This window comes from Chrysemys picta, unplaced genomic scaffold (genome assembly GCF_011386835.1).
Source record: "Chrysemys picta bellii isolate R12L10 unplaced genomic scaffold, ASM1138683v2 scaf108, whole genome shotgun sequence".
NCBI classification, from domain to species: Eukaryota; Metazoa; Chordata; order Testudines; family Emydidae; genus Chrysemys; species Chrysemys picta.
In genome coordinates, this window is record NW_027052815.1 from 1 (window position 1) to 142,264 (window position 142,264).

Genomic DNA, 142,264 nt, shown 5'->3' on the forward strand with positions numbered 1-142,264 from the left:
ATGAGGCACACTTGGAGGAGGGGACAGAAGGGGGTCAGACGAGGTGAGGAGGGGGTGGGGTGGGAAAAGGCAGGGCGGGGGTTGGGGAAGGGGTGAGGGCAGGACCTGGGGAGCAGCGGGGGCGGCAAGAGGCGGGGCGGGGGTGGGAGCTTAGGGGATGGGGGCGGGTGGGGCCGTGGGCAGAGTGGGGGGGGGTTGAGTAGCTGTTACTGTACAGGTTTCCTGAAAAAGGTGATTTGGCTCCCCTCCCATTACCCTGTGTTTATTTTGTCACCTTAGCCTGTCCTAGTATTCACACTACTTATTTCCCTCTCTCCTCAACAGCTTCCCCTGAACTTCACCCTGGTGGGGAATACACATCTCCAACACCCACAGAAAGTAACCGGAGAATGGGAAACATTGCAGCCATGGCTATCTGGGGGGTCTGGTAAGTCGGCCAGAGTGGTGGAGGTACAGAACGTCACAGCATGAAAATGTTATGTTTCTTCGGGCAGAATTAGACCCTCACTAGCTGAGCACCATCTTTCGGAAACCGGCCATCGGCGGGCACCCCCCTCTGGCCTGGCGGCCATCGGCGGGCGCCCCCCTCTGGCCTGGCGGAAAGCCGCCCAAAGCGATATGGCTGCAGCTTTTTAAGGCCCAGCCGCCCTGGCCAGGCATTCCTTTTCTATGGCTGGAGAGTTCTGCTTCTGGGGCAGCAGCTTTCTGCTCACATACCCGATGGGATGTCTCTCCCCCTTTCCGTCAATCTGCATTGGCACCACCCCCAGCCCTCTTCTGAAGCGTCAGTGAACACCAGAAAGAGCTTGTCAAAGTCCTGCTTTACCAGCACCGAGCCCTTGACCAGAGCCTCTTTCAGAGCACAGAGACCCCTCTGCCACTGCTTGGTCCAGACCACCTTATCTGGATTACCCTTCTTACATACATATCTCATCGCGGCGCTCCAGCCTCTGCTTTGCCCCTCCTGCCAACTCACAACCGGCCACCCGCTCCTCTTTCTCAGGCAGTGCCTGTCGCTGCTTCCCATCCGCCCTCCTCACGGTGCCTGCACCGCTTTTAGCCTCAGCCGCAGTCCCTCTCATGCCGCCATGTGGAAGCCTGGACCGAGCCCCCCGCCTCTGAGGTGCTTGCTTCATCTGGTCCCAACCATTCTGATGTTCCCGGGGTAGCGGGGTTCTACTGGCTGTGGGCAGCTCCTAGTGCCGCTTCTCCCCATTGAGCCCCCCTTTCCCTGAGGGCCTGGAGTAGTGTCAGAATTTCAAAGACCAGGGCCCCCGCCTGGGCATGTGGCCCTCTGCTCCTAAGCCCCGCCCCCGGATCATGCCACCTCAGAGGTTCTCTCGGGCCCACCTCACAGTCGGCGCTCGCCGTCCTCTAACCTGAAGTCTCGCCTCAGTCTTGAGCTGACTCAGCCTCTCTCTCACACCGAACGCCCTCCCTCTTGAACCAATTACCGCCCAGTCTGAGCCCCACCCCCTGGTGGAGCCCCCTGTGGGCTCCGTCCAGCCCTTGTGTCTGCGACTAAGTTTTGGAGTCCTGGTGCCATGGCGGCAGGGCAGCGATGCACAGAGCTGCCTCCAGAGGTGCGAGGGGCGGATCTCACCTGTCAGGCTTCCCATGGCAGCCCCCGCACTGAGCCTGCCCTGGCCTCTTCCTACGGGGCAGGGGGAACCAAACCATCCCCTGCTGTCCCTCAGCAGTGCACAGAGCCTGCCTGCCCCTGCTTCCCCACTGTGCCAAGCTTGGCCCCATCCCTGCTGCTCAGGCTTTAGCACCAAGCCCACCATGGCTTCCCTCGTCCCCAGCAGCGCGGAGCCATCCCAGACTCTTTGGCAGAGCCCACCACCAGCCCAGGGAGGAGTTGGGCCACTCCCAGCCTTAGGCAGTGACTTCCCATTTGCACAGCCCGACTCCATTGACAGGAAAGAGAAACCAGGAGATAGCGACCCACATCCTCAAAGATGTTTGGGCCCTTCACTCCCATAATGGCTATGTACCTTGGAGGAGCTGGGCCAATATAGCCAAAAGATACAGCAAAAGCTTCTAGTGTAAAGAGACATCCCCTGCACAGGCATCAGAAAGGAAATGACCCGCACACTGAAATGTGCTGAGGTGCTATCTACACATCAGTATATTGAGTCCTGGAGGTTCTTCTTTTTATCCATAGAGGTTTAAATTAATCTTCTAGGCAAAGCACTTTCAACCTTGATTTAATTATAGGGATGTGTTTTATAGTACACAAAAATAAAGAGCTTGTAATTTTACAATTCTATCTACAAGAGACCAAAGGTCATAACCCAGTACCTTAAACTTTAAAGCATTCTAGAGTTACATGGAAATTCTGTTCTTTATTCCCCCTGAAGAAACAGAATATATAGGGTTTGTATGTGTGTTTGAATCTTTAGCGATAATAATCCCAGTAGACAGGCACCTCTGACCAAGAAAAGGGCCGCTCAGGAATGCAGCAGGGAAAGATCCTTTTACCCCTGGGGCAACTGTTCCAAACCCCCCAGAGTGAACACACACACACACACACACCCCGGAAGAATATAGGAAAGGGAAATATTTCTTTCCACGGAGATGAAAGGAGAAAGATAACAGGGGGAAAGATGGGGGAAGCGGTAAAACAGGGTTGCATTCATTACAAGGCCCCACTAGTACCACGGTCGGAAAGAGCTGGGGGGAGAACGGTAATTCTATTTTATAGAGGATTTTGCTATTTCAAAATCAGATTTCATTCTGATTTGGAATCATATTCAAAAATTTTGAAATTCTGTGTGAAATGGCATTGCTGATCTCCACTGAGCTCTAAAGCAGCCTTGTAGGCTGCCCCAAAGCTGGAGATCCTTGGAGCCTTACAAGACCTAGCTCCACGGTAGCACACCTGGTGGGCTGTCCTGGAGCCATGGACCCTAAGAGCCCTACCTGGCGAGGAGTCACGAGCCTGGCAGCTGGGGCTCCCGCAACTTTCAGGCTCCCAGCTTCCCATCAGCCCACCAGGCAGGCAGCTGAGGAGCTGGGAGCCTGGAAACCCAGGTTCCCCAGCAGCGTGCCACATGGTCTATCAAGGAGCCCGGCAGCTGAGCTGTCAGGAAGCCAAGCAAGTTTCTGATGAAATTCTGCCTGGCCAGCAAAGTTCCATTGGAAACATGCTTGGTTTCTGGTGGATTCTGTCAGAATTGACACAGTCCTGCAGTGTGTTTCAATTTCAACAAAAGAGCAAACTCTGGCAATTGTTTTTTTCTAACAAGCTCCGCTAATTAGCAATGGAGAGCAACACGACACAATAGTTTTAAACAATAAGACCATCATAGAAAAATCAAACAGCAGGGAAGATAATTTTTAAATAGGCAGAAGGTATGGTAATTATTCAGTGGAAATGCAACCTGCACCAACGCAGTCTTTGAGAGGTTTAGCCAACTTTACACCAGGTTAACTAGCAGCAATCTATTCTATTGAATAGTCAGTCCTGACAGATCTTTTGTTTAGCTGTGGAAGCCCTTTCTTTTTCCAGGTACGCATGATGACTCTGGCTGAGGTATGCTAGAATGGTACTTTGCTGAATTAAAGCCCTCATCATCATACCATCAGGTTTCAGGTCTCTCATAGCGTGCCATTCATCCTCTAAGAAGGAAGAAGCCACTGCACCTGCGACTCATCAGCTGCCTCTGAATTGGGTTTAAGTGAAGGGGGAAAGGGGCAAGTCAGAGTACCTGTAAACAGAGAAAAGACGACTATTGAATCTATTGAAGTCATGGAGTTCCCCTAGTGTAACTGCAGCTGCTGCACACTTCTTCACGGGCTTTTTCTACAGCAGGCGAACAATCACCTAATATTGAGTATTTGCTTTCCAAGTTGCCCACTTTTGAATAATAAATCATAGGGCAAGGGTAATAAATAAAAAGCACATCCCCATGCATATTTCAATGGAACAAAAAGCACCTGGTATAGGAGAAATGAATTAACACATGCAAAGAGAGAGAGGCTGTTTCAATTCATTATGCACAAGAGAGTTTTCTTCACAGCATTAGCAAAATTAATGCCTCCATAGTGAATTATATCCTCATGCACCCTACCAAAGTTAATCTCTAGTTCTTTCCCACCCCTATAGAATCTCATTTTTAGTAAAAATTCTGTTTAGTGCTTGTAGATCTCAAAACACTTTACAAATGAGGTCAGTACAATCATCTCCCCTCCCCCACTTTTTTTTTTTAAATGGAGGGGGACACTGGGACAGGGAGGCAAAGTGACCACCAAGTGACCCAGCAGCAGAGGCAGGAATAGAAACCAGGTCGCCTGAATCCCTGGCCAGTGCTCTAAACCACTAGACCACACTATCTCACATGTATTAGCATATTGAAAATTTAGTGCACCGTAAAAGTCAATTTCTGAGAAACTTGAGATTGAATTGAATATAAAAATATTACATTAATCTACTTTTTAAAAAATGTCTGAATGGGAAAGGTGCAGAAACCAGGGGACCTTGCTAGTTTTAGTCCAATCTTATCATAGCCACAATCATATATTGTGCTCAGGAAGTGAGCTTTAGGGCCTGCAGATCTCAAGCAATCTATAAGCCTGGGAACAGTGAAGGAACCAAACAAAGGCCTATTCTTGTGCACCTTAGAAGCTTTAGGAGGGCAACCTTATGCACCTAAGTGGCAGTGCGATCTCCATCCTCAAGATCACACTGCAGTCTGCCCAAAACGTGTGATCCAAGAGAAAAATCAAACTTGCACCACTAAAGGGTAGTTACTTCCAACGGCCGCATTTAAAGGGTAAAAAGATGTTAATTAAATTAAACGTAACAATACCAAAATTCTTCACAAGTTTATCAGATTCCTTTTTGTTTAGCCAAAGAAAGAACTGAGACTATACTTGAATGTATACATTTTATTAATTGAATTACATAAATAGTAACAAATACATTCATAAATAAGGAGTTACAGCAAAGCAATGTGATATGACAATCAAAGTTCAATCCATGCATTTAACATGGGGTCGTTATCACACTTTTATCAAATAGGTATAATCAGAGCTAGATAATTCATTTCACACATCAGAAAGCGGCGATTTTAGCAAAATCATCTTAATACAGAACAGAATTAACTACCCAGTGTAAGTCCTTTAATACAGGTCATTGTTCAACACGGAATTGGCAGAAGTAGAAGTTTCCCACAATTATTACACTTTGAAAAGCTCAATAAGGTTTAAGGGATCCCCTAAAGCTGCAGAAATGCTACCCTCTTGAAAGTCTCTGGAGATATCTTTATTCTGCCTGGTCATCTTCATCCAAGATTTTGGAATTAGGAATGACAGTAAGAACTGAGGTAGCCAGGTGGGTCCTGCATCCTTGTTGAGCTAAAAATTCAAACCTCAGTGCTTTCAAACACCTACCCGAAATTAACTTTCACACCAATTAAATTGCACCAAACAGGCAACCTCAGCTTTGCCCTCTAAATACATCTACTAATGTACGGATACAAAAACATCTAGAATTGCCAACAATTCACACTAAACCAATACCAGAAAAACAGTCATAATCACAAAATACTGCACCTCTACCCAAATACCAAGACTTAACAGAAAAATACCTACCTAAAACATCCACATCATCATCCTTTGAATTCAATAAGCGTAAAGGACTACTAAAACACCACTACTGCCACTTCCACCAATGGACACAACTACTAAAAACACTCTCACTTCTGACACAATAGGTGCAAAGTTAATTTTGAATGTGTGGTACACTTTGGTTGGTGTGACCGTTTAAGTAGAGCAGGTGTTTGAAAGTTGTGAAGTGCGGAGAGTAACTGCCAGTTGCCAAAACATTTATTTGTGTTTGCTTCCTTTTAGAAATGTGTGAGAAATACACAAGTTAGGCGTTACCTGGAGTAAATGTTAATTTTCTGAACCTTAACTTTATTGGAAGAGTTTTGGGGGGAGAATTGGAGGGGAGTGGAGGATTCAAATGTATACCTTCCCTTAAGTCACATCTTTGCACTTCCAGTAGGAAATGATGATTTCTTAATAATAGGAAGTTATAATTCTATACAACTTGAGTGTTTAAGGTCCATGCATTTCAGATTCACAGTTATGCCATGGTACTGACACTTCCTTCTTTTCCACTTCTGCTTCATGATGCCTGAATCAGAGAGAGGGAGCAAAAGGCGTGTGTAAATGAGAACCGCTTTCGACAACGGTCCAAAACCGCCCCGGACACTCCCTTTCGGATCTTACCACCAGTAGCATGTCAGATCTCCAAGAGTCCAAAAAGTGAGTAGAAAGCAGGAGACTTGATTGCAGAATTCCAGGCAAGTTGGAAGCGCTGTTTGAAGAGCCGGAACTCTGGACACAGTGTCATGGGGGTGCCATAAATAGTAGCAGATGAGACCTGTACCCTGTTTACAGGGCGCTCATTCAGGGCAGTGGCTGCATTTGGCCAAGTGCCAAGAGACTAGAGGGCAAAGACCAGATCCCTGATTACAGGGCGGTCGTTGGCAGCAGGCTGTGAAGACAGCACGAGGCCAAGAGACCCAGAGGGCCTCGGAGACGCACACCCTAGTTACAGGGAGGTCAAGCTGCCCATGTTATGGACATGATTCTAATCCCCCAGATTTCAAAAGCGAGATGCAACCTGTACCCTGATTACAGGGTGGTCGCTGGCATTAGCCAAATAGGGGAGACCATAACCTGAATTACAGGAAGGTCAAGCTGTCAAAGTACCAAAGAGCTTGATATGTCCCATCCTAGAGAGGCTTGTGACATGGACCCTAATTACAGGTTTGTCACGCTGACTAATGGGGCAGAGCACGGCGTAAAGCCAAATGAGCAAGAGGGCAGAGACCCAGACCCCAGTTACAGGGCGGTCACATTGCTCAGTTGAACAAAGAGCTCAATGCCCCTCCAAAGACAGGGGGAGGTGACTTGCACCCTGATTACAGGGCAGTCACATTCACTAACCTGTTAACGGAGACCCAAAGGGCCTCGGAGACGCAAACCCTAGTTACAGGGAGGTCAAGCTGCCCATGTTATGGTCTAGATTCTAATCCCCCAGATTTCAAAAGCGAGATGCAAGCTGTACCCTGATTACAGGGTGGTCGCTGGCATTAGCCAAATAGGGGAGACCATAACCTGATTTACAGGAAGGTCAAGCTGTCAAAGTACCAAAGAGCTCGATATGTCCCATCCTAGAGAGGCTTGTGACATAGACCCTAATTACAGGGTTGTCACGCTGACTAATGGGGCAGAGCACGGCGTAAAGCCAAATGAGCAAGATGGCAGAGACCCGGACCCCAGATACAGGGCGGTCACATTGCTCAGTTTAACAAAGAGCTCAATGCCCCTCCAAAGACAGAGGGAGGTGACTTGCACCCTGATTACAGGGCAGTCACCCTCAATAGCCAGATAACGGAGCAGAATGTCAAAACGACACAATAGCACAGACCGGGACCCAGCTTACAGGGCGGTCACGCTGCTCAAGGTATTAAGAGGCTCGAGATTCCCCTACAGTCTAATTACATGACCTGAGGCCTGATTTGAGGTTGGTTACTGTGCCCAGAGTTCCTTTCCTTTTCCTCCATCTTCTTTTCTCCTCTGTGTGTGGCATTCCTGACACTTCCTTCTTCTCCACTTTTGCTTCATGATGTCTGAAACAGAGAGAGAGAGCACAAGGCGTGTGTAAGTGAGAACCGACAATGCCATGTCCTGCACGCAAACTCAGTGTAATCTACTGATACACTGTTCCTTTTCGCATCTGCAGACAGTCTGGATATTTAGGTCCAAGACAGTTCTTTGTGGTCCTCAGACATTTCCAGAAGCATTTCCCGCTCCTCCCAAGCTGCACTGGGTGAGAAAACTACTGGGCCCATTCCCCTCTAAAGCCACAATCTCCAGATTTCCCCTAGACAATTATTTCACCAGGCAACCTCCATACAAAATCAGGAGGAATAAAATGATGAAGGGGGGTAAGGAATTAATTGACAAGTATTCCTAAATCAATGTGACAAGGTATACTGCCTGGAATGACTTAGTCCAAAACAGCCCCAGACACTCCCTTTCGGACCTTACCACCAGTAGCATGTCAGATCTCCAAGAGTCCAAAAAGTGAGTAGAAAGCAGAAGACTTGGCTGCAGAATTCCAGGCAAGTTGGAAGCGCTGTTTGAAGGGCCGGAACTCTGGACACAGTGTCATGGGCATGCCATAAATAGTAGCAGATGAGACCTGTACCCTGTTTACAGGGTGCTCATTCAGGGCAGTGGCTGCATTTGGCCAAATGCCAAGAGACTAGAGGGCAAAGACCAGATCCCTGATTACAGGGCGGTCGTTGGCAGCAGGCTGTGAAGACAGCACGAGGCCAAGAGACCCAGAGGGACTCGGAGACGCACACCCTAGTTACAGGGAGGTCAAGCTGCCCATGTTATGGACATGATTCTAATCCCCCAGATTTCAAAAGCGAGATGCAACCTGTACCCTGATTACAGGGTGGTCGCTGGCATTAGCCAAATAGGGGAGACCATAACCTGAATTACAGGAAGGTCAAGCTGTCAAAGTACCAAAGAGCTCGATATGTCCCATCCTAGAGAGGCTTGTGACATGGACCCTAATTACAGGTTTGTCACGCTGACTAATGGGGCAGAGCACGGCGTAAAGCCAAATCAGCAAGAGGGCAGAGACCCAGACCCCAGTTACAGGGCGGTCACATTCCTCAGTTTAACAAAGAGCTCAATGCCCCTCCAAAGACACGGGGAGGTGACTTGCACCCTGATTACAGGGCAGTCACATTCACCAACCTGTTAACGGAGACCCAAAGGGCCTCGGAGACGCAAACCCTAGTTACAGGGAGGTCAAGCTGCCCATGTTATGGTCATGATTCTAATCCCCCAGATTTCAAAAGCGAGATGCAACCTGTACCCTGATTACAGTGTGGTCGCTGGCATTAGCCAAATAGGGGAGACCGGAACCTGAATTACAGAAAGATCAAGCTGTCAAAGTACCAAAGAGCTCAATATGTCCCATCCTAGAGAGGCTTGTGACATAGACCCTAATTACAGGGTTGTCACGCTGACTAATGGGGCAGAGCACGGCGTAAAGCCAAATGAGCAAGAGGGCAGAGACCCGGACCCCAGATACAGGGCGGTCACATTGCTCAGTTTAACAAAGAGCTCAATGCCCCTCCAAAGACAGGGGGAGGTGACTTGCACCCTGATTACAGGGCAGTCACCCTCAATAGCCAGATAACGGAGCAGAATGTCAAAACGACACAATAGCACAGACCGGGACCCAGCTTACAGGGCGGTCACGCTGCTCAAGGTATTAAGAGGCTCGAGATTCCCCTACAGTCTAATTACATGACCTGAGGCCTGATTTGAGGTTGGTTACTGTGCCCAGAGTTCCTTTCCTTTTCCTCCATCTTCTTTTCTCCTCTGTGTGTGGCATTCCTGACACTTCCTTCTTCTCCACTTTTGCTTCATGAGGTCTGAAACAGAGAGAGAGAGCACAAGGCGTGTGTAAGTGAGAACCGACAATGCCATGTCCCGCACGCAAACTCAGTGTAATCTACTGATACACTGTTCCTTTCCGCATCTGCAGACAGTCTGGATATTTAGGTCCAAGACAGTTCTTTGTGGTCCTCAGACACTTCCACAAGCATTTCCTGCTCCTCCCAAGCTGCACTGGGTGAGAAAACTACTGGGCCCATTCCCCTCTAAAGCCACAATCTCCAGATTTCCCCTTGACAATTATTTCACCAGGCAGCCTCCATACAAAATCAGGAGGAATAAAATGATGAAGGAGGGTAAGGAATTAGTTGACAAGTATTCCTAAATCAATGTGACAAGGTATACTGCCTGGAATGACTTAGTCCAAAACAGCCCCAGACACTCCCTTTCGGATCTTACCACCAGTAGCATGTCAGATCTCCAAGAGTCCAAAAATAGAGTAGAAAGCAGGAGACTTGGTTGCAGAATTCCAGGCAAGTTGGAAGCGCTGTTTGAGGAGCCGGAACTCTGGACACAGTGTCATGGGGGTGCCATAAATAGTAGCAGATGAGACCTGTACCCTGTTTACAGGGTGCTCATTCAGGGCAGTGGCTGCATTTGGCCAAGTGCCAAGAGACTAGAGGGCAAAGACCAGATCCCTGATTACAGGGCGGTCGTTGGCAGCAGGCTGTGAAGACAGCACGAGGCCAAGAGACCCAGAGGGCCTCGGAGACGCACACCGTAGTTACAGGGAGGTCAAGCTGCCCATGTTATGGACATGATTCTAATCCCCCAGATTTCAAAAGCGAGATGCAACCTGTACCCTGATTACAGGGTGGTCGCTGGCATTAGCCAAATAGGGGAGACCATAACCTGAATTACAGGAAGGTCAAGCTGTCAAAGTACCAAAGAGCTCGATATGTCCCATCCTAGAGAGGCTTGTGACATGGACCCTAATTACAGGTTTGTCACGCTGACTAATGGGGCAGAGCACGGCGTAAAGCCAAATCAGCAAGAGGGCAGAGACCCAGACCCCAGTTACAGGGCGGTCACATTGCTCAGTTGAACAAAGAGCTCAATGCCCCTCCAAAGACAGGGGGAGGTGACTTGCACCCTGATTACAGGGCAGTCACATTCACCAACCTGTTAACGGAGACCCAAAGGGCCTCGGAGACGCAAACCCTAGTTACAGGGAGGTCAAGCTGCCCATGTTATGGTCATGATTCTAATCCCCCAGATTTCAAAAGCGAGATGCAACCTGTACCCTGATTACAGGGTGGTCGCTGGCATTAGCCAAATAGGGGAGACCGGAACCTGAATTACAGAAAGATCAAGCTGTCAAAGTACCAAAGAGCTCGATATGTCCCATCCTAGAGAGGCTTGTGACATAGACCCTAATTACAGGGTTGTCACGCTGACTAATGGGGCAGAGCACGGCGTAAAGCCAAATCAGCAAGAGGGCAGAGACCCAGACCCCAGTTACAGGGCGGTCACATTGCTCAGTTTAACAAAGAGCTCAATGCCCCTCCAAAGACACAGGGAGGTGACTTGCACCCTGATTACAGGGCAGTCACATTCACCAACCTGTTAACGGAGACCCAAAGGGCCTCGGAGACGCAAACCCTAGTTACAGGGAGGTCAAGGTGCCCATGTTATGGTCCAGATTCTAATCCCCCAGATTTCAAAAGCGAGATGCAACCTGTACCCTGATTACAGGGAGGTCGCTGGCATTAGCCAAAGAGGAGAGACCGGAACCTGAATTACAGAAAGATCAAGGTGCCAAAGTACCAAATAGCTCGATATGTCCCATCCTAGAGAGGCTTGTGACATGGACCCTAATTACAGGGATGTCACGCTGACTAATGGGGCAGAGCACGGCGTAAAGCCAAATGAGCAAGAGGGCAGAGACCCAGACCCCAGTTACAGGGCGGTCACATTGCTCAGTTGAACAAAGAGCTCAATGCCCCTCCAAAGACAGTGGGAGGTGACTTGCACCCTGATTACAGGGCAGTCACATTCACCAACCTGTTAACGGAGACCCAAAGGGCCTCGGAGACGCAAACCCTAGTTACAGGGAGGTCAAGCTGCCCATGTTATGGTCTAGATTCTAATCCCCCAGATTTCAAAAGCGAGATGCAAGCTCTACCCTGATTACAGGGTGGTCGCTGGCATTAGCCAAATAGGGGAGACCATAACCTGATTTACAGGAAGGTCAAGCTGTCAAAGTACCAAAGAGCTCGATATGTCCCATCCTAGAGAGGCTTGTGACATAGACCCTAATTACAGGGTTGTCACGCTGACTAATGGGGCAGAGCACGGCGTAAAGCCAAATGAGCAAGAGGGCAGAGACCCGGACCCCAGATACAGGGCGGTCACATTGCTCAGTTTAACAAAGAGCTCAATGCCCCTCCAAAGACAGAGGGAGGTGACTTGCACCCTGATTACAGGGCAGTCACCCTCAATAGCCAGATAACGGAGCAGAATGTCAAAACGACACAATAGCACAGACCGGGACCCAGCTTACAGGGCGGTCACGCTGCTCAAGGTATTAAGAGGCTCGAGATTCCCCTACAGTCTAATTACATGACCTGAGGCCTGATTTGAGGTTGGTTACTGTGCCCAGAGTTCCTTTCCTTTTCCTCCATCTTCTTTTCTCCTCTGTGTGTGGCATTCCTGACACTTCCTTCTTCTCCACTTTTGCTTCATGAGGTCTGAAACAGAGAGAGAGAGCACAAGGCGTGTGTAAGTGAGAACCGACAATGCCATGTCCTGCACGCAAACTCAGTGTAATCTACTGATACACTGTTCCTTTTCGCATCTGCAGACAGTCTGGATATTTAGGTCCAAGACAGTTCTTTGTGGTCCTCAGACATTTCCAGAAGCATTTCCCGCTCCTCCCAAGCTGCACTGGGTGAGAAAACTACTGGGCCCATTCCCCTCTAAAGCCACAATCTCCAGATTTCCCCTTGACAATTATTTCACCAGGCAACCTCCATACAAAATCAGGAGGAATAAAATGATGAAGGGGGGTAAGGAATTAATTGACAAGTATTCCTAAATCAATGTGACAAGGTATACTGCCTGGAATGACTTAGTCCAAAACAGCCCCAGACACTCCCTTTCGGATCTTACCACCAGTAGCATGTCAGATCTCCAAGAGTCCAAAAAGTGAGTAGAAAGCAGAAGACTTGGCTGCAGAATTCCAGGCAAGTTGGAAGCGCTGTTTGAAGGGCCGGAACTCTGGACACAGTGTCATGGGCGTGCCATAAATAGTAGCAGATGAGACCTGTACCCTGTTTACAGGGTGCTCATTCAGGGCAGTGGCTGCATTTGGCCAAATGCCAAGAGACTAGAGGGCAAAGACCAGATCCCTGATTACAGGGCGGTCGTTGGCAGCAGGCTGTGAAGACAGCACGAGGCCAAGAGACGCAGAGGGCCTCGGAGACGCAAACCCTAGTTACAGGGAGGTCAAGCTGCCCATGTTATGGTCATGATTCTAATCCCCCAGATTTCAAAAGCGAGATGCAACCTGTACCCTGATTACAGGGTGGTCGCTGGCATTAGCCAAATAGGGGAGACCATAACCTGAATTACAGGAAGGTCAAGCTGTCAAAGTACCAAAGAGCTCGATATGTCCCATCCTAGAGAGGCTTGTGACATGGACCCTAATTACAGGGATGTCACGCTGACTAATGGGGCAGAGCACGGCGTAAAGCCAAATGAGCAAGAGGGCAGAGACCCAGACCCCAGTTACAGGGCGGTCACATTGCTCAGTTGAACAAAGAGCTCAATGCCCCTCCAAAGACAGGGGGAGGTGACTTGCACCCTGATTACAGGGCAGTCACATTCACCAACCTGTTAACGGAGACCCAAAGGGCCTCGGAGACACAAACCCTAGTTACAGGGAGGTCAAGCTGCCCATGTTATGGTCATGATTCTAATCCCCCAGATTTCAAAAGCGAGATGCAACCTGTACCCTGATTACAGGGTGGTCGCTGGCATTAGCCAAATAGGGGAGACCATAACCTGATTTACAGGAAGGTCAAGCTGTCAAAGTACCAAAGAGCTCGATATGTCCCATCCTAGAGAGGCTTGTGACATGGACCCTAATTACAGGGATGTCACGCTGACTAATGGGGCAGAGCACGGCGTAAAGCCAGAAGAGCAAGAGGGCAGAGACCCAGACCCCAGTTACAGGGCGGTCACATTGCTCAGTTGAACAAAGAGCTCAATGCCCCTCCAAAGACAGTGGGAGGTGACTTGCACCCTGATTACAGGGCAGTCACATTCACCAACCTGTTAACGGAGACCCAAAGGGCCTCGGAGACGCAAACCCTAGTTACAGGGAGGTCAAGCTGCCCATGTTATGGTCTAGATTCTAATCCCCCAGATTTCAAAAGCGAGATGCAACCTGTACCCTGATTACAGGGTGGTCGCTGGCATTAGCCAAATAGGGGAGACCATAACCTGATTTACAGGAAGGTCAAGCTGTCAAAGTACCAAAGAGCTCGATATGTCCCATCCTAGAGAGGCTTGTGACATAGACCCTAATTACAGGGTTGTCACGCTGACTAATGGGGCAGAGCACGGCGTAAAGCCAAATGAGCAAGATGGCAGAGACCCGGACCCCAGATACAGGGCGGTCACATTGCTCAGTTTAACAAAGAGCTCAATGCCCCTCCAAAGACAGAGGGAGGTGACTTGCACCCTGATTACAGGGCAGTCACCCTCAATAGCCAGATAACGGAGCAGAATGTCAAAACGACACAATAGCACAGACCGGGACCCAGCTTACAGGGCGGTCACGCTGCTCAAGGTATTAAGAGGCTCGAGATTCCCCTACAGTCTAATTACATGACCTGAGGCCTGATTTGAGGTTGGTTACTGTGCCCAGAGTTCCTTTCCTTTTCCTCCATCTTCTTTTCTCCTCTGTGTGTGGCATTCCTGACACTTCCTTCTTCTCCACTTTTGCTTCATGATGTCTGAAACAGAGAGAGAGAGCACAAGGCGTGTGTAAGTGAGAACCGACAATGCCATGTCCTGCACGCAAACTCAGTGTAATCTACTGATACACTGTTCCTTTTCACATCTGCAGACAGTCTGGATATTTAGGTCCAAGACAGTTCTTTGTGGTCCTCAGACATTTCCAGAAGCATTTCCCGCTCCTCCCAAGCTGCACTGGGTGAGAAAACTACTGGGCCCATTCCCCTCTAAAGCCACAATCTCCAGATTTCCCCTTGACAATTATTTCACCAGGCAACCTCCATACAAAATCAGGAGGAATAAAATGATGAAGGGGGGTAAGGAATTAATTGACAAGTATTCCTAAATCAATGTGACAAGGTATACTGCCTGGAATGACTTAGTCCAAAACAGCCCCAGACACTCCCTTTCGGATCTTACCACCAGTAGCTTGTCAGATCTCCAAGAGTCCAAAAAGTGAGTAGAAAGCAGAAGACTTGGCTGCAGAATTCCAGGCAAGTTGGAAGCGCTGTTTGAAGGGCCGGAACTCTGGACACAGTGTCATGGGCGTGCCATAAATAGTAGCAGATGAGACCTGTACCCTGTTTACAGGGTGCTCATTCAGGGCAGTGGCTGCATTTGGCCAAATGCCAAGAGACTAGAGGGCAAAGACCAGATCCCTGATTACAGGGCGGTCGTTGGCAGCAGGCTGTGAAGACAGCACGAGGCCAAGAGACGCAGAGGGCCTCGGAGACGCAAACCCTAGTTACAGGGAGGTCAAGCTGCCCATGTTATGGTCATGATTCTAATCCCCCAGATTTCAAAAGCGAGATGCAACCTGTACCCTGATTACAGGGTGGTCGCTGGCATTAGCCAAATAGGGGAGACAATAACCTGAATTACAGGAAGGTCAAGCTGTCAAAGTACCAAAGAGCTCGATATGTCCCATCCTAGAGAGGCTTGTGACATGGACCCTAATTACAGGGATGTCACGCTGACTAATGGGGCAGAGCACGGCGTAAAGCCAAATGAGCAAGAGGGCAGAGACCCAGACCCCAGTTACAGGGCGGTCACATTGCTCAGTTGAACAAAGAGCTCAATGCCCCTCCAAAGACAGGGGGAGGTGACTTGCACCCTGATTACAGGGCAGTCACATTCACCAACCTGTTAACGGAGACCCAAAGGGCCTCGGAGACACAAACCCTAGTTACAGGGAGGTCAAGCTGCCCATGTTATGGTCATGATTCTAATCCCCCAGATTTCAAAAGCGAGATGCAACCTGTACCCTGATTACAGGGTGGTCGCTGGCATTAGCCAAATAGGGGAGACCATAACCTGATTTACAGGAAGGTCAAGCTGTCAAAGTACCAAAGAGCTCGATATGTCCCATCCTAGAGAGGCTTGTGACATGGACCCTAATTACAGGGATGTCACGCTGACTAATGGGGCAGAGCACGGCGTAAAGCCAGAAGAGCAAGAGGGCAGAGACCCAGACCCCAGTTACAGGGCGGTCACATTGCTCAGTTGAACAAAGAGCTCAATGCCCCTCCAAAGACAGTGGGAGGTGACTTGCACCCTGATTACAGGGCAGTCACATTCACCAACCTGTTAACGGAGACCCAAAGGGCCTCGGAGACGCAAACCCTAGTTACAGGGAGGTCAAGCTGCCCATGTTATGGTCTAGATTCTAATCCCCCAGATTTCAAAAGCGAGATGCAACCTGTACCCTGATTACAGGGTGGTCGCTGGCATTAGCCAAATAGGGGAGACCATAACCTGATTTACAGGAAGGTCAAGCTGTCAAAGTACCAAAGAGCTCGATATGTCCCATCCTAGAGAGGCTTGTGACATAGACCCTAATTACAGGGTTGTCACGCTGACTAATGGGGCAGAGCACGGCGTAAAGCCAAATGAGCAAGATGGCAGAGACCCGGACCCCAGATACAGGGCGGTCACATTGCTCAGTTTAACAAAGAGCTCAATGCCCCTCCAAAGACAGAGGGAGGTGACTTGCACCCTGATTACAGGGCAGTCACCCTCAATAGCCAGATAACGGAGCAGAATGTCAAAACGACACAATAGCACAGACCGGGACCCAGCTTACAGGGCGGTCACGCTGCTCAAGGTATTAAGAGGCTCGAGATTCCCCTACAGTCTAATTACATGACCTGAGGCCTGATTTGAGGTTGGTTACTGTGCCCAGAGTTCCTTTCCTTTTCCTCCATCTTCTTTTCTCCTCTGTGTGTGGCATTCCTGACACTTCCTTCTTCTCCACTTTTGCTTCATGATGTCTGAAACAGAGAGAGAGAGCACAAGGCGTGTGTAAGTGAGAACCGACAATGCCATGTCCTGCACGCAAACTCAGTGTAATCTACTGATACACTGTTCCTTTTCACATCTGCAGACAGTCTGGATATTTAGGTCCAAGACAGTTCTTTGTGGTCCTCAGACATTTCCAGAAGCATTTCCCGCTCCTCCCAAGCTGCACTGGGTGAGAAAACTACTGGGCCCATTCCCCTCTAAAGCCACAATCTCCAGATTTCCCCTTGACAATTATTTCACCAGGCAACCTCCATACAAAATCAGGAGGAATAAAATGATGAAGGGGGGTAAGGAATTAATTGACAAGTATTCCTAAATCAATGTGACAAGGTATACTGCCTGGAATGACTTAGTCCAAAACAGCCCCAGACACTCCCTTTCGGATCTTACCACCAGTAGCATGTCAGATCTCCAAGAGTCCAAAAAGTGAGTAGAAAGCAGAAGACTTGGCTGCAGAATTCCAGGCAAGTTGGAAGCGCTGTTTGAAGGGCCGGAACTCTGGACACAGTGTCATGGGCGTGCCATAAATAGTAGCAGATGAGACCTGTACCCTGTTTACAGGGTGCTCATTCAGGGCAGTGGCTGCATTTGGCCAAATGCCAAGAGACTAGAGGGCAAAGACCAGATCCCTGATTACAGGGCGGTCGTTGGCAGCAGGCTGTGAAGACAGCACGAGGCCAAGAGACGCAGAGGGCCTCGGAGACGCAAACCCTAGTTACAGGGAGGTCAAGCTGCCCATGTTATGGTCATGATTCTAATCCCCCAGATTTCAAAAGCGAGATGCAACCTGTACCCTGATTACAGGGTGGTCGCTGGCATTAGCCAAATAGGGGAGACAATAACCTGAATTACAGGAAGGTCAAGCTGTCAAAGTACCAAAGAGCTCGATATGTCCCATCCTAGAGAGGCTTGTGACATGGACCCTAATTACAGGGATGTCACGCTGACTAATGGGGCAGAGCACGGCGTAAAGCCAAATGAGCAAGAGGGCAGAGACCCAGACCCCAGTTACAGGGCGGTCACATTGCTCAGTTGAACAAAGAGCTCAATGCCCCTCCAAAGACAGGGGGAGGTGACTTGCACCCTGATTACAGGGCAGTCACATTCACCAACCTGTTAACGGAGACCCAAAGGGCCTCGGAGACACAAACCCTAGTTACAGGGAGGTCAAGCTGCCCATGTTATGGTCATGATTCTAATCCCCCAGATTTCAAAAGCGAGATGCAACCTGTACCCTGATTACAGGGTGGTCGCTGGCATTAGCCAAATAGGGGAGACCATAACCTGATTTACAGGAAGGTCAAGCTGTCAAAGTACCAAAGAGCTCGATATGTCCCATCCTAGAGAGGCTTGTGACATGGACCCTAATTACAGGGATGTCACGCTGACTAATGGGGCAGAGCACGGCGTAAAGCCAGAAGAGCAAGAGGGCAGAGACCCAGACCCCAGTTACAGGGCGGTCACATTGCTCAGTTGAACAAAGAGCTCAATGCCCCTCCAAAGACAGTGGGAGGTGACTTGCACCCTGATTACAGGGCAGTCACATTCACCAACCTGTTAACGGAGACCCAAAGGGCCTCGGAGACGCAAACCCTAGTTACAGGGAGGTCAAGCTGCCCATGTTATGGTCTAGATTCTAATCCCCCAGATTTCAAAAGCGAGATGCAACCTGTACCCTGATTACAGGGTGGTCGCTGGCATTAGCCAAATAGGGGAGACCATAACCTGATTTACAGGAAGGTCAAGCTGTCAAAGTACCAAAGAGCTCGATATGTCCCATCCTAGAGAGGCTTGTGACATAGACCCTAATTACAGGGTTGTCACGCTGACTAATGGGGCAGAGCACGGCGTAAAGCCAAATGAGCAAGATGGCAGAGACCCGGACCCCAGATACAGGGCGGTCACATTGCTCAGTTTAACAAAGAGCTCAATGCCCCTCCAAAGACAGGGGGAGGTGACTTGCACCCTGATTACAGGGCAGTCACATTCACCAACCTGTTAACGGAGACCCAAAGGGCCTCGGAGACGCAAACCCTAGTTACAGGGAGGTCAAGGTGCCCATGTTATGGTCCAGATTCTAATCCCCCAGATTTCAAAAGCGAGATGCAACCTGTACCCTAATTACAGGGAGGTCGCTGGCATTAGCCAAAGAGGAGAGACCGGAACCTGAATTACAGAAAGATCAAGCTGCCAAAGTACCAAAGAGCTCGATATGTCCCATCCTAGAGAGGCTTGTGACATGGACCCTAATTACAGGGATGTCACGCTGACTAATGGGGCAGAGCACGGCGTAAAGCCAGATGAGCAAGAGGGCAGAGACCCGGACCCCAGTTACAGGGCGGTCACATTGCTCAGTTGAACAAAGAGCTCAATGCCCCTCCAAAGACAGGGGGAGGTGACTTGCACCCTGATTACAGGGCAGTCACATTCACCAACCTGTTAACGGAGACCCAAAGGGCCTCTGAGACGCAAACCCTAGTTACAGGGAGGTCAAGCTGCCCATGTTATGGTCATGATTCTAATCCCCCAGATTTCAAAAGCGAGATGCAACCTGTACCCTGATTACAGGGTGGTCGCTGGCATTAGCCAAAGAGGAGAGACCATCACCTGAATTACAGGAAGGTCAAGCTGTCAAAGTACCAAAGAGCTCGATATGTCCCATCCTAGAGAGGCTTGTGATATGGACCCTAATTACAGGGATGTCACGCTGACTAATGGGGCAGAGCACGGCGTAAAGCCAAATGAGCAAGAGGGCAGAGACCCAGACCCCAGTTACAGGGCGGTCACATTGCTCAGTTGAACAAAGAGCTCAATGCCCCTCCAAAGACAGAGGGAGGTGACTTGCACCCGGATTACAGGGCAGTCACCCTCAATAGCCAGATAACGGAGCAGAATGTCAAAACGACACAATAGCACAGACCGGGACCCAGCTTACAGGGCGGTCACGCTGCTCAAGGTATTAAGAGGCTCGAGATTCCCCTACAGTCTAATTACATGACCTGAGGCCTGATTTGAGGTTGGTTACTGTGCCCAGAGTTCCTTTCCTTTTCCTCCATCTTCTTTTCTCCTCTGTGTGTGGCATTCCTGACACTTCCTTCTTCTCCACTTTTGCTTCATGAGGTCTGAAACAGAGAGAGAGAGCACAAGGCGTGTGTAAGTGAGAACCGACAATGCCATGTCCCGCACGCAAACTCAGTGTAATCTACTGATACACTGTTCCTTTCCGCATCTGCAGACAGTCTGGATATTTAGGTCCAAGACAGTTCTTTGTGGTCCTCAGACATTTCCACAAGCATTTCCCGCTCCTCCCAAGCTGCACTGGGTGAGAAAACTACTGGGCCCATTCCCCTCCAAAGCCACAATCTCCAGATTTCCCCTTGACAATTATTTCACCAGGCAGCCTCCATACAAAATCAGGAGGAATAAAATGATGAAGGGGGGTAAGGAATTAATTGACAAGTATTCCTAAATCAATGTGACAAGGTATACTGCCTGGAATGACTTAGTCCAAAACAGCCCCAGACACTCCCTTTCGGATCTTACCACCAGTAGCATGTCAGATCTGCAAGAGTCCAAAAAGTGAGTAGAAAGCAGGAGACTTGGCTGCAGAATTCCAGGCAAGTTGGAAGCGCTGTTTGAAGGGCCGGAACTCTGGACACAGTGTCATGGGCGTGCCATAAATAGTAGCAGATGAGACCTGTACCCTGTTTACAGGGTGCTCATTCAGGGCAGTGGCTGCATTTGGCCAAGTGCCAAGAGACTAGAGGGCAAAGACCAGATCCCTGATTACAGGGCGGTCGTTGGCAGCAGGCTGTGAAGACAGCACGAGGCCAAGAGACCCAGAGGGCCTCGGAGACGCACACCCTAGTTACAGGGAGGTCAAGCTGCCCACGTAACGGAAATGATTCTAATTACCCAGATTTCAAAAGCAACGTCCAACCTGTACCCTGATTACAGGGTGGTCGCTGGCATTAGCCAAAGAGGAGAGACCATAACCTGAATTACAGGAAGGTCAAGCTGTCAAAGTACCAAAGAGCTCGATATGTCCCATCCTAGAGAGGCTTGTGACATGGACCCTAATTACAGGGATGTCACGCTGACTAATGGGGCAGAGGACGGCGTAAAGCCAGAAGAGCAAGAGGGCAGAGACCCGGACCCCAGTTACAGGGCGGTCACATTGCTCAGTTGAACAAAGAGCTCAATGCCCCTCCAAAGACAGGGGGAGGTGACTTGCACCCTGATTACAGGGCAGTCACATTCACCAACCTGTTAACGGAGACCCAAAGGGCCTCGGAGACGCAAACCCTAGTTACAGGGAGGTCAAGCTGCCCATGTTATGGTCTAGATTCTAATCCCCCAGATTTCAAAAGCGAGATGCAACCTGTTCCCTGATTACAGGGTGGTCACTGGCATTAGCCAAATAGGGGAGACCATAACCTGATTTACAGGAAGGTCAAGCTGTCAAAGTACCAAAGAGCTCAATATGTCCCATCCTAGAGAGGCTTGTGACATAGACCCTAATTACAGGGTTGTCACGCTGACTAATGGGGCAGAGCACGGCGTAAAGCCAAATGAGCAAGAGGGCAGAGACCCGGACCCCAGATACAGGGCGGTCACATTGCTCAGTTTAACAAAGAGCTCAATGCCCCTCCAAAGACAGAGGGAGGTGACTGGCATTCTGATTACAGGGCAGTCACTCACACTAGCCAGATAACCCAGCAGAATGTCAGAAGGACACAATGGCACATACCGGGACCCAGCTTACAGGGCGGTCAGTCTTCGTAGGTTTCCACAGAGATCGATACCCCCCAGAAGAGAGAGAGACTCAGTCTCTCCCCTAATTACAAAATGAGGCCTTCCAGCAACCTGCTGATGTGGCATGCTGTCAAAAGAATGAAGGGCAGGTACCAAAATCCTTGATACAGAGTGGTCATGTTGTCCAGGTTCTAGCACATGCTTTACTTCCTTTGACCTAAATCACGCTCATTAAAGGCCATTCATTGCCATCAACCCACTAATAGGAATTCAACCTAAAGAAAGCAGAAGTGGAGAGAGATTCTCCTATGCACTAAAAGATGATATCTGAGCTTTTACTGTTCCCTTTTGTGTGGAGGAGGAGGATAAATATATTAATACACATTCAGCTCTTTTTCCAATTCTGAGGAGAGTAAAGAAAAAGCACTGCAGTGATTTAACTGAAAGAACTCAAAATAAATAAATAAATGCAGATGTTCACACCCATTTGTATCACATGCACTCACATACACATACATACAAAAGAAAGGGGGACTTCCCAGAACAGAAAGAGAGCTCACTGCAGTAGGTCACTTGACCCACAGTGTTAAACTTGACCAATCTTCCTCCCCTCCAAAAAAAAAGGGAAAAGGCATAAGACCTGGATCCTGCTTATTTACAGGGGGGTCATACTATTCAAGGGATTAAAAGGCTTGAGATCCCCATACAGTGTAATAAGATGACTGGAGGCCTGATTACAGGCAGTTTACTGTGCCCAGAGTCCCTTTCCTTTGCCTCCAGCTTCAGTGACTTCTCTTCTTTCTTCCCCTTGGCTTGACATTCCTCAACCTTTCTTCTTGTCCACTTGTGTTTGAAGATGCCTGAAACAGAGAGAGGGAGCACAGAAGCATGTGTTAGTCAGACACCCTTACAACAACTCCACAACTCTCAGATAAGATTTTCCCCTCCTGAGTCAGAAAAGTACCAAATCTTTCGCGCTGAGCTCCTCCTCCTGCATCACCTCAGCCATTCCGGCCCACCCCTTCAGAGACACCTCAGCCTTTCCTGCCCAGGCTCTGACACCCCCCGCAATTCAGAGTCTCCACAGCATTTCCCGCCCAGGCTCCGAACCCTCCCCCCATTAGGGTCACCTCAGTGTTTCCCGCCCAGGCTCTGACCCACCCCATTCAGAGTCACCACAGACTTTCGCGCCCAGGCTCTGACTCCCCTTCCCCAACCACTTCAGATTCACCTCAGTGTTTCCCATCCAGGCTCTCACCCCGCCCCCACCCGCATTTCAGAGTCACCTCAGTGTTTTCTTGCCCAGGCTCTGACACCTCCCACTCTTCAGAATCACCACAACATTTCCCGCCCAGGCTCCAACCTCCCCACCCCTTTAGGGTCACCTCAGCTTTTCCCACCCAAGTGCCGGACTCCTCCTCCCCAGCCACCTCAGACTTTCCTGCCCAGACTCCAGGTTCCTCCTCTGGTGTTACCCAGGCTCCGAACCCACCCCCGTTAAGAGTCACCACAGATTTTCCCATCCAGGCTCTGCAACCCCCCGCAATTCAGAGTCACCACAGCCTTTCCCACCCTGGCTCTGACCCACCCACTTCAGAGTCACCTGAGCCTTTCCCGCCCAGGCTCTGACCCAGCCCGTTCAGAGTCACCTCAGCCTTTCCAGCCCACGATCTGACACCTCCCCCTCTTCAGAATCACCACAGCATTTCTCGCCCAGGCTCCAACCTCTCCACCCTCTTAGGGTCACCTCAGCTTTTCCCACCCAGGCTCTGACCCAGCCCCTTCAGAGTCACCTCAGCCTTTCCAGCCCACGCTCTGACACCTCCCCCTCTTCAGAATCACCACAGCATTTCCCGCCCAGGCTCCCACCTCCCCACCCCCTTAGGGTCACCTCAGCGTTTCCCACCCAAGTGCTGGACTCCTCCTCCTGTGCCACCTCAGACTTTCCTGCCCAGGCTCCGACCCCCGACTCTTTCGGAGTTACCTCAGCCTTTCCCGCCAATGCTCTGACCTCACCCCCTCTTCAGAGTCACCACAGCATTTCCCTCCCAGGCTCCGACCCTCCCCCTCTTAGAGTCACCTCAGCGTTTCCGACCCAGGCTCTAACCCTCACCATTCAGAGTCACCACAGCCTTTCCTGCCCGGCTCCAACCCACCCTTTCAGAGTCACCTGAGCCTTTTCCACCCTGGCTCCGATCCCACCCACTTCAGAGTCACCTCAGCCTTTCCAGCCCATGCTCTGACACCTCTCCCTCTTCAGAATCACCACAGCATTTCCCACCCAGGCTCCCACCTCCCCACCCCATTAGGGTCACCTCAGCTTTTCCCACCCAAGTGCTGGACTCCTACTCCTCTGCCACCTCAGATTTTCCCACCCAGGCTCTGACCCAGCCCCTTCAGAGTCACCTCAGCCTTTCCCGCCAATGCTCTGACACAGCCCCTTCAGAGTCACCTCAGCCTTTCCCGCCCAGGCTCTGACCCAGCCCCTTCAGAGTCACCTCAGTGTTTTCTTGCCCAGGCTCTGACACCTCCCACTCTTCAGAATCACCACAGCATTTCCCGCCCAGGCTCCAACCTCTCCACCCTCTTAGGGTCACCTCAGCTTTTCCCACCCAGGCTCTGACCCAGCCCCTTCAGAGTCACCTCAGCCTTTCCAGCCCACGCTCTGACACCTCCCCCTCTTCAGAATCACCACAGCATTTCCCGCCCAGGCTCCCACCTCCCCTCAGCGTTTCCCGCCCAAATGCTGGACTCCTCCTCCTCTGCCACCTCAGACTTTCCTGCCCAGGCTCCGACCTCCGACTCTTTCCGAGTTACCTCAGCCTTTCCCGCCAATGCTCTGACCTCACCCCGCTTCAGAGTCACCACAGACTTTCCCGCCCAGGCTGTGACCCCCACTCCCCAACCACTTCAAATTCACCATAGTGTGCCGGTCTCCTCCTCCTCAGCCACCTCAGACTTTCCTGCCCAGACTCCAGGTTCCTCCTCTGGTGTTACCCAGGCTCTGGCCTCCTCCCTTCAGAGAAACCTCAGACTTTCCCGCCCAGGCTCCGACCCAGCCCCTTCAGAGTCACCTCAGCCTTTCCCGCCCAGGCTCTGACACCTCCCCCTCTTCAGAATCACCACAGCATTTCTCGCCCAGGCTCCAACCTCTCCACCCTCTTAGGGTCACCTCAGCTTTTCCCACCCAGGCTCTGACCCAGCCCCTTCAGAGTCACCTCAGCCTTTCCAGCCCACGCTCTGACACCTCCCCCTCTTCAGAATCACCACAGCATTTCCTGCCCAGGCTCCCACCTCCCCACCCCCTTAGGGTCACCTCAGCGTTTCCCACCCAAGTGCTGGACTCCTCCTCCTGTGCCACCTCAGACTTTCCTGCCCAGGCTCTGACCCCCGACTCTTTCGGAGTTACCTCAGCCTTTCCCGCCAATGCTCTGACCTCACCCCCTCTTCAGAGTCACCACAGCATTTCCCTCCCAGGCTCCGACCCTCCCCCTCTTAGAGTCACCTCAGCGTTTCCGACCCAGGCTCTGACCCTCACCATTCAGAGTCACCACAGCCTTTCCTGCCCGGCTCCAACCCACCCTTTCAGAGTCACCTGAGCCTTTTCCACCCTGGCTCTGATCCCACCCACTTCAGAGTCACCTCAGCCTTTCCAGCCCATGCTCTGACACCTCTCCCTCTTCAGAATCACCACAGCATTTCCCACCCAGGCTCCCACCTCCCCACCCCATTAGGGTCACCTCAGCTTTTCCCACCCAAGTGCTGGACTCCTACTCCTCTGCCACCTCAGACTTTCCTGCCCAGGCTCCGACCCCAACTCTTTCAGAGTCACCTCAGCTTTTCCCACCCAGGCTCCGACACAGCCCCTTCAGAGTCACCTCAGCCTTTCCCGCCCAGGCTCTGACCCAGCCCCTTCAGAGTCACCACAGCCTTTCCCACCCTGGCTCTGACCCACCCACTTCAGAGTCACCTGAGCCTTTCCCGCCCAGGCTCTGACCCAGCCCGTTCAGAGTCACCTCAGCCTTTCCAGCCCACGATCTGACACCTCCCCCTCTTCAGAATCACCACAGCATTTCTCGCCCAGGCTCCAACCTCTCCACCCTCTTAGGGTCACCTCAGCTTTTCCCACCCAGGCTCTGACCCAGCCCCTTCAGAGTCACCTCAGCCTTTCCAGCCCACGCTCTGACACCTCCCCCTCTTCAGAATCACCACAGCATTTCCCGCCCAGGCTCCCACCTCCCCACCCCCTTAGGGTCACCTCAGCGTTTCCCACCCAAGTGCTGGACTCCTCCTCCTGTGCCACCTCAGACTTTCCTGCCCAGGCTCCGACCCCCGACTCTTTCGGAGTTATCTCAGCCTTTCCCGCCAATGCTCTGACCTCACCCCCTCTTCAGAGTCACCACAGCATTTCCCTCCCAGGCTCCGACCCTCCCCCTCTTAGAGTCACCTCAGCGTTTCCGACCCAGGCTCTGACCCTCACCATTCAGAGTCACCACAGCCTTTCCTGCCCGGCTCCAACCCACCCTTTCAGAGTCACCTGAGCCTTTTCCACCCTGGCTCTGATCCCACCCACTTCAGAGTCACCTCAGCCTTTCCAGCCCATGCTCTGACACCTCTCCCTCTTCAGAATCACCACAGCATTTCCCACCCAGGCTCCCACCTCCCCACCCCATTAGGGTCACCTCCGCTTTTCCCACCCAAGTGCTGGACTCCTACTCCTCTGCCACCTCAGACTTTCCTGCCCAGGCTCCGACCCCAACTCTTTCAGAGTCACCTCAGCTTTTCCCACCCAGGCTCTGACCCAGCCCCTTCAGAGTCACCTCAGCCTTTCCCGCCAATGCTCTGACACAGCCCCTTCAGAGTCACCTCAGCCTTTCCCGCCCAGGCTCTGACCCAGCCCCTTCAGAGTCACCTCAGTGTTTTCTTGCCCAGGCTCTGACACCTCCCACTCTTCAGAATCACCACAGCATTTCCCGCCCAGGCTCCAACCTCTCCACCCTCTTAGGGTCACCTCAGCTTTTCCCACCCAGGCTCTGACCCAGCCCCTTCAGAGTCACCTCAGCCTTTCCAGCCCACGCTCTGACACCTCCCCCTCTTCAGAATCACCACAGCATTTCCCGCCCAGGCTCCCACCTCCCCTCAGCGTTTCCCGCCCAAATGCTGGACTCCTCCTCCTCTGCCACCTCAGACTTTCCTGCCCAGGCTCCGACCTCCGACTCTTTCCGAGTTACCTCAGCCTTTCCCGCCAATGCTCTGACCTCACCCCGCTTCAGAGTCACCACAGACTTTCCCGCCCAGGCTGTGACCCCCACTCCCCAACCACTTCAAATTCACCATAGTGTGCCGGTCTCCTCCTCCTCAGCCACCTCAGACTTTCCTGCCCAGACTCCAGGTTCCTCCTCTGGTGTTACCCAGGCTCTGGCCTCCTCCCTTCAGAGAAACCACAGACTTTCCCGCCCAGGCTCCGACCCAGCCCCTTCAGAGTCACCTCAGCCTTTCCCGCCCAGGCTCTGACCCAGCCCCTTCAGAGTCACCTCAGCCTTTCCAGCCCACGCTCTGACACCTCCCCCTCTTCAGAATCACCACAGCATTTCTCGCCCAGGCTCCAACCTCTCCACCCTCTTAGGGTCACCTCAGCTTTTCCCACCCAGGCTCTGACCCAGCCCCTTCAGAGTCACCTCAGCCTTTCCAGCCCACGCTCTGACACCTCCCCCTCTTCAGAATCACCACAGCATTTCCTGCCCAGGCTCCCACCTCCCCACCCCCTTAGGGTCACCTCAGCGTTTCCCACCCAAGTGCTGGACTCCTCCTCCTGTGCCACCTCAGACTTTCCTGCCCAGGCTCCGACCCCCGACTCTTTCGGAGTTACCTCAGCCTTTCCCGCCAATGCTCTGACCTCACCCCCTCTTCAGAGTCACCACAGCATTTCCCTCCCAGGCTCCGACCCTCCCCCTCTTAGAGTCACCTCAGCGTTTCCGACCCAGGCTCTGACCCTCACCATTCAGAGTCACCACAGCCTTTCCTGCCCGGCTCCAACCCACCCTTTCAGAGTCACCTGAGCCTTTTCCACCCTGGCTCTGATCCCACCCACTTCAGAGTCACCTCAGCCTTTCCAGCCCATGCTCTGACACCTCTCCCTCTTCAGAATCACCACAGCATTTCCCACCCAGGCTCCCACCTCCCCACCCCATTAGGGTCACCTCAGCTTTTCCCACCCAAGTGCTGGACTCCTACTCCTCTGCCACCTCAGACTTTCCTGCCCAGGCTCCGACCCCAACTCTTTCAGAGTCACCTCAGCTTTTCCCACCCAGGCTCCGACACAGCCCCTTCAGAGTCACCTCAGCCTTTCCCGCCCAGGCTCTGACCCAGCCCCTTCAGAGTCACCTCAGTGTTTTCTTGCCCAGGCTCTGACACCTCCCACTCTTCAGAATCACCACAGCATTTCCCGCCCAGGCTCCAACCTCTCCACCCTCTTAGGGTCACCTCAGCTTTTCCCACCCAGGCTCTGACCCAGCCCCTTCAGAGTCACCTCAGCCTTTCCAGCCCACGCTCTGACACCTCCCCCTCTTCAGAATCACCACAGCATTTCCCGCCCAGGCTCCCACCTCCCCTCAGCGTTTCCCGCCCAAATGCTGGACTCCTCCTCCTCCTCTGCCACCTCAGACTTTCCTGCCCAGGCTCCGACCTCCGACTCTTTCCGAGTTACCTCAGCCTTTCCCGCCAATGCTCTGACCTCACCCCCCTTCAGAGTCACCACAGACTTTCCCGCCCAGGCTGTGACCCCCACTCCCCAACCACTTCAAATTCACCATAGTGTGCCGGTCTCCTCCTCCTCAGTCACCTCAGACTTTCCTGCCCAGACTCCAGGTTCCTCCTCTGGTGTTACCCAGGCTCTGGCCTCCTCCCTTCAGAGACACCTCAGACTTTCCCGCCCAGGCTCCGACCCAACCCCTTCAGAGTCACCTCAGCCTTTCCCGCCCAGGCTCTGACCCAGCCCCTTCAGAGTCACCTCAGCCTTTCCAGCCCACGCTCTGACACCTCCCCCTCTTCAGATTGACCACAGCATTTCCCGCCCAGGCTCCCACCTCCCCATCCCCTTAGGGTCACCTCAGCGTTTCCCGCCCAAGTGCTGGACTTCTCCACCTCTGCCACCTCAGACTTTCCTGCCCAGGCTCCGACCCCAACTCTTTCAGAGTCACCTCAGCTTTTCCCACCCAGGCTCTGACCCCCCCACTTCAGAGTCACCTGAGCCTTTCCCGCCCAGGCTCTGACCCAGCCTGTTCAGAGTCACCTCAGCCTTTCCAGCCCACGCTCTGACACCTCCCCCTCTTCAGAATCACCACAGCATTTCTCGCCCAGGCTCCAACCTCTCCACCCTCTTAGGGTCACCTCAGCTTTTCCCACCCAGGCTCTGACCCAGCCCCTTCAGAGTCACCTCAGCCTTTCCAGCCCACGCTCTGACACCTCCCCCTCTTCAGAATCACCACAGCATTTCCTGCCCAGGCTCTCACCTCCCCACCCCCTTAGGGTCACCTCAGCGTTTCCCACCCAAGTGCTGGACTCCTCCTCCTGTGCCACCTCAGACTTTCCTGCCCAGGCTCCGACCCCCGACTCTTTCGGAGTTACCTCAGCCTTTACTGCCAATGCTCCGACCTTACCCCCCTTTAGAGTCACCACAGACTTTCCTGCCCAGGCTGTGACCCCCGCTCCCCAACCACTTCAGATTCACCTCAGTGTTTCCCATCCAGCTCTCACCTCCCCATCCCCAGTTCAGAGTCACCTCAGTGTTTCCCGCCCAGGCTCTGACCCACCCCCTTCAGAGTCACCACAGCCTTTATGTTTATGTTTATGTATCTTTAGCATCCTCATAGCCAAGATGGAGTCTGCTCTGCAGGCAGCTCTGACCAAGAAAAGGGCCACGCGGGAACGCAGCAGGGAAAGATCCTTCTACCCCAGGGGCATCTGTTCCAACCCCGCCAGAGTGAACACACACACACACACACCGGAAGAATATAGGAAAGGGAAATATTTGTTTCCACAGGGATGAAAGGAGAAAAATAACAGGGGGAAAGATGTGGGAAGCAGTAAGACAGGATTTCATTCATTACAAGGCCCCACTAGTATCACAGTCGGAAAGAACTGGGGGGAGAACGGTAATTCTATTTTGTAGAGGAGTTTGCTATTTCAAAATCAGATTTCATTCTGATTTGGAATCATATTCAAAAATTTTGAAATTCTGTGTGAAATGGAATTGCTGATCTCCACTGAGCTCTAAAGCAGCCTTGTAGGCTGCCCCAGAGCTGGAGACCCTTGGAGCCTTACAAGACCTAGCTCCACGGTAGCACACCTGGTGGGCTGTCCTGGAGCCATGGACCCTAAGAGCCCTACCTGGCGAGGAGTCACGAGCCTGGCAGCTGGGGCTCCCGCAACTTTCAGGCTCCCAGCTTCCCATCAGCCCACCAGGCAGGCAGCTGAGGAGCTGGGAGCCTGGAAACCCAGGTTCCCCAGCAGCGTGCCACATGGTCTATCAAGGAGCCCGGCAGCTGAGCTGTCAGGAAGCCAAGCAAGTTTCTGATGGAATTTTGCCTGGCCGGCAAAGTTCCATTGGAAACATGCTTGGTTTCTGGTGGATTCTGTCAGAATTGACACAGTCCTGCAGTGTGTTTCAATTTCAACAAAAGAGCAAACTCTGGCAATTGTTTTTTTCTAACAAGCTCCGCTAATTAGCAGTGGAGAGCAACACGACACAATAGTTTTAACAATAAGGCCATTATAGACAAATCAAACAGCAGGGAAGATAATTTTTAAATAGGCAGAAGGTATGGTAATTATTCAGTGGAAATGCAACCTGCACCAATGCAGTCTTTGAGAGGTTTAACCAACTTTACACCAGGTTAACTAGCAGCAACCTATTCTATTGAATAGTCAGTCCTGACAGATCTTTTGTTTAGCTGTGGAAGCCCTTTCTTTTTCTAGGTACGCATGATGACTCTGGCTGAGGTATGCTAGAATGGTACTTTGCTGAATTAGAGCCCTCATCATCATACCATCGGGTTTCAGGTCTCTCATAGCGTGCCATTCATCCTCTAAGAAGGAAGAAGCCAGTGCACCTGCGACTCATCAGCTGCCTCTGAATTGGGTTTAAGTGAAGGGGGAAAGGGGCATGTCAGAGTACCTGTAAACAGAGAAAAGACGACTATTGAATCTATTGAAGTCATGGAGTTCCCCTAGTGTAACTGCAGCTGCTGCACACTTCTTCACGGGCTTTTTCTACAGCAGGCGAACAATCACCTAATATTGAGTATTTGCTTTCCAAGTTGCCCACTTTTGAATAATAAATCATAGGGCAAGGGTAATAAATAAAAAGCACATCCCCATGCATATTTCAATGGAACAAAAAGCACCTGGTATAGGAGAAATGAATTAACAAATGCAAAGAGAGAGAGGCTGTTTCAATTCATTATGCACAAGAGAGTTTTCTTCACAGCATTAGCAAAATTAATGCCTCCATAGTGAATTATATCTTCATGCACCCAGTAAAAATTCTGTTTAGTGCTTGTAGATCTCAAAACACTTTACAAATGAGGTCAGTACAATCATCTCCCCTCCCCCACTTTTTTTTTTAAATGGAGGGGGACACTGGCACAGGGAGGCAAAGTGACCACCAAGTGACCCAAGGACAGCCAGTGACCCAGCAGCAGAGGCAGGAATAGAAACCAGGTCGCCTGAATCCCAGGCCAGTGCTCTAAACCACTAGACCACACTACCTCACATGTATTAGCATATTGAAAATTGAGTGCACCGTAAAAGTCAATTTCTGAGAAACTTGGGATTGAATTAAATATAAAAATATTACATTAATCTACTTTTTAAAAAATGTCTGAACGGGAAAGGTGCAGAAACCACGGGACCTTGCTAGTTTTAGTCCAATCTTATCATAGCCACAATCATATATTGTGCTCAGGAAGTGAGCTCTAGGGCCTGCAGCTCTCAAGCAATCTATAAGCCTGGGAACAGTGAAGGAACCAAACAAAGGCCTATTCTTGTGCACCTTAGAAGCTTTAGGAGGGCAACCTTATGCACCTAAGTGGCAGTGCGATCTCCATTCTCAAGATCACACTGCAGTCTGCCCAAAACGTGTGATCCAAGAGAAAAATCAAACTTGCACCACTACAGGGTAGTTACTTCCAACGACCGCCTGAAAAGGGTAAAAAGATGTTAATTAAATTAAACGTAACAATACCAAAATTCTTCACAAGTTTATCAGATTCCTTTTTGTTTAGCCAAAGAAAGAACTGAGACTATACTTGAATGTATACATTTTATTAATTGAATTACATAAATAGTAACAAATACATTCATAAATAAGGAGTTACAGAAAGCAAAGCAATGTGATATGACAATCAAAGTTCAATCCATGCATTTAACATGGGGTCGTTATCACACTTTTATCAAATAGGTATAATCAGACCTAGATAATTCATTTCACACATCAGAAAGTGGCGATTTTAGCAAAATCATCTTAATACAGAACAGAATTAACTACCAGTGTAAGTCCTTTAATACAGGTCATTGTTCAACTTCGAATTGGCAGAAGTGGAAGTTTTCCACAATTATTACACTTTGAAACGCTCAATAAGGTTTAAAGGATCCCCTAAAGCTGCAGAAATGCTACCCTCTTGAAAGTCTCTGGAGATATCTTTATTCTGCCTGGTCATCTTCATCCAAGATTTTGGAATTAGGAATGACAGTAAGAACTGAGGTAGCCAGGTGGGTCCTGCATCCCTGTTGAGCTAAAAATTCAAACCTCAGTGCTTTCAAACACCTACCCGAAATTAACTTTCACACCAATCAAATTGCACCAAACAGGCAACCTCAGCTTTCCCCTCTAAAGACATCTACTAATGTACGGATACAAAAACATCTAAAATTGCCAACAATTCACACTAAACCAATACCAGAAAAACAGTCATAATCACAAAATACTGCACCTCTACCCAAATACCAAGACTTAACAGAAAAATACCTACCTAAAACATCCACATCATCATCCTTTGAATTCAATAAGCGTAAAAGACTACTAAAACACCACGACTGCCACTTCCACCAATGGACACAACTACTAAAAACACTCTCACTTCTGACACAATAGGTACAAAGTTAATATTGAATGTGTGGTACACTTTGGTTGGTGTGACCGTTTAAGTAGAGTAGGTGTTTGAAAGTTGTGAAGTGCGGAGAGTAACTGCCAGTTGCCAGAACATTTAGTTGTGTTTGCTTCCTTTTAGAAATGTGTGAGAAATACACAAGTTAGGCCTTCTTCTCCACTTCTGCTTCATGATGGCTGAATCAGAGAGAGGGAGCACAAGGCGTGTGTAAATGAGAACCGCTTTCGACAACGGTCCAAAACCGCCGCGGACACTCACTTTCGGATCGTACCACCAATAGCATGTCAGGTCTCCAAGAGTCCAAGAAGTGAGCAGAAAGCAGGAGACTTGGCTGCAGAATTCCAGGCATGTTGGAAGCGCTGTTGGATGGGCCGGAACTCTGGACACAGTCTCATGGGGGCGCCAGAAATAGTAGTAGATGAGACCTGTACCCTGTTTACAGGGTGCTCATTCAGGGCAGTGGCTGCATTTGGCCAAGTGCCAAAAGACTAGAGGGCACAGACCCGATCCCTGATTACAGGGCGGTCGTTCGCAACAGGTTGTGAAGACAGCACGAGGCCAAGAGACCCAGAGGGCCTCGGAGACGCACACCCTAGTTACAGGGAGGTCAAGCTGCCCACATAACGGAAAAGATTCTAATTACCCAGATTTCAAAAGCGAGATGCAACCTGTACCCTGATTACAGCGTGGTCGCTGGCATTAGCCAAAGAGGAGAGACCATAACCTGAATTACAGGAAGGTCAAGCTGTCAAAGTACCAAAGAGCTCAATATGTCCTATCCTAGAGAGGCTTGTGACATAGACCCTAATTACAGGGTTGTCACGCTGACTAATGGGGCAGAGCACGGCGTAAAGCCAAATGAGCAAGAGGGCAGAGACCCAGACACCAGATACAGGGCGGTCACATTGCTCAGTTTAACAAAGAGCTCAATGCCCCTCCAAAGACAGGGGGAGGTGACTTGCACCCTGATGACAGGGCAGTCACCGTCAATAGCCAGATAACGGAGCAGAATGTCAAAACGACACAATAGCACAAACCGGGACCCAGCTTACAGGGCGGTCACGCTGCTCAAGGTATTAAGAGGCTCGAGATTCCCCTACAGCCTAATTACATGACCTGAGGCCTGATTTGAGGTTGGTTACTGTGCCCAGAGTTCCTTTCCTTTTCCTCCATCTTCTTTTCTCCTCCGTGTATGGCATTCCTGACACTTCCTTCTTCTCCACTTGTGCTTCATGATGTCTGAAACAGAGAAATAGAGCACAAGGCGTGTGTAAGTGAGAACCGACAATGCCACGTCCCGCACGCAAACTCAGTGTAAGCTACTGATACACGGTTCTTTTCCGCATCTGCAGACAGTCTGGATATTTAGGTCCAATACAGTTCTCTGTGGTTTCTTCGGGCAGAATTAGATCCTCACTAGCTGAGCACCATCTTTCGGAAACCGGCCATCGGCGGGCGCCCCCCTCTGGCCTGGCGGGGCGCCCGCCGATGGCCGCCAGGCCAGAGGGGGGGCGCCCGCCGATGACCTTCACCCTGGTGGGGAATACACATCTCCAACACCCACAGAAAGTAACCGGAGAATGGGAAACATTGCAGCCATGGCTATCTGGGGGGTCTGGTAAGTCGGCCAGAGTGGTGGAGGTACAGAACGTCACAGCATGAAAACGTTATGTTTCTTCGGGCAGAATTAGACCCTCACTAGCTGAGCACCATCTTTCGGAAACCGGCCATCGGCGGGCGCCCCCCTCTGGCCTGGCGGGGCGCCCGCCGATGGCCGCCAGGCCAGAGGGGGGGCGCCCGCCGATGACCTTCACCCTGGTGGGGAATACACATCTCCAACACCCACAGAAAGTAACCGGAGAATGGGAAACATTGCAGCCATGGCTATCTGGGGGGTCTGGTAAGTCGGCCAGAGTGGTGGAGGTACAGAACGTCACAGCATGAAAACGTTATGTTTCTTCGGGCAGAATTAGACCCTCACTAGCTGAGCACCATCTTTCGGAAACCGGCCATCGGCGGGCGCCCCCCTCTGGCCTGGCGGCCATCGGCGGGCGCCCCCCTCTGGCCTGGCGGCCATCGGCGGGCGCCCCCCTCTGGCCTGGCGGCCATCGGCGGGCGCCCCCCTCTGGCCTGGCGGCCATCGGCGGGCGCCCCCCTCTGGCCTGGCGGCCATCGGCGGGCGCCCCCCTCTGGCCTGGCGGCCATCGGCGGGCGCCCCCCTCTGGCCTGGCGGCCATCGGCGGGCGCCCCCCTCTGGCCTGGCGGCCATCGGCGGGCGCCCCCCTCTGGCCTGGCGGCCATCGGCGGGCGCCCCCCTCTGGCCTGGCGGCCATCGGCGGGCGCCCCCCTCTGGCCTGGCGGCCATCGGCGGGCGCCCCCCTCTGGCCTGGCGGCCATCGGCGGGCGCCCCCCTCTGGCCTGGCGGCCATCGGCGGGCGCCCCCCTCTGGCCTGGCGGCCATCGGCGGGCGCCCCCCTCTGGCCTGGCGGCCATCGGCGGGCGCCCCCCTCTGGCCTGGCGGCCATCGGCGGGCGCCCCCCTCTGGCCTGGCGGCCATCGGCGGGCGCCCCCCTCTGGCCTGGCGGCCATCGGCGGGCGCCCCCCTCTGGCCTGGCGGCCATCGGCGGGCGCCCCCCTCTGGCCTGGCGGCCATCGGCGGGCGCCCCCCTCTGGCCTGGCGGCCATCGGCGGGCGCCCCCCTCTGGCCTGGCGGCCATCGGCGGGCGCCCCCCTCTGGCCTGGCGGCCATCGGCGGGCGCCCCCCTCTGGCCTGGCGGCCATCGGCGGGCGCCCCCCTCTGGCCTGGCGGCCATCGGCGGGCGCCCCCCTCTGGCCTGGCGGCCATCGGCGGGCGCCCCCCTCTGGCCTGGCGGCCATCGGCGGGCGCCCCCCTCTGGCCTGGCGGCCATCGGCGGGCGCCCCCCTCTGGCCTGGCGGCCATCGGCGGGCGCCCCCCTCTGGCCTGGCGGCCATCGGCGGGCGCCCCCCTCTGGCCTGGCGGCCATCGGCGGGCGCCCCCCTCTGGCCTGGCGGCCATCGGCGGGCGCCCCCCTCTGGCCTGGCGGCCATCGGCGGGCGCCCCCCTCTGGCCTGGCGGCCATCGGCGGGCGCCCCCCTCTGGCCTGGCGGCCATCGGCGGGCGCCCCCCTCTGGCCTGGCGGCCATCGGCGGGCGCCCCCCTCTGGCCTGGCGGCCATCGGCGGGCGCCCCCCTCTGGCCTGGCGGCCATCGGCGGGCGCCCCCCTCTGGCCTGGCGGCCATCGGCGGGCGCCCCCCTCTGGCCTGGCGGCCATCGGCGGGCGCCCCCCTCTGGCCTGGCGGCCATCGGCGGGCGCCCCCCTCTGGCCTGGCGGCCATCGGCGGGCGCCCCCCTCTGGCCTGGCGGCCATCGGCGGGCGCCCCCCTCTGGCCTGGCGGCCATCGGCGGGCGCCCCCCTCTGGCCTGGCGGCCATCGGCGGGCGCCCCCCTCTGGCCTGGCGGCCATCGGCGGGCGCCCCCCTCTGGCCTGGCGGCCATCGGCGGGCGCCCCCCTCTGGCCTGGCGGCCATCGGCGGGCGCCCCCCTCTGGCCTGGCGGCCATCGGCGGGCGCCCCCCTCTGGCCTGGCGGCCATCGGCGGGCGCCCCCCTCTGGCCTGGCGGCCATCGGCGGGCGCCCCCCTCTGGCCTGGCGGCCATCGGCGGGCGCCCCCCTCTGGCCTGGCGGCCATCGGCGGGCGCCCCCCTCTGGCCTGGCGGCCATCGGCGGGCGCCCCCCTCTGGCCTGGCGGCCATCGGCGGGCGCCCCCCTCTGGCCTGGCGGCCATCGGCGGGCGCCCCCCTCTGGCCTGGCGGCCATCGGCGGGCGCCCCCCTCTGGCCTGGCGGCCATCGGCGGGCGCCCCCCTCTGGCCTGGCGGCCATCGGCGGGCGCCCCCCTCTGGCCTGGCGGCCATCGGCGGGCGCCCCCCTCTGGCCTGGCGGCCATCGGCGGGCGCCCCCCTCTGGCCTGGCGGCCATCGGCGGGCGCCCCCCTCTGGCCTGGCGGCCATCGGCGGGCGCCCCCCTCTGGCCTGGCGGCCATCGGCGGGCGCCCCCCTCTGGCCTGGCGGCCATCGGCGGGCGCCCCCCTCTGGCCTGGCGGCCATCGGCGGGCGCCCCCCTCTGGCCTGGCGGCCATCGGCGGGCGCCCCCCTCTGGCCTGGCGGCCATCGGCGGGCGCCCCCCTCTGGCCTGGCGGCCATCGGCGGGCGCCCCCCTCTGGCCTGGCGGCCATCGGCGGGCGCCCCCCTCTGGCCTGGCGGCCATCGGCGGGCGCCCCCCTCTGGCCTGGCGGCCATCGGCGGGCGCCCCCCTCTGGCCTGGCGGCCATCGGCGGGCGCCCCCCTCTGGCCTGGCGGCCATCGGCGGGCGCCCCCCTCTGGCCTGGCGGCCATCGGCGGGCGCCCCCCTCTGGCCTGGCGGCCATCGGCGGGCGCCCCCCTCTGGCCTGGCGGCCATCGGCGGGCGCCCCCCTCTGGCCTGGCGGCCATCGGCGGGCGCCCCCCTCTGGCCTGGCGGCCATCGGCGGGCGCCCCCCTCTGGCCTGGCGGCCATCGGCGGGCGCCCCCCTCTGGCCTGGCGGCCATCGGCGGGCGCCCCCCTCTGGCCTGGCGGCCATCGGCGGGCGCCCCCCTCTGGCCTGGCGGCCATCGGCGGGCGCCCCCCTCTGGCCTGGCGGCCATCGGCGGGCGCCCCCCTCTGGCCTGGCGGCCATCGGCGGGCGCCCCCCTCTGGCCTGGCGGCCATCGGCGGGCGCCCCCCTCTGGCCTGGCGGCCATCGGCGGGCGCCCCCCTCTGGCCTGGCGGCCATCGGCGGGCGCCCCCCTCTGGCCTGGCGGCCATCGGCGGGCGCCCCCCTCTGGCCTGGCGGCCATCGGCGGGCGCCCCCCTCTGGCCTGGCGGCCATCGGCGGGCGCCCCCCTCTGGCCTGGCGGCCATCGGCGGGCGCCCCCCTCTGGCCTGGCGGCCATCGGCGGGCGCCCCCCTCTGGCCTGGCGGCCATCGGCGGGCGCCCCCCTCTGGCCTGGCGGCCATCGGCGGGCGCCCCCCTCTGGCCTGGCGGCCATCGGCGGGCGCCCCCCTCTGGCCTGGCGGCCATCGGCGGGCGCCCCCCTCTGGCCTGGCGGCCATCGGCGGGCGCCCCCCTCTGGCCTGGCGGCCATCGGCGGGCGCCCCCCTCTGGCCTGGCGGCCATCGGCGGGCGCCCCCCTCTGGCCTGGCGGCCATCGGCGGGCGCCCCCCTCTGGCCTGGCGGCCATCGGCGGGCGCCCCCCTCTGGCCTGGCGGCCATCGGCGGGCGCCCCCCTCTGGCCTGGCGGCCATCGGCGGGCGCCCCCCTCTGGCCTGGCGGCCATCGGCGGGCGCCCCCCTCTGGCCTGGCGGCCATCGGCGGGCGCCCCCCTCTGGCCTGGCGGCCATCTGGTCCACCAGACGCTGGAAGGTGGCAGGTGCCCCATTTAGGCCCAAAAGGTAGGACCAGGAACTCTTATAACCCCAGAAGGGTGATAAAAGCAGATTTCTGCCCAGCATCCAGATCCAAAAGGTACTTGCCTGTAGCCCTTGGTGAGATCCATAGTAGTGAGATAACGACCCCCACCTCCCCGTCCCGTCTAGAAGATCATCAGGCCTAGGCATGGGGTAGGCATCGAACTTGGTGATGGCATTAAGCCTCCGGTAATCCGCACAAAACCAGATTGACCCGTCCTTCTTGGGGACCAACACTATGGGAGAGGCCCAAGGGCTGGAAGACAGCTGGACCACCCCTATAGCCAGCATGTCCTTGACCTCTCTCTCCAGGTTGGGCTTTTTTCCCAGTGACCTGGAACGGGGAGCATCTTACCGCGGGGTGGGCTCCTGTCGCCACCTGGTGGACAGCCAGGTTACTGAGCCCAGGCTCGTTGGAGAGCAGCGCCTCTCGGATCTCAGCCTACTGGGCAGGGGTTAGCTGATCTGAGAGGGGAATTGATTCCGGCGAAGGGCCGGCCCAGTCTCAGGGAATAGATCCACGAGTGGGTCATCTTCCTGCTCCTCCCGCTGGCCACAGATGGCCAGTACCAAATTCTCCCTGTCAAAGTATGGCTTCAATCACGTTGACATGGTACACCCAGTGGCTGTGAGCCCAGTTAGACAGTTTCACTACATAGTTTACCTCATTCAGCTGTTTGATGACCTTGAAGGACCCATCCCAGGCAGGCTGTAGTTTGTTCTGTGGATATGACGAAGTGGGGTTTTATTTATCTTGTTATGTTGCGTGCGAGTCTTACTGTCCTGTACTAATATTGTGTGTACCTTAGTTTCCCAGTGTAATGCACCAATACTTAGCTGGTGGGAATTGGGAGTGTGATTTTGCGGAGGCCCTCAGGGCAGGTGAGACTGCCCAGCTATTTGCATCTATGTAACCTGAGACCCAGGAGGGGGGTGCGGCCAGGTGACACCTTTGGCCTGCGAAGTGAGACCAAGAAGGAGGAGGGGCATCAAGGGGAGTGTCCCAGGTCAGGTGGCTGGAGGCTGGCAGTCTGCCTCGGGAGACTGGAAAAGGGGAATCCAGGGCGTCTGGCCCAGGATTCCCAAGATGGACTTGGCTGAAAGGCACACATGTTTGTAATAGTTACGTCTGTTCTACGCCGTGTTCCTGTCAACGAATAAACCTTCTGTTGTACGCTGGCTAAGAGTCACCTCTGACTGCAGAGTTGGGGTGCAGGGCCCTCTGGCTTCCTCAGCAGCCTCGCCTGGGCAGACTTGCTGCGGGAAGCGCCTGGTGAGGAAGGGGCTGCTGAATGCTCCAAGGTAAGACCCAGGAAGGTCGAAGCTCTGTAAGCTTCTTGCCCTGGAGACAGTATGCTCAAAGAGAGGAGGCATGCTAGACCAGAGTCCTGCCTGGCTTCGTAGGGAGCAGTTCCAGAGCATCGCCCGGTGACTCCGGGACAGCTGGTGCAGAGGTGGGATCAAACTGCACCCCGTGGACAGAGCATCCTGCAGTAAGTGACTGGGGAGCAATAAAACAAAGGGGGATTAGCGAGAGATGGGCATGCTGGAGGCTCTGAGAGGTGCAATTCCAGGAGGCGGAGGAGCCTCCGGCTTAACCCCCAAGAAAGAGTGGACCCCTGAGAGTGGCTGTCGCACTGAAGGGGTTCCTCCCAGGGATTGTGGGGAGCTGAGAGAGTACAGGCCTGTGAGTCCATGACCCCTTGGGAACAGCATGGAGATGGCCTATACCCATGTCCTTAAGAAGGACATTGTAGAGCTGTGCAGAGAGAGAGAGAGGGCCGCGCCTTGGAAAATTCACCAAGACACAGCTGATTGCCCAGTTGGAAGAGAATGATCACTCTAAGGAGCCAGTTCCTGAGAGAGAGGCTGGGAGCAGCCAGGCAGCCCATCTCTCCGACCAGCAGGGGATCTTCCCAACCGAGTTCCCCGTTGGTGGAGCTGAGACAGTTGGAGTTGGAAAAGGGACAGAAACTGAAAGAGCTGGAGGACCATGAGAAGGAATGGGAGGACCGTCAGAGACAGAGGCAGCATGAACTGGCGATGGCAGAGCTGAGAAGCAGAGAGACCCCTACCGTGGTGAGTGCGGACGGGCCCAGGCTAGCTAAGCCCATAGGGAACTCAGATATAAGAGTGCTGCCACAGTTTAAGGAAGGGGATGATAGAGGTGCCTTCTTCACTGCCCTTGAGAAGGTCTGCAATGTGCACCAGGTTGACCCTGCAGACATCTTTGGCATCTCACCCCCTTACTGGGTCCCAAACCCACAGAGATGTTCAGCCAGATGGATGAGGTGGAAGCAAGGGACTATGAACTGTTCAAACAAGTCCTGCTGCGCAAGTTTGAGCTGACCCCCCGAGGCGTACAGGAAAAGGTTCCTGAGTGTGCAGAAGACCCAGGGGGTGACCTATCTGGAACTGGTCACGCTGATTGGGAAATACACCCGCAAGTGGGTGAATGGGGCGGGGCCCAGACCAAGGAGGACGTGATTGAATTATGGAGCTGGAGCAACTGTATGAACTCTGCCCCCCTGACCTGAGGATGTAGTTTGCAGACAAGAGGCCGAAGGACCTGTGCCACGCAGGGCTGCTGGCGGATGAGTTTGTAGTTAGCAGGTCGGGCACTGGAAGGGAATCCCAGGGGGACAGGCCCACGTCAGTGCAGAAGGTGGGGAGGGGGGGGGGGTCACCCAGGGGCTTCCCTGAAGGAAGTCTTGGAGAAATCCCTCCTGAGAGGCACAGCCAATACCAGAGCTGACCCACCAGCCCCTGGAGACCAACGGGACCTGAGGTGTAATTACTGTGGGCAGGGGGGCCACAGATGGGCCCGGAGCCAAAAGCTCAGGGACAGAATGAGCAAACCGAGCCCTCAAAGGGGCTGGATCCCCAGGCAGGTGGGACTGGCAGTTTAGCAATGGCCCAAGAGGGAGAAGTCTTCCAGGCCAGCTCCTCGGGGAGGCTTGATGCTCAGTGTACAGGGTGGGTGTGGGGCGGCCCCTGAGGAGCGAGTGCCTCATTCCCCTGGAGGTGGATGGGAAGCAGGTCACTGGGACTTGAGGTGACACTGGCCCGGCCCGAGGTGGTGGCCCCAAACCGGCTGGTGTCCAACACCTACCTAACCCTGACGGGTGTCTGCGAGCCCCCATTTAAGGTACCCATGACCAGGGTACATCTGAAATAGGGGGCCAAGGAGGGCCCCAAAGATGTGGGGGTGCATTATCAGTTGCCTACCGAGGTGCTGATGGGGGGGGGTGACCTGGCAGATTGGCCGGGCAGCTCCCAGAGTGCCCTAGTCATCACCTGTAGCCAGAGCCAGCGAAGGGCATTCTGCCCTGACATGGGGGGCGGTGGCCTGCCGGGGGTGCAGGTTCCTACCCCAGCGGGAAAAGAGTCATTGGGGACAGGACTTGGCGGGGCTGCGGCCTGGGACCCAGCCACTGAGAGGGAGCAGGTCCTCATCCCTTCCCCAGCCGCTGAATTCCAGGCCGAGCTGCGGAAAGATCCCTCTTTAGAGAAACTAAGGGAACTTGCTGGCCACAGCCCGGCAAAACCCCTGGGGGTAGGCTGCCTGGAAAGATTCCTGTGGGAGAAGGGATTCCTGTCTTGGGAATGGGCTCCCCAAGGGGAAGTGGAACTGGGGGAGGGGGGGGGGAAGGGAGGAGATCAGGAGACAGCCAGTGGTCCCCCAGAAGTACTACCGCAGGCTACTGTACCTGGCCCATGCTGTCCCTCTCTCGGGATACCAGGAAATCCAGCGCACCAGGCAGAAGCTGCTACAGAACTTACACTGGCCTGGGATCTTTGATGCCATCCAGCAGTACTGCAGGTCCTGCAATCCCTGCCAGAGGGTGGGGAAGGCCCAGGACAAGGAGAAAGCAGCTTTGAGGCCCCCGCTCATCATAGAGGAGCCTTTCCAGAAGGTGGCCGTGGACATAGTGGGACCCCTCAGCAAGGCAATTCGGACAGGGGAAAAAAATACATTCTGGGGGTGGTAGATTTCGCTACTCCCTATCTTGAGGAGGTGGCCTTGTCTGTTTTCAGCAGAGTGGGGGGTTCCCCAAGGAGCTCCTTACAGACCAGGGCTCCAATTTCACGTCAACTCTGCTCCGGTGCTTGTGGGAGAAGTGTGGGGTCCGACGCACCTGGGCCTCAGCGTATCACCTTCAGTCCAACGGGCTGGTGAAGAGGTTCAATGGGACCCTAAAGATGCTGCTGAAAACCTTCATGAACCAGCACTCACAGGACTGGGACAAGTTGTGATGTTATTGATATAATCTGGGACCATATAGGTCATTGTTGCAACCAAGGTCCTGTAGTGACACCAAAGCTGGTATAAAGGAGGTCAAATAAGGTCTCTAAGACAAGGTTCTGGTTTGCTGGTTATGTTTATGCTATCTGGATGCATAGATCATTGTTGTATTTAAAGTTAGAAGTATTGGCTCTATACTGTCTGTATTTCATAATTATGCTGTGCTTCTGGGTGACACCCCAGACAGGTTAGTGTCAGCTCTGCCTAGCCTGCTTGATGGCCCCTTAAGGACCACCGGCTATACAACTGACCCATTGAGAGAAGGCAAATATGCCTTGCAACTCAGCAATGTAGGGAGGGACTTGCCCATGTGACTCCAGACTCCATTTTGCTGTAATTTTCCATAGTAAGGACAAAGAGGTGTTCTTACACCTGGAAAAGACTATAAAAGGCTGATGCCTCATCTCCATCTCGTCTTCAATCCTGCTTCTTACCTCTGGAGGGACTTTGTGTAGAGCTGCCGTTTGTAGCAAAGGACTGATGACCCATCCCAGCTGGGGATGTACTCCAGAGACTTGATTTGAACCTGCAGCTTAGTCTATCACGGCTACAAGCCTGAACCAAGAACTTTGCCATTACTGTATGTCATTGATTCCATTTAACCAATTCCCTCTCTCATCTATATCTTTTTTCCTTTTATGAATAAACCTTTAGATTTTAGATTCTGGCAACAGCGTGATTTGTGGGTACGATCTCATTTGTATATTGACATGAGTCTGGGGCTTGGTCCTTTGGGATCCAGAGAACCTTTTTTTCTTTTACTGGGGTATTGGTTTTCATAACGAGTGGCACTGTTGGTGATACTGGGAAACTGGAGTGTTTAAAGGGAACTGCTTGTGTGACTTGTGGTTAGCCAGTGGGGTGAGACCAAAGTCCTCTTTGTGGGGCAGGTTTGGTTTGCCTTAGAGGCGGAAAAACCCCAGCCTTGGGCTGTAACTGCCCTGTTTTAAGCAATTTGTCCTAAATTGGCACTCTCAGTTGGGTCCTGCCAGAACCAGCATCGTTACAGTGGCGTAGTCGTGCTAGGATCCACAGAACCAGGTCAATTAAGCTCTGGGTCAGAACCCCACGCGATCCAAATTTGAATTTTGGGATTGAGAGTTTGGTTGGTTAAAGAGCAGTTGCAACGGGTAAGCAAAGAGCATATGAGGGCCTTGGCAAAGAAGCCCTGGAAGATTTGTGTTCAGAAAAGGGGATAAGCTTTAGAAAGAAAGCTACAAATCAAGAACTGAGAGAGCTGTTAATGGCCAGTGATCCGGGGGCAAGAGCGCAGCCCTTACCGGCGGCTACAGAAGATGCAGAAAAAATGAGAGTACAGAAGGTAACAAATAAACTGTAACTTGAGCATGAAAGGAATCTAGCAGATCTTTGATTGCTGGAAAAAACCAAAAAACAGCTGAATTAGAAAGAGAAGCTGATAAGAGAGAAGAAAGAGCTCGTAAGGGGCGTCTGGAGCTGCTGGCTGCGGAGGAGAAAGCTCCACAGATGGAACAGGAGACGGCCAAACTTCAGCTCCAAGTAATGGAAGAGTGGAGCACCTGGTGCTCCACTTCCCCACCGCCACAAGCAAAACTGGGAAAGGACGTGTCCCATTGACAATGATACTGAGGATAGAGAGGAGTTTTTGTCTACCTTTGAATGCCTCTGCAATCTGTACCAGATCCCTGATGATCAGCGAATGCCTGTCCTGCTGGCCAGACTGACTGGAAAAGCCAGGGAGGTATTTAATGGACTGGGGGAACAAGAAGCCTTGGATTATGAGCGGTTTAAAGATTCTGTGTTAAGGCCGTTCAAGGTTACTCCTGAATCTTACAGAGTTAAGTTTAGAAAGTTTAAAGTGTCTAATGATTGCACTTCTGTAGAATGTGCTCATAAGCCCATGGGCTTTGTTAAAAAGTGGGTTGTGGGAAGCAAAGGCGCATGGGAGTTTTGAAAAACTGCTGGATTTAATAATTTTGGAACAACAGTTCTTGGACATTGTGCCTGACCACGTGAGAGCAGCTGTGTGTGATAGGAACCCTGAGTCAGTCCTACGGGCTGCAGAGATTGCGGGTGCCCATACCCAAAACAGGGCTCGAGGAGGGTATAAACCCCCAGGGAAAACTAATCACCATTCTGCCCAGTTCAAGGGGGTGGGGGGAGGGGAGGAAAAGGATTTAAAAGTAAACCTGGCGCTGACTAGTCTAAAGGAGCTCATGGGGGCCCAGAGGATAGGAACTCTCACCACAAGAATAAACAGGTTAAATGCCATCACTGTGGTGTGCTTGGCCACATGAGACCAGATTGCCCGACCCTGAAGGGCAGCCCAAAACCAGCAACCCCAAATGCCACGGTAAATGCTAATCCTGTTATAAACTCACAGGCAAGCCACACACAGCCCACCGTTGGTGCCCTGTGTGCAAATGCTGTTTCTGTGGTCTCTGAAGAATTTGACCTTAAAACTCATATTAAAGCTAAATATGGGGAAAATAATGCAGAGTTTATTACCAGTGCAGAAGTGAATGGAGTAAGGTGTATGGCATGGAAGGACACCGCAGCCGATATTACTTTGGTTAAAGCAAGTCTTGTCAGGGAGGAAGATTATTGGCCAGATGAAAGTGTAACTGTTGTAGCCTCAGCTGAGTATTTTGTCAGGGCGTCTTTGGCTCAAATCCACCTGAAATGGAAGGGATTTGAGGGCACCATGGTTGCGGGAGTAAAAAACACAATCCCTAAGGATCTTATGATTGGAAATGATATTAGAGCTATGTTCAGTCAAGTTAGCACAAACCAGGCACAGGAGAGGTTGTGTCTAAAGTTGTGTCTTTGGAAGGTTTTTCCAAAGGTTTGTCTTTGGAAAGTAGTAGTTTGGCTGTGAACGAAGTTTCTGAATGTCTGCCTGCCTGCCTAATGTTTCAGAAGTGAATCTGGAATTAGATCAAGCACAGAAAGATCTCATTGGTCAGGAAAATGTTTCTCAGGAGCAGCTTAAAGTGGATGGACAGATGGAAGCCCCAGCTGAGGGAGGAAAGGGTAGATTTTTAAGGGGTAATGAATTGGTGGCTAGTACAGCTTATACAAGTGAACCTGAAAAGGGTAACTCTCATTTGCAGACAGTAGCTCAGGGTAGTGAATAGAGCAGCAGTTTATCTGTTGGGAGTGGAAACGTGTCTGGTAAAGAAAGTTTGGATGAGCCTAGACAGCCTTGTGAGCTGATGGCTTTATCTAGTCAGCAGTTTGGGAAGGCAAGGATAGCGGAAAATGAGGGCCCCTACACCTTACTTGTTTCCTGTGGGGAGAATTGTGACAGTGAAGGAAATGTGCCTGTGTCCGTCAGGGGTATTTTAACTTGCCTACGGAGGAATCTACCTCGGTCTCCAAGCAATTGTCTGTGAACAGCCCTGCGTGCCGGGACAAGGGAAATGAGATCCCAAGCTGCGTGTTTGGAAAAGGAGAATGCGGCTCCGGCTCTTCTTTGTGAAGCAGACAGAAGGTGCCTTTCAGCCTGTGATGGTTGAGGATAGTGCAGTGGTCTCAGAGTTGGTTCTGGATTCAACTAAAGCCCAGGAAGGGAATGGTCCTAAGTTTGTGTCTGCTAGGGAGAATGGCACTGTAACTAGGTTGCATCCAGTTAGCGTCTTAGCAAAATCCCAGAGACCGGACAATTCTGGTGCTTGTATTTTACCTGTTGCTAATGGGTGGTTGGAAAAGGATGTAGCAATTCTGTCTGATCAGGGTGATATCCTAGCCAGGACACCAGGAGAGCAGAAAGGTGATTTGATCATGTTACCTACTGATGGTGTGGAAACTTGTGGCAAGAAGGAAAAACTTCCTGAACTTGTGTGTGGCTAGCTTGTTGGAAAGACACTAGTGTTGGGACAGGAATGTCTCCATGCTAATTCCTTAAATGAGCAGTCTGTGCTTCAGGGTGTGACAGATTTGGTTACTGGTGTTTCAGAGCAGAACAGTTTTATGGCTGAATGCTTGAGGCCGGCCACAGGGGAGAGCAAGCAAACTCTCACCCTCAGCCTCTTGGGATTTGTGTGGTCTCTCTTTAGGACAGAAGTCCAGTCTTAAAATTGGTAGCAGCTAAGAATTTAAAAGCTAGTGTTTGCGTTGATGCAAATTACCTGACTGACTGGGAGAAGACAGACTTGCTAATAGCTGTTAGCACAGACAGCGCACCCAATCAGCCAGGGAATTCTGTTAAGCAAGAGAAATCAGGATTTAAACCTTCAGGACATGGAGGAAAGAGAGTACTTACTTTTGCAAAGGGAAGCCCCACGTTAACCCTAAAATGCCCAAACCCCAATGGTATGGAGCCAAAGGTGTGGCATAACAAACAGGATTGTAAATGGACACTTGCAATGAATTTGTTCTTATTGCTAACGGTAATTTTTGTAACTGATGTGTTGCTATTACCAAGAACTGTAAAAATGTGCAATGTGCCTAATCTGGCGGGGGCGAGAAAAAACAAACAAAACACACCACCTTGAACATGTTAAAAGAATTACATGAGAACATACTTTATGTTAAGGGCCTTGTTAAACTGATAATTCACAGTTGATGCCTGTGAACAGTATTGGAATTTTCAACGGGGGAAAAGACATTCCAAACCTAATGTGCTGTATGAAAAGGGAAACCGAGGCATACTACCACACTGCTGTCACGGCTAAATGCCAGGATTCCTATACTATAGACAACATTAATCTCTACATAGACTTGATGTTAACTGGGTTCCAAACATTGGCCAGAGCTTGTATGGATAAAGTAGCTATGTTCTTTAGCATTTGGCAAAAGAAAATGAAACATACAGAAACCATGCTGCAAGAGCAGATCCAATCCATTATTGTTCTAACCAAGTTTTACCTTGAGTTTGTAAAGAGATTAAATCAGGTTATTGAACGGGACTTGGATAAACCATTTCTGTTTTACACGAATACGGCTTCTAACCCAATACTAGCTGTAGTGAGACGGAACCCAAGGATGGGGGGCTCTTGGGATGTAGTCAGTGATGTTGGTGTCATCCCTTCCTGCATCAGTTTTGCATTGGGGGTGTGACATTATTGATATAATCTGGGACCATACAGATCATTGTTGCAACCACGGTCCTGTAGTGGCACCAAAGCCGGTAGAAAGGAGGTCAAATAAGGGCTCTAAGACAAGGTTTTGGTTATGATTATGCTAGCTGGATGCATATATCATTGTTGTATTTAAAGTATTGGCTCTATACTGTCTGTATTTCAAAATCATGCTGTGCTTCTAGGTGACACCCCAGACAAGTCAGTGTCAGCTCTGCCTAGCCTGCTTGACGGCCCATTAAGGACCATCGGCTATACAACTGACCCATTGAGAGAATGCAAATACGCCTTGTAACTCAGCAAAGTAGGCAGGGACTTGCCCATGTGACTCCAGCCTCCATTTTGCTGTAGTTTTCCATAGTAAGGACAAAGAGGTGTTCTTACACCTGGAAAAGACTATAAAAGGCTGATGCCTCACCTCCATCTTGTCTTCAATCCTGCTTCTTACCTCTGGAGGGACTTTGTGTAGAGCTGCCATTTGTAGCAAAGGACTGATGACCCATCCCAGCTGGGGATGTACTCCAGAGACTTGATTTGAACCTGCAGTTTAGTCTATCACTGCTGAAAGCCTGAACCAATAACCTTGCCCTTACTCCAGTATCAGAGGGGTAGCCGTGGTTGCTGCTTTTTACAGAGTCAGACCGAGGCTCCTGGGGCACCTTTAAGACTAACAGAAGGATTGGGAGCATAAGCTCTCGTGGGTAAGAACCTCACTTCTTCAGATGCAAGATGACTTGCATCTGAAGAAGTGAGGTTCTTACCCACGAAAGCTTACGCTCCCAATCCTTCTGTTAGTCTTAAAGGTGCCCCAGGAGCCTCTGTTGCCATTACTGTATGTCATGGATCCCATTTAACCAATTCTCTCTCATCTATATCTTTTTTCCTTTTATGAAGAAACCTTTAGATTCTAAAGGATTGGCAACAGTGTGATTTGTGGGTAAGATCTGATTTGTATATTGACCTGGGGCTTGGTCCTGTGGGATCAAGAGAACCTTTTTTCTTTTGCTGAGGTATTGGTTTTCATAACCATTTGCCCCCATACCAAGTGGCACGGTTGGTGATACTGGGAAACTGGAGTGTCTAAGGGAACCGCTTGTGTGACTTGTGGTTAAGCCCGTGGGGTAGGACCAAAGTCTTCTTTGTCTGGCCGGTTTGGTTTGGTTTGCGCAGAGGTAGAAAAACCCAGCCTTGGTCTAACTGCCCTGTTTTAAGCCATTTGTCCTGAATTGGCACTCTCACTTGGGTCCCACCCGAACCAGTATTTACCCCAGCTGTTGTTCCCCTACTGGGAAGGGGCCCAGAAATCAACCGTGTTCTCTCCTTTCGAGTGGCTGTATGGGAGGAGAGTAAGGGGACCTGTGGACTTGTTGAGGGACGAAGGAGAGGGGAAGGCCTCCCCTGATGGAAAATCAGAAGTGGAGTATGTACTGACTTTCTGGGAAAAGCTTGCTGAGCTCATGGACTTGGCCGGGGAGAATTTAGCCAGGGCCCAACGTAAGCAAAAGGTCTGGTACAACCGCCCAGCGCGTTCCCGCTCCTATGCTACCGGGGACCAGGTGACAGCTCTCATTCCCATCAGAACGAACAAACTACAGGCTGCCCGGGACAGGCCCTTTAAGGTCCTCAAGCAGCTGAATGAGATCAACTATGTAGGGAAACCCTTGCGGCCAGAGTCAGGCGCCAGCACAGTGAGAGTCCATGAAAAGGTTACATTTCTTCTGGGATGATTAGATCCTCAACAGCTGAACACGTCTTTATGAAACTTATTCAACATAAGAATGGCCATACTGGGTCAGACCAAAGGTCCAGCTAGCCCAGTACCCGGTCTTCCACCAGTGGCCAATGCCAGGTGCCTCACAGGAAATGAAAACAACAAGTCATCATGCGATCCACCCCATCGCCCATGCCCAGTTTTGGGCAAACAGAGGCTAGGGACACCATCCCTCTTTCCAACAGATTTTGCAATTTAAAGCAGATTCACCCAGTCCCTTAACTGCCATCATAAAGACACACGTACATATGCTGGACGTGGACGTTAGAGAAGCAAACTTTTACATTCCTACCTTTCTTGTATGACTCTCCGGGCCAAATGTTTAACAGACCTCCTTAAAGGCTTCAACATTTGTAGGCAGATTTCTTTGCATGGCAAATTGATCAGTTACATGTAGTTTCTGGATTTGCCTAAGGCTTTGTGCAAATGCCAAGGTTTGGCCCTAAAAGATCTGTTAGCTAGCAGTCAACAGGAAACTAAAACCTACTTCTAAAGCAGATAACTAAGTTACCTTTGGACTTTGAAATATTGGCCCCACCTCCTCAGTATCTACTGCCTGTCCATTAGTCCTTCCCAGAAGGTCAGTAACAAGAGTAGCCACTTTTATAAAGAAAATATGGGCATGCCAAGAAAAGACACCATCAAGGTGAGTTGTCCTAACCCCCTACAACAAGGTATCATGTGTATGTTAAATTGAGGGGAAGACAGTCCCTAAAGTAACAGATGTTTGTTTGAGACTTCCAGCTATGCACAACAGAAGCAGGAAACAACCCCCCTGCCCATCCCAGATGAAGCCCTGGCTGCAGCAATACATGCCTTTACCTTCCACTCTACTGCCTCCATCAGCCCAATCGAGATGAAGCTTCAATTGGTCCAGTATGCTGGCCAAACTCCTGACAGCATCACCTTGGCAACAGCTTATTAGGCCACGGTCAACGCTCTGGAGTGTCTCCCCAGTGCTGGATTTGCTTTGCGGTCCTAGGCCTAATCTATAAAGCCCCAATAATGTGAGCTAGATCAGGGGCTCTGTGCAACCCTTCAAGAATACACCAAGCCACACAGGAAATATGACTGACAGAGCTTGGGGGGGGGGGGCGGAAAAACAAAACAACAACAAGCCCAGCACTCACTGCACAAGTTACACTTCCCTCTGGAGCCGAGAGCCCTCGTCTGTGGAGCATCCCTCTGCTGGAGATCAGGAAGAGCCCATATATTTTACAAAATAAAATGTTGGAACATCCTTGAAGGCCTGCCCCAATAGAGGACAATGGGGCAACCGTCTATTTCTCGAATGGGACACATTTTGAAAATAGATCCCAGAGGGCTCCTTTCTATACCGCAATGAACAATTCTTGTTTTAAATAGAATGGTGTTAGCCACCTATATAAAGTACTAGAGCGATGGCTGTTTTACTGTTGGCTAGTGTAGATACATACCCAGCAGCACTTGGCCATGGCACCAGCTGCACTATTACCTAGTGCTTCTATTTTGTGAATTACACTGGGGGGGAGGGAGGGGGAGGGGGATGTGATCCTTTATGTAGGTTTATTTTCTTGTTTGGGGAATCACGGCTTGCTATGCCAGTGAACAAATGAGTCAGGGGATCTCAGGTCTCTTTGCACGTATGGAATAGGCACATGTATGTATGTATGTATGTATGTATACAAATGAACTGATGTCTGCATGAATATGTTCTGCTTCACCCCAACCCCCCTACTTTTTGCAGTCCAGCATCTTGAGAGTGACAAACACACAAGCAATTCTGAACCATGCAGGTTATGACCTCAGACAGTTAGTGAGCTGGTGAAAAAGGAGTATTTAAGAAAGCATATAATTACAGGAAAATTTAAATGCCACAGTTTTTGGCAAGAGTAGTTAAATCGGGGCTAAGGAAACTGAGGCATTTAGACATACATGCATACCTGGTTGGATGGTCTCTACACTATGCTGTTTAAGACCCTTTATCAAGACTTTCCATTGGCATTTATACCTGGGAAGAGGAAGAGTTCTGATCTTAGGTTGAAATAATCCTGGGAAATGTAGTTCAGCAAGGGACTACAATCATTTGCATTCGCTGAATTGCAGCATCAAGTCTGTTCTATTATTCTGAGCTACAATGGCTCAGAACTACTCTACCACAAAAGACCCCACATTCCTTCTGCCTTTGAAGAACATAATTAGGGCACTGACAAACATTTAGCATCAGATTTTCAAAAGGTAGAATGGTGGGAGCTGGCAGGTATGGAGCACTTTTGAAAGTCTGGCCGCTTCACTAAAGCGCCCAAATGGGAACCGAGCTCTTGAAAATGTGGCAACAAGGGATCAATTCTGCTACAGCACATACGTCCGCTGTCTTAGTAGTAAAGTTTCTCACTGGATTCAGGGGATGACTCATGGAATGAAAGTAAAGGAGAGAGGAAGCCAGCCCTTAATGCACAGAATGGGCCTTTTCTAGTGTGGAGTTTATTTATTGTTCCAAGGCAGCACAATTTATGTAGAATTAAAACAAACAAAGACAACCTACAACCAAATTTGGGCTAGGCCAGGAGCTAAGTAAATTCAAAGGTTAGCAGCACAATTATTTATATGACTTACCAGCAATACTTATCCCATCCAAAAAAGAAGAAGTTCCAAGTAGGCAATCTTTGAGTTCATTTTGTATGACATTTCTTCCAAAGGACCTACGGAATAGGGAAGTAAACATTTCAAAAGCACGTGCAACCTGGAGTTGTTCCCCCACCCCCTGAACCGTGTATCCAATATGGACAAAGTAAATCACTTCATGTTAACTTGCTGTTGAAAGAATCCCTTCTGCAGAGAGGGGTCTAGCAGCACATGTACTCACGCAATATAGAAGTGGCCAAGGTCAGTCAGTCAGTCATTTACTGTTCACCAAAGGTGCTGTCATCAGCTGGATGTAGACTAGGGCTGAGATACAGTGCTTGCCGTGAGGGGTAGGAAAAGAGAGAGCAGACAAGGAAAACTACAAAAGTGTAGTTGTTTCAGACACGCTGCAATTAAAGGAATTTAAGAAAAAGCATTGTAACAGGGTTTACTCACCACCCTGCACTGCCTCATGGCCAGGCATGGCATCACGGTATCCTTGTGGGGTAGCAGCCCTTGTCAACAGTCACTTTGGGGCTGTGGTGGTTTCTTTTAGATAACTCACCCCTCCAGCCAGGGCACAGTCTTTAGTGTGGATGGCTGACCCTGGAAGGAACAGACTAAAGTTCTAAACTCTCTTCATAGAAATCAAAAGCTTCCAGCCTCTCCACAGCTCTTCTTCAGCAAGGTCACATTCAGACTGCAGCCCCCTTACTGGGCTCAGCTACCCTTGTACACCACTTGCTGAGGGCTGGTAGGGGAATCCAGTCCCAACCTCAGTCTCAATTCTGGGTTACAGCCCAGGGCCCTGGACTGCACAACCAAGTCAAATCCTCTACCCATAGTGCAGTTTTCCATGCACCATTTCCTTCCTCACCTCTTTCCTTCCCTTCTCGGTCTCCCAATCTGTCCCCTGGGTGCTCACTCAAGCCCCTGCAGGCACCTTTTGACTCTCTGCATTCTCTTTCCTCCAGCCCTTCCTCAGCTGGGCCCACTCAGTAGTTAAACCTGGGATCACCTAATTTCTCTCAGGTGGGGCCCATTCTGTAATCAGGGCTGGCTTAGTCAGAGGCTCTCTATTATTATCTCAGAGCTCTGGATGAGCTCTGAGAGTTGATCTCTCTCTTTCCATATATATATAAAAAAATTATTGTCAGGCTTTGGCTCTGATCCTCTTACACCAATCACTGTAACTGACTTCTACTCTGGGTTATCTGTTTTCTTTTCATGCTATTGGGCCAGCCAATGGTGCCATGCTGCATTCCATGAGCTGAGGATCTGCCCATTGGTCTCATGTTGGGCCAGATTCTCTCCCCCTTATGTTGACTAGTACAATACCCCACAAGCAAGCCCCATTGAAATCAGTAGTTAGTAGAGTGAGGTATTACTCAGTGTGAGTAGGGGTGACAGAATCTTGCCTATTATGTCTAACTAGTCTTTCTACACGTAGCAATATCAATTAAAGGCTGTTTTCTAAAGATTACACTTTTAAAAGTAGATTTTTCTCCCTGCCTAATGCAGCTGCCATCTTGTCCTTAAGATGCAGCATGTTACAGTCACTCTGTTTTCTCGGTCATGGAAAATTTCTCTTTGTTCAGTCTTTGGGCCCAATTCTGAGAAGTGCTCAGCACCCACTAGTTCAGTGGGAGTTCAGGGTGATCAGGACCTTGCAGGAAGTGGTTAGTGTCTCTTAGGGTTAAGCCCTTTCTTTGATGTTTTTCCTTGACCTGAAATGAAAACAAATCTAGACCGAAGAGTATGTTTTACTCTGTGAGTATGAGCATGAAAAACATCCTTCCTGAGACGTGGAATCACCTTTCCCATAGCTTGGCGGTTCTTCACCTTGTGTAAGATTTTGTGTTTAGGTAACAACTATAGCACCTCGGTCTTGTCTATTTATGTCCTTCTGCTTGTACGTCAGTCTGTGTTGTGATTAGGGTGACCAGCTGTCCCGATTTTATAGGGACAGTCCCGAATTTGGGGTCTTTTTCTTATATAGGTTCCTATTACCCCCCCACTCCCTGTCCCGATTTTTCACATTTGCCGTCTGGTCACCCTAGTTGTGATCCTGTGTGTCATATCAGTGCACTTGCATTTCCTCATACATTATACAAAGAAGTATCAGACAGATGTTCAAGGAGCAGATTTATACCACACAGATTTATACCTGGGGAGAACTGATGCATTCTGACTTGCATATTTAGTCTATGTTTTTGAAAGTCAGAAAATGTCAACATAAAAGCTAGTTTAACATTTGATTATTTTCCAAATGTCAGTTGCATTGATGCTGCAATTATCTGCGCATTTGACCATCACCAGCGTGAACCCACAGTCAAGTAACCGAAAACAATCACCCCACTAAATATGAAATTGGTCTTTTGTGAAAGGAGTTGTGCGGAAGGGTTGCCACGTTGTCAGAAGTTCAGACGAATATAGGCCGAGATGAGCTTTTCTTTTAGCCAAAAAGTTCCCCGAGGTTGGAAAGCCCCTCAAGAGAAATTAGGATTAAAGGGGTTTAGTTGATGGCCCTTACTGGTTATCTAACACAGTTTTGGTCTAACAGGGAGATGAAGCTATCCATAAAAGGAAAAGTACAGGCAAGCTTGACAGAGACCGAGAGAGAGAGGAAAAGGAGGAGAAATGATGTGGGAAATAGGCCATGACATTTGTTACGGTGCCATAATTGTTAGATGAACAGTAGGAGTAAGGGAAATATAGAAGATAATTATTTAGACCTAGTGGGAAGATCTGTTATTTTCTAAAAGGTATTTCTAGACTGGACAGCCCAACAGCGTTTGGCATTTTATAAAACCTCTAGCTTGGTGAAACAGTTTTTATATTGGTGTCAGGACAATAAAGAGAACAGTGTCTAGTAGAATGGAGAAAACATCCTCCCCAAAACAGAAATGGTGGAACAGTAAACTGGGTGCCTTGTATAAATATACAGGGATGAACGCGAAGAAAAAAGACACTAAAAATTGTGAAAAGAAACCACCACAGGAAAAATCCGTCTCTCGCTTAGCAAGAAAATGAGGCGAGAAACACAGAACACATGGGACCAAATGGGGCCACCTCTCATCAAAGCTCAACAATCTGGCTTTGGGTGGACTGTTTTGCCCCTCAGCCTGCTGGGTTGCCAAGGAATAGCTGCAGTGGTGCTCTAGTGGTAGAGACAAATGGGGTTCCTATACACCTCATCCATTGGTTGTCACCTACTACAGCACAGAGCCGTCTAGTGGCTACACCCGCAGCCCTCCATTCTGTTGCAAAGAAAGGCACGACAAGAGTTCAAGGGCATAGAGACTTCCCAGCACACACCCTGCTCTCAGCACAGTACCGCTATTCTGCTTGTATTCTGGTCTGGTATATAAACAGAGGATAGGGCAGCATGTGTGACTTAATATAGTGGTTGACTAGTTTCTAAAATGTTTGGCAAAAAAATGTTTGGGAGGTTTCCTACTCTAGGAGGTGCCGGCTTTCATTCTTTTCCACAGCAAAACTGAGCAAAACGGAAGGATGGGTAATCTGATTTCATGAGGTCTTGCCCAAGAAAAGCAAGTATGTCTTAGACCACTTCACCTTTTTACATTGTAGAGACAGTCTCCCTTTGTACAGCTTATAGCCGGTCTACAGTATCTTCTATCCTGAGATGCAGGACTGAAGGAGATAGGCCTGGGAAATACTTGAGTAACCGCAACACATTTTCAGTGTGTATATTTTCCTCTCATAATGCGCTTGAACTGTTTTAAGCATTTTGCTCAATTTTACATAAGGTGGTTACATCTTTACAAAAGGAAATATGATTGTATGTATAATGTACACGTACAATGTAGCATGTGCAATATAAAGTGATGCTCCCTGGCCAATGCAATGTTATAACAAATATATACATGTGGGACTCAGTTATGGCTCTAAGAGTGGGACGGGGGAGCTGCACTGCCTGAGTGGTGGAGGTACAGAACATCACACTATGAAAATGTTACATTTCTTCTGGGAGGATTAGACCCTCAATAGCTGAACACATCTTTATGAAACTTGCGGCCACTGTCGATACCGCCTCTGGCCTTGCAGCCAAGCAAGTCGGTTTGTACAGCTTTCCTCTGAGTGTCTTCTTAGGGAAACGACCCAGACTATCTACACCTACATGCTGAAATGGAACCTCAATTATGGGGAGTGGCTGGAGAGGGGCCTTGACCTGGTCCTATTGCACCTGGGAGCCATACAAACTCTTCCTCAAAGTCTAACGTCTTCATTACGCCTATAGTGCAGAGGAGAACCTCCTGACAATCATTCCATCACACTGTTTTTAAGCTGTGCTATGTGGAAGAATCTTTTCATCTACTTAAGAGCCATTTGAGGTTATCCATCATCTATGACTTTAGGTCTTCCTGTGGGAAAGCCAGCCACAGGTAGATAAAAGGGGAGGAAAACACCACCAATACATCCCCACTTAAGCTCACCTTTATCATCCCACTAGCAGGCTTTCATCATAGAAATAGATGACCCGATGACTTCTGCACGGAACACAAAATCTTTCCACACAAAGCGCCTGAGTGTCCGCATCACTTCTAGGGCTTTGTGAGACCTGCCTTCTGGTCCCGATCAGCGTGGTTCCATTACAGCCACCCTGCCAGGGCTGCCCCAGGCTGGAACAATGGGTGCTGGGGGTGTGAAGCTTTAAGTAATAAGAGCCACCGAAACATGGTCTCATCGTATACTGGGTTTGCAGTTTTGTTCATTTGCTTTCAGTACCCCGCAACATCTTCCCCTGGGATTTCACCCTGGTGTGGAATACAGATGCCCAACACCGCTGGAAAATCATGGGAGAATGGGGAGCATAGCCCAGGACAGTCTGGGGGCTCTGCTAAGTCTGTTTTCTCTGCTTTGCAGTGTGTCTTTCAAAAATTTGAAGCAAAAATCTCAAATTTCTTATAAAAGTGCAGGAAAACTTGGGAGACTCTAACCAAATTAATGTGCAGAAAAATGTTTTCATGGTTTCTTCGTGTGATTTTTCTTTTCTTGTTGAATTAAAACACATTTCTCTGCAATGATGGAAACTCCAGCACAACAGTCTGCGCTAGGGCTTGAGATCCAGAAAATGAAACGTGACCACAGGAAGGGAAGAGAATTAAACAAACCAGAAGAATTCCCCTGCCCAAGCAAAGGGGAAGGCAAATGTTAAAAGAGAAGGAACCAGCAAAAGTGGTGAACACTAAATTTCAATTTTTAAAAAAATATTTGAATTCTTTCATCCCAGGGACACACTTGGTAAAAAAATACCTAATGTGACTTCTCTGCATAACCTCCTTCTGACCACATTGGAAATCATAGTCATCCATGTGGGTACCTCTCTAGCATGTTTTATTATCCTAATTGCTCATCCTGTTTTATGATTTATTCTCAATTTTTCACTACTGTCAGCTACTTGGAGTGATCAACAGGACATGATATTCACACCTTTCAACTACATCTATTCCTCAGCTCCGGTAGGAATATTAAGATCGGGAAATAACAATTAGTTAAGGTTTCATTTTCTCAGAGCACACTCTCTCCTATAGTTTCACAGAAGGAAGAGACCGACGGTTTGTGCTGTCTACATTTTAAATGTGCCGTCTAAATTGGAGGAAATGGTTAAAGTTGAGATTTGCCAATATTTTTGAGGGGCCTAAACCTTTCCTCCAGAGACCCCCCTGTCCCTAATCACCCCTAGGACTCCCACGGCCTATCCAACGCCCCCATTCCCCATCCCCCGACTGCCCCGCCCCCCAGAGCCTCTGAACCATCCAAACCCCCCACTCCCTGTCCCCTGACCCTCTGCCCCTTATCCAACCCCTCGGCCCCGGCCCAGCACCTTTAACACACCGCTCAGAGCAGCGTGTCGAAGCCAGACACGCTGACGCGCCGATCCGCCGGAGCGCGCAGCCCCGCCCCCCAGAGCGCTGCTTTACCGTGTTATATCCGAATTCCTGTTATAACGGGTCGCCTTATATCGGGGTAGAGGTGTACTTCCCCTCCACCCCTAAAGTACTCTGACTTCTACATATGTAGTGTGTTTCTATTATGATCAGGGTTGCTATTCATTCATCTGTCCTCATGAGAACTATTTCTAGTATTTCAAGGTTTGAGAAGCTTCCTAGAGACTTTAAAAAAAAATATGAACATACTAAATGACTTGCGAGCTTATGTGTGGAAGAGATATTTTCATTTAATTTATTGAGATCAATTCAATGAAAATTATATTTTTTCCCTTTGTATTTCAACCATTCCCTATTTCATTTCAGCTCCGGCTGCTGCAACTACTGAGGTTAAAACAGAAGGATGCAGTGGAATCCCTCCTCTCTGCTGATTCTTCCCACGGTGACTTCTAACACTCCAGAACGCTTGACGTGTTATGCGATACATTCACTCTGTCCTCATCATATAGCGGAGCTTGAGAAGTTTCCTAGAGACATTTATAAAATATGTGAACTGAGCATAAGACTTGTAAGATGATGAGGTGTAGAAAGATATTTTCATTTCATGTATTGCCGTTAATAAAGGGAAACATTTATTTTTCCCTTTGTGTTTCAACCAACTCTCATTTCATTCCAGCTGAGGATGCAGTGACTACAGAGCTTAAAACAGTTGGAGGAAATTGTATCGTGCAGTGGATTCCCTCCTCTCTACTGATTTTTCCCACAGTGATTTCTAAGGCTCCAAAATGCTTGACCTTGTATTATGCAATACACTCACTCCACAATGGCAGGTTTCAGAGTAGCAGCCGTGTTAGTCTGTATCTGCAAAAAGAACAGGAGTACTTGTGGCACCTTAGAGACTAACAAATTTATTAGAGCATTCTTAGTCTCTAAGGTGCCACAAGTACTCCTGTTCTTTTCACTCCATAATGAAATTCCAACTGTCCATATTACAATTTATGTGATAATACTCTGTTGATTTACTCAAAGTTTAAATTGCAAAATGAAGGATATCGATGCAAAAAAGTTACAAGAAAATTAAGAAAGGGTTAAACCTTAAACATTGTTGACATAATGTGTTTGCTATATATTTCTGTGGTTCAACTCTTCTCTGATCAAAATCTCATGTCTGAATTGTAACAGGCAGCTTAAGCACAGTATAACAGCATAACAAATATGAACTGGAAAAAACTTTGCAAGAAAAAAGATGTGCATAATTTTCCTCTAATGTCAGAACGAAGGGAGAGATTTCAGGTGGCCCCAAGGGGTTTTCAAGCCTCGAGTGTCTCTGAAGGGGAACGGCAAGGTGGCAATCTGGGAAATCTTCCTGCTGCTTTTGCAAAAATCTCTCTGAAACGACCTGAGGTGAGAGTTCCATTCAGATATTCCAACACAGACTCATCAGCAAGTTGGGCATGCGGAGACATGTTTGGTTGCAGTGATGGAAAATGGGACTCTCTGACCAGGAGGTAAGGACCATAGGCGTGCGCAGCACATTGCATTAGGGTGTGCACCCAGGGAATTTTTTTTTTTTTTTGAAAGGCGAACATCATAAACGGCTGGGTGTGGGAGGGGGTGCTGTGTGCGGGAAGGGGCTCAGGGCAAGGGATTGGGGGGCAGAGGAGGGGGTGTGGGATGTATGAGGGGGCTCAGGGAAGGGGGTTGAGGTGCAAGAGGGGGCGGAGTGCGGCAGGGGGCTCAGGGCAGGGGTTCAGGAGGGGTGCAGTGTGCAGGAAGGGGCTCAGGGCAAGGGATTGGGACAGAGGAGGGTGTGGGATGTATGAGGGGGCTCAGGGAAGGGGCTTGGGGTACAGGAGGGGTGCGGAGTGCAGGAGGGGGCTCAGGGCAAGGGATTGGGGGCCAGGGTGTGGCAGGGGGCTTAGGACAGGGAGTTGGGATGCAGGAGAGGTGCGGCAGGGGGCTCAGGACAGGGAGTTGGGGTGCAGGAGGGGTACAGGGTGCAGGCAGGGGGCTCACGGCAGGGGGTTGGGGGCAGGAGGGGGCTCAGGGCAGGGGGTTGCGGGGCAAGGTGCAGGCAGGGGGCTCAGGGCAGGGAGTTGTGGGGCAGGGGTTGGGGGGCAAGGTGCAGGAAGGGGGCTCTGGACAGGGGGTTGGGAGCTCAGGGCAGGGGGTTGGGGTGAGAGGTGCAGTCAGGGGACTCAGGGCAGGGAGTTGGGATGCAGGAGGGGTACAGGGTGCAGGCAGGGGGTTCAGGGCAGCGGGTTGGGGGCAGGAGGGGGCTCAGGGCAGGGGGTTGCGGGGCAAGGTGCAGGCCGGGGGCTCAGGGCAGGGAGTTGTGGGGCAGGGGTTGGGGGGCAAGGTGCAGGAAGGGGGCTCAGGACAGGGGGTTGGGGAGAGAGATGCAGGCAGGGGGCTCAGGGCAGGGAGTTGGGATGCAGGAGGGGTACAGGGTGCAGGCAGGGGGTTCAGGGCAGGGGGTTGGGGTGAGAGGTGCAGGCAGGGGGCTCAGGGCAGGGGGTTGGGAGCTCAGGGCAGGGGGTTGGGGTGAGAGGTGCAGGCAGGGGGCTCAGGACAAGGGGTTGGGAGCTCAGGGCAGGGGGGTTGGGTGAGAGGTGCAGGCAGGGGGCTCAGGACAGGGAGTTGGGATGCAGGAGGGGTACAGGGTGCAGGCAGGGGGTTCAGGGCAGGGAGTTGGGGTGAGAGGTGCAGGCAGGGGGCTCAGGAGAGGGAGTTGGGGTGCAGGAGGGTAGGCTGTTTGCAGGCAGGCCCGGGGCTGGGGATCTGGGCTCCCCCGCCCTGGCAGGCAGGCTCGAGGGCCGGGCAGAGGGGGCCGGGCTGGGCGCTTGGGGCCAGGCCGGGCAGAGGCAGCCAGGGTGGATCGCAGGGCGCCGGGCTGCTCCCAGGGCTGGACTCAAGCCCGAGGGTGCCGGGCCGGAGTCCCCGAACAGCGCCGGGGAGCGGAGCTCGCAGCCGGGCTGCGGGAGGGGGCCTGTGGGCCGGGCTCGCCCCCTGCCCCGGGCCTGCTGGCTCCCAGGCCCCACTTAAGGTGGGCTGGGCTCAGGGGCGGCCTGACCCCCCGGGTGGTGCCCGGGCCCCTGGCCAGCGCGGGGAGCCGCAGGCGGGTTTGGGACCCTGGGCGCTGGAGGGGGGCAGCTGCCTTGGGGCGGGGAGCTGGGGCAGCACCCCCGCGGGCCACCTTAAGCGGCTGTGTTGGTGCTGCCGGGTGGGAGGCTGCCAGGGAGCACATGGGGCTGTTAAAGCAGCCAGCCCAGCCCTGGGGAGGGGGAGCCCGGCTCAACGGGGTGCAGGCCGGGGGCTCAGGGCAGGGAGAGGGGGTGCAGGAGAGGTTCGGGCTTACCCGCAGCGGCGCGCTCCCTGCCTGCCAGGGCCCCATGCCGGGCCGCTCCCGGGGGAGGGGAGGGGAGGGGCGGGGCAGCACAGGGCTCTGCACGCTGCCCTTGCCACGCCTCCAGGTACCTCCCCTGAAGCTCCCATTGGCCGCAGTTCCCCGTTCCCGGCCAATGGGAGCTTCGGGAGGCGGTGCCTAGAGCAACCCCTTACCCCCAGAGACATGCTGCCCTGATGGCTGCTTCGGAAAGCAGCGCGGGGCCTGCGGCACCACGGGGGGCAAATCCCGCGGGCCGGATGCAAAGCCCCGAGGGGCCAGATCCGGATCCGGCCCATGGGCATTAGGGTGTGTGCCCGGGCCCACCCCGTGCGCACGCCCATGGTAAGGACCTATAGTTTCCCAGGCTGAAAGTGAAGAGAGACCAATTTCTTTCATAAGAGACAAGCACTTCAGCCTCAGTGCTAGCAGGAGAATCCATGTGGAATGATGGGGTTTTCAAATCTAGGACAAACTCACAAAGAAGTTTAGAAATTTAAATACCAACATTTTTAGAAGTACTCATCAAAATCAAGTAATATTTTATACAGGATTTAAAATGAGATGCGGTGGAATTTTAAAAGCTGTTACTATTTATTCTATCTGTGCACTGTGACAATCGTTTCAGATCATTTTACGCCATTTGTAACAGGATCTTTAGGTCAGTCATTTATTTATTGTTCCTATTTATGTAATTACTGTAGGCATTTGTTTCTGATCAATAAATAATTATTTTATATAAAATGGCAACCTATAGCAATAATGAGTTGAATTAAATACCTATTGAACCAAAAAGAAAAAAGGAGAAGAGAAAAGCCCTGTAATTGTTCAGCCTTAAAACCCCAATTCCAGAGAGTACTTATGCACGTGACTAACTTAAAGTATGTGAGCCATCCCACTGCTGTTAGTGCTCCAATCAGGAACATGCTTAAATACATTGATGAATCAGTGTCCCAGTTCACAATAATTCCATATTAAAAATCATAGTTACTGAATGATAATTAGCCTTTCCATTCAAACAGACCCCACGCCACACCTGAACTCTGCCACCTTTTCCTATTCTACTTTTTACCAGGTTATTTTTCCCCAGAAAACCTTGGCCATTTGGATGTTTGGTGTAGTAGACGGTTGTATTGGAAGAGGCTAGATTGGTGCCCTTTCCCCCACTAAGCAAGAGTGCATGCATCCCTTAATACATATCAATTGTTAGTTTGTAATTAGCCTGTCCATACCCCATCCATCAGGTTTATGTGCATTCACATACCCTCTCCCCCCACCCAAATCAAATCAGGTTTGTATGTATCCAACACCTACGCACAATACACTTACTAGCACTGCCCCCACTATTAAGTTTGTGCTCGCATGCACTCTTATCAGCTTTGTGCCCCCACCGCCTGATCCCATTACCTTTGTGTGCACCCAGATCCAATTCATTCTTGGGCATACACCACAAACAAAATTACATGTGAATAATGAGAGCAGGAAGAGGCCATTTTGTATTAGGATTATCAAAGTTTCTCTTTGTCACCTCTAAAATGCAGCTCCCCATTTGGTGGAATACATCAATCAGTTACTACTGGAATGGGGATAGGAGAGGCGGAGCAGGGGTGGAGTCGGGCCAGGGCTGGGGGTAGAGGGGGCTTGAGCACCCACCAGCGCCACTAGAGTCTGCGCCTACGGGGGCTACCCCTTTTGCCCTCCCCCTACCGGCCTAAAATCAAGCTTGTGTGCTCATGGACTGCATGTTCCACCAACAGCCAGTTTTATGAGCACAGTGCGTCAAAATTGCAGTTGTAATGTGAATAATGACTAAAAGTTACCCTAAACCCAATAATTTAAAACGATTTGAAAAACAAAACAAAACTAGCCCTTAGACCAGACCTAGTGAGGATCTACCTCTCTACCAAATCTGGGTACGTAGACAGTATTCTGAAGAGTTGCTAGCACTGCCTAGGACAAATTTAAGCCAGACACTAAAACTGGAGATTTCTTATTTAAAAGTTTTTAAAAGAAGTCAAACAGCCACTACGTTAAATGTTCCAATAGTATAAAAACAAATTGGGTGTGAGTTCTCACAATGATTGTCAATCTCCCTTTAGAGAAAAAACAGGAACATATTCCCCACTGGCAATCCCTTTCATAATGCAACCGAAAATACGGAGTTGCTAATAGGAGCCTCTGTACATTCAAAGTCAACAGATGGCGCCACTGCAGAAGCCTTTGCTTGTCTTTCCTCTGGGGTTCTAAAACAGTTCTGATGTGGGCCTAATCTTACAAAAATTGTTCTATGGACCATTTCCTCACCTCTTCGAGATCAGGTAACGCCTTCGTGGCAGGTACAGCAAATGCTTCCAAAGAAAAGTAGTACTAGGAACATATTGACAGTAATTTCAGTACTAGGAACGTGAGATCTGCCTGCTCACTGAAGACCACCATCAGGTCCTCCATGTGCCACCACCGATACATAAACCTCAACTTGGGACCTGCTGGTTTAGAGGCACGTACAAGGAGTTAACTCTTACAACAAATGCCTATCCTTTCTTATGGTGCAGGTTTTTTTCAGTAGCTGTGCCTATCGGTAGTAGGAGTTCTTTCCTGCTCAAGTCTCTCTGCCTTCTTTCATTCCTTGGTGGAGTGGAAACCTACAGGTTATATTGACAAAACACAATTACATTAAAATGAGAGCAAAAAACAACAACCAAAAACAATAGACTGTATAAACAAGTCAAGGATTATAAACAGATTGGTTCACAACCTCCAAGATGTATCCCCCTCTCTGGTGGTACATGGCAGTAACAGAGCATGTGGGAGCCATACACGTTCTTCTTCAAAGTCTAACTAAATCATTACCCCTATGGTGCAGAGGGGAACCTCCCGCCAATCATTCCATCACACTGTTTTTAAGCTGGGCTACATATAACAAATGAATTCATTTCCTTAAGAAGCCATTGGGCGATTTCTATCATCTAGGATTTTAGGCCTTCCTGTGGGAAAGCCAACCTTAGGGGAATAAAAAGGGAGGAATACGCTACTACTAGATCCCCACTTAAGCTCGCCTTTATCCTACCATTGGTAGGCAGGAGGAAATAGTGACAGGTTTGTCTCCAGCTTTCATCCTAGAAAGAGATGAGGCTCTGGTTTCTGTACAGAACACAAGGTGTTTCCACACAACGTAATTTTTGTGCCACTGATATTGCAAGCTACGCCCACTAGAGCTGTACTAGCACTGTCCCAGCCCAATGTGTGCATGCTCGCTAAAGGCCCCCCACGTGGATCATAACTGTACGAAGAACAACCCAAGAGAAGTATGTGCAAAAGCATCTTACTCCAGGCACCTCATCTCACTTCCATGTGGCACAAGTAAGAGTCCCGTGCAGATGGCTCTATCCCTGCACGAATCCTCTGCAGCAGGCTCTGAGCAATTTGTAACTAACTTTCCTCAAGCAAGAGACTAGCCGTTTGCATATATGCTGCAGGGGAGCTGGAACTAGGGGCACTGGGGTGCCCAGCATGAAGTGATATTAGCAAGCGAATGCACGGTTTCCATCATACATGGGGTTTACAGTGTTGTTCAATGGCTTTCAGCATCCCCACTATAAAAATTGTTCCAGACCCCTGAATTGCTGTTACCATAGGTGCCAACCCCTTGGGGGCTCCAGGGCTGGAGCGCCAACTGAAAAAAATTAGTGGGTGCTTAGCACCCACCGGCAGCCAGCTCCCTCCCTCCCTCCCAGTGCCTCCCACCCGCCACAATCAGCTGTTCCACGGCGTGCAGGAGGCGCTGGGAGGCAGAAAGAGGAGCAGGGATGAGGCACACTTGGAGGAGGGGACAGAAGGGGGTCAGACGAGGTGAGGAGGGGGTGGGGTGGGAAAAGGCAGGGCGGGGGTTGGGGAAGGGGTGAGGGCAGGACCTGGGGAGCAGCGGGGGCGGCAAGAGGCGGGGCGGGGGTGGGAGCTTAGGGGATGGGGGCGGGTGGGGCCGTGGGCAGAGTGGGGGGGGGTTGAGTAGCTGTTACTGTACAGGTTTCCTGAAAAAGGTGATTTGGCTCCCCTCCCATTACCCTGTGTTTATTTTGTCACCTTAGCCTGTCCTAGTATTCACACTACTTATTTCCCTCTCTCCTCAACAGCTTCCCCTGAACTTCACCCTGGTGGGGAATACACATCTCCAACACCCACAGAAAGTAACCGGAGAATGGGAAACATTGCAGCCATGGCTATCTGGGGGGTCTGGTAAGTCGGCCAGAGTGGTGGAGGTACAGAACGTCACAGCATGAAAATGTTATGTTTCTTCGGGCAGAATTAGACCCTCACTAGCTGAGCACCATCTTTCGGAAACCGGCCATCGGCGGGCACCCCCCTCTGGCCTGGCGGCCATCGGCGGGCGCCCCCCTCTGGCCTGGCGGAAAGCCGCCCAAAGCGATATGGCTGCAGCTTTTTAAGGCCCAGCCGCCCTGGCCAGGCATTCCTTTTCTATGGCTGGAGAGTTCTGCTTCTGGGGCAGCAGCTTTCTGCTCACATACCCGATGGGATGTCTCTCCCCCTTTCCGTCAATCTGCATTGGCACCACCCCCAGCCCTCTTCTGAAGCGTCAGTGAACACCAGAAAGAGCTTGTCAAAGTCCTGCTTTACCAGCACCGAGCCCTTGACCAGAGCCTCTTTCAGAGCACAGAGACCCCTCTGCCACTGCTTGGTCCAGACCACCTTATCTGGATTACCCTTCTTACATACATATCTCATCGCGGCGCTCCAGCCTCTGCTTTGCCCCTCCTGCCAACTCACAACCGGCCACCCGCTCCTCTTTCTCAGGCAGTGCCTGTCGCTGCTTCCCATCCGCCCTCCTCACGGTGCCTGCACCGCTTTTAGCCTCAGCCGCAGTCCCTCTCATGCCGCCATGTGGAAGCCTGGACCGAGCCCCCCGCCTCTGAGGTGCTTGCTTCATCTGGTCCCAACCATTCTGATGTTCCCGGGGTAGCGGGGTTCTACTGGCTGTGGGCAGCTCCTAGTGCCGCTTCTCCCCATTGAGCCCCCCTTTCCCTGAGGGCCTGGAGTAGTGTCAGAATTTCAAAGACCAGGGCCCCCGCCTGGGCATGTGGCCCTCTGCTCCTAAGCCCCGCCCCCGGATCATGCCACCTCAGAGGTTCTCTCGGGCCCACCTCACAGTCGGCGCTCGCCGTCCTCTAACCTGAAGTCTCGCCTCAGTCTTGAGCTGACTCAGCCTCTCTCTCACACCGAACGCCCTCCCTCTTGAACCAATTACCGCCCAGTCTGAGCCCCACCCCCTGGTGGAGCCCCCTGTGGGCTCCGTCCAGCCCTTGTGTCTGCGACTAAGTTTTGGAGTCCTGGTGCCATGGCGGCAGGGCAGCGATGCACAGAGCTGCCTCCAGAGGTGCGAGGGGCGGATCTCACCTGTCAGGCTTCCCATGGCAGCCCCCGCACTGAGCCTGCCCTGGCCTCTTCCTACGGGGCAGGGGGAACCAAACCATCCCCTGCTGTCCCTCAGCAGTGCACAGAGCCTGCCTGCCCCTGCTTCCCCACTGTGCCAAGCTTGGCCCCATCCCTGCTGCTCAGGCTTTAGCACCAAGCCCACCATGGCTTCCCTCGTCCCCAGCAGCGCGGAGCCATCCCAGACTCTTTGGCAGAGCCCACCACCAGCCCAGGGAGGAGTTGGGCCACTCCCAGCCTTAGGCAGTGACTTCCCATTTGCACAGCCCGACTCCATTGACAGGAAAGAGAAACCAGGAGATAGCGACCCACATCCTCAAAGATGTTTGGGCCCTTCACTCCCATAATGGCTATGTACCTTGGAGGAGCTGGGCCAATATAGCCAAAAGATACAGCAAAAGCTTCTAGTGTAAAGAGACATCCCCTGCACAGGCATCAGAAAGGAAATGACCCGCACACTGAAATGTGCTGAGGTGCTATCTACACATCAGTATATTGAGTCCTGGAGGTTCTTCTTTTTATCCATAGAGGTTTAAATTAATCTTCTAGGCAAAGCACTTTCAACCTTGATTTAATTATAGGGATGTGTTTTATAGTACACAAAAATAAAGAGCTTGTAATTTTACAATTCTATCTACAAGAGACCAAAGGTCATAACCCAGTACCTTAAACTTTAAAGCATTCTAGAGTTACATGGAAATTCTGTTCTTTATTCCCCCTGAAGAAACAGAATATATAGGGTTTGTATGTGTGTTTGAATCTTTAGCGATAATAATCCCAGTAGACAGGCACCTCTGACCAAGAAAAGGGCCGCTCAGGAATGCAGCAGGGAAAGATCCTTTTACCCCTGGGGCAACTGTTCCAAACCCCCCAGAGTGAACACACACACACACACACACCCCGGAAGAATATAGGAAAGGGAAATATTTCTTTCCACGGAGATGAAAGGAGAAAGATAACAGGGGGAAAGATGGGGGAAGCGGTAAAACAGGGTTGCATTCATTACAAGGCCCCACTAGTACCACGGTCGGAAAGAGCTGGGGGGAGAACGGTAATTCTATTTTATAGAGGATTTTGCTATTTCAAAATCAGATTTCATTCTGATTTGGAATCATATTCAAAAATTTTGAAATTCTGTGTGAAATGGCATTGCTGATCTCCACTGAGCTCTAAAGCAGCCTTGTAGGCTGCCCCAAAGCTGGAGATCCTTGGAGCCTTACAAGACCTAGCTCCACGGTAGCACACCTGGTGGGCTGTCCTGGAGCCATGGACCCTAAGAGCCCTACCTGGCGAGGAGTCACGAGCCTGGCAGCTGGGGCTCCCGCAACTTTCAGGCTCCCAGCTTCCCATCAGCCCACCAGGCAGGCAGCTGAGGAGCTGGGAGCCTGGAAACCCAGGTTCCCCAGCAGCGTGCCACATGGTCTATCAAGGAGCCCGGCAGCTGAGCTGTCAGGAAGCCAAGCAAGTTTCTGATGAAATTCTGCCTGGCCAGCAAAGTTCCATTGGAAACATGCTTGGTTTCTGGTGGATTCTGTCAGAATTGACACAGTCCTGCAGTGTGTTTCAATTTCAACAAAAGAGCAAACTCTGGCAATTGTTTTTTTCTAACAAGCTCCGCTAATTAGCAATGGAGAGCAACACGACACAATAGTTTTAAACAATAAGACCATCATAGAAAAATCAAACAGCAGGGAAGATAATTTTTAAATAGGCAGAAGGTATGGTAATTATTCAGTGGAAATGCAACCTGCACCAACGCAGTCTTTGAGAGGTTTAGCCAACTTTACACCAGGTTAACTAGCAGCAATCTATTCTATTGAATAGTCAGTCCTGACAGATCTTTTGTTTAGCTGTGGAAGCCCTTTCTTTTTCCAGGTACGCATGATGACTCTGGCTGAGGTATGCTAGAATGGTACTTTGCTGAATTAAAGCCCTCATCATCATACCATCAGGTTTCAGGTCTCTCATAGCGTGCCATTCATCCTCTAAGAAGGAAGAAGCCACTGCACCTGCGACTCATCAGCTGCCTCTGAATTGGGTTTAAGTGAAGGGGGAAAGGGGCAAGTCAGAGTACCTGTAAACAGAGAAAAGACGACTATTGAATCTATTGAAGTCATGGAGTTCCCCTAGTGTAACTGCAGCTGCTGCACACTTCTTCACGGGCTTTTTCTACAGCAGGCGAACAATCACCTAATATTGAGTATTTGCTTTCCAAGTTGCCCACTTTTGAATAATAAATCATAGGGCAAGGGTAATAAATAAAAAGCACATCCCCATGCATATTTCAATGGAACAAAAAGCACCTGGTATAGGAGAAATGAATTAACACATGCAAAGAGAGAGAGGCTGTTTCAATTCATTATGCACAAGAGAGTTTTCTTCACAGCATTAGCAAAATTAATGCCTCCATAGTGAATTATATCCTCATGCACCCTACCAAAGTTAATCTCTAGTTCTTTCCCACCCCTATAGAATCTCATTTTTAGTAAAAATTCTGTTTAGTGCTTGTAGATCTCAAAACACTTTACAAATGAGGTCAGTACAATCATCTCCCCTCCCCCACTTTTTTTTTTTAAATGGAGGGGGACACTGGGACAGGGAGGCAAAGTGACCACCAAGTGACCCAGCAGCAGAGGCAGGAATAGAAACCAGGTCGCCTGAATCCCTGGCCAGTGCTCTAAACCACTAGACCACACTATCTCACATGTATTAGCATATTGAAAATTTAGTGCACCGTAAAAGTCAATTTCTGAGAAACTTGAGATTGAATTGAATATAAAAATATTACATTAATCTACTTTTTAAAAAATGTCTGAATGGGAAAGGTGCAGAAACCAGGGGACCTTGCTAGTTTTAGTCCAATCTTATCATAGCCACAATCATATATTGTGCTCAGGAAGTGAGCTTTAGGGCCTGCAGATCTCAAGCAATCTATAAGCCTGGGAACAGTGAAGGAACCAAACAAAGGCCTATTCTTGTGCACCTTAGAAGCTTTAGGAGGGCAACCTTATGCACCTAAGTGGCAGTGCGATCTCCATCCTCAAGATCACACTGCAGTCTGCCCAAAACGTGTGATCCAAGAGAAAAATCAAACTTGCACCACTAAAGGGTAGTTACTTCCAACGGCCGCATTTAAAGGGTAAAAAGATGTTAATTAAATTAAACGTAACAATACCAAAATTCTTCACAAGTTTATCAGATTCCTTTTTGTTTAGCCAAAGAAAGAACTGAGACTATACTTGAATGTATACATTTTATTAATTGAATTACATAAATAGTAACAAATACATTCATAAATAAGGAGTTACAGCAAAGCAATGTGATATGACAATCAAAGTTCAATCCATGCATTTAACATGGGGTCGTTATCACACTTTTATCAAATAGGTATAATCAGAGCTAGATAATTCATTTCACACATCAGAAAGCGGCGATTTTAGCAAAATCATCTTAATACAGAACAGAATTAACTACCCAGTGTAAGTCCTTTAATACAGGTCATTGTTCAACACGGAATTGGCAGAAGTAGAAGTTTCCCACAATTATTACACTTTGAAAAGCTCAATAAGGTTTAAGGGATCCCCTAAAGCTGCAGAAATGCTACCCTCTTGAAAGTCTCTGGAGATATCTTTATTCTGCCTGGTCATCTTCATCCAAGATTTTGGAATTAGGAATGACAGTAAGAACTGAGGTAGCCAGGTGGGTCCTGCATCCTTGTTGAGCTAAAAATTCAAACCTCAGTGCTTTCAAACACCTACCCGAAATTAACTTTCACACCAATTAAATTGCACCAAACAGGCAACCTCAGCTTTGCCCTCTAAATACATCTACTAATGTACGGATACAAAAACATCTAGAATTGCCAACAATTCACACTAAACCAATACCAGAAAAACAGTCATAATCACAAAATACTGCACCTCTACCCAAATACCAAGACTTAACAGAAAAATACCTACCTAAAACATCCACATCATCATCCTTTGAATTCAATAAGCGTAAAGGACTACTAAAACACCACTACTGCCACTTCCACCAATGGACACAACTACTAAAAACACTCTCACTTCTGACACAATAGGTGCAAAGTTAATTTTGAATGTGTGGTACACTTTGGTTGGTGTGACCGTTTAAGTAGAGCAGGTGTTTGAAAGTTGTGAAGTGCGGAGAGTAACTGCCAGTTGCCAAAACATTTATTTGTGTTTGCTTCCTTTTAGAAATGTGTGAGAAATACACAAGTTAGGCGTTACCTGGAGTAAATGTTAATTTTCTGAACCTTAACTTTATTGGAAGAGTTTTGGGGGGAGAATTGGAGGGGAGTGGAGGATTCAAATGTATACCTTCCCTTAAGTCACATCTTTGCACTTCCAGTAGGAAATGATGATTTCTTAATAATAGGAAGTTATAATTCTATACAACTTGAGTGTTTAAGGTCCATGCATTTCAGATTCACAGTTATGCCATGGTACTGACACTTCCTTCTTTTCCACTTCTGCTTCATGATGCCTGAATCAGAGAGAGGGAGCAAAAGGCGTGTGTAAATGAGAACCGCTTTCGACAACGGTCCAAAACCGCCCCGGACACTCCCTTTCGGATCTTACCACCAGTAGCATGTCAGATCTCCAAGAGTCCAAAAAGTGAGTAGAAAGCAGGAGACTTGATTGCAGAATTCCAGGCAAGTTGGAAGCGCTGTTTGAAGAGCCGGAACTCTGGACACAGTGTCATGGGGGTGCCATAAATAGTAGCAGATGAGACCTGTACCCTGTTTACAGGGCGCTCATTCAGGGCAGTGGCTGCATTTGGCCAAGTGCCAAGAGACTAGAGGGCAAAGACCAGATCCCTGATTACAGGGCGGTCGTTGGCAGCAGGCTGTGAAGACAGCACGAGGCCAAGAGACCCAGAGGGCCTCGGAGACGCACACCCTAGTTACAGGGAGGTCAAGCTGCCCATGTTATGGACATGATTCTAATCCCCCAGATTTCAAAAGCGAGATGCAACCTGTACCCTGATTACAGGGTGGTCGCTGGCATTAGCCAAATAGGGGAGACCATAACCTGAATTACAGGAAGGTCAAGCTGTCAAAGTACCAAAGAGCTTGATATGTCCCATCCTAGAGAGGCTTGTGACATGGACCCTAATTACAGGTTTGTCACGCTGACTAATGGGGCAGAGCACGGCGTAAAGCCAAATGAGCAAGAGGGCAGAGACCCAGACCCCAGTTACAGGGCGGTCACATTGCTCAGTTGAACAAAGAGCTCAATGCCCCTCCAAAGACAGGGGGAGGTGACTTGCACCCTGATTACAGGGCAGTCACATTCACTAACCTGTTAACGGAGACCCAAAGGGCCTCGGAGACGCAAACCCTAGTTACAGGGAGGTCAAGCTGCCCATGTTATGGTCTAGATTCTAATCCCCCAGATTTCAAAAGCGAGATGCAAGCTGTACCCTGATTACAGGGTGGTCGCTGGCATTAGCCAAATAGGGGAGACCATAACCTGATTTACAGGAAGGTCAAGCTGTCAAAGTACCAAAGAGCTCGATATGTCCCATCCTAGAGAGGCTTGTGACATAGACCCTAATTACAGGGTTGTCACGCTGACTAATGGGGCAGAGCACGGCGTAAAGCCAAATGAGCAAGATGGCAGAGACCCGGACCCCAGATACAGGGCGGTCACATTGCTCAGTTTAACAAAGAGCTCAATGCCCCTCCAAAGACAGAGGGAGGTGACTTGCACCCTGATTACAGGGCAGTCACCCTCAATAGCCAGATAACGGAGCAGAATGTCAAAACGACACAATAGCACAGACCGGGACCCAGCTTACAGGGCGGTCACGCTGCTCAAGGTATTAAGAGGCTCGAGATTCCCCTACAGTCTAATTACATGACCTGAGGCCTGATTTGAGGTTGGTTACTGTGCCCAGAGTTCCTTTCCTTTTCCTCCATCTTCTTTTCTCCTCTGTGTGTGGCATTCCTGACACTTCCTTCTTCTCCACTTTTGCTTCATGATGTCTGAAACAGAGAGAGAGAGCACAAGGCGTGTGTAAGTGAGAACCGACAATGCCATGTCCTGCACGCAAACTCAGTGTAATCTACTGATACACTGTTCCTTTTCGCATCTGCAGACAGTCTGGATATTTAGGTCCAAGACAGTTCTTTGTGGTCCTCAGACATTTCCAGAAGCATTTCCCGCTCCTCCCAAGCTGCACTGGGTGAGAAAACTACTGGGCCCATTCCCCTCTAAAGCCACAATCTCCAGATTTCCCCTAGACAATTATTTCACCAGGCAACCTCCATACAAAATCAGGAGGAATAAAATGATGAAGGGGGGTAAGGAATTAATTGACAAGTATTCCTAAATCAATGTGACAAGGTATACTGCCTGGAATGACTTAGTCCAAAACAGCCCCAGACACTCCCTTTCGGACCTTACCACCAGTAGCATGTCAGATCTCCAAGAGTCCAAAAAGTGAGTAGAAAGCAGAAGACTTGGCTGCAGAATTCCAGGCAAGTTGGAAGCGCTGTTTGAAGGGCCGGAACTCTGGACACAGTGTCATGGGCATGCCATAAATAGTAGCAGATGAGACCTGTACCCTGTTTACAGGGTGCTCATTCAGGGCAGTGGCTGCATTTGGCCAAATGCCAAGAGACTAGAGGGCAAAGACCAGATCCCTGATTACAGGGCGGTCGTTGGCAGCAGGCTGTGAAGACAGCACGAGGCCAAGAGACCCAGAGGGACTCGGAGACGCACACCCTAGTTACAGGGAGGTCAAGCTGCCCATGTTATGGACATGATTCTAATCCCCCAGATTTCAAAAGCGAGATGCAACCTGTACCCTGATTACAGGGTGGTCGCTGGCATTAGCCAAATAGGGGAGACCATAACCTGAATTACAGGAAGGTCAAGCTGTCAAAGTACCAAAGAGCTCGATATGTCCCATCCTAGAGAGGCTTGTGACATGGACCCTAATTACAGGTTTGTCACGCTGACTAATGGGGCAGAGCACGGCGTAAAGCCAAATCAGCAAGAGGGCAGAGACCCAGACCCCAGTTACAGGGCGGTCACATTCCTCAGTTTAACAAAGAGCTCAATGCCCCTCCAAAGACACGGGGAGGTGACTTGCACCCTGATTACAGGGCAGTCACATTCACCAACCTGTTAACGGAGACCCAAAGGGCCTCGGAGACGCAAACCCTAGTTACAGGGAGGTCAAGCTGCCCATGTTATGGTCATGATTCTAATCCCCCAGATTTCAAAAGCGAGATGCAACCTGTACCCTGATTACAGTGTGGTCGCTGGCATTAGCCAAATAGGGGAGACCGGAACCTGAATTACAGAAAGATCAAGCTGTCAAAGTACCAAAGAGCTCAATATGTCCCATCCTAGAGAGGCTTGTGACATAGACCCTAATTACAGGGTTGTCACGCTGACTAATGGGGCAGAGCACGGCGTAAAGCCAAATGAGCAAGAGGGCAGAGACCCGGACCCCAGATACAGGGCGGTCACATTGCTCAGTTTAACAAAGAGCTCAATGCCCCTCCAAAGACAGGGGGAGGTGACTTGCACCCTGATTACAGGGCAGTCACCCTCAATAGCCAGATAACGGAGCAGAATGTCAAAACGACACAATAGCACAGACCGGGACCCAGCTTACAGGGCGGTCACGCTGCTCAAGGTATTAAGAGGCTCGAGATTCCCCTACAGTCTAATTACATGACCTGAGGCCTGATTTGAGGTTGGTTACTGTGCCCAGAGTTCCTTTCCTTTTCCTCCATCTTCTTTTCTCCTCTGTGTGTGGCATTCCTGACACTTCCTTCTTCTCCACTTTTGCTTCATGAGGTCTGAAACAGAGAGAGAGAGCACAAGGCGTGTGTAAGTGAGAACCGACAATGCCATGTCCCGCACGCAAACTCAGTGTAATCTACTGATACACTGTTCCTTTCCGCATCTGCAGACAGTCTGGATATTTAGGTCCAAGACAGTTCTTTGTGGTCCTCAGACACTTCCACAAGCATTTCCTGCTCCTCCCAAGCTGCACTGGGTGAGAAAACTACTGGGCCCATTCCCCTCTAAAGCCACAATCTCCAGATTTCCCCTTGACAATTATTTCACCAGGCAGCCTCCATACAAAATCAGGAGGAATAAAATGATGAAGGAGGGTAAGGAATTAGTTGACAAGTATTCCTAAATCAATGTGACAAGGTATACTGCCTGGAATGACTTAGTCCAAAACAGCCCCAGACACTCCCTTTCGGATCTTACCACCAGTAGCATGTCAGATCTCCAAGAGTCCAAAAATAGAGTAGAAAGCAGGAGACTTGGTTGCAGAATTCCAGGCAAGTTGGAAGCGCTGTTTGAGGAGCCGGAACTCTGGACACAGTGTCATGGGGGTGCCATAAATAGTAGCAGATGAGACCTGTACCCTGTTTACAGGGTGCTCATTCAGGGCAGTGGCTGCATTTGGCCAAGTGCCAAGAGACTAGAGGGCAAAGACCAGATCCCTGATTACAGGGCGGTCGTTGGCAGCAGGCTGTGAAGACAGCACGAGGCCAAGAGACCCAGAGGGCCTCGGAGACGCACACCGTAGTTACAGGGAGGTCAAGCTGCCCATGTTATGGACATGATTCTAATCCCCCAGATTTCAAAAGCGAGATGCAACCTGTACCCTGATTACAGGGTGGTCGCTGGCATTAGCCAAATAGGGGAGACCATAACCTGAATTACAGGAAGGTCAAGCTGTCAAAGTACCAAAGAGCTCGATATGTCCCATCCTAGAGAGGCTTGTGACATGGACCCTAATTACAGGTTTGTCACGCTGACTAATGGGGCAGAGCACGGCGTAAAGCCAAATCAGCAAGAGGGCAGAGACCCAGACCCCAGTTACAGGGCGGTCACATTGCTCAGTTGAACAAAGAGCTCAATGCCCCTCCAAAGACAGGGGGAGGTGACTTGCACCCTGATTACAGGGCAGTCACATTCACCAACCTGTTAACGGAGACCCAAAGGGCCTCGGAGACGCAAACCCTAGTTACAGGGAGGTCAAGCTGCCCATGTTATGGTCATGATTCTAATCCCCCAGATTTCAAAAGCGAGATGCAACCTGTACCCTGATTACAGGGTGGTCGCTGGCATTAGCCAAATAGGGGAGACCGGAACCTGAATTACAGAAAGATCAAGCTGTCAAAGTACCAAAGAGCTCGATATGTCCCATCCTAGAGAGGCTTGTGACATAGACCCTAATTACAGGGTTGTCACGCTGACTAATGGGGCAGAGCACGGCGTAAAGCCAAATCAGCAAGAGGGCAGAGACCCAGACCCCAGTTACAGGGCGGTCACATTGCTCAGTTTAACAAAGAGCTCAATGCCCCTCCAAAGACACAGGGAGGTGACTTGCACCCTGATTACAGGGCAGTCACATTCACCAACCTGTTAACGGAGACCCAAAGGGCCTCGGAGACGCAAACCCTAGTTACAGGGAGGTCAAGCTGCCCATGTTATGGTCCAGATTCTAATCCCCCAGATTTCAAAAGCGAGATGCAACCTGTACCCTGATTACAGGGAGGTCGCTGGCATTAGCCAAAGAGGAGAGACCGGAACCTGAATTACAGAAAGATCAAGGTGCCAAAGTACCAAATAGCTCGATATGTCCCATCCTAGAGAGGCTTGTGACATGGACCCTAATTACAGGGATGTCACGCTGACTAATGGGGCAGAGCACGGCGTAAAGCCAAATGAGCAAGAGGGCAGAGACCCAGACCCCAGTTACAGGGCGGTCACATTGCTCAGTTGAACAAAGAGCTCAATGCCCCTCCAAAGACAGTGGGAGGTGACTTGCACCCTGATTACAGGGCAGTCACATTCACCAACCTGTTAACGGAGACCCAAAGGGCCTCGGAGACGCAAACCCTAGTTACAGGGAGGTCAAGCTGCCCATGTTATGGTCTAGATTCTAATCCCCCAGATTTCAAAAGCGAGATGCAAGCTCTACCCTGATTACAGGGTGGTCGCTGGCATTAGCCAAATAGGGGAGACCATAACCTGATTTACAGGAAGGTCAAGCTGTCAAAGTACCAAAGAGCTCGATATGTCCCATCCTAGAGAGGCTTGTGACATAGACCCTAATTACAGGGTTGTCACGCTGACTAATGGGGCAGAGCACGGCGTAAAGCCAAATGAGCAAGAGGGCAGAGACCCGGACCCCAGATACAGGGCGGTCACATTGCTCAGTTTAACAAAGAGCTCAATGCCCCTCCAAAGACAGAGGGAGGTGACTTGCACCCTGATTACAGGGCAGTCACCCTCAATAGCCAGATAACGGAGCAGAATGTCAAAACGACACAATAGCACAGACCGGGACCCAGCTTACAGGGCGGTCACGCTGCTCAAGGTATTAAGAGGCTCGAGATTCCCCTACAGTCTAATTACATGACCTGAGGCCTGATTTGAGGTTGGTTACTGTGCCCAGAGTTCCTTTCCTTTTCCTCCATCTTCTTTTCTCCTCTGTGTGTGGCATTCCTGACACTTCCTTCTTCTCCACTTTTGCTTCATGAGGTCTGAAACAGAGAGAGAGAGCACAAGGCGTGTGTAAGTGAGAACCGACAATGCCATGTCCTGCACGCAAACTCAGTGTAATCTACTGATACACTGTTCCTTTTCGCATCTGCAGACAGTCTGGATATTTAGGTCCAAGACAGTTCTTTGTGGTCCTCAGACATTTCCAGAAGCATTTCCCGCTCCTCCCAAGCTGCACTGGGTGAGAAAACTACTGGGCCCATTCCCCTCTAAAGCCACAATCTCCAGATTTCCCCTTGACAATTATTTCACCAGGCAACCTCCATACAAAATCAGGAGGAATAAAATGATGAAGGGGGGTAAGGAATTAATTGACAAGTATTCCTAAATCAATGTGACAAGGTATACTGCCTGGAATGACTTAGTCCAAAACAGCCCCAGACACTCCCTTTCGGATCTTACCACCAGTAGCATGTCAGATCTCCAAGAGTCCAAAAAGTGAGTAGAAAGCAGAAGACTTGGCTGCAGAATTCCAGGCAAGTTGGAAGCGCTGTTTGAAGGGCCGGAACTCTGGACACAGTGTCATGGGCGTGCCATAAATAGTAGCAGATGAGACCTGTACCCTGTTTACAGGGTGCTCATTCAGGGCAGTGGCTGCATTTGGCCAAATGCCAAGAGACTAGAGGGCAAAGACCAGATCCCTGATTACAGGGCGGTCGTTGGCAGCAGGCTGTGAAGACAGCACGAGGCCAAGAGACGCAGAGGGCCTCGGAGACGCAAACCCTAGTTACAGGGAGGTCAAGCTGCCCATGTTATGGTCATGATTCTAATCCCCCAGATTTCAAAAGCGAGATGCAACCTGTACCCTGATTACAGGGTGGTCGCTGGCATTAGCCAAATAGGGGAGACCATAACCTGAATTACAGGAAGGTCAAGCTGTCAAAGTACCAAAGAGCTCGATATGTCCCATCCTAGAGAGGCTTGTGACATGGACCCTAATTACAGGGATGTCACGCTGACTAATGGGGCAGAGCACGGCGTAAAGCCAAATGAGCAAGAGGGCAGAGACCCAGACCCCAGTTACAGGGCGGTCACATTGCTCAGTTGAACAAAGAGCTCAATGCCCCTCCAAAGACAGGGGGAGGTGACTTGCACCCTGATTACAGGGCAGTCACATTCACCAACCTGTTAACGGAGACCCAAAGGGCCTCGGAGACACAAACCCTAGTTACAGGGAGGTCAAGCTGCCCATGTTATGGTCATGATTCTAATCCCCCAGATTTCAAAAGCGAGATGCAACCTGTACCCTGATTACAGGGTGGTCGCTGGCATTAGCCAAATAGGGGAGACCATAACCTGATTTACAGGAAGGTCAAGCTGTCAAAGTACCAAAGAGCTCGATATGTCCCATCCTAGAGAGGCTTGTGACATGGACCCTAATTACAGGGATGTCACGCTGACTAATGGGGCAGAGCACGGCGTAAAGCCAGAAGAGCAAGAGGGCAGAGACCCAGACCCCAGTTACAGGGCGGTCACATTGCTCAGTTGAACAAAGAGCTCAATGCCCCTCCAAAGACAGTGGGAGGTGACTTGCACCCTGATTACAGGGCAGTCACATTCACCAACCTGTTAACGGAGACCCAAAGGGCCTCGGAGACGCAAACCCTAGTTACAGGGAGGTCAAGCTGCCCATGTTATGGTCTAGATTCTAATCCCCCAGATTTCAAAAGCGAGATGCAACCTGTACCCTGATTACAGGGTGGTCGCTGGCATTAGCCAAATAGGGGAGACCATAACCTGATTTACAGGAAGGTCAAGCTGTCAAAGTACCAAAGAGCTCGATATGTCCCATCCTAGAGAGGCTTGTGACATAGACCCTAATTACAGGGTTGTCACGCTGACTAATGGGGCAGAGCACGGCGTAAAGCCAAATGAGCAAGATGGCAGAGACCCGGACCCCAGATACAGGGCGGTCACATTGCTCAGTTTAACAAAGAGCTCAATGCCCCTCCAAAGACAGAGGGAGGTGACTTGCACCCTGATTACAGGGCAGTCACCCTCAATAGCCAGATAACGGAGCAGAATGTCAAAACGACACAATAGCACAGACCGGGACCCAGCTTACAGGGCGGTCACGCTGCTCAAGGTATTAAGAGGCTCGAGATTCCCCTACAGTCTAATTACATGACCTGAGGCCTGATTTGAGGTTGGTTACTGTGCCCAGAGTTCCTTTCCTTTTCCTCCATCTTCTTTTCTCCTCTGTGTGTGGCATTCCTGACACTTCCTTCTTCTCCACTTTTGCTTCATGATGTCTGAAACAGAGAGAGAGAGAACAAGGCGTGTGTAAGTGAGAACCGACAATGCCATGTCCTGCACGCAAACTCAGTGTAATCTACTGATACACTGTTCCTTTTCACATCTGCAGACAGTCTGGATATTTAGGTCCAAGACAGTTCTTTGTGGTCCTCAGACATTTCCAGAAGCATTTCCCGCTCCTCCCAAGCTGCACTGGGTGAGAAAACTACTGGGCCCATTCCCCTCTAAAGCCACAATCTCCAGATTTCCCCTTGACAATTATTTCACCAGGCAACCTCCATACAAAATCAGGAGGAATAAAATGATGAAGGGGGGTAAGGAATTAATTGACAAGTATTCCTAAATCAATGTGACAAGGTATACTGCCTGGAATGACTTAGTCCAAAACAGCCCCAGACACTCCCTTTCGGATCTTACCACCAGTAGCATGTCAGATCTGCAAGAGTCCAAAAAGTGAGTAGAAAGCAGAAGACTTGGCTGCAGAATTCCAGGCAAGTTGGAAGCGCTGTTTGAAGGGCCGGAACTCTGGACACAGTGTCATGGGCGTGCCATAAATAGTAGCAGATGAGACCTGTACCCTGTTTACAGGGTGCTCATTCAGGGCAGTGGCTGCATTTGGCCAAATGCCAAGAGACTAGAGGGCAAAGACCAGATCCCTGATTACAGGGCGGTCGTTGGCAGCAGGCTGTGAAGACAGCACGAGGCCAAGAGACGCAGAGGGCCTCGGAGACGCAAACCCTAGTTACAGGGAGGTCAAGCTGCCCATGTTATGGTCATGATTCTAATCCCCCAGATTTCAAAAGCGAGATGCAACCTGTACCCTGATTACAGGGTGGTCGCTGGCATTAGCCAAATAGGGGAGACAATAACCTGAATTACAGGAAGGTCAAGCTGTCAAAGTACCAAAGAGCTCGATATGTCCCATCCTAGAGAGGCTTGTGACATGGACCCTAATTACAGGGATGTCACGCTGACTAATGGGGCAGAGCACGGCGTAAAGCCAAATGAGCAAGAGGGCAGAGACCCAGACCCCAGTTACAGGGCGGTCACATTGCTCAGTTGAACAAAGAGCTCAATGCCCCTCCAAAGACAGGGGGAGGTGACTTGCACCCTGATTACAGGGCAGTCACATTCACCAACCTGTTAACGGAGACCCAAAGGGCCTCGGAGACACAAACCCTAGTTACAGGGAGGTCAAGCTGCCCATGTTATGGTCATGATTCTAATCCCCCAGATTTCAAAAGCGAGATGCAACCTGTACCCTGATTACAGGGTGGTCGCTGGCATTAGCCAAATAGGGGAGACCATAACCTGATTTACAGGAAGGTCAAGCTGTCAAAGTACCAAAGAGCTCGATATGTCCCATCCTAGAGAGGCTTGTGACATGGACCCTAATTACAGGGATGTCACGCTGACTAATGGGGCAGAGCACGGCGTAAAGCCAGAAGAGCAAGAGGGCAGAGACCCAGACCCCAGTTACAGGGCGGTCACATTGCTCAGTTGAACAAAGAGCTCAATGCCCCTCCAAAGACAGTGGGAGGTGACTTGCACCCTGATTACAGGGCAGTCACATTCACCAACCTGTTAACGGAGACCCAAAGGGCCTCGGAGACGCAAACCCTAGTTACAGGGAGGTCAAGCTGCCCATGTTATGGTCTAGATTCTAATCCCCCAGATTTCAAAAGCGAGATGCAACCTGTACCCTGATTACAGGGTGGTCGCTGGCATTAGCCAAATAGGGGAGACCATAACCTGATTTACAGGAAGGTCAAGCTGTCAAAGTACCAAAGAGCTCGATATGTCCCATCCTAGAGAGGCTTGTGACATAGACCCTAATTACAGGGTTGTCACGCTGACTAATGGGGCAGAGCACGGCGTAAAGCCAAATGAGCAAGATGGCAGAGACCCGGACCCCAGATACAGGGCGGTCACATTGCTCAGTTTAACAAAGAGCTCAATGCCCCTCCAAAGACAGGGGGAGGTGACTTGCACCCTGATTACAGGGCAGTCACATTCACCAACCTGTTAACGGAGACCCAAAGGGCCTCGGAGACGCAAACCCTAGTTACAGGGAGGTCAAGGTGCCCATGTTATGGTCCAGATTCTAATCCCCCAGATTTCAAAAGCGAGATGCAACCTGTACCCTAATTACAGGGAGGTCGCTGGCATTAGCCAAAGAGGAGAGACCGGAACCTGAATTACAGAAAGATCAAGCTGCCAAAGTACCAAAGAGCTCGATATGTCCCATCCTAGAGAGGCTTGTGACATGGACCCTAATTACAGGGATGTCACGCTGACTAATGGGGCAGAGCACGGCGTAAAGCCAGATGAGCAAGAGGGCAGAGACCCGGACCCCAGTTACAGGGCGGTCACATTGCTCAGTTGAACAAAGAGCTCAATGCCCCTCCAAAGACAGGGGGAGGTGACTTGCACCCTGATTACAGGGCAGTCACATTCACCAACCTGTTAACGGAGACCCAAAGGGCCTCTGAGACGCAAACCCTAGTTACAGGGAGGTCAAGCTGCCCATGTTATGGTCATGATTCTAATCCCCCAGATTTCAAAAGCGAGATGCAACCTGTACCCTGATTACAGGGTGGTCGCTGGCATTAGCCAAAGAGGAGAGACCATCACCTGAATTACAGGAAGGTCAAGCTGTCAAAGTACCAAAGAGCTCGATATGTCCCATCCTAGAGAGGCTTGTGATATGGACCCTAATTACAGGGATGTCACGCTGACTAATGGGGCAGAGCACGGCGTAAAGCCAAATGAGCAAGAGGGCAGAGACCCAGACCCCAGTTACAGGGCGGTCACATTGCTCAGTTGAACAAAGAGCTCAATGCCCCTCCAAAGACAGAGGGAGGTGACTTGCACCCGGATTACAGGGCAGTCACCCTCAATAGCCAGATAACGGAGCAGAATGTCAAAACGACACAATAGCACAGACCGGGACCCAGCTTACAGGGCGGTCACGCTGCTCAAGGTATTAAGAGGCTCGAGATTCCCCTACAGTCTAATTACATGACCTGAGGCCTGATTTGAGGTTGGTTACTGTGCCCAGAGTTCCTTTCCTTTTCCTCCATCTTCTTTTCTCCTCTGTGTGTGGCATTCCTGACACTTCCTTCTTCTCCACTTTTGCTTCATGAGGTCTGAAACAGAGAGAGAGAGCACAAGGCGTGTGTAAGTGAGAACCGACAATGCCATGTCCCGCACGCAAACTCAGTGTAATCTACTGATACACTGTTCCTTTTCACATCTGCAGACAGTCTGGATATTTAGGTCCAAGACAGTTCTTTGTGGTCCTCAGACATTTCCAGAAGCATTTCCCGCTCCTCCCAAGCTGCACTGGGTGAGAAAACTACTGGGCCCATTCCCCTCTAAAGCCACAATCTCCAGATTTCCCCTTGACAATTATTTCACCAGGCAACCTCCATACAAAATCAGGAGGAATAAAATGATGAAGGGGGGTAAGGAATTAATTGACAAGTATTCCTAAATCAATGTGACAAGGTATACTGCCTGGAATGACTTAGTCCAAAACAGCCCCAGACACTCCCTTTCGGATCTTACCACCAGTAGCTTGTCAGATCTCCAAGAGTCCAAAAAGTGAGTAGAAAGCAGAAGACTTGGCTGCAGAATTCCAGGCAAGTTGGAAGCGCTGTTTGAAGGGCCGGAACTCTGGACACAGTGTCATGGGCGTGCCATAAATAGTAGCAGATGAGACCTGTACCCTGTTTACAGGGTGCTCATTCAGGGCAGTGGCTGCATTTGGCCAAATGCCAAGAGACTAGAGGGCAAAGACCAGATCCCTGATTACAGGGCGGTCGTTGGCAGCAGGCTGTGAAGACAGCACGAGGCCAAGAGACGCAGAGGGCCTCGGAGACGCAAACCCTAGTTACAGGGAGGTCAAGCTGCCCATGTTATGGTCATGATTCTAATCCCCCAGATTTCAAAAGCGAGATGCAACCTGTACCCTGATTACAGGGTGGTCGCTGGCATTAGCCAAATAGGGGAGACAATAACCTGAATTACAGGAAGGTCAAGCTGTCAAAGTACCAAAGAGCTCGATATGTCCCATCCTAGAGAGGCTTGTGACATGGACCCTAATTACAGGGATGTCACGCTGACTAATGGGGCAGAGCACGGCGTAAAGCCAAATGAGCAAGAGGGCAGAGACCCAGACCCCAGTTACAGGGCGGTCACATTGCTCAGTTGAACAAAGAGCTCAATGCCCCTCCAAAGACAGGGGGAGGTGACTTGCACCCTGATTACAGGGCAGTCACATTCACCAACCTGTTAACGGAGACCCAAAGGGCCTCGGAGACACAAACCCTAGTTACAGGGAGGTCAAGCTGCCCATGTTATGGTCATGATTCTAATCCCCCAGATTTCAAAAGCGAGATGCAACCTGTACCCTGATTACAGGGTGGTCGCTGGCATTAGCCAAATAGGGGAGACCATAACCTGATTTACAGGAAGGTCAAGCTGTCAAAGTACCAAAGAGCTCGATATGTCCCATCCTAGAGAGGCTTGTGACATGGACCCTAATTACAGGGATGTCACGCTGACTAATGGGGCAGAGCACGGCGTAAAGCCAGAAGAGCAAGAGGGCAGAGACCCAGACCCCAGTTACAGGGCGGTCACATTGCTCAGTTGAACAAAGAGCTCAATGCCCCTCCAAAGACAGTGGGAGGTGACTTGCACCCTGATTACAGGGCAGTCACATTCACCAACCTGTTAACGGAGACCCAAAGGGCCTCGGAGACGCAAACCCTAGTTACAGGGAGGTCAAGCTGCCCATGTTATGGTCTAGATTCTAATCCCCCAGATTTCAAAAGCGAGATGCAACCTGTACCCTGATTACAGGGTGGTCGCTGGCATTAGCCAAATAGGGGAGACCATAACCTGATTTACAGGAAGGTCAAGCTGTCAAAGTACCAAAGAGCTCGATATGTCCCATCCTAGAGAGGCTTGTGACATAGACCCTAATTACAGGGTTGTCACGCTGACTAATGGGGCAGAGCACGGCGTAAAGCCAAATGAGCAAGATGGCAGAGACCCGGACCCCAGATACAGGGCGGTCACATTGCTCAGTTTAACAAAGAGCTCAATGCCCCTCCAAAGACAGAGGGAGGTGACTTGCACCCTGATTACAGGGCAGTCACCCTCAATAGCCAGATAACGGAGCAGAATGTCAAAACGACACAATAGCACAGACCGGGACCCAGCTTACAGGGCGGTCACGCTGCTCAAGGTATTAAGAGGCTCGAGATTCCCCTACAGTCTAATTACATGACCTGAGGCCTGATTTGAGGTTGGTTACTGTGCCCAGAGTTCCTTTCCTTTTCCTCCATCTTCTTTTCTCCTCTGTGTGTGGCATTCCTGACACTTCCTTCTTCTCCACTTTTGCTTCATGATGTCTGAAACAGAGAGAGAGAGAACAAGGCGTGTGTAAGTGAGAACCGACAATGCCATGTCCTGCACGCAAACTCAGTGTAATCTACTGATACACTGTTCCTTTTCACATCTGCAGACAGTCTGGATATTTAGGTCCAAGACAGTTCTTTGTGGTCCTCAGACATTTCCAGAAGCATTTCCCGCTCCTCCCAAGCTGCACTGGGTGAGAAAACTACTGGGCCCATTCCCCTCTAAAGCCACAATCTCCAGATTTCCCCTTGACAATTATTTCACCAGGCAACCTCCATACAAAATCAGGAGGAATAAAATGATGAAGGGGGGTAAGGAATTAATTGACAAGTATTCCTAAATCAATGTGACAAGGTATACTGCCTGGAATGACTTAGTCCAAAACAGCCCCAGACACTCCCTTTCGGATCTTACCACCAGTAGCATGTCAGATCTGCAAGAGTCCAAAAAGTGAGTAGAAAGCAGAAGACTTGGCTGCAGAATTCCAGGCAAGTTGGAAGCGCTGTTTGAAGGGCCGGAACTCTGGACACAGTGTCATGGGCGTGCCATAAATAGTAGCAGATGAGACCTGTACCCTGTTTACAGGGTGCTCATTCAGGGCAGTGGCTGCATTTGGCCAAATGCCAAGAGACTAGAGGGCAAAGACCAGATCCCTGATTACAGGGCGGTCGTTGGCAGCAGGCTGTGAAGACAGCACGAGGCCAAGAGACGCAGAGGGCCTCGGAGACGCAAACCCTAGTTACAGGGAGGTCAAGCTGCCCATGTTATGGTCATGATTCTAATCCCCCAGATTTCAAAAGCGAGATGCAACCTGTACCCTGATTACAGGGTGGTCGCTGGCATTAGCCAAATAGGGGAGACAATAACCTGAATTACAGGAAGGTCAAGCTGTCAAAGTACCAAAGAGCTCGATATGTCCCATCCTAGAGAGGCTTGTGACATGGACCCTAATTACAGGGATGTCACGCTGACTAATGGGGCAGAGCACGGCGTAAAGCCAAATGAGCAAGAGGGCAGAGACCCAGACCCCAGTTACAGGGCGGTCACATTGCTCAGTTGAACAAAGAGCTCAATGCCCCTCCAAAGACAGGGGGAGGTGACTTGCACCCTGATTACAGGGCAGTCACATTCACCAACCTGTTAACGGAGACCCAAAGGGCCTCGGAGACACAAACCCTAGTTACAGGGAGGTCAAGCTGCCCATGTTATGGTCATGATTCTAATCCCCCAGATTTCAAAAGCGAGATGCAACCTGTACCCTGATTACAGGGTGGTCGCTGGCATTAGCCAAATAGGGGAGACCATAACCTGATTTACAGGAAGGTCAAGCTGTCAAAGTACCAAAGAGCTCGATATGTCCCATCCTAGAGAGGCTTGTGACATGGACCCTAATTACAGGGATGTCACGCTGACTAATGGGGCAGAGCACGGCGTAAAGCCAGAAGAGCAAGAGGGCAGAGACCCAGACCCCAGTTACAGGGCGGTCACATTGCTCAGTTGAACAAAGAGCTCAATGCCCCTCCAAAGACAGTGGGAGGTGACTTGCACCCTGATTACAGGGCAGTCACATTCACCAACCTGTTAACGGAGACCCAAAGGGCCTCGGAGACGCAAACCCTAGTTACAGGGAGGTCAAGCTGCCCATGTTATGGTCTAGATTCTAATCCCCCAGATTTCAAAAGCGAGATGCAACCTGTACCCTGATTACAGGGTGGTCGCTGGCATTAGCCAAATAGGGGAGACCATAACCTGATTTACAGGAAGGTCAAGCTGTCAAAGTACCAAAGAGCTCGATATGTCCCATCCTAGAGAGGCTTGTGACATAGACCCTAATTACAGGGTTGTCACGCTGACTAATGGGGCAGAGCACGGCGTAAAGCCAAATGAGCAAGATGGCAGAGACCCGGACCCCAGATACAGGGCGGTCACATTGCTCAGTTTAACAAAGAGCTCAATGCCCCTCCAAAGACAGGGGGAGGTGACTTGCACCCTGATTACAGGGCAGTCACATTCACCAACCTGTTAACGGAGACCCAAAGGGCCTCGGAGACGCAAACCCTAGTTACAGGGAGGTCAAGGTGCCCATGTTATGGTCCAGATTCTAATCCCCCAGATTTCAAAAGCGAGATGCAACCTGTACCCTAATTACAGGGAGGTCGCTGGCATTAGCCAAAGAGGAGAGACCGGAACCTGAATTACAGAAAGATCAAGCTGCCAAAGTACCAAAGAGCTCGATATGTCCCATCCTAGAGAGGCTTGTGACATGGACCCTAATTACAGGGATGTCACGCTGACTAATGGGGCAGAGCACGGCGTAAAGCCAGATGAGCAAGAGGGCAGAGACCCGGACCCCAGTTACAGGGCGGTCACATTGCTCAGTTGAACAAAGAGCTCAATGCCCCTCCAAAGACAGGGGGAGGTGACTTGCACCCTGATTACAGGGCAGTCACATTCACCAACCTGTTAACGGAGACCCAAAGGGCCTCTGAGACGCAAACCCTAGTTACAGGGAGGTCAAGCTGCCCATGTTATGGTCATGATTCTAATCCCCCAGATTTCAAAAGCGAGATGCAACCTGTACCCTGATTACAGGGTGGTCGCTGGCATTAGCCAAAGAGGAGAGACCATCACCTGAATTACAGGAAGGTCAAGCTGTCAAAGTACCAAAGAGCTCGATATGTCCCATCCTAGAGAGGCTTGTGATATGGACCCTAATTACAGGGATGTCACGCTGACTAATGGGGCAGAGCACGGCGTAAAGCCAAATGAGCAAGAGGGCAGAGACCCAGACCCCAGTTACAGGGCGGTCACATTGCTCAGTTGAACAAAGAGCTCAATGCCCCTCCAAAGACAGAGGGAGGTGACTTGCACCCGGATTACAGGGCAGTCACCCTCAATAGCCAGATAACGGAGCAGAATGTCAAAACGACACAATAGCACAGACCGGGACCCAGCTTACAGGGCGGTCACGCTGCTCAAGGTATTAAGAGGCTCGAGATTCCCCTACAGTCTAATTACATGACCTGAGGCCTGATTTGAGGTTGGTTACTGTGCCCAGAGTTCCTTTCCTTTTCCTCCATCTTCTTTTCTCCTCTGTGTGTGGCATTCCTGACACTTCCTTCTTCTCCACTTTTGCTTCATGAGGTCTGAAACAGAGAGAGAGAGCACAAGGCGTGTGTAAGTGAGAACCGACAATGCCATGTCCTGCACGCAAACTCAGTGTAATCTACTGATACACTGTTCCTTTTCACATCTGCAGACAGTCTGGATATTTAGGTCCAAGACAGTTCTTTGTGGTCCTCAGACATTTCCAGAAGCATTTCCCGCTCCTCCCAAGCTGCACTGGGTGAGAAAACTACTGGGCCCATTCCCCTCTAAAGCCACAATCTCCAGATTTCCCCTTGACAATTATTTCACCAGGCAACCTCCATACAAAATCAGGAGGAATAAAATGATGAAGGGGGGTAAGGAATTAATTGACAAGTATTCCTAAATCAATGTGACAAGGTATACTGCCTGGAATGACTTAGTCCAAAACAGCCCCAGACACTCCCTTTCGGATCTTACCACCAGTAGCTTGTCAGATCTCCAAGAGTCCAAAAAGTGAGTAGAAAGCAGAAGACTTGGCTGCAGAATTCCAGGCAAGTTGGAAGCGCTGTTTGAAGGGCCGGAACTCTGGACACAGTGTCATGGGCGTGCCATAAATAGTAGCAGATGAGACCTGTACCCTGTTTACAGGGTGCTCATTCAGGGCAGTGGCTGCATTTGGCCAAATGCCAAGAGACTAGAGGGCAAAGACCAGATCCCTGATTACAGGGCGGTCGTTGGCAGCAGGCTGTGAAGACAGCACGAGGCCAAGAGACGCAGAGGGCCTCGGAGACGCAAACCCTAGTTACAGGGAGGTCAAGCTGCCCATGTTATGGTCATGATTCTAATCCCCCAGATTTCAAAAGCGAGATGCAACCTGTACCCTGATTACAGGGTGGTCGCTGGCATTAGCCAAATAGGGGAGACAATAACCTGAATTACAGGAAGGTCAAGCTGTCAAAGTACCAAAGAGCTCGATATGTCCCATCCTAGAGAGGCTTGTGACATGGACCCTAATTACAGGGATGTCACGCTGACTAATGGGGCAGAGCACGGCGTAAAGCCAAATGAGCAAGAGGGCAGAGACCCAGACCCCAGTTACAGGGCGGTCACATTGCTCAGTTGAACAAAGAGCTCAATGCCCCTCCAAAGACAGGGGGAGGTGACTTGCACCCTGATTACAGGGCAGTCACATTCACCAACCTGTTAACGGAGACCCAAAGGGCCTCGGAGACACAAACCCTAGTTACAGGGAGGTCAAGCTGCCCATGTTATGGTCATGATTCTAATCCCCCAGATTTCAAAAGCGAGATGCAACCTGTACCCTGATTACAGGGTGGTCGCTGGCATTAGCCAAATAGGGGAGACCATAACCTGATTTACAGGAAGGTCAAGCTGTCAAAGTACCAAAGAGCTCGATATGTCCCATCCTAGAGAGGCTTGTGACATGGACCCTAATTACAGGGATGTCACGCTGACTAATGGGGCAGAGCACGGCGTAAAGCCAGAAGAGCAAGAGGGCAGAGACCCAGACCCCAGTTACAGGGCGGTCACATTGCTCAGTTGAACAAAGAGCTCAATGCCCCTCCAAAGACAGTGGGAGGTGACTTGCACCCTGATTACAGGGCAGTCACATTCACCAACCTGTTAACGGAGACCCAAAGGGCCTCGGAGACGCAAACCCTAGTTACAGGGAGGTCAAGCTGCCCATGTTATGGTCTAGATTCTAATCCCCCAGATTTCAAAAGCGAGATGCAACCTGTACCCTGATTACAGGGTGGTCGCTGGCATTAGCCAAATAGGGGAGACCATAACCTGATTTACAGGAAGGTCAAGCTGTCAAAGTACCAAAGAGCTCGATATGTCCCATCCTAGAGAGGCTTGTGACATAGACCCTAATTACAGGGTTGTCACGCTGACTAATGGGGCAGAGCACGGCGTAAAGCCAAATGAGCAAGATGGCAGAGACCCGGACCCCAGATACAGGGCGGTCACATTGCTCAGTTTAACAAAGAGCTCAATGCCCCTCCAAAGACAGAGGGAGGTGACTTGCACCCTGATTACAGGGCAGTCACCCTCAATAGCCAGATAACGGAGCAGAATGTCAAAACGACACAATAGCACAGACCGGGACCCAGCTTACAGGGCGGTCACGCTGCTCAAGGTATTAAGAGGCTCGAGATTCCCCTACAGTCTAATTACATGACCTGAGGCCTGATTTGAGGTTGGTTACTGTGCCCAGAGTTCCTTTCCTTTTCCTCCATCTTCTTTTCTCCTCTGTGTGTGGCATTCCTGACACTTCCTTCTTCTCCACTTTTGCTTCATGATGTCTGAAACAGAGAGAGAGAGAACAAGGCGTGTGTAAGTGAGAACCGACAATGCCATGTCCTGCACGCAAACTCAGTGTAATCTACTGATACACTGTTCCTTTTCACATCTGCAGACAGTCTGGATATTTAGGTCCAAGACAGTTCTTTGTGGTCCTCAGACATTTCCAGAAGCATTTCCCGCTCCTCCCAAGCTGCACTGGGTGAGAAAACTACTGGGCCCATTCCCCTCTAAAGCCACAATCTCCAGATTTCCCCTTGACAATTATTTCACCAGGCAACCTCCATACAAAATCAGGAGGAATAAAATGATGAAGGGGGGTAAGGAATTAATTGACAAGTATTCCTAAATCAATGTGACAAGGTATACTGCCTGGAATGACTTAGTCCAAAACAGCCCCAGACACTCCCTTTCGGATCTTACCACCAGTAGCATGTCAGATCTGCAAGAGTCCAAAAAGTGAGTAGAAAGCAGAAGACTTGGCTGCAGAATTCCAGGCAAGTTGGAAGCGCTGTTTGAAGGGCCGGAACTCTGGACACAGTGTCATGGGCGTGCCATAAATAGTAGCAGATGAGACCTGTACCCTGTTTACAGGGTGCTCATTCAGGGCAGTGGCTGCATTTGGCCAAATGCCAAGAGACTAGAGGGCAAAGACCAGATCCCTGATTACAGGGCGGTCGTTGGCAGCAGGCTGTGAAGACAGCACGAGGCCAAGAGACGCAGAGGGCCTCGGAGACGCAAACCCTAGTTACAGGGAGGTCAAGCTGCCCATGTTATGGTCATGATTCTAATCCCCCAGATTTCAAAAGCGAGATGCAACCTGTACCCTGATTACAGGGTGGTCGCTGGCATTAGCCAAATAGGGGAGACAATAACCTGAATTACAGGAAGGTCAAGCTGTCAAAGTACCAAAGAGCTCGATATGTCCCATCCTAGAGAGGCTTGTGACATGGACCCTAATTACAGGGATGTCACGCTGACTAATGGGGCAGAGCACGGCGTAAAGCCAAATGAGCAAGAGGGCAGAGACCCAGACCCCAGTTACAGGGCGGTCACATTGCTCAGTTGAACAAAGAGCTCAATGCCCCTCCAAAGACAGGGGGAGGTGACTTGCACCCTGATTACAGGGCAGTCACATTCACCAACCTGTTAACGGAGACCCAAAGGGCCTCGGAGACACAAACCCTAGTTACAGGGAGGTCAAGCTGCCCATGTTATGGTCATGATTCTAATCCCCCAGATTTCAAAAGCGAGATGCAACCTGTACCCTGATTACAGGGTGGTCGCTGGCATTAGCCAAATAGGGGAGACCATAACCTGATTTACAGGAAGGTCAAGCTGTCAAAGTACCAAAGAGCTCGATATGTCCCATCCTAGAGAGGCTTGTGACATGGACCCTAATTACAGGGATGTCACGCTGACTAATGGGGCAGAGCACGGCGTAAAGCCAGAAGAGCAAGAGGGCAGAGACCCAGACCCCAGTTACAGGGCGGTCACATTGCTCAGTTGAACAAAGAGCTCAATGCCCCTCCAAAGACAGTGGGAGGTGACTTGCACCCTGATTACAGGGCAGTCACATTCACCAACCTGTTAACGGAGACCCAAAGGGCCTCGGAGACGCAAACCCTAGTTACAGGGAGGTCAAGCTGCCCATGTTATGGTCTAGATTCTAATCCCCCAGATTTCAAAAGCGAGATGCAACCTGTACCCTGATTACAGGGTGGTCGCTGGCATTAGCCAAATAGGGGAGACCATAACCTGATTTACAGGAAGGTCAAGCTGTCAAAGTACCAAAGAGCTCGATATGTCCCATCCTAGAGAGGCTTGTGACATAGACCCTAATTACAGGGTTGTCACGCTGACTAATGGGGCAGAGCACGGCGTAAAGCCAAATGAGCAAGATGGCAGAGACCCGGACCCCAGATACAGGGCGGTCACATTGCTCAGTTTAACAAAGAGCTCAATGCCCCTCCAAAGACAGGGGGAGGTGACTTGCACCCTGATTACAGGGCAGTCACATTCACCAACCTGTTAACGGAGACCCAAAGGGCCTCGGAGACGCAAACCCTAGTTACAGGGAGGTCAAGGTGCCCATGTTATGGTCCAGATTCTAATCCCCCAGATTTCAAAAGCGAGATGCAACCTGTACCCTAATTACAGGGAGGTCGCTGGCATTAGCCAAAGAGGAGAGACCGGAACCTGAATTACAGAAAGATCAAGCTGCCAAAGTACCAAAGAGCTCGATATGTCCCATCCTAGAGAGGCTTGTGACATGGACCCTAATTACAGGGATGTCACGCTGACTAATGGGGCAGAGCACGGCGTAAAGCCAGATGAGCAAGAGGGCAGAGACCCGGACCCCAGTTACAGGGCGGTCACATTGCTCAGTTGAACAAAGAGCTCAATGCCCCTCCAAAGACAGGGGGAGGTGACTTGCACCCTGATTACAGGGCAGTCACATTCACCAACCTGTTAACGGAGACCCAAAGGGCCTCTGAGACGCAAACCCTAGTTACAGGGAGGTCAAGCTGCCCATGTTATGGTCATGATTCTAATCCCCCAGATTTCAAAAGCGAGATGCAACCTGTACCCTGATTACAGGGTGGTCGCTGGCATTAGCCAAAGAGGAGAGACCATCACCTGAATTACAGGAAGGTCAAGCTGTCAAAGTACCAAAGAGCTCGATATGTCCCATCCTAGAGAGGCTTGTGATATGGACCCTAATTACAGGGATGTCACGCTGACTAATGGGGCAGAGCACGGCGTAAAGCCAAATGAGCAAGAGGGCAGAGACCCAGACCCCAGTTACAGGGCGGTCACATTGCTCAGTTGAACAAAGAGCTCAATGCCCCTCCAAAGACAGAGGGAGGTGACTTGCACCCGGATTACAGGGCAGTCACCCTCAATAGCCAGATAACGGAGCAGAATGTCAAAACGACACAATAGCACAGACCGGGACCCAGCTTACAGGGCGGTCACGCTGCTCAAGGTATTAAGAGGCTCGAGATTCCCCTACAGTCTAATTACATGACCTGAGGCCTGATTTGAGGTTGGTTACTGTGCCCAGAGTTCCTTTCCTTTTCCTCCATCTTCTTTTCTCCTCTGTGTGTGGCATTCCTGACACTTCCTTCTTCTCCACTTTTGCTTCATGAGGTCTGAAACAGAGAGAGAGAGCACAAGGCGTGTGTAAGTGAGAACCGACAATGCCATGTCCCGCACGCAAACTCAGTGTAATCTACTGATACACTGTTCCTTTCCGCATCTGCAGACAGTCTGGATATTTAGGTCCAAGACAGTTCTTTGTGGTCCTCAGACATTTCCACAAGCATTTCCCGCTCCTCCCAAGCTGCACTGGGTGAGAAAACTACTGGGCCCATTCCCCTCCAAAGCCACAATCTCCAGATTTCCCCTTGACAATTATTTCACCAGGCAGCCTCCATACAAAATCAGGAGGAATAAAATGATGAAGGGGGGTAAGGAATTAATTGACAAGTATTCCTAAATCAATGTGACAAGGTATACTGCCTGGAATGACTTAGTCCAAAACAGCCCCAGACACTCCCTTTCGGATCTTACCACCAGTAGCATGTCAGATCTGCAAGAGTCCAAAAAGTGAGTAGAAAGCAGGAGACTTGGCTGCAGAATTCCAGGCAAGTTGGAAGCGCTGTTTGAAGGGCCGGAACTCTGGACACAGTGTCATGGGCGTGCCATAAATAGTAGCAGATGAGACCTGTACCCTGTTTACAGGGTGCTCATTCAGGGCAGTGGCTGCATTTGGCCAAGTGCCAAGAGACTAGAGGGCAAAGACCAGATCCCTGATTACAGGGCGGTCGTTGGCAGCAGGCTGTGAAGACAGCACGAGGCCAAGAGACCCAGAGGGCCTCGGAGACGCACACCCTAGTTACAGGGAGGTCAAGCTGCCCACGTAACGGAAATGATTCTAATTACCCAGATTTCAAAAGCAACGTCCAACCTGTACCCTGATTACAGGGTGGTCGCTGGCATTAGCCAAAGAGGAGAGACCATAACCTGAATTACAGGAAGGTCAAGCTGTCAAAGTACCAAAGAGCTCGATATGTCCCATCCTAGAGAGGCTTGTGACATGGACCCTAATTACAGGGATGTCACGCTGACTAATGGGGCAGAGGACGGCGTAAAGCCAGAAGAGCAAGAGGGCAGAGACCCGGACCCCAGTTACAGGGCGGTCACATTGCTCAGTTGAACAAAGAGCTCAATGCCCCTCCAAAGACAGGGGGAGGTGACTTGCACCCTGATTACAGGGCAGTCACATTCACCAACCTGTTAACGGAGACCCAAAGGGCCTCGGAGACGCAAACCCTAGTTACAGGGAGGTCAAGCTGCCCATGTTATGGTCTAGATTCTAATCCCCCAGATTTCAAAAGCGAGATGCAACCTGTTCCCTGATTACAGGGTGGTCACTGGCATTAGCCAAATAGGGGAGACCATAACCTGATTTACAGGAAGGTCAAGCTGTCAAAGTACCAAAGAGCTCAATATGTCCCATCCTAGAGAGGCTTGTGACATAGACCCTAATTACAGGGTTGTCACGCTGACTAATGGGGCAGAGCACGGCGTAAAGCCAAATGAGCAAGAGGGCAGAGACCCGGACCCCAGATACAGGGCGGTCACATTGCTCAGTTTAACAAAGAGCTCAATGCCCCTCCAAAGACAGAGGGAGGTGACTGGCATTCTGATTACAGGGCAGTCACTCACACTAGCCAGATAACCCAGCAGAATGTCAGAAGGACACAATGGCACATACCGGGACCCAGCTTACAGGGCGGTCAGTCTTCGTAGGTTTCCACAGAGATCGATACCCCCCAGAAGAGAGAGAGACTCAGTCTCTCCCCTAATTACAAAATGAGGCCTTCCAGCAACCTGCTGATGTGGCATGCTGTCAAAAGAATGAAGGGCAGGTACCAAAATCCTTGATACAGAGTGGTCATGTTGTCCAGGTTCTAGCACATGCTTTACTTCCTTTGACCTAAATCACGCTCATTAAAGGCCATTCATTGCCATCAACCCACTAATAGGAATTCAACCTAAAGAAAGCAGAAGTGGAGAGAGATTCTCCTATGCACTAAAAGATGATATCTGAGCTTTTACTGTTCCCTTTTGTGTGGAGGAGGAGGATAAATATATTAATACACATTCAGCTCTTTTTCCAATTCTGAGGAGAGTAAAGAAAAAGCACTGCAGTGATTTAACTGAAAGAACTCAAAATAAATAAATAAATGCAGATGTTCACACCCATTTGTATCACATGCACTCACATACACATACATACAAAAGAAAGGGGGACTTCCCAGAACAGAAAGAGAGCTCACTGCAGTAGGTCACTTGACCCACAGTGTTAAACTTGACCAATCTTCCTCCCCTCCAAAAAAAAAGGGAAAAGGCATAAGACCTGGATCCTGCTTATTTACAGGGGGGTCATACTATTCAAGGGATTAAAAGGCTTGAGATCCCCATACAGTGTAATAAGATGACTGGAGGCCTGATTACAGGCAGTTTACTGTGCCCAGAGTCCCTTTCCTTTGCCTCCAGCTTCAGTGACTTCTCTTCTTTCTTCCCCTTGGCTTGACATTCCTCAACCTTTCTTCTTGTCCACTTGTGTTTGAAGATGCCTGAAACAGAGAGAGGGAGCACAGAAGCATGTGTTAGTCAGACACCCTTACAACAACTCCACAACTCTCAGATAAGATTTTCCCCTCCTGAGTCAGAAAAGTACCAAATCTTTCGCGCTGAGCTCCTCCTCCTGCATCACCTCAGCCATTCCGGCCCACCCCTTCAGAGACACCTCAGCCTTTCCTGCCCAGGCTCTGACACCCCCCGCAATTCAGAGTCTCCACAGCATTTCCCGCCCAGGCTCCGAACCCTCCCCCCATTAGGGTCACCTCAGTGTTTCCCGCCCAGGCTCTGACCCACCCCATTCAGAGTCACCACAGACTTTCGCGCCCAGGCTCTGACTCCCCTTCCCCAACCACTTCAGATTCACCTCAGTGTTTCCCATCCAGGCTCTCACCCCGCCCCCACCCGCATTTCAGAGTCACCTCAGTGTTTTCTTGCCCAGGCTCTGACACCTCCCACTCTTCAGAATCACCACAACATTTCCCGCCCAGGCTCCAACCTCCCCACCCCTTTAGGGTCACCTCAGCTTTTCCCACCCAAGTGCCGGACTCCTCCTCCCCAGCCACCTCAGACTTTCCTGCCCAGACTCCAGGTTCCTCCTCTGGTGTTACCCAGGCTCCGAACCCACCCCCGTTAAGAGTCACCACAGATTTTCCCATCCAGGCTCTGCAACCCCCCGCAATTCAGAGTCACCACAGCCTTTCCCACCCTGGCTCTGACCCACCCACTTCAGAGTCACCTGAGCCTTTCCCGCCCAGGCTCTGACCCAGCCCGTTCAGAGTCACCTCAGCCTTTCCAGCCCACGATCTGACACCTCCCCCTCTTCAGAATCACCACAGCATTTCTCGCCCAGGCTCCAACCTCTCCACCCTCTTAGGGTCACCTCAGCTTTTCCCACCCAGGCTCTGACCCAGCCCCTTCAGAGTCACCTCAGCCTTTCCAGCCCACGCTCTGACACCTCCCCCTCTTCAGAATCACCACAGCATTTCCCGCCCAGGCTCCCACCTCCCCACCCCCTTAGGGTCACCTCAGCGTTTCCCACCCAAGTGCTGGACTCCTCCTCCTGTGCCACCTCAGACTTTCCTGCCCAGGCTCCGACCCCCGACTCTTTCGGAGTTACCTCAGCCTTTCCCGCCAATGCTCTGACCTCACCCCCTCTTCAGAGTCACCACAGCATTTCCCTCCCAGGCTCCGACCCTCCCCCTCTTAGAGTCACCTCAGCGTTTCCGACCCAGGCTCTAACCCTCACCATTCAGAGTCACCACAGCCTTTCCTGCCCGGCTCCAACCCACCCTTTCAGAGTCACCTGAGCCTTTTCCACCCTGGCTCCGATCCCACCCACTTCAGAGTCACCTCAGCCTTTCCAGCCCATGCTCTGACACCTCTCCCTCTTCAGAATCACCACAGCATTTCCCACCCAGGCTCCCACCTCCCCACCCCATTAGGGTCACCTCAGCTTTTCCCACCCAAGTGCTGGACTCCTACTCCTCTGCCACCTCAGCTTTTCCCACCCAGGCTCTGACCCAGCCCCTTCAGAGTCACCTCAGCCTTTCCCGCCAATGCTCTGACACAGCCCCTTCAGAGTCACCTCAGCCTTTCCCGCCCAGGCTCTGACCCAGCCCCTTCAGAGTCACCTCAGTGTTTTCTTGCCCAGGCTCTGACACCTCCCACTCTTCAGAATCACCACAGCATTTCCCGCCCAGGCTCCAACCTCTCCACCCTCTTAGGGTCACCTCAGCTTTTCCCACCCAGGCTCTGACCCAGCCCCTTCAGAGTCACCTCAGCCTTTCCAGCCCACGCTCTGACACCTCCCCCTCTTCAGAATCACCACAGCATTTCCCGCCCAGGCTCCCACCTCCCCTCAGCGTTTCCCGCCCAAATGCTGGACTCCTCCTCCTCTGCCACCTCAGACTTTCCTGCCCAGGCTCCGACCCTTTCCGAGTTACCTCAGCCTTTCCCGCCAATGCTCTGACCTCACCCCGCTTCAGAGTCACCACAGACTTTCCCGCCCAGGCTGTGACCCCCACTCCCCAACCACTTCAAATTCACCATAGTGTGCCGGTCTCCTCCTCCTCAGCCACCTCAGACTTTCCTGCCCAGACTCCAGGTTCCTCCTCTGGTGTTACCCAGGCTCTGGCCTCCTCCCTTCAGAGAAACCTCAGACTTTCCCGCCCAGGCTCCGACCCAGCCCCTTCAGAGTCACCTCAGCCTTTCCCGCCCAGGCTCTGACACCTCCCCCTCTTCAGAATCACCACAGCATTTCTCGCCCAGGCTCCAACCTCTCCACCCTCTTAGGGTCACCTCAGCTTTTCCCACCCAGGCTCTGACCCAGCCCCTTCAGAGTCACCTCAGCCTTTCCAGCCCACGCTCTGACACCTCCCCCTCTTCAGAATCACCACAGCATTTCCTGCCCAGGCTCCCACCTCCCCACCCCCTTAGGGTCACCTCAGCGTTTCCCACCCAAGTGCTGGACTCCTCCTCCTGTGCCACCTCAGACTTTCCTGCCCAGGCTCCGACCCCCGACTCTTTCGGAGTTACCTCAGCCTTTCCCGCCAATGCTCTGACCTCACCCCCTCTTCAGAGTCACCACAGCATTTCCCTCCCAGGCTCCGACCCTCCCCCTCTTAGAGTCACCTCAGCGTTTCCGACCCAGGCTCTGACCCTCACCATTCAGAGTCACCACAGCCTTTCCTGCCCGGCTCCAACCCACCCTTTCAGAGTCACCTGAGCCTTTTCCACCCTGGCTCTGATCCCACCCACTTCAGAGTCACCTCAGCCTTTCCAGCCCATGCTCTGACACCTCTCCCTCTTCAGAATCACCACAGCATTTCCCACCCAGGCTCCCACCTCCCCACCCCATTAGGGTCACCTCAGCTTTTCCCACCCAAGTGCTGGACTCCTACTCCTCTGCCACCTCAGACTTTCCTGCCCAGGCTCCGACCCCAACTCTTTCAGAGTCACCTCAGCTTTTCCCACCCAGGCTCCGACACAGCCCCTTCAGAGTCACCTCAGCCTTTCCCGCCCAGGCTCTGACCCAGCCCCTTCAGAGTCACCACAGCCTTTCCCACCCTGGCTCTGACCCACCCACTTCAGAGTCACCTGAGCCTTTCCCGCCCAGGCTCTGACCCAGCCCGTTCAGAGTCACCTCAGCCTTTCCAGCCCACGATCTGACACCTCCCCCTCTTCAGAATCACCACAGCATTTCTCGCCCAGGCTCCAACCTCTCCACCCTCTTAGGGTCACCTCAGCTTTTCCCACCCAGGCTCTGACCCAGCCCCTTCAGAGTCACCTCAGCCTTTCCAGCCCACGCTCTGACACCTCCCCCTCTTCAGAATCACCACAGCATTTCCCGCCCAGGCTCCCACCTCCCCACCCCCTTAGGGTCACCTCAGCGTTTCCCACCCAAGTGCTGGACTCCTCCTCCTGTGCCACCTCAGACTTTCCTGCCCAGGCTCCGACCCCCGACTCTTTCGGAGTTATCTCAGCCTTTCCCGCCAATGCTCTGACCTCACCCCCTCTTCAGAGTCACCACAGCATTTCCCTCCCAGGCTCCGACCCTCCCCCTCTTAGAGTCACCTCAGCGTTTCCGACCCAGGCTCTGACCCTCACCATTCAGAGTCACCACAGCCTTTCCTGCCCGGCTCCAACCCACCCTTTCAGAGTCACCTGAGCCTTTTCCACCCTGGCTCTGATCCCACCCACTTCAGAGTCACCTCAGCCTTTCCAGCCCATGCTCTGACACCTCTCCCTCTTCAGAATCACCACAGCATTTCCCACCCAGGCTCCCACCTCCCCACCCCATTAGGGTCACCTCCGCTTTTCCCACCCAAGTGCTGGACTCCTACTCCTCTGCCACCTCAGACTTTCCTGCCCAGGCTCCGACCCCAACTCTTTCAGAGTCACCTCAGCTTTTCCCACCCAGGCTCTGACCCAGCCCCTTCAGAGTCACCTCAGCCTTTCCCGCCAATGCTCTGACACAGCCCCTTCAGAGTCACCTCAGCCTTTCCCGCCCAGGCTCTGACCCAGCCCCTTCAGAGTCACCTCAGTGTTTTCTTGCCCAGGCTCTGACACCTCCCACTCTTCAGAATCACCACAGCATTTCCCGCCCAGGCTCCAACCTCTCCACCCTCTTAGGGTCACCTCAGCTTTTCCCACCCAGGCTCTGACCCAGCCCCTTCAGAGTCACCTCAGCCTTTCCAGCCCACGCTCTGACACCTCCCCCTCTTCAGAATCACCACAGCATTTCCCGCCCAGGCTCCCACCTCCCCTCAGCGTTTCCCGCCCAAATGCTGGACTCCTCCTCCTCTGCCACCTCAGACTTTCCTGCCCAGGCTCCGACCTCCGACTCTTTCCGAGTTACCTCAGCCTTTCCCGCCAATGCTCTGACCTCACCCCGCTTCAGAGTCACCACAGACTTTCCCGCCCAGGCTGTGACCCCCACTCCCCAACCACTTCAAATTCACCATAGTGTGCCGGTCTCCTCCTCCTCAGCCACCTCAGACTTTCCTGCCCAGACTCCAGGTTCCTCCTCTGGTGTTACCCAGGCTCTGGCCTCCTCCCTTCAGAGAAACCACAGACTTTCCCGCCCAGGCTCCGACCCAGCCCCTTCAGAGTCACCTCAGCCTTTCCCGCCCAGGCTCTGACCCAGCCCCTTCAGAGTCACCTCAGCCTTTCCAGCCCACGCTCTGACACCTCCCCCTCTTCAGAATCACCACAGCATTTCTCGCCCAGGCTCCAACCTCTCCACCCTCTTAGGGTCACCTCAGCTTTTCCCACCCAGGCTCTGACCCAGCCCCTTCAGAGTCACCTCAGCCTTTCCAGCCCACGCTCTGACACCTCCCCCTCTTCAGAATCACCACAGCATTTCCTGCCCAGGCTCCCACCTCCCCACCCCCTTAGGGTCACCTCAGCGTTTCCCACCCAAGTGCTGGACTCCTCCTCCTGTGCCACCTCAGACTTTCCTGCCCAGGCTCCGACCCCCGACTCTTTCGGAGTTACCTCAGCCTTTCCCGCCAATGCTCTGACCTCACCCCCTCTTCAGAGTCACCACAGCATTTCCCTCCCAGGCTCCGACCCTCCCCCTCTTAGAGTCACCTCAGCGTTTCCGACCCAGGCTCTGACCCTCACCATTCAGAGTCACCACAGCCTTTCCTGCCCGGCTCCAACCCACCCTTTCAGAGTCACCTGAGCCTTTTCCACCCTGGCTCTGATCCCACCCACTTCAGAGTCACCTCAGCCTTTCCAGCCCATGCTCTGACACCTCTCCCTCTTCAGAATCACCACAGCATTTCCCACCCAGGCTCCCACCTCCCCACCCCATTAGGGTCACCTCAGCTTTTCCCACCCAAGTGCTGGACTCCTACTCCTCTGCCACCTCAGACTTTCCTGCCCAGGCTCCGACCCCAACTCTTTCAGAGTCACCTCAGCTTTTCCCACCCAGGCTCCGACACAGCCCCTTCAGAGTCACCTCAGCCTTTCCCGCCCAGGCTCTGACCCAGCCCCTTCAGAGTCACCTCAGTGTTTTCTTGCCCAGGCTCTGACACCTCCCACTCTTCAGAATCACCACAGCATTTCCCGCCCAGGCTCCAACCTCTCCACCCTCTTAGGGTCACCTCAGCTTTTCCCACCCAGGCTCTGACCCAGCCCCTTCAGAGTCACCTCAGCCTTTCCAGCCCACGCTCTGACACCTCCCCCTCTTCAGAATCACCACAGCATTTCCCGCCCAGGCTCCCACCTCCCCTCAGCGTTTCCCGCCCAAATGCTGGACTCCTCCTCCTCCTCTGCCACCTCAGACTTTCCTGCCCAGGCTCCGACCTCCGACTCTTTCCGAGTTACCTCAGCCTTTCCCGCCAATGCTCTGACCTCACCCCCCTTCAGAGTCACCACAGACTTTCCCGCCCAGGCTGTGACCCCCACTCCCCAACCACTTCAAATTCACCATAGTGTGCCGGTCTCCTCCTCCTCAGTCACCTCAGACTTTCCTGCCCAGACTCCAGGTTCCTCCTCTGGTGTTACCCAGGCTCTGGCCTCCTCCCTTCAGAGACACCTCAGACTTTCCCGCCCAGGCTCCGACCCAACCCCTTCAGAGTCACCTCAGCCTTTCCCGCCCAGGCTCTGACCCAGCCCCTTCAGAGTCACCTCAGCCTTTCCAGCCCACGCTCTGACACCTCCCCCTCTTCAGATTGACCACAGCATTTCCCGCCCAGGCTCCCACCTCCCCATCCCCTTAGGGTCACCTCAGCGTTTCCCGCCCAAGTGCTGGACTTCTCCACCTCTGCCACCTCAGACTTTCCTGCCCAGGCTCCGACCCCAACTCTTTCAGAGTCACCTCAGCTTTTCCCACCCAGGCTCTGACCCCCCCACTTCAGAGTCACCTGAGCCTTTCCCGCCCAGGCTCTGACCCAGCCTGTTCAGAGTCACCTCAGCCTTTCCAGCCCACGCTCTGACACCTCCCCCTCTTCAGAATCACCACAGCATTTCTCGCCCAGGCTCCAACCTCTCCACCCTCTTAGGGTCACCTCAGCTTTTCCCACCCAGGCTCTGACCCAGCCCCTTCAGAGTCACCTCAGCCTTTCCAGCCCACGCTCTGACACCTCCCCCTCTTCAGAATCACCACAGCATTTCCTGCCCAGGCTCTCACCTCCCCACCCCCTTAGGGTCACCTCAGCGTTTCCCACCCAAGTGCTGGACTCCTCCTCCTGTGCCACCTCAGACTTTCCTGCCCAGGCTCCGACCCCCGACTCTTTCGGAGTTACCTCAGCCTTTACTGCCAATGCTCCGACCTTACCCCCCTTTAGAGTCACCACAGACTTTCCTGCCCAGGCTGTGACCCCCGCTCCCCAACCACTTCAGATTCACCTCAGTGTTTCCCATCCAGCTCTCACCTCCCCATCCCCAGTTCAGAGTCACCTCAGTGTTTCCCGCCCAGGCTCTGACCCACCCCCTTCAGAGTCACCACAGCCTTTATGTTTATGTTTATGTATCTTTAGCATCCTCATAGCCAAGATGGAGTCTGCTCTGCAGGCAGCTCTGACCAAGAAAAGGGCCACGCGGGAACGCAGCAGGGAAAGATCCTTCTACCCCAGGGGCATCTGTTCCAACCCCGCCAGAGTGAACACACACACACACACACCGGAAGAATATAGGAAAGGGAAATATTTGTTTCCACAGGGATGAAAGGAGAAAAATAACAGGGGGAAAGATGTGGGAAGCAGTAAGACAGGATTTCATTCATTACAAGGCCCCACTAGTATCACAGTCGGAAAGAACTGGGGGGAGAACGGTAATTCTATTTTGTAGAGGAGTTTGCTATTTCAAAATCAGATTTCATTCTGATTTGGAATCATATTCAAAAATTTTGAAATTCTGTGTGAAATGGAATTGCTGATCTCCACTGAGCTCTAAAGCAGCCTTGTAGGCTGCCCCAGAGCTGGAGACCCTTGGAGCCTTACAAGACCTAGCTCCACGGTAGCACACCTGGTGGGCTGTCCTGGAGCCATGGACCCTAAGAGCCCTACCTGGCGAGGAGTCACGAGCCTGGCAGCTGGGGCTCCCGCAACTTTCAGGCTCCCAGCTTCCCATCAGCCCACCAGGCAGGCAGCTGAGGAGCTGGGAGCCTGGAAACCCAGGTTCCCCAGCAGCGTGCCACATGGTCTATCAAGGAGCCCGGCAGCTGAGCTGTCAGGAAGCCAAGCAAGTTTCTGATGGAATTTTGCCTGGCCGGCAAAGTTCCATTGGAAACATGCTTGGTTTCTGGTGGATTCTGTCAGAATTGACACAGTCCTGCAGTGTGTTTCAATTTCAACAAAAGAGCAAACTCTGGCAATTGTTTTTTTCTAACAAGCTCCGCTAATTAGCAGTGGAGAGCAACACGACACAATAGTTTTAACAATAAGGCCATTATAGACAAATCAAACAGCAGGGAAGATAATTTTTAAATAGGCAGAAGGTATGGTAATTATTCAGTGGAAATGCAACCTGCACCAATGCAGTCTTTGAGAGGTTTAACCAACTTTACACCAGGTTAACTAGCAGCAACCTATTCTATTGAATAGTCAGTCCTGACAGATCTTTTGTTTAGCTGTGGAAGCCCTTTCTTTTTCTAGGTACGCATGATGACTCTGGCTGAGGTATGCTAGAATGGTACTTTGCTGAATTAGAGCCCTCATCATCATACCATCGGGTTTCAGGTCTCTCATAGCGTGCCATTCATCCTCTAAGAAGGAAGAAGCCAGTGCACCTGCGACTCATCAGCTGCCTCTGAATTGGGTTTAAGTGAAGGGGGAAAGGGGCATGTCAGAGTACCTGTAAACAGAGAAAAGACGACTATTGAATCTATTGAAGTCATGGAGTTCCCCTAGTGTAACTGCAGCTGCTGCACACTTCTTCACGGGCTTTTTCTACAGCAGGCGAACAATCACCTAATATTGAGTATTTGCTTTCCAAGTTGCCCACTTTTGAATAATAAATCATAGGGCAAGGGTAATAAATAAAAAGCACATCCCCATGCATATTTCAATGGAACAAAAAGCACCTGGTATAGGAGAAATGAATTAACAAATGCAAAGAGAGAGAGGCTGTTTCAATTCATTATGCACAAGAGAGTTTTCTTCACAGCATTAGCAAAATTAATGCCTCCATAGTGAATTATATCTTCATGCACCCAGTAAAAATTCTGTTTAGTGCTTGTAGATCTCAAAACACTTTACAAATGAGGTCAGTACAATCATCTCCCCTCCCCCACTTTTTTTTTTAAATGGAGGGGGACACTGGCACAGGGAGGCAAAGTGACCACCAAGTGACCCAAGGACAGCCAGTGACCCAGCAGCAGAGGCAGGAATAGAAACCAGGTCGCCTGAATCCCAGGCCAGTGCTCTAAACCACTAGACCACACTACCTCACATGTATTAGCATATTGAAAATTGAGTGCACCGTAAAAGTCAATTTCTGAGAAACTTGGGATTGAATTAAATATAAAAATATTACATTAATCTACTTTTTAAAAAATGTCTGAACGGGAAAGGTGCAGAAACCACGGGACCTTGCTAGTTTTAGTCCAATCTTATCATAGCCACAATCATATATTGTGCTCAGGAAGTGAGCTCTAGGGCCTGCAGCTCTCAAGCAATCTATAAGCCTGGGAACAGTGAAGGAACCAAACAAAGGCCTATTCTTGTGCACCTTAGAAGCTTTAGGAGGGCAACCTTATGCACCTAAGTGGCAGTGCGATCTCCATTCTCAAGATCACACTGCAGTCTGCCCAAAACGTGTGATCCAAGAGAAAAATCAAACTTGCACCACTACAGGGTAGTTACTTCCAACGACCGCCTGAAAAGGGTAAAAAGATGTTAATTAAATTAAACGTAACAATACCAAAATTCTTCACAAGTTTATCAGATTCCTTTTTGTTTAGCCAAAGAAAGAACTGAGACTATACTTGAATGTATACATTTTATTAATTGAATTACATAAATAGTAACAAATACATTCATAAATAAGGAGTTACAGAAAGCAAAGCAATGTGATATGACAATCAAAGTTCAATCCATGCATTTAACATGGGGTCGTTATCACACTTTTATCAAATAGGTATAATCAGACCTAGATAATTCATTTCACACATCAGAAAGTGGCGATTTTAGCAAAATCATCTTAATACAGAACAGAATTAACTACCAGTGTAAGTCCTTTAATACAGGTCATTGTTCAACTTCGAATTGGCAGAAGTGGAAGTTTTCCACAATTATTACACTTTGAAACGCTCAATAAGGTTTAAAGGATCCCCTAAAGCTGCAGAAATGCTACCCTCTTGAAAGTCTCTGGAGATATCTTTATTCTGCCTGGTCATCTTCATCCAAGATTTTGGAATTAGGAATGACAGTAAGAACTGAGGTAGCCAGGTGGGTCCTGCATCCCTGTTGAGCTAAAAATTCAAACCTCAGTGCTTTCAAACACCTACCCGAAATTAACTTTCACACCAATCAAATTGCACCAAACAGGCAACCTCAGCTTTCCCCTCTAAAGACATCTACTAATGTACGGATACAAAAACATCTAAAATTGCCAACAATTCACACTAAACCAATACCAGAAAAACAGTCATAATCACAAAATACTGCACCTCTACCCAAATACCAAGACTTAACAGAAAAATACCTACCTAAAACATCCACATCATCATCCTTTGAATTCAATAAGCGTAAAAGACTACTAAAACACCACGACTGCCACTTCCACCAATGGACACAACTACTAAAAACACTCTCACTTCTGACACAATAGGTACAAAGTTAATATTGAATGTGTGGTACACTTTGGTTGGTGTGACCGTTTAAGTAGAGTAGGTGTTTGAAAGTTGTGAAGTGCGGAGAGTAACTGCCAGTTGCCAGAACATTTAGTTGTGTTTGCTTCCTTTTAGAAATGTGTGAGAAATACACAAGTTAGGCCTTCTTCTCCACTTCTGCTTCATGATGGCTGAATCAGAGAGAGGGAGCACAAGGCGTGTGTAAATGAGAACCGCTTTCGACAACGGTCCAAAACCGCCGCGGACACTCACTTTCGGATCGTACCACCAATAGCATGTCAGGTCTCCAAGAGTCCAAGAAGTGAGCAGAAAGCAGGAGACTTGGCTGCAGAATTCCAGGCATGTTGGAAGCGCTGTTGGATGGGCCGGAACTCTGGACACAGTCTCATGGGGGCGCCAGAAATAGTAGTAGATGAGACCTGTACCCTGTTTACAGGGTGCTCATTCAGGGCAGTGGCTGCATTTGGCCAAGTGCCAAAAGACTAGAGGGCACAGACCCGATCCCTGATTACAGGGCGGTCGTTCGCAACAGGTTGTGAAGACAGCACGAGGCCAAGAGACCCAGAGGGCCTCGGAGACGCACACCCTAGTTACAGGGAGGTCAAGCTGCCCACATAACGGAAAAGATTCTAATTACCCAGATTTCAAAAGCGAGATGCAACCTGTACCCTGATTACAGCGTGGTCGCTGGCATTAGCCAAAGAGGAGAGACCATAACCTGAATTACAGGAAGGTCAAGCTGTCAAAGTACCAAAGAGCTCAATATGTCCTATCCTAGAGAGGCTTGTGACATAGACCCTAATTACAGGGTTGTCACGCTGACTAATGGGGCAGAGCACGGCGTAAAGCCAAATGAGCAAGAGGGCAGAGACCCAGACACCAGATACAGGGCGGTCACATTGCTCAGTTTAACAAAGAGCTCAATGCCCCTCCAAAGACAGGGGGAGGTGACTTGCACCCTGATGACAGGGCAGTCACCGTCAATAGCCAGATAACGGAGCAGAATGTCAAAACGACACAATAGCACAAACCGGGACCCAGCTTACAGGGCGGTCACGCTGCTCAAGGTATTAAGAGGCTCGAGATTCCCCTACAGCCTAATTACATGACCTGAGGCCTGATTTGAGGTTGGTTACTGTGCCCAGAGTTCCTTTCCTTTTCCTCCATCTTCTTTTCTCCTCCGTGTATGGCATTCCTGACACTTCCTTCTTCTCCACTTGTGCTTCATGATGTCTGAAACAGAGAAATAGAGCACAAGGCGTGTGTAAGTGAGAACCGACAATGCCACGTCCCGCACGCAAACTCAGTGTAAGCTACTGATACACGGTTCTTTTCCGCATCTGCAGACAGTCTGGATATTTAGGTCCAATACAGTTCTCTGTGGTTTCTTCGGGCAGAATTAGATCCTCACTAGCTGAGCACCATCTTTCGGAAACCGGCCATCGGCGGGCGCCCCCCTCTGGCCTGGCGGGGCGCCCGCCGATGGCCGCCAGGCCAGAGGGGGGGCGCCCGCCGATGACCTTCACCCTGGTGGGGAATACACATCTCCAACACCCACAGAAAGTAACCGGAGAATGGGAAACATTGCAGCCATGGCTATCTGGGGGGTCTGGTAAGTCGGCCAGAGTGGTGGAGGTACAGAACGTCACAGCATGAAAACGTTATGTTTCTTCGGGCAGAATTAGACCCTCACTAGCTGAGCACCATCTTTCGGAAACCGGCCATCGGCGGGCGCCCCCCTCTGGCCTGGCGGGGCGCCCGCCGATGGCCGCCAGGCCAGAGGGGGGGCGCCCGCCGATGACCTTCACCCTGGTGGGGAATACACATCTCCAACACCCACAGAAAGTAACCGGAGAATGGGAAACATTGCAGCCATGGCTATCTGGGGGGTCTGGTAAGTCGGCCAGAGTGGTGGAGGTACAGAACGTCACAGCATGAAAACGTTATGTTTCTTCGGGCAGAATTAGACCCTCACTAGCTGAGCACCATCTTTCGGAAACCGGCCATCGGCGGGCGCCCCCCTCTGGCCTGGCGGCCATCGGCGGGCGCCCCCCTCTGGCCTGGCGGCCATCGGCGGGCGCCCCCCTCTGGCCTGGCGGCCATCGGCGGGCGCCCCCCTCTGGCCTGGCGGCCATCGGCGGGCGCCCCCCTCTGGCCTGGCGGCCATCGGCGGGCGCCCCCCTCTGGCCTGGCGGCCATCGGCGGGCGCCCCCCTCTGGCCTGGCGGCCATCGGCGGGCGCCCCCCTCTGGCCTGGCGGCCATCGGCGGGCGCCCCCCTCTGGCCTGGCGGCCATCGGCGGGCGCCCCCCTCTGGCCTGGCGGCCATCGGCGGGCGCCCCCCTCTGGCCTGGCGGCCATCGGCGGGCGCCCCCCTCTGGCCTGGCGGCCATCGGCGGGCGCCCCCCTCTGGCCTGGCGGCCATCGGCGGGCGCCCCCCTCTGGCCTGGCGGCCATCGGCGGGCGCCCCCCTCTGGCCTGGCGGCCATCGGCGGGCGCCCCCCTCTGGCCTGGCGGCCATCGGCGGGCGCCCCCCTCTGGCCTGGCGGCCATCGGCGGGCGCCCCCCTCTGGCCTGGCGGCCATCGGCGGGCGCCCCCCTCTGGCCTGGCGGCCATCGGCGGGCGCCCCCCTCTGGCCTGGCGGCCATCGGCGGGCGCCCCCCTCTGGCCTGGCGGCCATCGGCGGGCGCCCCCCTCTGGCCTGGCGGCCATCGGCGGGCGCCCCCCTCTGGCCTGGCGGCCATCGGCGGGCGCCCCCCTCTGGCCTGGCGGCCATCGGCGGGCGCCCCCCTCTGGCCTGGCGGCCATCGGCGGGCGCCCCCCTCTGGCCTGGCGGCCATCGGCGGGCGCCCCCCTCTGGCCTGGCGGCCATCGGCGGGCGCCCCCCTCTGGCCTGGCGGCCATCGGCGGGCGCCCCCCTCTGGCCTGGCGGCCATCGGCGGGCGCCCCCCTCTGGCCTGGCGGCCATCGGCGGGCGCCCCCCTCTGGCCTGGCGGCCATCGGCGGGCGCCCCCCTCTGGCCTGGCGGCCATCGGCGGGCGCCCCCCTCTGGCCTGGCGGCCATCGGCGGGCGCCCCCCTCTGGCCTGGCGGCCATCGGCGGGCGCCCCCCTCTGGCCTGGCGGCCATCGGCGGGCGCCCCCCTCTGGCCTGGCGGCCATCGGCGGGCGCCCCCCTCTGGCCTGGCGGCCATCGGCGGGCGCCCCCCTCTGGCCTGGCGGCCATCGGCGGGCGCCCCCCTCTGGCCTGGCGGCCATCGGCGGGCGCCCCCCTCTGGCCTGGCGGCCATCGGCGGGCGCCCCCCTCTGGCCTGGCGGCCATCGGCGGGCGCCCCCCTCTGGCCTGGCGGCCATCGGCGGGCGCCCCCCTCTGGCCTGGCGGCCATCGGCGGGCGCCCCCCTCTGGCCTGGCGGCCATCGGCGGGCGCCCCCCTCTGGCCTGGCGGCCATCGGCGGGCGCCCCCCTCTGGCCTGGCGGCCATCGGCGGGCGCCCCCCTCTGGCCTGGCGGCCATCGGCGGGCGCCCCCCTCTGGCCTGGCGGCCATCGGCGGGCGCCCCCCTCTGGCCTGGCGGCCATCGGCGGGCGCCCCCCTCTGGCCTGGCGGCCATCGGCGGGCGCCCCCCTCTGGCCTGGCGGCCATCGGCGGGCGCCCCCCTCTGGCCTGGCGGCCATCGGCGGGCGCCCCCCTCTGGCCTGGCGGCCATCGGCGGGCGCCCCCCTCTGGCCTGGCGGCCATCGGCGGGCGCCCCCCTCTGGCCTGGCGGCCATCGGCGGGCGCCCCCCTCTGGCCTGGCGGCCATCGGCGGGCGCCCCCCTCTGGCCTGGCGGCCATCGGCGGGCGCCCCCCTCTGGCCTGGCGGCCATCGGCGGGCGCCCCCCTCTGGCCTGGCGGCCATCGGCGGGCGCCCCCCTCTGGCCTGGCGGCCATCGGCGGGCGCCCCCCTCTGGCCTGGCGGCCATCGGCGGGCGCCCCCCTCTGGCCTGGCGGCCATCGGCGGGCGCCCCCCTCTGGCCTGGCGGCCATCGGCGGGCGCCCCCCTCTGGCCTGGCGGCCATCGGCGGGCGCCCCCCTCTGGCCTGGCGGCCATCGGCGGGCGCCCCCCTCTGGCCTGGCGGCCATCGGCGGGCGCCCCCCTCTGGCCTGGCGGCCATCGGCGGGCGCCCCCCTCTGGCCTGGCGGCCATCGGCGGGCGCCCCCCTCTGGCCTGGCGGCCATCGGCGGGCGCCCCCCTCTGGCCTGGCGGCCATCGGCGGGCGCCCCCCTCTGGCCTGGCGGCCATCGGCGGGCGCCCCCCTCTGGCCTGGCGGCCATCGGCGGGCGCCCCCCTCTGGCCTGGCGGCCATCGGCGGGCGCCCCCCTCTGGCCTGGCGGCCATCGGCGGGCGCCCCCCTCTGGCCTGGCGGCCATCGGCGGGCGCCCCCCTCTGGCCTGGCGGCCATCGGCGGGCGCCCCCCTCTGGCCTGGCGGCCATCGGCGGGCGCCCCCCTCTGGCCTGGCGGCCATCGGCGGGCGCCCCCCTCTGGCCTGGCGGCCATCGGCGGGCGCCCCCCTCTGGCCTGGCGGCCATCGGCGGGCGCCCCCCTCTGGCCTGGCGGCCATCGGCGGGCGCCCCCCTCTGGCCTGGCGGCCATCGGCGGGCGCCCCCCTCTGGCCTGGCGGCCATCGGCGGGCGCCCCCCTCTGGCCTGGCGGCCATCGGCGGGCGCCCCCCTCTGGCCTGGCGGCCATCGGCGGGCGCCCCCCTCTGGCCTGGCGGCCATCGGCGGGCGCCCCCCTCTGGCCTGGCGGCCATCGGCGGGCGCCCCCCTCTGGCCTGGCGGCCATCGGCGGGCGCCCCCCTCTGGCCTGGCGGCCATCGGCGGGCGCCCCCCTCTGGCCTGGCGGCCATCGGCGGGCGCCCCCCTCTGGCCTGGCGGCCATCGGCGGGCGCCCCCCTCTGGCCTGGCGGCCATCGGCGGGCGCCCCCCTCTGGCCTGGCGGCCATCGGCGGGCGCCCCCCTCTGGCCTGGCGGCCATCGGCGGGCGCCCCCCTCTGGCCTGGCGGCCATCGGCGGGCGCCCCCCTCTGGCCTGGCGGCCATCGGCGGGCGCCCCCCTCTGGCCTGGCGGCCATCGGCGGGCGCCCCCCTCTGGCCTGGCGGCCATCGGCGGGCGCCCCCCTCTGGCCTGGCGGCCATCGGCGGGCGCCCCCCTCTGGCCTGGCGGCCATCGGCGGGCGCCCCCCTCTGGCCTGGCGGCCATCGGCGGGCGCCCCCCTCTGGCCTGGCGGCCATCGGCGGGCGCCCCCCTCTGGCCTGGCGGCCATCGGCGGGCGCCCCCCTCTGGCCTGGCGGCCATCGGCGGGCGCCCCCCTCTGGCCTGGCGGCCATCGGCGGGCGCCCCCCTCTGGCCTGGCGGCCATCGGCGGGCGCCCCCCTCTGGCCTGGCGGCCATCGGCGGGCGCCCCCCTCTGGCCTGGCGGCCATCGGCGGGCGCCCCCCTCTGGCCTGGCGGCCATCGGCGGGCGCCCCCCTCTGGCCTGGCGGCCATCGGCGGGCGCCCCCCTCTGGCCTGGCGGCCATCGGCGGGCGCCCCCCTCTGGCCTGGCGGCCATCGGCGGGCGCCCCCCTCTGGCCTGGCGGCCATCGGCGGGCGCCCCCCTCTGGCCTGGCGGCCATCTGGTCCACCAGACGCTGGAAGGTGGCAGGTGCCCCATTTAGGCCCAAAAGGTAGGACCAGGAACTCTTATAACCCCAGAAGGGTGATAAAAGCAGATTTCTGCCCAGCATCCAGATCCAAAAGGTACTTGCCTGTAGCCCTTGGTGAGATCCATAGTAGTGAGATAACGACCCCCACCTCCCCGTCCCGTCTAGAAGATCATCAGGCCTAGGCATGGGGTAGGCATCGAACTTGGTGATGGCATTAAGCCTCCGGTAATCCGCACAAAACCAGATTGACCCGTCCTTCTTGGGGACCAACACTATGGGAGAGGCCCAAGGGCTGGAAGACAGCTGGACCACCCCTATAGCCAGCATGTCCTTGACCTCTCTCTCCAGGTTGGGCTTTTTTCCCAGTGACCTGGAACGGGGAGCATCTTACCGCGGGGTGGGCTCCTGTCGCCACCTGGTGGACAGCCAGGTTACTGAGCCCAGGCTCGTTGGAGAGCAGCGCCTCTCGGATCTCAGCCTACTGGGCAGGGGTTAGCTGATCTGAGAGGGGAATTGATTCCGGCGAAGGGCCGGCCCAGTCTCAGGGAATAGATCCACGAGTGGGTCATCTTCCTGCTCCTCCCGCTGGCCACAGATGGCCAGTACCAAATTCTCCCTGTCAAAGTATGGCTTCAATCACGTTGACATGGTACACCCAGTGGCTGTGAGCCCAGTTAGACAGTTTCACTACATAGTTTACCTCATTCAGCTGTTTGATGACCTTGAAGGACCCATCCCAGGCAGGCTGTAGTTTGTTCTGTGGATATGACGAAGTGGGGTTTTATTTATCTTGTTATGTTGCGTGCGAGTCTTACTGTCCTGTACTAATATTGTGTGTACCTTAGTTTCCCAGTGTAATGCACCAATACTTAGCTGGTGGGAATTGGGAGTGTGATTTTGCGGAGGCCCTCAGGGCAGGTGAGACTGCCCAGCTATTTGCATCTATGTAACCTGAGACCCAGGAGGGGGGTGCGGCCAGGTGACACCTTTGGCCTGCGAAGTGAGACCAAGAAGGAGGAGGGGCATCAAGGGGAGTGTCCCAGGTCAGGTGGCTGGAGGCTGGCAGTCTGCCTCGGGAGACTGGAAAAGGGGAATCCAGGGCGTCTGGCCCAGGATTCCCAAGATGGACTTGGCTGAAAGGCACACATGTTTGTAATAGTTACGTCTGTTCTACGCCGTGTTCCTGTCAACGAATAAACCTTCTGTTGTACGCTGGCTAAGAGTCACCTCTGACTGCAGAGTTGGGGTGCAGGGCCCTCTGGCTTCCTCAGCAGCCTCGCCTGGGCAGACTTGCTGCGGGAAGCGCCTGGTGAGGAAGGGGCTGCTGAATGCTCCAAGGTAAGACCCAGGAAGGTCGAAGCTCTGTAAGCTTCTTGCCCTGGAGACAGTATGCTCAAAGAGAGGAGGCATGCTAGACCAGAGTCCTGCCTGGCTTCGTAGGGAGCAGTTCCAGAGCATCGCCCGGTGACTCCGGGACAGCTGGTGCAGAGGTGGGATCAAACTGCACCCCGTGGACAGAGCATCCTGCAGTAAGTGACTGGGGAGCAATAAAACAAAGGGGGATTAGCGAGAGATGGGCATGCTGGAGGCTCTGAGAGGTGCAATTCCAGGAGGCGGAGGAGCCTCCGGCTTAACCCCCAAGAAAGAGTGGACCCCTGAGAGTGGCTGTCGCACTGAAGGGGTTCCTCCCAGGGATTGTGGGGAGCTGAGAGAGTACAGGCCTGTGAGTCCATGACCCCTTGGGAACAGCATGGAGATGGCCTATACCCATGTCCTTAAGAAGGACATTGTAGAGCTGTGCAGAGAGAGAGAGAGGGCCGCGCCTTGGAAAATTCACCAAGACACAGCTGATTGCCCAGTTGGAAGAGAATGATCACTCTAAGGAGCCAGTTCCTGAGAGAGAGGCTGGGAGCAGCCAGGCAGCCCATCTCTCCGACCAGCAGGGGATCTTCCCAACCGAGTTCCCCGTTGGTGGAGCTGAGACAGTTGGAGTTGGAAAAGGGACAGAAACTGAAAGAGCTGGAGGACCATGAGAAGGAATGGGAGGACCGTCAGAGACAGAGGCAGCATGAACTGGCGATGGCAGAGCTGAGAAGCAGAGAGACCCCTACCGTGGTGAGTGCGGACGGGCCCAGGCTAGCTAAGCCCATAGGGAACTCAGATATAAGAGTGCTGCCACAGTTTAAGGAAGGGGATGATAGAGGTGCCTTCTTCACTGCCCTTGAGAAGGTCTGCAATGTGCACCAGGTTGACCCTGCAGACATCTTTGGCATCTCACCCCCTTACTGGGTCCCAAACCCACAGAGATGTTCAGCCAGATGGATGAGGTGGAAGCAAGGGACTATGAACTGTTCAAACAAGTCCTGCTGCGCAAGTTTGAGCTGACCCCCCGAGGCGTACAGGAAAAGGTTCCTGAGTGTGCAGAAGACCCAGGGGGTGACCTATCTGGAACTGGTCACGCTGATTGGGAAATACACCCGCAAGTGGGTGAATGGGGCGGGGCCCAGACCAAGGAGGACGTGATTGAATTATGGAGCTGGAGCAACTGTATGAACTCTGCCCCCCTGACCTGAGGATGTAGTTTGCAGACAAGAGGCCGAAGGACCTGTGCCACGCAGGGCTGCTGGCGGATGAGTTTGTAGTTAGCAGGTCGGGCACTGGAAGGGAATCCCAGGGGGACAGGCCCACGTCAGTGCAGAAGGTGGGGAGGGGGGGGGGGTCACCCAGGGGCTTCCCTGAAGGAAGTCTTGGAGAAATCCCTCCTGAGAGGCACAGCCAATACCAGAGCTGACCCACCAGCCCCTGGAGACCAACGGGACCTGAGGTGTAATTACTGTGGGCAGGGGGGCCACAGATGGGCCCGGAGCCAAAAGCTCAGGGACAGAATGAGCAAACCGAGCCCTCAAAGGGGCTGGATCCCCAGGCAGGTGGGACTGGCAGTTTAGCAATGGCCCAAGAGGGAGAAGTCTTCCAGGCCAGCTCCTCGGGGAGGCTTGATGCTCAGTGTACAGGGTGGGTGTGGGGCGGCCCCTGAGGAGCGAGTGCCTCATTCCCCTGGAGGTGGATGGGAAGCAGGTCACTGGGACTTGAGGTGACACTGGCCCGGCCCGAGGTGGTGGCCCCAAACCGGCTGGTGTCCAACACCTACCTAACCCTGACGGGTGTCTGCGAGCCCCCATTTAAGGTACCCATGACCAGGGTACATCTGAAATAGGGGGCCAAGGAGGGCCCCAAAGATGTGGGGGTGCATTATCAGTTGCCTACCGAGGTGCTGATGGGGGGGGGTGACCTGGCAGATTGGCCGGGCAGCTCCCAGAGTGCCCTAGTCATCACCTGTAGCCAGAGCCAGCGAAGGGCATTCTGCCCTGACATGGGGGGCGGTGGCCTGCCGGGGGTGCAGGTTCCTACCCCAGTGGGAAAAGAGTCATTGGGGACAGGACTTGGCGGGGCTGCGGCCTGGGACCCAGCCACTGAGAGGGAGCAGGTCCTCATCCCTTCCCCAGCCGCTGAATTCCAGGCCGAGCTGCGGAAAGATCCCTCTTTAGAGAAACTAAGGGAACTTGCTGGCCACAGCCCGGCAAAACCCCTGGGGGTAGGCTGCCTGGAAAGATTCCTGTGGGAGAAGGGATTCCTGTCTTGGGAATGGGCTCCCCAAGGGGAAGTGGAACTGGGGGAGGGGGGGGGGAAGGGAGGAGATCAGGAGACAGCCAGTGGTCCCCCAGAAGTACTACCGCAGGCTACTGTACCTGGCCCATGCTGTCCCTCTCTCGGGATACCAGGAAATCCAGCGCACCAGGCAGAAGCTGCTACAGAACTTACACTGGCCTGGGATCTTTGATGCCATCCAGCAGTACTGCAGGTCCTGCAATCCCTGCCAGAGGGTGGGGAAGGCCCAGGACAAGGAGAAAGCAGCTTTGAGGCCCCCGCTCATCATAGAGGAGCCTTTCCAGAAGGTGGCCGTGGACATAGTGGGACCCCTCAGCAAGGCAATTCGGACAGGGGAAAAAAATACATTCTGGGGGTGGTAGATTTCGCTACTCCCTATCTTGAGGAGGTGGCCTTGTCTGTTTTCAGCAGAGTGGGGGGTTCCCCAAGGAGCTCCTTACAGACCAGGGCTCCAATTTCACGTCAACTCTGCTCCGGTGCTTGTGGGAGAAGTGTGGGGTCCGACGCACCTGGGCCTCAGCGTATCACCTTCAGTCCAACGGGCTGGTGAAGAGGTTCAATGGGACCCTAAAGATGCTGCTGAAAACCTTCATGAACCAGCACTCACAGGACTGGGACAAGTTGTGATGTTATTGATATAATCTGGGACCATATAGGTCATTGTTGCAACCAAGGTCCTGTAGTGACACCAAAGCTGGTATAAAGGAGGTCAAATAAGGTCTCTAAGACAAGGTTCTGGTTTGCTGGTTATGTTTATGCTATCTGGATGCATAGATCATTGTTGTATTTAAAGTTAGAAGTATTGGCTCTATACTGTCTGTATTTCATAATTATGCTGTGCTTCTGGGTGACACCCCAGACAGGTTAGTGTCAGCTCTGCCTAGCCTGCTTGATGGCCCCTTAAGGACCACCGGCTATACAACTGACCCATTGAGAGAAGGCAAATATGCCTTGCAACTCAGCAATGTAGGGAGGGACTTGCCCATGTGACTCCAGACTCCATTTTGCTGTAATTTTCCATAGTAAGGACAAAGAGGTGTTCTTACACCTGGAAAAGACTATAAAAGGCTGATGCCTCATCTCCATCTCGTCTTCAATCCTGCTTCTTACCTCTGGAGGGACTTTGTGTAGAGCTGCCGTTTGTAGCAAAGGACTGATGACCCATCCCAGCTGGGGATGTACTCCAGAGACTTGATTTGAACCTGCAGCTTAGTCTATCACGGCTACAAGCCTGAACCAAGAACTTTGCCATTACTGTATGTCATTGATTCCATTTAACCAATTCCCTCTCTCATCTATATCTTTTTTCCTTTTATGAATAAACCTTTAGATTTTAGATTCTGGCAACAGCGTGATTTGTGGGTACGATCTCATTTGTATATTGACATGAGTCTGGGGCTTGGTCCTTTGGGATCCAGAGAACCTTTTTTTCTTTTACTGGGGTATTGGTTTTCATAACGAGTGGCACTGTTGGTGATACTGGGAAACTGGAGTGTTTAAAGGGAACTGCTTGTGTGACTTGTGGTTAGCCAGTGGGGTGAGACCAAAGTCCTCTTTGTGGGGCAGGTTTGGTTTGCCTTAGAGGCGGAAAAACCCCAGCCTTGGGCTGTAACTGCCCTGTTTTAAGCAATTTGTCCTAAATTGGCACTCTCAGTTGGGTCCTGCCAGAACCAGCATCGTTACAGTGGCGTAGTCGTGCTAGGATCCACAGAACCAGGTCAATTAAGCTCTGGGTCAGAACCCCACGCGATCCAAATTTGAATTTTGGGATTGAGAGTTTGGTTGGTTAAAGAGCAGTTGCAACGGGTAAGCAAAGAGCATATGAGGGCCTTGGCAAAGAAGCCCTGGAAGATTTGTGTTCAGAAAAGGGGATAAGCTTTAGAAAGAAAGCTACAAATCAAGAACTGAGAGAGCTGTTAATGGCCAGTGATCCGGGGGCAAGAGCGCAGCCCTTACCGGCGGCTACAGAAGATGCAGAAAAAATGAGAGTACAGAAGGTAACAAATAAACTGTAACTTGAGCATGAAAGGAATCTAGCAGATCTTTGATTGCTGGAAAAAACCAAAAAACAGCTGAATTAGAAAGAGAAGCTGATAAGAGAGAAGAAAGAGCTCGTAAGGGGCGTCTGGAGCTGCTGGCTGCGGAGGAGAAAGCTCCACAGATGGAACAGGAGACGGCCAAACTTCAGCTCCAAGTAATGGAAGAGTGGAGCACCTGGTGCTCCACTTCCCCACCGCCACAAGCAAAACTGGGAAAGGACGTGTCCCATTGACAATGATACTGAGGATAGAGAGGAGTTTTTGTCTACCTTTGAATGCCTCTGCAATCTGTACCAGATCCCTGATGATCAGCGAATGCCTGTCCTGCTGGCCAGACTGACTGGAAAAGCCAGGGAGGTATTTAATGGACTGGGGGAACAAGAAGCCTTGGATTATGAGCGGTTTAAAGATTCTGTGTTAAGGCCGTTCAAGGTTACTCCTGAATCTTACAGAGTTAAGTTTAGAAAGTTTAAAGTGTCTAATGATTGCACTTCTGTAGAATGTGCTCATAAGCCCATGGGCTTTGTTAAAAAGTGGGTTGTGGGAAGCAAAGGCGCATGGGAGTTTTGAAAAACTGCTGGATTTAATAATTTTGGAACAACAGTTCTTGGACATTGTGCCTGACCACGTGAGAGCAGCTGTGTGTGATAGGAACCCTGAGTCAGTCCTACGGGCTGCAGAGATTGCGGGTGCCCATACCCAAAACAGGGCTCGAGGAGGGTATAAACCCCCAGGGAAAACTAATCACCATTCTGCCCAGTTCAAGGGGGTGGGGGGAGGGGAGGAAAAGGATTTAAAAGTAAACCTGGCGCTGACTAGTCTAAAGGAGCTCATGGGGGCCCAGAGGATAGGAACTCTCACCACAAGAATAAACAGGTTAAATGCCATCACTGTGGTGTGCTTGGCCACATGAGACCAGATTGCCCGACCCTGAAGGGCAGCCCAAAACCAGCAACCCCAAATGCCACGGTAAATGCTAATCCTGTTATAAACTCACAGGCAAGCCACACACAGCCCACCGTTGGTGCCCTGTGTGCAAATGCTGTTTCTGTGGTCTCTGAAGAATTTGACCTTAAAACTCATATTAAAGCTAAATATGGGGAAAATAATGCAGAGTTTATTACCAGTGCAGAAGTGAATGGAGTAAGGTGTATGGCATGGAAGGACACCGCAGCCGATATTACTTTGGTTAAAGCAAGTCTTGTCAGGGAGGAAGATTATTGGCCAGATGAAAGTGTAACTGTTGTAGCCTCAGCTGAGTATTTTGTCAGGGCGTCTTTGGCTCAAATCCACCTGAAATGGAAGGGATTTGAGGGCACCATGGTTGCGGGAGTAAAAAACACAATCCCTAAGGATCTTATGATTGGAAATGATATTAGAGCTATGTTCAGTCAAGTTAGCACAAACCAGGCACAGGAGAGGTTGTGTCTAAAGTTGTGTCTTTGGAAGGTTTTTCCAAAGGTTTGTCTTTGGAAAGTAGTAGTTTGGCTGTGAACGAAGTTTCTGAATGTCTGCCTGCCTGCCTAATGTTTCAGAAGTGAATCTGGAATTAGATCAAGCACAGAAAGATCTCATTGGTCAGGAAAATGTTTCTCAGGAGCAGCTTAAAGTGGATGGACAGATGGAAGCCCCAGCTGAGGGAGGAAAGGGTAGATTTTTAAGGGGTAATGAATTGGTGGCTAGTACAGCTTATACAAGTGAACCTGAAAAGGGTAACTCTCATTTGCAGACAGTAGCTCAGGGTAGTGAATAGAGCAGCAGTTTATCTGTTGGGAGTGGAAACGTGTCTGGTAAAGAAAGTTTGGATGAGCCTAGACAGCCTTGTGAGCTGATGGCTTTATCTAGTCAGCAGTTTGGGAAGGCAAGGATAGCGGAAAATGAGGGCCCCTACACCTTACTTGTTTCCTGTGGGGAGAATTGTGACAGTGAAGGAAATGTGCCTGTGTCCGTCAGGGGTATTTTAACTTGCCTACGGAGGAATCTACCTCGGTCTCCAAGCAATTGTCTGTGAACAGCCCTGCGTGCCGGGACAAGGGAAATGAGATCCCAAGCTGCGTGTTTGGAAAAGGAGAATGCGGCTCCGGCTCTTCTTTGTGAAGCAGACAGAAGGTGCCTTTCAGCCTGTGATGGTTGAGGATAGTGCAGTGGTCTCAGAGTTGGTTCTGGATTCAACTAAAGCCCAGGAAGGGAATGGTCCTAAGTTTGTGTCTGCTAGGGAGAATGGCACTGTAACTAGGTTGCATCCAGTTAGCGTCTTAGCAAAATCCCAGAGACCGGACAATTCTGGTGCTTGTATTTTACCTGTTGCTAATGGGTGGTTGGAAAAGGATGTAGCAATTCTGTCTGATCAGGGTGATATCCTAGCCAGGACACCAGGAGAGCAGAAAGGTGATTTGATCATGTTACCTACTGATGGTGTGGAAACTTGTGGCAAGAAGGAAAAACTTCCTGAACTTGTGTGTGGCTAGCTTGTTGGAAAGACACTAGTGTTGGGACAGGAATGTCTCCATGCTAATTCCTTAAATGAGCAGTCTGTGCTTCAGGGTGTGACAGATTTGGTTACTGGTGTTTCAGAGCAGAACAGTTTTATGGCTGAATGCTTGAGGCCGGCCACAGGGGAGAGCAAGCAAACTCTCACCCTCAGCCTCTTGGGATTTGTGTGGTCTCTCTTTAGGACAGAAGTCCAGTCTTAAAATTGGTAGCAGCTAAGAATTTAAAAGCTAGTGTTTGCGTTGATGCAAATTACCTGACTGACTGGGAGAAGACAGACTTGCTAATAGCTGTTAGCACAGACAGCGCACCCAATCAGCCAGGGAATTCTGTTAAGCAAGAGAAATCAGGATTTAAACCTTCAGGACATGGAGGAAAGAGAGTACTTACTTTTGCAAAGGGAAGCCCCACGTTAACCCTAAAATGCCCAAACCCCAATGGTATGGAGCCAAAGGTGTGGCATAACAAACAGGATTGTAAATGGACACTTGCAATGAATTTGTTCTTATTGCTAACGGTAATTTTTGTAACTGATGTGTTGCTATTACCAAGAACTGTAAAAATGTGCAATGTGCCTAATCTGGCGGGGGCGAGAAAAAACAAACAAAACACACCACCTTGAACATGTTAAAAGAATTACATGAGAACATACTTTATGTTAAGGGCCTTGTTAAACTGATAATTCACAGTTGATGCCTGTGAACAGTATTGGAATTTTCAACGGGGGAAAAGACATTCCAAACCTAATGTGCTGTATGAAAAGGGAAACCGAGGCATACTACCACACTGCTGTCACGGCTAAATGCCAGGATTCCTATACTATAGACAACATTAATCTCTACATAGACTTGATGTTAACTGGGTTCCAAACATTGGCCAGAGCTTGTATGGATAAAGTAGCTATGTTCTTTAGCATTTGGCAAAAGAAAATGAAACATACAGAAACCATGCTGCAAGAGCAGATCCAATCCATTATTGTTCTAACCAAGTTTTACCTTGAGTTTGTAAAGAGATTAAATCAGGTTATTGAACGGGACTTGGATAAACCATTTCTGTTTTACACGAATACGGCTTCTAACCCAATACTAGCTGTAGTGAGACGGAACCCAAGGATGGGGGGCTCTTGGGATGTAGTCAGTGATGTTGGTGTCATCCCTTCCTGCATCAGTTTTGCATTGGGGGTGTGACATTATTGATATAATCTGGGACCATACAGATCATTGTTGCAACCACGGTCCTGTAGTGGCACCAAAGCCGGTAGAAAGGAGGTCAAATAAGGGCTCTAAGACAAGGTTTTGGTTATGATTATGCTAGCTGGATGCATATATCATTGTTGTATTTAAAGTATTGGCTCTATACTGTCTGTATTTCAAAATCATGCTGTGCTTCTAGGTGACACCCCAGACAAGTCAGTGTCAGCTCTGCCTAGCCTGCTTGACGGCCCATTAAGGACCATCGGCTATACAACTGACCCATTGAGAGAATGCAAATACGCCTTGTAACTCAGCAAAGTAGGCAGGGACTTGCCCATGTGACTCCAGCCTCCATTTTGCTGTAGTTTTCCATAGTAAGGACAAAGAGGTGTTCTTACACCTGGAAAAGACTATAAAAGGCTGATGCCTCACCTCCATCTTGTCTTCAATCCTGCTTCTTACCTCTGGAGGGACTTTGTGTAGAGCTGCCATTTGTAGCAAAGGACTGATGACCCATCCCAGCTGGGGATGTACTCCAGAGACTTGATTTGAACCTGCAGTTTAGTCTATCACTGCTGAAAGCCTGAACCAATAACCTTGCCCTTACTCCAGTATCAGAGGGGTAGCCGTGGTTGCTGCTTTTTACAGAGTCAGACCGAGGCTCCTGGGGCACCTTTAAGACTAACAGAAGGATTGGGAGCATAAGCTCTCGTGGGTAAGAACCTCACTTCTTCAGATGCAAGATGACTTGCATCTGAAGAAGTGAGGTTCTTACCCACGAAAGCTTACGCTCCCAATCCTTCTGTTAGTCTTAAAGGTGCCCCAGGAGCCTCTGTTGCCATTACTGTATGTCATGGATCCCATTTAACCAATTCTCTCTCATCTATATCTTTTTTCCTTTTATGAAGAAACCTTTAGATTCTAAAGGATTGGCAACAGTGTGATTTGTGGGTAAGATCTGATTTGTATATTGACCTGGGGCTTGGTCCTGTGGGATCAAGAGAACCTTTTTTCTTTTGCTGAGGTATTGGTTTTCATAACCATTTGCCCCCATACCAAGTGGCACGGTTGGTGATACTGGGAAACTGGAGTGTCTAAGGGAACCGCTTGTGTGACTTGTGGTTAAGCCCGTGGGGTAGGACCAAAGTCTTCTTTGTCTGGCCGGTTTGGTTTGGTTTGCGCAGAGGTAGAAAAACCCAGCCTTGGTCTAACTGCCCTGTTTTAAGCCATTTGTCCTGAATTGGCACTCTCACTTGGGTCCCACCCGAACCAGTATTTACCCCAGCTGTTGTTCCCCTACTGGGAAGGGGCCCAGAAATCAACCGTGTTCTCTCCTTTCGAGTGGCTGTATGGGAGGAGAGTAAGGGGACCTGTGGACTTGTTGAGGGACGAAGGAGAGGGGAAGGCCTCCCCTGATGGAAAATCAGAAGTGGAGTATGTACTGACTTTCTGGGAAAAGCTTGCTGAGCTCATGGACTTGGCCGGGGAGAATTTAGCCAGGGCCCAACGTAAGCAAAAGGTCTGGTACAACCGCCCAGCGCGTTCCCGCTCCTATGCTACCGGGGACCAGGTGACAGCTCTCATTCCCATCAGAACGAACAAACTACAGGCTGCCCGGGACAGGCCCTTTAAGGTCCTCAAGCAGCTGAATGAGATCAACTATGTAGGGAAACCCTTGCGGCCAGAGTCAGGCGCCAGCACAGTGAGAGTCCATGAAAAGGTTACATTTCTTCTGGGATGATTAGATCCTCAACAGCTGAACACGTCTTTATGAAACTTATTCAACATAAGAATGGCCATACTGGGTCAGACCAAAGGTCCAGCTAGCCCAGTACCCGGTCTTCCACCAGTGGCCAATGCCAGGTGCCTCACAGGAAATGAAAACAACAAGTCATCATGCGATCCACCCCATCGCCCATGCCCAGTTTTGGGCAAACAGAGGCTAGGGACACCATCCCTCTTTCCAACAGATTTTGCAATTTAAAGCAGATTCACCCAGTCCCTTAACTGCCATCATAAAGACACACGTACATATGCTGGACGTGGACGTTAGAGAAGCAAACTTTTACATTCCTACCTTTCTTGTATGACTCTCCGGGCCAAATGTTTAACAGACCTCCTTAAAGGCTTCAACATTTGTAGGCAGATTTCTTTGCATGGCAAATTGATCAGTTACATGTAGTTTCTGGATTTGCCTAAGGCTTTGTGCAAATGCCAAGGTTTGGCCCTAAAAGATCTGTTAGCTAGCAGTCAACAGGAAACTAAAACCTACTTCTAAAGCAGATAACTAAGTTACCTTTGGACTTTGAAATATTGGCCCCACCTCCTCAGTATCTACTGCCTGTCCATTAGTCCTTCCCAGAAGGTCAGTAACAAGAGTAGCCACTTTTATAAAGAAAATATGGGCATGCCAAGAAAAGACACCATCAAGGTGAGTTGTCCTAACCCCCTACAACAAGGTATCATGTGTATGTTAAATTGAGGGGAAGACAGTCCCTAAAGTAACAGATGTTTGTTTGAGACTTCCAGCTATGCACAACAGAAGCAGGAAACAACCCCCCTGCCCATCCCAGATGAAGCCCTGGCTGCAGCAATACATGCCTTTACCTTCCACTCTACTGCCTCCATCAGCCCAATCGAGATGAAGCTTCAATTGGTCCAGTATGCTGGCCAAACTCCTGACAGCATCACCTTGGCAACAGCTTATTAGGCCACGGTCAACGCTCTGGAGTGTCTCCCCAGTGCTGGATTTGCTTTGCGGTCCTAGGCCTAATCTATAAAGCCCCAATAATGTGAGCTAGATCAGGGGCTCTGTGCAACCCTTCAAGAATACACCAAGCCACACAGGAAATATGACTGACAGAGCTTGGGGGGGGGGGCGGAAAAACAAAACAACAACAAGCCCAGCACTCACTGCACAAGTTACACTTCCCTCTGGAGCCGAGAGCCCTCGTCTGTGGAGCATCCCTCTGCTGGAGATCAGGAAGAGCCCATATATTTTACAAAATAAAATGTTGGAACATCCTTGAAGGCCTGCCCCAATAGAGGACAATGGGGCAACCGTCTATTTCTCGAATGGGACACATTTTGAAAATAGATCCCAGAGCGCTCCTTTCTATACCGCAATGAACAATTCTTGTTTTAAATAGAATGGTGTTAGCCACCTATATAAAGTACTAGAGCGATGGCTGTTTTACTGTTGGCTAGTGTAGATACATACCCAGCAGCACTTGGCCATGGCACCAGCTGCACTATTACCTAGTGCTTCTATTTTGTGAATTACACTGGGGGGGAGGGAGGGGGAGGGGGATGTGATCCTTTATGTAGGTTTATTTTCTTGTTTGGGGAATCACGGCTTGCTATGCCAGTGAACAAATGAGTCAGGGGATCTCAGGTCTCTTTGCACGTATGGAATAGGCACATGTATGTATGTATGTATGTATGTATGTATACAAATGAACTGATGTCTGCATGAATATGTTCTGCTTCACCCCAACCCCCCTACTTTTTGCAGTCCAGCATCTTGAGAGTGACAAACACACAAGCAATTCTGAACCATGCAGGTTATGACCTCAGACAGTTAGTGAGCTGGTGAAAAAGGAGTATTTAAGAAAGCATATAATTACAGGAAAATTTAAATGCCACAGTTTTTGGCAAGAGTAGTTAAATCGGGGCTAAGGAAACTGAGGCATTTAGACATACATGCATACCTGCTTGGATGGTCTCTACACTATGCTGTTTAAGACCCTTTATCAAGACTTTCCATTGGCATTTATACCTGGGAAGAGGAAGAGTTCTGATCTTAGGTTGAAATAATCCTGGGAAATGTAGTTCAGCAAGGGACTACAATCATTTGCATTCGCTGAATTGCAGCATCAAGTCTGTTCTATTATTCTGAGCTACAATGGCTCAGAACTACTCTACCACAAAAGACCCCACATTCCTTCTGCCTTTGAAGAACATAATTAGGGCACTGACAAACATTTAGCATCAGATTTTCAAAAGGTAGAATGGTGGGAGCTGGCAGGTATGGAGCACTTTTGAAAGTCTGGCCGCTTCACTAAAGCGCCCAAATGGGAACCGAGCTCTTGAAAATGTGGCAACAAGGGATCAATTCTGCTACAGCACATACGTCCGCTGTCTTAGTAGTAAAGTTTCTCACTGGATTCAGGGGATGACTCATGGAATGAAAGTAAAGGAGAGAGGAAGCCAGCCCTTAATGCACAGAATGGGCCTTTTCTAGTGTGGAGTTTATTTATTGTTCCAAGGCAGCACAATTTATGTAGAATTAAAACAAACAAAGACAACCTACAACCAAATTTGGGCTAGGCCAGGAGCTAAGTAAATTCAAAGGTTAGCAGCACAATTATTTATATGACTTACCAGCAATACTTATCCCATCCAAAAAAGAAGAAGTTCCAAGTAGGCAATCTTTGAGTTCATTTTGTATGACATTTCTTCCAAAGGACCTACGGAATAGGGAAGTAAACATTTCAAAAGCACGTGCAACCTGGAGTTGTTCCCCCACCCCCTGAACCGTGTATCCAATATGGACAAAGTAAATCACTTCATGTTAACTTGCTGTTGAAAGAATCCCTTCTGCAGAGAGGGGTCTAGCAGCACATGTACTCACGCAATATAGAAGTGGCCAAGGTCAGTCAGTCAGTCATTTACTGTTCACCAAAGGTGCTGTCATCAGCTGGATGTAGACTAGGGCTGAGATACAGTGCTTGCCGTGAGGGGTAGGAAAAGAGAGAGCAGACAAGGAAAACTACAAAAGTGTAGTTGTTTCAGACACGCTGCAATTAAAGGAATTTAAGAAAAAGCATTGTAACAGGGTTTACTCACCACCCTGCACTGCCTCATGGCCAGGCATGGCATCACGGTATCCTTGTGGGGTAGCAGCCCTTGTCAACAGTCACTTTGGGGCTGTGGTGGTTTCTTTTAGATAACTCACCCCTCCAGCCAGGGCACAGTCTTTAGTGTGGATGGCTGACCCTGGAAGGAACAGACTAAAGTTCTAAACTCTCTTCATAGAAATCAAAAGCTTCCAGCCTCTCCACAGCTCTTCTTCAGCAAGGTCACATTCAGACTGCAGCCCCCTTACTGGGCTCAGCTACCCTTGTACACCACTTGCTGAGGGCTGGTAGGGGAATCCAGTCCCAACCTCAGTCTCAATTCTGGGTTACAGCCCAGGGCCCTGGACTGCACAACCAAGTCAAATCCTCTACCCATAGTGCAGTTTTCCATGCACCATTTCCTTCCTCACCTCTTTCCTTCCCTTCTCGGTCTCCCAATCTGTCCCCTGGGTGCTCACTCAAGCCCCTGCAGGCACCTTTTGACTCTCTGCATTCTCTTTCCTCCAGCCCTTCCTCAGCTGGGCCCACTCAGTAGTTAAACCTGGGATCACCTAATTTCTCTCAGGTGGGGCCCATTCTGTAATCAGGGCTGGCTTAGTCAGAGGCTCTCTATTATTATCTCAGAGCTCTGGATGAGCTCTGAGAGTTGATCTCTCTCTTTCCATATATATATAAAAAAATTATTGTCAGGCTTTGGCTCTGATCCTCTTACACCAATCACTGTAACTGACTTCCTGACTTCTACTCTGGGTTATCTGTTTTCTTTTCATGCTATTGGGCCAGCCAATGGTGCCATGCTGCATTCCATGAGCTGAGGATCTGCCCATTGGTCTCATGTTGGGCCAGATTCTCTCCCCCTTATGTTGACTAGTACAATACCCCACAAGCAAGCCCCATTGAAATCAGTAGTTAGTAGAGTGAGGTATTACTCAGTGTGAGTAGGGGTGACAGAATCTTGCCTATTATGTCTAACTAGTCTTTCTACACGTAGCAATATCAATTAAAGGCTGTTTTCTAAAGATTACACTTTTAAAAGTAGATTTTTCTCCCTGCCTAATGCAGCTGCCATCTTGTCCTTAAGATGCAGCATGTTACAGTCACTCTGTTTTCTCGGTCATGGAAAATTTCTCTTTGTTCAGTCTTTGGGCCCAATTCTGAGAAGTGCTCAGCACCCACTAGTTCAGTGGGAGTTCAGGGTGATCAGGACCTTGCAGGAAGTGGTTAGTGTCTCTTAGGGTTAAGCCCTTTCTTTGATGTTTTTCCTTGACCTGAAATGAAAACAAATCTAGACCGAAGAGTATGTTTTACTCTGTGAGTATGAGCATGAAAAACATCCTTCCTGAGACGTGGAATCACCTTTCCCATAGCTTGGCGGTTCTTCACCTTGTGTAAGATTTTGTGTTTAGGTAACAACTATAGCACCTCGGTCTTGTCTATTTATGTCCTTCTGCTTGTACGTCAGTCTGTGTTGTGATTAGGGTGACCAGCTGTCCCGATTTTATAGGGACAGTCCCGAATTTGGGGTCTTTTTCTTATATAGGTTCCTATTACCCCCCCACTCCCTGTCCCGATTTTTCACATTTGCCGTCTGGTCACCCTAGTTGTGATCCTGTGTGTCATATCAGTGCACTTGCATTTCCTCATACATTATACAAAGAAGTATCAGACAGATGTTCAAGGAGCAGATTTATACCACACAGATTTATACCTGGGGAGAACTGATGCATTCTGACTTGCATATTTAGTCTATGTTTTTGAAAGTCAGAAAATGTCAACATAAAAGCTAGTTTAACATTTGATTATTTTCCAAATGTCAGTTGCATTGATGCTGCAATTATCTGCGCATTTGACCATCACCAGCGTGAACCCACAGTCAAGTAACCGAAAACAATCACCCCACTAAATATGAAATTGGTCTTTTGTGAAAGGAGTTGTGCGGAAGGGTTGCCACGTTGTCAGAAGTTCAGACGAATATAGGCCGAGATGAGCTTTTCTTTTAGCCAAAAAGTTCCCCGAGGTTGGAAAGCCCCTCAAGAGAAATTAGGATTAAAGGGGTTTAGTTGATGGCCCTTACTGGTTATCTAACACAGTTTTGGTCTAACAGGGAGATGAAGCTATCCATAAAAGGAAAAGTACAGGCAAGCTTGACAGAGACCGAGAGAGAGAGGAAAAGGAGGAGAAATGATGTGGGAAATAGGCCATGACATTTGTTACGGTGCCATAATTGTTAGATGAACAGTAGGAGTAAGGGAAATATAGAAGATAATTATTTAGACCTAGTGGGAAGATCTGTTATTTTCTAAAAGGTATTTCTAGACTGGACAGCCCAACAGCGTTTGGCATTTTATAAAACCTCTAGCTTGGTGAAACAGTTTTTATATTGGTGTCAGGACAATAAAGAGAACAGTGTCTAGTAGAATGGAGAAAACATCCTCCCCAAAACAGAAATGGTGGAACAGTAAACTGGGTGCCTTGTATAAATATACAGGGATGAACGCGAAGAAAAAAGACACTAAAAATTGTGAAAAGAAACCACCACAGGAAAAATCCGTCTCTCGCTTAGCAAGAAAATGAGGCGAGAAACACAGAACACATGGGACCAAATGGGGCCACCTCTCATCAAAGCTCAACAATCTGGCTTTGGGTGGACTGTTTTGCCCCTCAGCCTGCTGGGTTGCCAAGGAATAGCTGCAGTGGTGCTCTAGTGGTAGAGACAAATGGGGTTCCTATACACCTCATCCATTGGTTGTCACCTACTACAGCACAGAGCCGTCTAGTGGCTACACCCGCAGCCCTCCATTCTGTTGCAAAGAAAGGCACGACAAGAGTTCAAGGGCATAGAGACTTCCCAGCACACACCCTGCTCTCAGCACAGTACCGCTATTCTGCTTGTATTCTGGTCTGGTATATAAACAGAGGATAGGGCAGCATGTGTGACTTAATATAGTGGTTGACTAGTTTCTAAAATGTTTGGCAAAAAAATGTTTGGGAGGTTTCCTACTCTAGGAGGTGCCGGCTTTCATTCTTTTCCACAGCAAAACTGAGCAAAACGGAAGGATGGGTAATCTGATTTCATGAGGTCTTGCCCAAGAAAAGCAAGTATGTCTTAGACCACTTCACCTTTTTACATTGTAGAGACAGTCTCCCTTTGTACAGCTTATAGCTGGTCTACAGTATCTTCTATCCTGAGATGCAGGACTGAAGGAGATAGGCCTGGGAAATACTTGAGTAACCGCAACACATTTTCAGTGTGTATATTTTCCTCTCATAATGCGCTTGAACTGTTTTAAGCATTTTGCTCAATTTTACATAAGGTGGTTACATCTTTACAAAAGGAAATATGATTGTATGTATAATGTACACGTACAATGTAGCATGTGCAATATAAAGTGATGCTCCCTGGCCAATGCAATGTTATAACAAATATATACATGTGGGACTCAGTTATGGCTCTAAGAGTGGGACGGGGGAGCTGCACTGCCTGAGTGGTGGAGGTACAGAACATCACACTATGAAAATGTTACATTTCTTCTGGGAGGATTAGACCCTCAATAGCTGAACACATCTTTATGAAACTTGCGGCCACTGTCGATACCGCCTCTGGCCTTGCAGCCAAGCAAGTCGGTTTGTACAGCTTTCCTCTGAGTGTCTTCTTAGGGAAACGACCCAGACTATCTACACCTACATGCTGAAATGGAACCTCAATTATGGGGAGTGGCTGGAGAGGGGCCTTGACCTGGTCCTATTGCACCTGGGAGCCATACAAACTCTTCCTCAAAGTCTAACGTCTTCATTACGCCTATAGTGCAGAGGAGAACCTCCTGACAATCATTCCATCACACTGTTTTTAAGCTGTGCTATGTGGAAGAATCTTTTCATCTACTTAAGAGCCATTTGAGGTTATCCATCATCTATGACTTTAGGTCTTCCTGTGGGAAAGCCAGCCACAGGTAGATAAAAGGGGAGGAAAACACCACCAATACATCCCCACTTAAGCTCACCTTTATCATCCCACTAGCAGGCTTTCATCATAGAAATAGATGACCCGATGACTTCTGCACGGAACACAAAATCTTTCCACACAAAGCGCCTGAGTGTCCGCATCACTTCTAGGGCTTTGTGAGACCTGCCTTCTGGTCCCGATCAGCGTGGTTCCATTACAGCCACCCTGCCAGGGCTGCCCCAGGCTGGAACAATGGGTGCTGGGGGTGTGAAGCTTTAAGTAATAAGAGCCACCGAAACATGGTCTCATCGTATACTGGGTTTGCAGTTTTGTTCATTTGCTTTCAGTACCCCGCAACATCTTCCCCTGGGATTTCACCCTGGTGTGGAATACAGATGCCCAACACCGCTGGAAAATCATGGGAGAATGGGGAGCATAGCCCAGGACAGTCTGGGGGCTCTGCTAAGTCTGTTTTCTCTGCTTTGCAGTGTGTCTTTCAAAAATTTGAAGCAAAAATCTCAAATTTCTTATAAAAGTGCAGGAAAACTTGGGAGACTCTAACCAAATTAATGTGCAGAAAAATGTTTTCATGGTTTCTTCGTGTGATTTTTCTTTTCTTGTTGAATTAAAACACATTTCTCTGCAATGATGGAAACTCCAGCACAACAGTCTGCGCTAGGGCTTGAGATCCAGAAAATGAAACGTGACCACAGGAAGGGAAGAGAATTAAACAAACCAGAAGAATTCCCCTGCCCAAGCAAAGGGGAAGGCAAATGTTAAAAGAGAAGGAACCAGCAAAAGTGGTGAACACTAAATTTCAATTTTTAAAAAAATATTTGAATTCTTTCATCCCAGGGACACACTTGGTAAAAAAATACCTAATGTGACTTCTCTGCATAACCTCCTTCTGACCACATTGGAAATCATAGTCATCCATGTGGGTACCTCTCTAGCATGTTTTATTATCCTAATTGCTCATCCTGTTTTATGATTTATTCTCAATTTTTCACTACTGTCAGCTACTTGGAGTGATCAACAGGACATGATATTCACACCTTTCAACTACATCTATTCCTCAGCTCCGGTAGGAATATTAAGATCGGGAAATAACAATTAGTTAAGGTTTCATTTTCTCAGAGCACACTCTCTCCTATAGTTTCACAGAAGGAAGAGACCGACGGTTTGTGCTGTCTACATTTTAAATGTGCCGTCTAAATTGGAGGAAATGGTTAAAGTTGAGATTTGCCAATATTTTTGAGGGGCCTAAACCTTTCCTCCAGAGACCCCCCCTGTCCCTAATCACCCCTAGGACTCCCACGGCCTATCCAACGCCCCCATTCCCCATCCCCCGACTGCCCCGCCCCCCAGAGCCTCTGAACCATCCAAACCCCCCACTCCCTGTCCCCTGACCCTCTGCCCCTTATCCAACCCCTCGGCCCCGGCCCAGCACCTTTAACACACCGCTCAGAGCAGCGTGTCGAAGCCAGACACGCTGACGCGCCGATCCGCCGGAGCGCGCAGCCCCGCCCCCCAGAGCGCTGCTTTACCGTGTTATATCCGAATTCCTGTTATAACGGGTCGCCTTATATCGGGGTAGAGGTGTACTTCCCCTCCACCCCTAAAGTACTCTGACTTCTACATATGTAGTGTGTTTCTATTATGATCAGGGTTGCTATTCATTCATCTGTCCTCATGAGAACTATTTCTAGTATTTCAAGGTTTGAGAAGCTTCCTAGAGACTTTAAAAAAAAATATGAACATACTAAATGACTTGCGAGCTTATGTGTGGAAGAGATATTTTCATTTAATTTATTGAGATCAATTCAATGAAAATTATATTTTTTCCCTTTGTATTTCAACCATTCCCTATTTCATTTCAGCTCCGGCTGCTGCAACTACTGAGGTTAAAACAGAAGGATGCAGTGGAATCCCTCCTCTCTGCTGATTCTTCCCACGGTGACTTCTAACACTCCAGAACGCTTGACGTGTTATGCGATACATTCACTCTGTCCTCATCATATAGCGGAGCTTGAGAAGTTTCCTAGAGACATTTATAAAATATGTGAACTGAGCATAAGACTTGTAAGATGATGAGGTGTAGAAAGATATTTTCATTTCATGTATTGCCGTTAATAAAGGGAAACATTTATTTTTCCCTTTGTGTTTCAACCAACTCTCATTTCATTCCAGCTGAGGATGCAGTGACTACAGAGCTTAAAACAGTTGGAGGAAATTGTATCGTGCAGTGGATTCCCTCCTCTCTACTGATTTTTCCCACAGTGATTTCTAAGGCTCCAAAATGCTTGACCTTGTATTATGCAATACACTCACTCCACAATGGCAGGTTTCAGAGTAGCAGCCGTGTTAGTCTGTATCTGCAAAAAGAACAGGAGTACTTGTGGCACCTTAGAGACTAACAAATTTATTAGAGCATTCTTAGTCTCTAAGGTGCCACAAGTACTCCTGTTCTTTTCACTCCATAATGAAATTCCAACTGTCCATATTACAATTTATGTGATAATACTCTGTTGATTTACTCAAAGTTTAAATTGCAAAATGAAGGATATCGATGCAAAAAAGTTACAAGAAAATTAAGAAAGGGTTAAACCTTAAACATTGTTGACATAATGTGTTTGCTATATATTTCTGTGGTTCAACTCTTCTCTGATCAAAATCTCATGTCTGAATTGTAACAGGCAGCTTAAGCACAGTATAACAGCATAACAAATATGAACTGGAAAAAACTTTGCAAGAAAAAAGATGTGCATAATTTTCCTCTAATGTCAGAACGAAGGGAGAGATTTCAGGTGGCCCCAAGGGGTTTTCAAGCCTCGAGTGTCTCTGAAGGGGAACGGCAAGGTGGCAATCTGGGAAATCTTCCTGCTGCTTTTGCAAAAATCTCTCTGAAACGACCTGAGGTGAGAGTTCCATTCAGATATTCCAACACAGACTCATCAGCAAGTTGGGCATGCGGAGACATGTTTGGTTGCAGTGATGGAAAATGGGACTCTCTGACCAGGAGGTAAGGACCATAGGCGTGCGCAGCACATTGCATTAGGGTGTGCACCCAGGGAATTTTTTTTTTTTTTTGAAAGGCGAACATCATAAACGGCTGGGTGTGGGAGGGGGTGCTGTGTGCGGGAAGGGGCTCAGGGCAAGGGATTGGGGGGCAGAGGAGGGGGTGTGGGATGTATGAGGGGGCTCAGGGAAGGGGGTTGAGGTGCAAGAGGGGGCGGAGTGCGGCAGGGGGCTCAGGGCAGGGGTTCAGGAGGGGTGCAGTGTGCAGGAAGGGGCTCAGGGCAAGGGATTGGGACAGAGGAGGGTGTGGGATGTATGAGGGGGCTCAGGGAAGGGGCTTGGGGTACAGGAGGGGTGCGGAGTGCAGGAGGGGGCTCAGGGCAAGGGATTGGGGGCCAGGGTGTGGCAGGGGGCTTAGGACAGGGAGTTGGGATGCAGGAGAGGTGCGGCAGGGGGCTCAGGACAGGGAGTTGGGGTGCAGGAGGGGTACAGGGTGCAGGCAGGGGGCTCACGGCAGGGGGTTGGGGGCAGGAGGGGGCTCAGGGCAGGGGGTTGCGGGGCAAGGTGCAGGCAGGGGGCTCAGGGCAGGGAGTTGTGGGGCAGGGGTTGGGGGGCAAGGTGCAGGAAGGGGGCTCTGGACAGGGGGTTGGGAGCTCAGGGCAGGGGGTTGGGGTGAGAGGTGCAGTCAGGGGACTCAGGGCAGGGAGTTGGGATGCAGGAGGGGTACAGGGTGCAGGCAGGGGGTTCAGGGCAGCGGGTTGGGGGCAGGAGGGGGCTCAGGGCAGGGGGTTGCGGGGCAAGGTGCAGGCCGGGGGCTCAGGGCAGGGAGTTGTGGGGCAGGGGTTGGGGGGCAAGGTGCAGGAAGGGGGCTCAGGACAGGGGGTTGGGGAGAGAGATGCAGGCAGGGGGCTCAGGGCAGGGAGTTGGGATGCAGGAGGGGTACAGGGTGCAGGCAGGGGGTTCAGGGCAGGGGGTTGGGGTGAGAGGTGCAGGCAGGGGGCTCAGGGCAGGGGGTTGGGAGCTCAGGGCAGGGGGTTGGGGTGAGAGGTGCAGGCAGGGGGCTCAGGACAAGGGGTTGGGAGCTCAGGGCAGGGGGGTTGGGTGAGAGGTGCAGGCAGGGGGCTCAGGACAAGGAGTTGGGATGCAGGAGGGGTACAGGGTGCAGGCAGGGGGTTCAGGGCAGGGAGTTGGGGTGAGAGGTGCAGGCAGGGGGCTCAGGAGAGGGAGTTGGGGTGCAGGAGGGTAGGCTGTTTGCAGGCAGGCCCGGGGCTGGGGATCTGGGCTCCCCCGCCCTGGCAGGCAGGCTCGAGGGCCGGGCAGAGGGGGCCGGGCTGGGCGCTTGGGGCCAGGCCGGGCAGAGGCAGCCAGGGTGGATCGCAGGGCGCCGGGCTGCTCCCAGGGCTGGACTCAAGCCCGAGGGTGCCGGGCCGGAGTCCCCGAACAGCGCCGGGGAGCGGAGCTCGCAGCCGGGCTGCGGGAGGGGGCCTGTGGGCCGGGCTCGCCCCCTGCCCCGGGCCTGCTGGCTCCCAGGCCCCACTTAAGGTGGGCTGGGCTCAGGGGCGGCCTGACCCCCCGGGTGGTGCCCGGGCCCCTGGCCAGCGCGGGGAGCCGCAGGCGGGTTTGGGACCCTGGGCGCTGGAGGGGGGCAGCTGCCTTGGGGCGGGGAGCTGGGGCAGCACCCCCGCGGGCCACCTTAAGCGGCTGTGTTGGTGCTGCCGGGTGGGAGGCTGCCAGGGAGCACATGGGGCTGTTAAAGCAGCCAGCCCAGCCCTGGGGAGGGGGAGCCCGGCTCAACGGGGTGCAGGCCGGGGGCTCAGGGCAGGGAGAGGGGGTGCAGGAGAGGTTCGGGCTTACCCGCAGCGGCGCGCTCCCTGCCTGCCAGGGCCCCATGCCGGGCCGCTCCCGGGGGAGGGGAGGGGAGGGGCGGGGCAGCACAGGGCTCTGCACGCTGCCCTTGCCACGCCTCCAGGTACCTCCCCTGAAGCTCCCATTGGCCGCAGTTCCCCGTTCCCGGCCAATGGGAGCTTCGGGAGGCGGTGCCTAGAGCAACCCCTTACCCCCAGAGACATGCTGCCCTGATGGCTGCTTCGGAAAGCAGCGCGGGGCCTGCGGCACCACGGGGGGCAAATCCCGCGGGCCGGATGCAAAGCCCCGAGGGGCCAGATCCGGATCCGGCCCATGGGCATTAGGGTGTGTGCCCGGGCCCACCCCGTGCGCACGCCCATGGTAAGGACCTATAGTTTCCCAGGCTGAAAGTGAAGAGAGACCAATTTCTTTCATAAGAGACAAGCACTTCAGCCTCAGTGCTAGCAGGAGAATCCATGTGGAATGATGGGGTTTTCAAATCTAGGACAAACTCACAAAGAAGTTTAGAAATTTAAATACCAACATTTTTAGAAGTACTCATCAAAATCAAGTAATATTTTATACAGGATTTAAAATGAGATGCGGTGGAATTTTAAAAGCTGTTACTATTTATTCTATCTGTGCACTGTGACAATCGTTTCAGATCATTTTACGCCATTTGTAACAGGATCTTTAGGTCAGTCATTTATTTATTGTTCCTATTTATGTAATTACTGTAGGCATTTGTTTCTGATGAATAAATAATTATTTTATATAAAATGGCAACCTATAGCAATAATGAGTTGAATTAAATACCTATTGAACCAAAAAGAAAAAAGGAGAAGAGAAAAGCCCTGTAATTGTTCAGCCTTAAAACCCCAATTCCAGAGAGTACTTATGCACGTGACTAACTTAAAGTATGTGAGCCATCCCACTGCTGTTAGTGCTCCAATCAGGAACATGCTTAAATACATTGATGAATCAGTGTCCCAGTTCACAATAATTCCATATTAAAAATCATAGTTACTGAATGATAATTAGCCTTTCCATTCAAACAGACCCCACGCCACACCTGAACTCTGCCACCTTTTCCTATTCTACTTTTTACCAGGTTATTTTTCCCCAGAAAACCTTGGCCATTTGGATGTTTGGTGTAGTAGACGGTTGTATTGGAAGAGGCTAGATTGGTGCCCTTTCCCCCACTAAGCAAGAGTGCATGCATCCCTTAATACATATCAATTGTTAGTTTGTAATTAGCCTGTCCATACCCCATCCATCAGGTTTATGTGCATTCACATACCCTCTCCCCCCACCCAAATCAAATCAGGTTTGTATGTATCCAACACCTACGCACAATACACTTACTAGCACTGCCCCCACTATTAAGTTTGTGCTCGCATGCACTCTTATCAGCTTTGTGCCCCCACCGCCTGATCCCATTACCTTTGTGTGCACCCAGATCCAATTCATTCTTGGGCATACACCACAAACAAAATTACATGTGAATAATGAGAGCAGGAAGAGGCCATTTTGTATTAGGATTATCAAAGTTTCTCTTTGTCACCTCTAAAATGCAGCTCCCCATTTGGTGGAATACATCAATCAGTTACTACTGGAATGGGGATAGGAGAGGCGGAGCAGGGGTGGAGTCGGGCCAGGGCTGGGGGTAGAGGGGGCTTGAGCACCCACCAGCGCCACTAGAGTCTGCGCCTACGGGGGCTACCCCTTTTGCCCTCCCCCTACCGGCCTAAAATCAAGCTTGTGTGCTCATGGACTGCATGTTCCACCAACAGCCAGTTTTATGAGCACAGTGCGTCAAAATTGCAGTTGTAATGTGAATAATGACTAAAAGTTACCCTAAACCCAATAATTTAAAACGATTTGAAAAACAAAACAAAACTAGCCCTTAGACCAGACCTAGTGAGGATCTACCTCTCTACCAAATCTGGGTACGTAGACAGTATTCTGAAGAGTTGCTAGCACTGCCTAGGACAAATTTAAGCCAGACACTAAAACTGGAGATTTCTTATTTAAAAGTTTTTAAAAGAAGTCAAACAGCCACTACGTTAAATGTTCCAATAGTATAAAAACAAATTGGGTGTGAGTTCTCACAATGATTGTCAATCTCCCTTTAGAGAAAAAACAGGAACATATTCCCCACTGGCAATCCCTTTCATAATGCAACCGAAAATACGGAGTTGCTAATAGGAGCCTCTGTACATTCAAAGTCAACAGATGGCGCCACTGCAGAAGCCTTTGCTTGTCTTTCCTCTGGGGTTCTAAAACAGTTCTGATGTGGGCCTAATCTTACAAAAATTGTTCTATGGACCATTTCCTCACCTCTTCGAGATCAGGTAACGCCTTCGTGGCAGGTACAGCAAATGCTTCCAAAGAAAAGTAGTACTAGGAACATATTGACAGTAATTTCAGTACTAGGAACGTGAGATCTGCCTGCTCACTGAAGACCACCATCAGGTCCTCCATGTGCCACCACCGATACATAAACCTCAACTTGGGACCTGCTGGTTTAGAGGCACGTACAAGGAGTTAACTCTTACAACAAATGCCTATCCTTTCTTATGGTGCAGGTTTTTTTCAGTAGCTGTGCCTATCGGTAGTAGGAGTTCTTTCCTGCTCAAGTCTCTCTGCCTTCTTTCATTCCTTGGTGGAGTGGAAACCTACAGGTTATATTGACAAAACACAATTACATTAAAATGAGAGCAAAAAACAACAACCAAAAACAATAGACTGTATAAACAAGTCAAGGATTATAAACAGATTGGTTCACAACCTCCAAGATGTATCCCCCTCTCTGGTGGTACATGGCAGTAACAGAGCATGTGGGAGCCATACACGTTCTTCTTCAAAGTCTAACTAAATCATTACCCCTATGGTGCAGAGGGGAACCTCCCGCCAATCATTCCATCACACTGTTTTTAAGCTGGGCTACATATAACAAATGAATTCATTTCCTTAAGAAGCCATTGGGCGATTTCTATCATCTAGGATTTTAGGCCTTCCTGTGGGAAAGCCAACCTTAGGGGAATAAAAAGGGAGGAATACGCTACTACTAGATCCCCACTTAAGCTCGCCTTTATCCTACCATTGGTAGGCAGGAGGAAATAGTGACAGGTTTGTCTCCAGCTTTCATCCTAGAAAGAGATGAGGCTCTGGTTTCTGTACAGAACACAAGGTGTTTCCACACAACGTAATTTTTGTGCCACTGATATTGCAAGCTACGCCCACTAGAGCTGTACTAGCACTGTCCCAGCCCAATGTGTGCATGCTCGCTAAAGGCCCCCCACGTGGATCATAACTGTACGAAGAACAACCCAAGAGAAGTATGTGCAAAAGCATCTTACTCCAGGCACCTCATCTCACTTCCATGTGGCACAAGTAAGAGTCCCGTGCAGATGGCTCTATCCCTGCACGAATCCTCTGCAGCAGGCTCTGAGCAATTTGTAACTAACTTTCCTCAAGCAAGAGACTAGCCGTTTGCATATATGCTGCAGGGGAGCTGGAACTAGGGGCACTGGGGTGCCCAGCATGAAGTGATATTAGCAAGCGAATGCACGGTTTCCATCATACATGGGGTTTACAGTGTTGTTCAATGGCTTTCAGCATCCCCACTATAAAAATTGTTCCAGACCCCTGAATTGCTGTTACCATAGGTGCCAACCCCTTGGGGGCTCCAGGGCTGGAGCGCCAACTGAAAAAAATTAGTGGGTGCTTAGCACCCACCGGCAGCCAGCTCCCTCCCTCCCTCCCAGTGCCTCCCACCCGCCACAATCAGCTGTTCCACGGCGTGCAGGAGGCGCTGGGAGGCAGAAAGAGGAGCAGGGATGAGGCACACTTGGAGGAGGGGACAGAAGGGGGTCAGACGAGGTGAGGAGGGGGTGGGGTGGGAAAAGGCAGGGCGGGGGTTGGGGAAGGGGTGAGGGCAGGACCTGGGGAGCAGCGGGGGCGGCAAGAGGCGGGGCGGGGGTGGGAGCTTAGGGGATGGGGGCGGGTGGGGCCGTGGGCAGAGTGGGGGGGGGTTGAGTAGCTGTTACTGTACAGGTTTCCTGAAAAAGGTGATTTGGCTCCCCTCCCATTACCCTGTGTTTATTTTGTCACCTTAGCCTGTCCTAGTATTCACACTACTTATTTCCCTCTCTCCTCAACAGCTTCCCCTGAACTTCACCCTGGTGGGGAATACACATCTCCAACACCCACAGAAAGTAACCGGAGAATGGGAAACATTGCAGCCATGGCTATCTGGGGGGTCTGGTAAGTCGGCCAGAGTGGTGGAGGTACAGAACGTCACAGCATGAAAATGTTATGTTTCTTCGGGCAGAATTAGACCCTCACTAGCTGAGCACCATCTTTCGGAAACCGGCCATCGGCGGGCACCCCCCTCTGGCCTGGCGGCCATCGGCGGGCGCCCCCCTCTGGCCTGGCGGAAAGCCGCCCAAAGCGATATGGCTGCAGCTTTTTAAGGCCCAGCCGCCCTGGCCAGGCATTCCTTTTCTATGGCTGGAGAGTTCTGCTTCTGGGGCAGCAGCTTTCTGCTCACATACCCGATGGGATGTCTCTCCCCCTTTCCGTCAATCTGCATTGGCACCACCCCCAGCCCTCTTCTGAAGCGTCAGTGAACACCAGAAAGAGCTTGTCAAAGTCCTGCTTTACCAGCACCGAGCCCTTGACCAGAGCCTCTTTCAGAGCACAGAGACCCCTCTGCCACTGCTTGGTCCAGACCACCTTATCTGGATTACCCTTCTTACATACATATCTCATCGCGGCGCTCCAGCCTCTGCTTTGCCCCTCCTGCCAACTCACAACCGGCCACCCGCTCCTCTTTCTCAGGCAGTGCCTGTCGCTGCTTCCCATCCGCCCTCCTCACGGTGCCTGCACCGCTTTTAGCCTCAGCCGCAGTCCCTCTCATGCCGCCATGTGGAAGCCTGGACCGAGCCCCCCGCCTCTGAGGTGCTTGCTTCATCTGGTCCCAACCATTCTGATGTTCCCGGGGTAGCGGGGTTCTACTGGCTGTGGGCAGCTCCTAGTGCCGCTTCTCCCCATTGAGCCCCCCTTTCCCTGAGGGCCTGGAGTAGTGTCAGAATTTCAAAGACCAGGGCCCCCGCCTGGGCATGTGGCCCTCTGCTCCTAAGCCCCGCCCCCGGATCATGCCACCTCAGAGGTTCTCTCGGGCCCACCTCACAGTCGGCGCTCGCCGTCCTCTAACCTGAAGTCTCGCCTCAGTCTTGAGCTGACTCAGCCTCTCTCTCACACCGAACGCCCTCCCTCTTGAACCAATTACCGCCCAGTCTGAGCCCCACCCCCTGGTGGAGCCCCCTGTGGGCTCCGTCCAGCCCTTGTGTCTGCGACTAAGTTTTGGAGTCCTGGTGCCATGGCGGCAGGGCAGCGATGCACAGAGCTGCCTCCAGAGGTGCGAGGGGCGGATCTCACCTGTCAGGCTTCCCATGGCAGCCCCCGCACTGAGCCTGCCCTGGCCTCTTCCTACGGGGCAGGGGGAACCAAACCATCCCCTGCTGTCCCTCAGCAGTGCACAGAGCCTGCCTGCCCCTGCTTCCCCACTGTGCCAAGCTTGGCCCCATCCCTGCTGCTCAGGCTTTAGCACCAAGCCCACCATGGCTTCCCTCGTCCCCAGCAGCGCGGAGCCATCCCAGACTCTTTGGCAGAGCCCACCACCAGCCCAGGGAGGAGTTGGGCCACTCCCAGCCTTAGGCAGTGACTTCCCATTTGCACAGCCCGACTCCATTGACAGGAAAGAGAAACCAGGAGATAGCGACCCACATCCTCAAAGATGTTTGGGCCCTTCACTCCCATAATGGCTATGTACCTTGGAGGAGCTGGGCCAATATAGCCAAAAGATACAGCAAAAGCTTCTAGTGTAAAGAGACATCCCCTGCACAGGCATCAGAAAGGAAATGACCCGCACACTGAAATGTGCTGAGGTGCTATCTACACATCAGTATATTGAGTCCTGGAGGTTCTTCTTTTTATCCATAGAGGTTTAAATTAATCTTCTAGGCAAAGCACTTTCAACCTTGATTTAATTATAGGGATGTGTTTTATAGTACACAAAAATAAAGAGCTTGTAATTTTACAATTCTATCTACAAGAGACCAAAGGTCATAACCCAGTACCTTAAACTTTAAAGCATTCTAGAGTTACATGGAAATTCTGTTCTTTATTCCCCCTGAAGAAACAGAATATATAGGGTTTGTATGTGTGTTTGAATCTTTAGCGATAATAATCCCAGTAGACAGGCACCTCTGACCAAGAAAAGGGCCGCTCAGGAATGCAGCAGGGAAAGATCCTTTTACCCCTGGGGCAACTGTTCCAAACCCCCCAGAGTGAACACACACACACACACACACCCCGGAAGAATATAGGAAAGGGAAATATTTCTTTCCACGGAGATGAAAGGAGAAAGATAACAGGGGGAAAGATGGGGGAAGCGGTAAAACAGGGTTGCATTCATTACAAGGCCCCACTAGTACCACGGTCGGAAAGAGCTGGGGGGAGAACGGTAATTCTATTTTATAGAGGATTTTGCTATTTCAAAATCAGATTTCATTCTGATTTGGAATCATATTCAAAAATTTTGAAATTCTGTGTGAAATGGCATTGCTGATCTCCACTGAGCTCTAAAGCAGCCTTGTAGGCTGCCCCAAAGCTGGAGATCCTTGGAGCCTTACAAGACCTAGCTCCACGGTAGCACACCTGGTGGGCTGTCCTGGAGCCATGGACCCTAAGAGCCCTACCTGGCGAGGAGTCACGAGCCTGGCAGCTGGGGCTCCCGCAACTTTCAGGCTCCCAGCTTCCCATCAGCCCACCAGGCAGGCAGCTGAGGAGCTGGGAGCCTGGAAACCCAGGTTCCCCAGCAGCGTGCCACATGGTCTATCAAGGAGCCCGGCAGCTGAGCTGTCAGGAAGCCAAGCAAGTTTCTGATGAAATTCTGCCTGGCCAGCAAAGTTCCATTGGAAACATGCTTGGTTTCTGGTGGATTCTGTCAGAATTGACACAGTCCTGCAGTGTGTTTCAATTTCAACAAAAGAGCAAACTCTGGCAATTGTTTTTTTCTAACAAGCTCCGCTAATTAGCAATGGAGAGCAACACGACACAATAGTTTTAAACAATAAGACCATCATAGAAAAATCAAACAGCAGGGAAGATAATTTTTAAATAGGCAGAAGGTATGGTAATTATTCAGTGGAAATGCA

At 51.8% G+C, this 142,264-nt stretch overlaps 1 protein-coding gene and 7 long non-coding RNA genes across 9 annotated transcripts in view; 2 read left to right on the plus strand and 6 right to left on the minus strand.

The window, feature by feature from the left end:
* Nucleotides 1-12,129: 12,129 nt before the first annotated feature.
* On the minus strand, nt 12,130-14,452 carry LOC135978074 (uncharacterized). Its single transcript, XR_010595505.1, has 2 exons — nt 12,613-14,452; nt 12,130-12,191 (listed from the first exon to the last, which is right to left on the minus strand). It is a non-coding gene; the product is annotated as an uncharacterized LOC135978074 (long non-coding RNA).
* A 4,477-nt stretch (nt 14,453-18,929) lies between these two features.
* LOC135978078 (uncharacterized) lies at nt 18,930-75,546 on the minus strand. The gene is made up of 3 exons (XR_010595510.1): nt 74,938-75,546; nt 73,108-74,516; nt 18,930-19,886 (listed from the first exon to the last, which is right to left on the minus strand). It is a non-coding gene; the product is annotated as an uncharacterized LOC135978078 (long non-coding RNA).
* LOC135978077 (uncharacterized) lies at nt 21,198-55,941 on the minus strand. The gene is made up of 5 exons (XR_010595509.1): nt 52,809-55,941; nt 52,388-52,537; nt 51,923-52,008; nt 30,567-30,694; nt 21,198-22,379 (listed from the first exon to the last, which is right to left on the minus strand). It is a non-coding gene; the product is annotated as an uncharacterized LOC135978077 (long non-coding RNA).
* Nucleotides 59,311-71,328, plus strand: LOC135978073 (collagen alpha-2(I) chain-like). The gene is made up of 4 exons (XM_065579136.1): nt 59,311-59,354; nt 60,478-61,576; nt 65,362-65,464; nt 71,192-71,328. Exons 1-2 carry the CDS (start codon nt 59,311-59,313, stop codon nt 61,427-61,429), a joined length of 996 nt encoding a protein of 331 aa, XP_065435208.1. The 3' UTR covers nt 61,430-61,576; nt 65,362-65,464; nt 71,192-71,328.
* A 1,620-nt stretch (nt 75,547-77,166) lies between the features above and the next one.
* LOC135978080 (uncharacterized) lies at nt 77,167-79,472 on the minus strand. The gene is made up of 2 exons (XR_010595512.1): nt 77,650-79,472; nt 77,167-77,228 (listed from the first exon to the last, which is right to left on the minus strand). It is a non-coding gene; the product is annotated as an uncharacterized LOC135978080 (long non-coding RNA).
* A 15,340-nt stretch (nt 79,473-94,812) lies between these two features.
* On the minus strand, nt 94,813-131,458 carry LOC135978076 (uncharacterized). Of its 2 annotated transcripts, none has more exons than XR_010595507.1 (5): nt 130,234-131,458; nt 126,222-126,371; nt 125,757-125,842; nt 104,174-104,301; nt 94,813-95,993 (listed from the first exon to the last, which is right to left on the minus strand). It is a non-coding gene; the product is annotated as an uncharacterized LOC135978076 (long non-coding RNA). The 2 variants fall into 2 exon arrangements; XR_010595508.1 differs by lacking the exon at nt 130,234-131,458 and adding an exon at nt 126,643-126,930.
* Nucleotides 131,459-131,954: 496 nt separating this feature from the next.
* Nucleotides 131,955-135,182, minus strand: LOC135978075 (uncharacterized). The gene is made up of 2 exons (XR_010595506.1): nt 135,048-135,182; nt 131,955-132,216 (listed from the first exon to the last, which is right to left on the minus strand). It is a non-coding gene; the product is annotated as an uncharacterized LOC135978075 (long non-coding RNA).
* Nucleotides 135,183-135,280: 98 nt separating this feature from the next.
* The window catches only part of LOC135978079 (uncharacterized), a 9,887-nt gene continuing 2,903 nt past the window's right edge, over nt 135,281-142,264 (plus strand). Inside the window, exons 1-2 of the long non-coding RNA XR_010595511.1 lie at nt 135,281-135,419; nt 139,205-139,307. This is a non-coding gene — a long non-coding RNA (uncharacterized LOC135978079). The remainder of the gene's footprint in view (nt 135,420-139,204; nt 139,308-142,264) is intronic.

What these genes read in the sequence shown, in the direction of transcription:
- LOC135978073 (XM_065579136.1), top strand. Translation starts at nt 59,311, where the DNA reads ATGTTTGGTTGCAGTGATGGAAAATGGGACTCTCTGACCAGGAG. An exon ending in TGGGACTCTCTGACCAGGAG is followed by an intron (nt 59,355 to 60,477) that starts GTAAGGACCATA and finishes CAGGGGGCTCAG; the next exon opens with GACAGGGAGTTGGGATGCAG.